The sequence below is a fragment of the Miniopterus natalensis genome, chromosome 1, assembly GCF_054644295.1.
Source record: "Miniopterus natalensis isolate mMinNat1 chromosome 1, mMinNat1.hap1, whole genome shotgun sequence".
Lineage (NCBI taxonomy): Eukaryota > Metazoa > Chordata > Mammalia > Chiroptera > Miniopteridae > Miniopterus > Miniopterus natalensis.
The window spans coordinates 84,024,678-84,166,159 of record NC_142081.1 but is presented as its reverse complement, the minus strand read 5'-3'; the positions used below and the strand labels follow the sequence as shown (position 1 = coordinate 84,166,159).

General features: G+C 39.3%; 1 protein-coding gene and 1 long non-coding RNA gene across 2 annotated transcripts; both read left to right on the top strand.

Moving 5' to 3' along the window:
- The first annotated feature begins 21,885 nt into the window (after positions 1–21,885).
- MKX (mohawk homeobox) lies at positions 21,886–83,021 on the top strand. The gene is made up of 7 exons (XM_087823696.1): positions 21,886–22,013; positions 24,090–24,362; positions 26,054–26,213; positions 33,633–33,786; positions 34,181–34,516; positions 80,388–80,415; positions 80,520–83,021. Exons 2-7 carry the CDS (start codon positions 24,169–24,171, stop codon positions 80,704–80,706), a joined length of 1,059 nt encoding a protein of 352 aa, XP_087679822.1. The 5' UTR covers positions 21,886–22,013; positions 24,090–24,168; the 3' UTR covers positions 80,707–83,021.
- Positions 42,418–51,691, top strand: LOC148094248 (uncharacterized). The gene is made up of 2 exons (XR_015715540.1): positions 42,418–43,264; positions 50,646–51,691. It is a non-coding gene; the product is annotated as an uncharacterized LOC148094248 (long non-coding RNA).
- Positions 83,022–141,482: the final 58,461 nt, after the last annotated feature.

Here is a 141,482-nt window from a genome sequence, read left to right as displayed (position 1 = left end):
GAAAGAGGCAAGTATCACATGATCTTACTCATATGTGGAATATAATGAACAAAATAAACTGATGAACGAACAGATCCAGAGACAAAGAAGCATGGAACAGACTGACAAATCTCAGAGGAAAGGCGGGGGTGGGGGATTGGGTGGGGAGAGATTAATCAAAGAGCTTAAATGCACATTTGCTTAACCTGTGGACAAAGACAATATGTGGTGAAGGCCTGGGGGAGGGGGAGGGGAGATAGGGATATCTGTAATACTTTCAACAACAAAGATAACTTTTTAAAAACACAGTTTATTTTTGTATTGTTTAGCAATTATTGTATTATTTTCCATGTGAACAGCTGTAAACTTATTTTTGCCCCACCCTGTACACCAAAGTGTTAAACTGCTATCAGGAAGATTTGAATATTTTGTATGTACCTCTGAATAATTTGAAATTTTTCAATAATAAAGTTTTAGTTTTCTTTAAAAATAAATTTGTTAAAATACTTGATAAAGAATAATTTTCCTAATTTTAAAAGAAATTTAAAATAAAAAAATCTAATATACTTACCCCAAATGGAACACTAAAGATAAAAATATGTACAGTGCCCTACATAAGACATAACTATGTCAAATTTCAATGTTAATTTCAGATTTATGTATCAGTAATATGTCACATTTTGTCAGGTATCTAACAGTTATTGTAATCACTTCACATCTAACTTTAGAGAAAAAAAGTCTCATTCAATGAAAAAATTACACATGCTATTTGAAGCTTTTAAGAGTATTTTGATATTTCATTTAATTAATAAATATTTTTTAAATTGACAAAATAGGTGTTTATGTTCATTTTGTTCATATCAGTTCGTTTCAGCAACCTTAGAAGCTCAACGTGGTTTTTAAAGAAAGTTTACTGCTGCCGATATACTGAGAATAAGATTGATATTGTCAGTCCTTCCAAAATTTGCTGCTCTCCCTTTCCATGCCCCCCCCCCCCCCCCATGCAGAGGATCGGGTGGGTGGGGCTGCAGAGAAAGCGGCTGGGGAAGGTCGGAGAGGAGGAGGAAAAGGAAGCTGTCTCCCTGTGACCATGGAAGGGCAATCAATCCATTCATCAATAATAAAAATAACTGTGGGAGTCTCAGTTTTGTCCCAAAAAATCTGTGATTTTTATCAATGCAAATGTGATCTGTCTGAAGCGCTGTTTTCCTCGCAATGTTCCCGAGCAAATCTTGGCCTCGAGACAGCTGCCGTGCCTGCCCCGGGGGCCGTCAGCATGACCAGGAAGCCGGGGGCTGAGAACTTCCAGACTGCGGGGACCTTCCCGGACGCCGAGCCTGCAAGGGCCGCTTGCATAAGCACTTCCAGCTCCCAGGCCTGAGCCACTTCGCTTCTTTCCTGCAAGAGGCTCCCTAGGCCAACGGAGTGACTGTGCTGCGCCCACTCCAGCTGCTGCGAGAGCAATTGCGCCCCAGCGTGTCGCGTGCAAGAGGTGAGGGATGTAACCCAAGAGACGGTGGGTTGATGAAGTGTGCATCTTCTGAGATATTTTGGAACCAAGTTTTCTAAAGTGCGGAAATGGGGCAGAGGTGGCTGGCGGGGGCAGGGGACTGAAACGCCTCCTTTGCTTAGCCGTTTTCCTTGTCCGCCTCTCCCCGCGCAGTGCCCGCGCCGCGCCCTCTGACGGCGGCGCCGCGGCCCCGGGGCGGCAGGGCCCGCGCTGCCCGAGCCGCTCGGTGCCCCCACGCGGGGCGCGACGGCTGAGGGAGCCGAGGCGCGCGCCGGGCCTGGCCGACCGCGGGCTTCCGAGCGGCGTCTCGTGGACAGCTTGCGAAAACGACCCGCAGCAGCTTACGAGTTTCTTCCACGTTTAAAAGAGCCTGTTAACCCTGAGCCACGAGGAAAATTATACTCTAGAGGGATTTTCCCCCATCCGTGATGTGATTAACATCTGAAACGACTCAAATTATGCTCCGATGAGGAAAACTTAAGAAAAGCCCTCCTGAACATTCAAAGAATTTACTTGTTTTGTAATCTGCACTTTTATTCCCCAAAGTTCTTTCCCTCCAGGTCTAATTCTGCAGGATCCTCCAGTGCGGCTTCTCTAGGCTGCAGACTTGGACGGGAGCACCCAGCTGGTTGGTGAAGGTCAGGAGTTCTGAGGTGTTCTGCAAGCAGCTCTTACCTGCTAATCGCGAAGATACAGGGGCCTCCTGTGTCTGTCCTTTGCTGCTGAGAATCTCTGACAGGATGTGGACACTCAGAGGTTTGCTTATAGTAGTTATTCTGCCAGGTTTCTTCATCTGAATTCAGCAGTTTATCTTTTTCTTTTCTCTTTTCTTTTTAGAAAATATTTTTTCTTTCCTTTGATCTCTTTCCTTTTGCATGCTCTCAACATCGATTTTAACTGAATAGCCACCTAAGCAAAAAGGAAGCTACTTAAAACTAACAACAACAACAACAAAAAGGCAGCAAGACACAGAGTAAAAAACTCTTCATGTTGAAGCAGGTCAGGTAGTCCTTGTAGTCAGGCCCTTTGAGTTGCCTCAGTTTCCTCATCCATAAAATGGGGTTAATCACAACTCTCTGAGGCAGGGTTTCTAAGACTTGATTATATGGGGGGAAAAACCAAAACACACAAAAAAACCCAGAACCCTACTGCTAATGCAAAATCTCAGATGTTTCCTAATTTAATGCTACTCAGCTATGTACAAACAAAAAACTAGACGTGGCCCAGCCAGGTGTGTTGAGCCTCGGCTTAGGATCCAGGAGATCACGGTTCGATTCCCGGTCAGGGCACGTGCCTGGGTTGCCCGCTCGATCCCCATTTGGGGGCGTGCAGGAGTTAGCCGATCAGTAATTCTCTCATCATTGGTGTTTCTGTCTGTCTCTCCCCTTTCCCTTCCTCTCTCTGAAATCAATAAAGATGTATTTAAAACAAACAAACAAAAAAAAACTAGGCGTGAATTCTTTATGCTTATGCTTCTTATACCAATTGTATTAGTCAGCTACTACTAAAATCATGCTGCATAGCTGATAAATCCCCAAATCTCAGTAACTTACAAATGAAATATTTGTGTGTTTCTTTTCATGGTGCAAGTTTGGCTGATCTCAGATGGGTTAAGTGAGCATTAGCACCAGGCTACAGGTAGATTCAGTCTCTTCCCAGGTCTTCATTCCTGGATTGGAAGCTACATGGGAAATGGGTTTTTAGTTTGGTTGTTTTTTGTGTTGAGTGTCTTGGGGGGTTATTTTTAATGATGTATCACAGGACTTCAAAGGCCAAACCAAATCACCCATACATTTATTTAAAGCCTCATAATTCCACCTAAGAGCATCCTCCATGGGGCAATGAAATACACTCTGCTTCCTCTGGTGGAGGTTCTGCCCAGTCCCACAGCAGTGCACATGGAGTATAAATCTATACCAAGGAAGAAGTGAAGAACTGAGAACAATAGTTCAGCACAGTCTCCCTCACAGAAATTATTCACTTTGCTCCCTTAGGTGAGGTACTCCCCCCATGGCTCCTCAAAACATTCCAAAGAGCATCCAATCATGGCATCAGACTCAAAGTTCAGGATCAGTGCCCTACATGGGGTCCAGATGTGCCTCTTCTTGATCCAGGTATTTATATACAAAAAGACAAAGAATCTGTCACCCTACAGGCCAACAGAAACAGGAATAAGGAATAACAGTAAGTTATATAGTGGTCAGTGGTCTACAGGAACTCTGAAATCCTGTTATGAACATATTGACCAATTTCCCCCAGGGTTTGCAGCACTCCCTGGGAGTAATGCCCCAGCCCATTGTTTTATGTGTTGCCACTCTGCCTCAGGTATGACCTTCCTTTCCCTTCATCCTTCCTGGCCACATTTTAAGCGAGTACTAGAGAATATGAGCAGCTCTCTCATCTACTTGGGCTCCTAATTGGGAGCCCAGACCTCTTTTACCCATCCCAGTCTCTTTTAATCTAGCATGGTGGAACTTTTGCAAACACAGCTCTCAAAAACCTGTTAGTTTTTGATGCAGTTAATTACTGGCAATTCCATATGCCAAATGCCACACTTATAAGGTTAGTGAGGCATGTCTTTGTAAACTTAATTACAAGTATTTGAGGTACATCAGGTATCAGTGGGACCACTTATTCAGCTACTTTTCTAAAAGTCATTTTGTCCAGATAAAAGTAACTACTCTTGGACATTGCTTTGAGGTTTGTCTTAATGATGTTGTGCCTGGATTTTGTCATTTCCCTGAGGCTTTATTAGTAGGTCTTTCAAATGCAAGGTATGTTTCAATTTTATCTTTTACTGATTGGAAATGAGAAACAATTTTACTTATCAACTGCACTTTCTGGAATTTCTTAGCTCTCTATTATCTCTCCATTTTGATTACAAACTGCCAATTCTTTTCTGAGCCCATCACTTTCTTGTTGTACCTTTTCAAATACAGTGAATTGCAACCTGTTCACATTATCAGCATTCTGATTCAAAACCTCCTTATCCAATGTCACAAGTTATTTAGTTTCCTTTTTTTTGCCTTTGTGTTGTTGAAAGTGACAACTTTGCAAATGTTTCACTGCCACATAACATGTTCCCTTTTTTCCAGTCTCCTATGACATTCTGCCTTCTCTAGTAAGAGGTACTGCAAAGTCACAGGACACAAGTCAGTAATAGAGAGGGCGTGAAAAACTGGGAAAGGTAATCTAATTTATCCACTAATCTAAATCAACACAAATTTGTCTATTTGTTAAAATACTCATCAAAACAACAAAACTCAAAGAAACGACATTAACAATGTGATGTTGTCTTGCTTATATCAAATCATAGTTTGAAAAATTAATATGATACTGCTATGATGCATCCTTTAGACTATGACTTGACTACCATGGGCCAGATGATGACTCACATCTGTGAACCCTGTTCGGAACTGGAGCTTCTGAAAAGCCATCAATCCTTTCATTTGATACAGCCTCTACTTGGCATATATGTGTGTCGCGTACGAAGTCTGCCTTTGTGCCTTTCTCATTAGTCATCTCAATTAAAGGAGCACAATGAGATATGGTGTGAACCTTGGGTTGAAAGCAGTGTTTGATTATAAGATAATCCTCCTGATAATACAGAATACACTCAAGTGTTTCCTGTCTTCTCAGCCTACCCATAGTGATGGTACTGACTAAGACTGCCTGAGGCGCTCACCTAGGCCTTAGCACTTGTAGGAGCCTCAACAGATATTTCTCCAACCAGAACCAATGTGGCTGGACCAGCCCTTGGGGTTCCTATTATGATTGCAAGACACAATGCACCTCAGCAAAACCATCAGGGAACTTTAAAAAAATAAGGTTTTTTATTCACAGGTACTGGAGGGTACACAACACACCAGAAGACCACACACTAAGGTAGTGGGCAGAGAGAGAGGGAGGGAGCATGAACTTGGGGTTCTAACTTTATTGGGCCCAAGGGTGGGGTGCTTAGGGTTTTGTGTGTTCACTCTTTATTGGTGAATTTAAAACATAAGAGCAGGAATTAGGCCTTGGGAAGGGAAAAGCAGGGTGACTCAACTGGTCACTTATCCTGGTTACCAAGAGCTTTTAAAACAGGAACTTCATGAGTGGAAGCCCCCTATTGCCTTATCTAATTGTTTAGCTAGTAACTGTGTAACACAGCTGGCAATATGTTTACTCAAGGTGGAAGTCTTTGAAATGGCCTCTGCAATCAGAAGTTGAACATTTTAATATTATTTTTGATGTGAAAACACATCATTTTAAAATCTCACCATCCGTGTACTAGTGAGAATATGGTCTCTAGATCCCCAAGCTGAGAACATTGATCTGAAGGATTATTGGGGGTTTTAAATGACTTGACATTGTTTAAAGAGCTTAACACAATGCTTGAGTAAGTGCTCAATAATTTTCAGTTTCCTTCCCTTCCCTTTTCACTTTACAGATTAGAGTTTCGTAGTCCACTGTGAGCATTAATTTGTTCAGCTCTGCCTTCAGGTGGAACATCTGTATAAATCCAGCTTTGTGAATATTTTTAAACTGAGAGCTTTTCCATCTGTTGTAGAGTTATAGCCATCCACATTATCCTCACTTGAGCTCTTAATGATATATGTGTGATGGAAACAAGACATATTAATGTGTAAGTATTCATAGCCTTCCCATTCCTGTCTGTGCAGAGTCTACCCCCACCCACCATCTGAGGCATTCTTTCTTTGCCAGTCTAATTCTTGGTATTTTTGTGATGCAAAATTAGGAGACAAGGAGAGTTACCAGGCCAGAGATGCATGAAGAAAAAGGAAAGGATTTTGGATTTCTGGGTCAGCACTGGGTTCTTTCTTGTAGAAAATCCAGGTAATGAGCAAAGCAGAAATAAAATTGTAAAAAGAAGTTCAATTCTAAAGAAGAAAGAGCTTAAGGTGGAGGCAGGAGGAATAAGACATAAGAGCCTTATAAGGTGAATATCAGGAGAACTGGGGGAGTTCAGGAAGATTCTGGAATAAATATGGAAGGTGAAAGAAGTGTGGAAGAGAGGTGATGTTTTTAAAAGTATTGTTGTAGGTTATAACACAAATCTCCTTAACATTTCTTGAGAAATGCACATAGAATATTAAAATTCCTTGTAAATTATTTTGGGCTGCTAGAGTATGTATTTCTTCAAATGGAACGCTATGTTAAAACTCCTTCATCTGAAACCCATACACGCACGTACATTTGGATCATATACAGTCCTTCCAGGTGCTTTCGTCAGATTACAAAATCCATTTTAAAACTTACAAGGTGATTTAATGCACACACATAGAGTCACATGGTGTTGAAGAAAGCTAGTTGATCCTCAGTCCATTCTCCCTTTTCTAGCAACACAAACCAAGGTTGGATTTCCCAGCTTTCCTTGCAGCTAAGTGGCCATTGGACTCTTTGTACCAGTGGAAAATAAGCCAAGGTGATTATGCAAATTCCATATAAGACACTTAAAAGAAAATTGCTTGCTCTCTAGATTCTCTCATTATCCTCTTCTGCAAGCTAACCTGTGGACAAGGAGTTGAGTCAGTTTCAACCACTTGGATAGAACAAGACCATAATAACAACAACACAAAAAGAACCCAGGTCTTTCCATGATCTTTTGCCCACCCAACCAAGGCAACCATTCCCATCCAGACTGTTAGCGTGAGAAAGAAGTACACTTCTATTATGTTTTAATCAGTGAGTTATGGTAGTATCTATTAGCACAGCTTAGCCTATACTATAATCAATACATTTAGAATATGTTGCTTTCAGTTAGGGAATTACTGACTAACAGGTAATATAACATATATACTATTCTCTGTATTTATGCAAACCAACTGTTGTAGTAAAAACTACAATCATTGGAGGTCATCATCAGGTTTGAGAAGTACTATGCACTGATATGAAAATTCATCTCTTCCTGTACAACTATGTTGTGACTGATTAAGATAGAGTTCAAATTTGGAAAACTAGAGCAAACAATTGTAGTGAACCAGCTGATAACTGCACATTCTTATAGCATCTGTTCACTTATTAATAAAAGTATTGAAGGATTTCCAGTTTCCAGGCCAGCATGTCATCTCTCTCGTCCACACAAAAGAAAAAAAGCTGGACTAATTGAAAGTCAAGAACTCTTCTTAGATCCATTATGGAGAAGAGGACACAAGACAAGCCTCTGCCCCCAAAATTGTAAAGACAGACAGGTGGATCCCACGAAAAAAAACCTCCTCAGGAACCAGTGCCAGAGTAAAATAACCTAAACTGTAATTGACAAATTGCTGGAGGCTCTGTGTGAACTAATTTAAAAATTAAAGTCTCCAGGGAAGGTCTGGCCTTGGGGATGGGGGTGGGGGTGGGAGCTGGAACTTTTATGAATTTTACCTCCAGGATCTCATAGCAAAGATCAGAGAAAAGTCCCCTCCTGTTTCTGGCAGGGCAAGGAGAAAACAGCCATTCTAAATTCTCACAGAGCATTCTGTTGTTCCTTCCAGACCTGCCTTCAAGAGAAACCACTTTTCGAAAGCCTAACCTACTGAAGTTATACCAGAGCCTAATGGACCTGAAGGAAGGGAAATACCCAACTCCATCCCATTCTAGCCATCCTGTCCTGCTTAACGTGGGGAGGGGGTAGTGGGCAGGGAGAGGACACTGAGAAGCACATGTGGAGGTCATAGCCCAAGGGCACAGGCTTACTAAAAGACCGAGACCTAATCATAGGACTATAGAATGCTTCCCTCCCCAACACCTCACCACCACATCAGTAGGGCTCCTGTGTAATAAGAGAGAAGTACGACTGAAAGGGCTCTGTGTTTCGAATGATATTAAAGAATAAGTCTCTAGGCAAAACTAAAAAATATTGCCTACCATGTATCAGGCAATATGATGGTTGTTGAATATACAGTGATGCTAAATAAAAGCTCTTCCTTCATGGAGAGCTTTATATGCTAGTGTAGAAATAGCTATATGCTAGTGTAGGAATAGGACAATAAACAACATAATTTCAATTAGTGATAAATGACATTTATCGTGGCTCCATTGTTTGGAGCATCATCTTATACACCAAAAGGCTGCAGGTTCCATTCCGATCAAGATACATACCTAGGTTGTGGTTTCGATGCCCAGTTGGGGAGTGTACAGAAAACAACCAAAAATAAATAAATAAATAAATAAATAAATAAATAAATAAATAAATAAATAAATAAAAACAAGGGCTGGGAAGTGATGGGGGGGACACACACAGGTATTTTAGACACAAAGGAAGATCTTTCTGAACTGAAGCCTGAATGTATGAGAAACTTGCTTTGTAAAAGCAGAGAGAGCCACACTGCCCATTCATATTTTGGCTCCTGACCCTCTAGACCACGGGTAGGGGAACATTGGGCCCGCAGGTTCCGATGCAGCCGGCAAAATCATTTGGCCTGTCCCTGCCAAGGCAATCGCAGGAGGGACTTGAAATTCAATAAACCTAGGAGCTTTTTCATAGCTAATTTTTAAGTTGATAATTTTGTATGGCCTGTGAATGATGTTATAAATATCCAAATGGCCCTTGGCAGAAAAAAGGTTCCCCACCCCTGCGAGACGTACATGAACACTGTGGATCCCAGAGAAGTTGATGGAAACATAAACCAACCTCTACTGTATCCAAAGATCAACTACTTGATCCCTGATACCTGAGCTTATTACAGGACAGTGAAGAGGAAAAGAAAGTCATCAAATCTCTGGGTGAGTCATGTGATAGGTCTTTGATCAAAGTTTCCCCCAAAAGCCTGTCAACCTTTCAGAGAAGCCCTTCTGAATGTCGTGACCTGGTGGTTGCCAGAGGGGAGGGTGGTTGGAGGACTGGATGAAAGAGGTGAAGGGACTAAGAAGTACAAATTGGTAGTTACAAAATAGTCATTGGGATATAAGTAAAGAATAGAGAATATAGTCAATAATACTGTGATAACTATGTATGGGCCAGTTATGAAAATATAGAGGGGGACACTATGTAAAGTATATGTTTGTCTAATCACTAAGTTGTACACCCAAAGCCAATACAAAATAAAATTGAAAATAAAATAAAATGACAAGAAAAATTTCAGAAAATATAGTAAATGAATAAGGAGTTGTTCAATAAATAATTTTTGCTGAAATTAATAAATGACCATAGATTAAAATATGCACTACATAAAGTAAGGATATTGGGCTTGTCTCAAAAACCTAAATGTCAGCTTTAGGTACAAAATATAAAATTTTATTTGGATTATGGTATTTGAAACACCAAATTTCCATATATGAAGCTTCTGTGTAGAAAGTAATTTGGTATATTCATGATATAAAATAGAAAAAATAAATTTCATTAAAGGGGAGCAAAATAAGTATAAATCTAGTTATAAAGTGTGGATTAAAAATTGATAACAACAGCTCTGGCCAAGTACTCAGCTGGTTAGAGCATCATCCCAATACACCATGGTTGTAGGCTGGATCACCAGTCAGGGCACATACAAGAATCAACCAATGAATGCATAAATAAGTGGAATAACAAATCTCTCTCTCTCTCTTTCTTCTCTCTCTTTCCAATCAATCAATGAATAAAATTTAAAGCAAAGGGACCCAATCTAGGATTGCACACTGTTAAAAATTTTTGATAACTTAAAGAACAGTGACAGGCGAAGCTGCCCTTCTATTTAGTGTTCAAATTTATATCCACGGTCTAGCCACTATGCTACAGAAATAGCTGTCTTAATTAGTTTTATAAATATTTTTCTATACCAATAATACCACAAAGGTCCTTATTCTCATCCCTACCCATGTCCCCACCCCTCTCTATGATGACAGGATTTCTTGGGTGCCATTTGTGTTCCTAGGATAAGAAGAGAAAGACTGAACTAAGCTATAGCCAAATCCTTTACAACCTTGCTGTTGAAAGTGTGGTCCTTGGACGACCAGCACCACCTAGGAACTCATTAAGATGCAGAACTTGGGCCACAAGGCATCAGAATCTGATTTGAATACTATCCACTAGGTGACTTTACATGCATGCTGAAGTTTGAGAATGCTGCTTTTCAGTTTTGCACTGACATCAAGTAGCAAATACATTATGCTGAAAGTAAGGTCTGAAACACTAGCTACCTAAATAAAATACTTCTAATCCTAACCTACCCACAAAATGCAATAACTGAGGTTAAAGATCTGGAAACCAGAAAAAGAACTAAAAATTAAAATATATGTCTAATGTCTTAGCATTTCAGACCCTTAATAAACTGATGTCTCAAGGAATAAAATTATTAGTTTTGCCAGGGTTTAGTAGACCTTGTAGGATCCCCCAGATAGCTCTACAGATATGGCAACTTACTGTTAGGATTTATCACTAAAACCTCACACTTCATCCTTAGGACCAGAGATGAGCCTAATCCCAGACACTGTCTAGTAAAAAGAAGTGTTCTGAGGCCATAAAAGTGAAAGAACGTGATCCTGTGAGACACACAGGGTGGGGCAAAGGTAGGTTTACAGTTGTGAGTACTCAAAACAGAGTTTAGTTTTGCATTATTATTTATTAATTATTGTTTTCTTTTCCATACAAACCACTGTAAACCTACTTTGCCCCACCCTGTATTAGAGCCACCTGCCCAAAATACTTTTATTGATAAGGGTATGCAATAAAAACTTAAGGGTCATTGCTCTAAACGAACTTTTCTCAGTATATGGTTTAAGAAACAGATGTGTCAGCATCACCACTGGGCCTAAGCCCAGAAAACTGGACTTTGAGCATATAGTTGGGATCCCAAACCTACATTTTTAACAAGGACCTCTGCTTAAGGTCGTTCATAGGCACCATGTTGAAAAATGTGGCATTGAAGGAAATAAAAGCACTGTGTGGAAATCCCAAGTACCTGTGAATAAGGCATTTATGTAGTCGCCATATGCCACGTGCAGTGCCCATAACCTGCTGTCTCCTCATTAGTCTTGTCGAGGGAAAGAATGTGCCAAACTGATCTTGCCCCATTGTATAAACCTTTGACCCTCGGGGAGGACATCAATTCCTAAAGAATTACTCTGTAATAATAACCCCTGCTAAAAATAGATATCGACTGAATGAGCTTTAAAAGTGACCCTGCTTTCTGCAACTCTAGGTGTTGTGTATGTATTAATCATTGTAGGAGCATCAGAGGATATACTCATAGAAAGTCTTGGGTAAGCGTGATTTCATTCTGTTCATCAGAGGCCCCAAGTTTAATAAACTTTTAAAAATAAATAAGTAAAAGAGTAAGTTTGTATATACATGCATACATACCATTTTAAAAACACTCCTAACAACCAGTACCAACCTTAGATCCAGACAAAGGGCCACTGCCCTGAACCCTTCTTAAAAGACCTACATCACACACACATACACACACACATTAAAGAACACATGATGCTTCTGTTGTCGGGGATTTAGCACGCTCACTGGGATGCAGTGCAATTTTAAACCCAAACACCTGCTCTGTGACTAACACTATTCAGGGCCCACGGAAGTGCCCCTACACATTGTTTGCCATATGTCCTCATGGTAAAAGGTGATCACATCCCAATGTCCTAAAGGATTTCAGTCTGCTGCTAAGAGCGCTGGAGGTAAATACTGCTTCCAAGAGCAGGGAGAAAAGACAAATTAATCAATTCGGCACATGCCCTGGAGGCTATATATCCTTCCTCATGCAGTGTTGTTTCCCAGAGGTGCCTGGCATCCTTTTTATGTTTTTTTTGCTTCTCCAGTACATGGTTCTGAGGTATTCAATATTCAGTGAATCTTTGCAATAGTTACAGCTGGCAAAAAAAATAACATTTTGCAATATTAACCAATTCATATCACTCCCAAATTTGTAAGTCTGTAGATCTAAGCAAACCATTCATGAAATCTGACACCAATACTTTATATTGACAACCAGCTGTGCATTGAACACTAGCACTGCAAATAATTGTCTTACTATAAAATATTTTAAATTAATTTTCAAAAAATTAAGATTTGTTTTAAAAAATCTTATATTCATTAATTATAATTTTTCTTTTCTATTTTAATTTCATGTATAACTTGAGTATTTCAGAAGAAAATAGTATTTCATAAACAATATGTAGTAAAATAAGTTTAACTTTAAAATTTTCTTTGTTTTAATGTATCTTCTTGATGAAAATATATTCAAATTGTGGACACTTTTAATAGAATTACATTTTATTTGCAATCCTTCAGAACAAATTATGGTGGAATATTGATTATAATAACACAATTAGTGATTTTTGCTGAAATGAAGACAAGATAAATAAATTTAATAAAATAAAATACATGATAAATTATGTCTCTTTCATTTTATTACTCATTTAAACAATGCCAGTCAAGCAACAAAACATCCAGGCATGTGCAATAACAATTAAGCTTACTTGTCTTTGATATTTTCCCAACAAAAATCATAACTTTACACCGTTTTTTATTTTTCATTATGATGGTATATTTGTCAAGATAGAAGGATGAGACATATTTTATTTAACAGTGTTTTGATTTATAAACAATGATAGACAATTATAAACAATTAACAACTTGATTTGTAACTTTTAAATATTTAGACATATGATATGTGAGCATTCATCTGTACTCTTGCCTTGGGCTACAGAAATGTTAGAGGCAGGCCTGACAATTATAACAAATGGAAACAAGACAAACCCAAATAAAACAGAGACAAAACAGCAAGAAGAAGATTGTGAACTTGAAGAGGCCATTACCATCTGCTTAGGCTTCTTAATCAAAGCTGCTGGGTTTCAGCCCACCCAGCAAGATATGCCACTTACAGTCATGCTGTGCCTACTCCTGCAACAAAGCAACATTGCTGGGGCTACTCCAAAGCAGGTTGTTTTTCATTGCCCAGTGGGAGAGAAGGTCACTAGATTTAGAGAACTCACAGATGACTCAGCAGTTATTGTCTTTTTAGTGTAAGTCTGCACATGAAGAACATGACGTGCAGCCTTTTAGCTGTATGAAGTCACCGTATTCTGGTAACACTGAGATTGCACTTGCTCCCCACCTAGGGAAAAGGTCACATACAGAGGGGAAAATGAACATACTGTTATTGACTTTCCTGCTGCTACATGAGGAGCCAGAAGGTGTGCAACAACATAGCTGTGCCTACAATTACGCAGTCAAGTGTTTAAAGCTCTTCCTCTCTGTCCTTCCTATGTATCTTCAAAGAGGCGATGCAGTTTGATTCAGCCCACAAGCTCTGGCGCCTGCCTGACTCCGTTCAAATCCTGAGTCTATCAGTTATCAACTTGTGTTTATAGCAATTCTATGCCTAGGTATCCTCTTTTACTATATGGGTACGAATGAGTACTTACCCCAAAAGGTAGGCAACTGTGAGAATTATATGAGTTAAGTGCCTAGAATACTGCATGAGCATGCAGTAAGTGCTATGTGCATATTATTCAATTTTTTATATGTCCTTAATTATGTTCCCACTTATAAGCATCTGGAAGAGCATTATCAGGACATGTGTTTTGCACTGACTGCTACTGCAGAAAAACAAATGTGGCATTTGGACATTGCAAGCCTCCCTTTATCCTACACTTCGGGCTATTTAAATTGCACAGTTAATTGACGTAACATCTTTCTCTTTTACCCTTCCTCCTAGCCCAAACTCCCTTTTAAATTAGGGTTTGTGACATCTTACAACATCAGAGCATATTTCAGAAAGATCAACGAATATCAAAACAAAGAGATGACTAATTACTGACAGTCACTATGTAGTCTTGGGTGCAGACCTGACCTCTCCCTCCCCGCCAGCTGCCTGCTGGTGGTTCTGTGGCCCAGACACTAGAGCAAGAATTAGTCTCCTCATGCTGGGGAGCAGGGAAGGCTTCTCTATAGAAGCCTCAAGAATCAATACACTGCCCCACATGACAAGTTTATTCTTGATTCCTCTCCTCCAATCCCCTTTCCCTTCTGCACTTTTCCACAGGAGGAGCATGAAAGTAGAAGACTCAAGGTAGGTTCGAAGAAGGCCTGAACAAGGGAAGAAGAAAAGGAAGATCTTGAGCTAACCTCAATGTGTTTACTCTTACAGTATTTTTTTTTTTTCAACAGAAGTTCTAAAAATCTCTCTTGAAACCCAGAGTTTTTGGCATAGAACTCAAAAAAGTCTGATGTAAGAGGTAAAAATGCTGTTTTCCAATCAGGCTCAAGTTTCTGAAATAAGGATCTCTTTTTGCATGTTTTTAGGAAAGATGTCAGTAATATGGTTACAAAATTTTTAGCAGACACATAAAATGTCCCTTCTATCATCTTCAAGCTCCCTCATGCATTTCTACAGATGATTTATAGATTTACTAGATTCAAGCAATCTTTATATCAGACACCCTAAAACATTTTAGATGCAGAATATTTATTTCCCTGTGCTTTCCTAACAGGCTTATAAGCTAGGCAAAGATTGTGTTTTTTAAATCAAATTTGATGCCATTCTTGGCACAGGATTTTGCAATAATAAATATTTATTATTGATTATTAAAAAAGAAAACAATTAAGTTTTCTCAAAAACTTATGAGAAAGTAGTTCCAATTGTGTGAGGATTTTTTGGAAGGGAGGGATTGTGCCAGAAAATAGTAATAGGCTTAAGAAAAGTGCTAATTCTTAAAAATTAGTCCCCATTTTCTGTGACTACAAAAAAACAGAACTCTCAAAACCCAAACACCAATACCATATCTAAAGGTATATTAGTGCCTTAAAAAAAGTGGTTAAAATAAAAAACAGGACATAGTGTCAAAAATATTGTAAAAATAATTAGGCTGATTCTCTAAACACATGCAACACATTTTCAGGAGGAGAAGGGAGAAAACACTTTTTTCATTCCATCTTTTTTCCAGTTCTCCCTGGTTGTGGCAGCCCCTAGTCATCTAAAAAGCACTTTTCTCAAGCCCATCTGTGGTAACCAAGATCACCTTTGTACAGGTGTGAATTATGTAAGGTATAGGCTGAGTTCCTTGAGCCAAGAAACCCCAAAATACATGACATAAATAAGGGAAAGTTTATTTGTCCCCTGTAACAGTCCAGAGCTGAGAAGTCTAGGTGTGGGGCCAGCAAACACAGCCTCAAGTCAAATCTAGCCTGTTTTTGTTTTTGTTTCTGTTTCTGAGAAGAATAGTTGTCACATTTTTAAATGGCTGAAAAGAATCAAAGAAAGGATAATGTTTTGTGGCACATGAAAGTTATATCAAATTCACTCTTCAGTCCAATAAAAAAGTTTTATTGGAACATAGCAACATTCATTCACTGATTCATTCATAGTCAAGTATTCATTCAAGTCAAATATTCATTCATAGTCAAATAATTATCTAGGGCTGCTTTTACACTACAGTTACAGAGTTGAATAATTGCAGCAGAGACAGTATGCCCCACAAAGTCTAAAACATTGAATATTATCTAGCCCTTTACAGAAAAAGTTTGCTGAGCCCAAGCTAGAGAGCTCTCACTCCTGTGATCCATTCAGGCCCTGGGTTCCTCACATCTTGCAGTTCTGCTGCTCTTTAACACATTCGTGTTTCAGCTGTTGGTTACATGGAGGAGTTAAAAAGGAGGGCAAGCAATTTCTTTTTAAGCATGTAAAGCAGAAATCACACACATCACTTTTGCTCACATGGATTCATTTGGTGAATTTATTAAAATATCATACACATGATGAAAGTAAGGGGGATAGATTTGGGGTGGAGGTTGTCAGCCAAAAGCTTGACACTGCATGAAGTAGAGAGAGTAATGAAATCTTTAAAATCTACTCAGTACCTGAAGTCCATTAGGTTCAAAATACAGAAAGTCAGACTAGCCTGTGGTCAGAAGTCTTCGCTCTACTTATTAAATTGGCCACTTTTTTATGTAAGGCAAGCTGATGTTCAAGCTAGAATAATCTCCTGGAAGGAATTCTAGTATTTCAATGCACGGTTTTGATGATGAAATGTTCCTCAGGATTCCCTCAGGATCCCAATATATAGAATATTTTCGTGTGTGTAATGTAGTAGAGATTCAGTAAGTGTTGCAGGTTACTGAAGATACTCTGGTTTCAAGGGAAAAGTTGGGGTGTTGGAGCTCCAGGTTTACTTCAGGTCCTGTCTCAAGCTCTGTGAAACAGCACAAGACATTAACCCACCTGTATCTTAGCTCTACTAACTGCTTACTTTTTGTACCTTCTGCACTTATACATAGCTCATGTTTTTTAGAAATGGTGGTGATAAAGTACTAGTGTTTTTGTCCAGAGTGAATTTGAAGAATGTACAACTGTATTGAAGGTTCTTGTCTTGACTGGCTGCTTTGTGAAAAAAATTAATTCCCATTCCATAGAAAAAATTGAACAAGAAGATAGATGCAGTTTACTTTTTCAAATCATGGATGGAGGGCTCACCACTTTTATGAATTACTCTTATATTGCTAGTCATGTGATGCGCTTAAAAATCTCTGAGCAGCCATGCTCTGCTCTGGAGAATGTCTGCCTGAAACCGCTCTCTTGCTTCTGAGCAGGGCAATGACCAAATATACAGCAGCCTCATCCTCGAACAGTATTGAATTCTCTTTCCAAATTAGAGCCATTACCAGGCAATGCACACAACTCTTTTGATACTTGACATGTCTGAAATTGGGACAGAATAATAATGAAAGTCTTTAGAGTCCAAGATGGTTTTGAAACTATGAGGTCTATTGCAAATTTGCTACAGTCTATTGGTGTATTGCAACATCTCTCAGCCTTTTTAGACCAATCTACATATGGAAAGGAATTCACCACATACATGAGAAAAGTTGTTTGTAATCAATGGGAAAAACCTCTTTAGTAAATGCCACAGGAATAATTACCCACACAATTGGAGAAGAACATAATCAAATTAGATTTCTACCTCACAACACATACAAATTAATTTCAGAAGGATTAAAGAGCCAAGTGAAAACAATTATTGTCAAGTATTAGAAGAAAATATAGGAAAAAAAGCTTTTGTAAAGAAGATGCAAAACCCAGAATCCATAAAGAAAAGACAGACTTATTGACCTATGTTCACACTTAAACCTTTAATAAAGCAAAAGACAAAGTTGGTAAAAGGCAGACTATAGACCAGGTAACATATTTGCAATATATAAAGCATATAAATCATGTGGGAAATAATTTACAAAAATACCTTCAGCCCTAGCCAGTTTAGCTCAGTAGTTAGAGGGTCATCCCATGAACTAAAGGGCCTGGTGTTCAGTTCTGGTCAAGGGCCCGTACCTTGGTTGCAAGCTCCATCCCCCTCCGGGTCAGGGCACATGGGAGAGGCAACCAATCAGTGTGACTCTCTCATATTGATCTCTCTTTCTCTCTCTCTCCTTCCACTCTCTCTGAAAAACAATGAAAAAGAATCCTCAGGTGAGGGTGTTAAAAAATACCTTTATAAATTATAAAGCATCTAATAAGAATGTAAGCGACAGCATTGGCCACTCTGGCTCAGTGGTTGGAGCATCAGCCCATGCACCGAAGGGTCACAGGTTCGATTCCTGGTCAAGGTCATATGCAGGGGTTGTAGGTTCATTCCCTGCCAGTTGGGGCCTGTGTGTGAGGCAACCAATCAATGAGTCTCTCTCACGTTGATGTTTCCCTCTCTTTCTCTCCTTCCAATCTCTCTAAAAATAAATGGAAAAAATATCCTCAGGTAAGGATTAACAACAACAACAAAGAATGTAAACAATGGCTATAAGCAAATTTCTTCAATTAAGAAATAAAAATAGCTTATAAATAAGTAAAAAGGTTCTCAAACGATGAGACATTATTTTACTCATCATATAGACAAACATTATGAAGACAATATACACAATGGTGTGTAAGCATGTGAGGCAATGGGGACGTTCTTGTGTTAGTGAGGGTGTAGGTTGGAGGAAAATTTGGAAATATCTATCAAAATTTTAAAAATCAGATTTCCTTCAACCCGGCAATTCTACATTTGTGTAGCTGTTCCTATAGAAATATTTACACATGTGAAGAAAGAATGATATACAAGAATGTTTGATGTTCATAATATTGAAAATTGGAAGGACAGAAACGTTCATAGGGGACTGGCTAAACTGGCGATGGAGCTTTATATAACAGTTAAAAAGGAGTTACATTTATAGCTACTATTATGAACATTCTCTGAAATTACTGAGTGAAAAAAGCAAGCTTTAGTTTAATACTCCTCTCTGTGTGTATACACTTACATAACATATGGACTCGTTTATTTAAAAATCTAATAAAACAAAACTATAATATTTTGTCTGTATTCATGTATGTGAAACATAGAAAAAGGTCGAATTGATGCACATCAAACCAGCAATGGCCACCTCTTGGTGCCTGCCTCTGAGAAATGTGATTGGGTGGAGCTGGCTGAAGAGGAACTTCTACTTGTACTCTGTTCTTTGATTGCTTGAGAGTGAATTTAGAGAGAAGACCCTCTCCAATGTATTCTGTATTATTTATGCAATTAAAATATAAATTAAGCAAAAGTGTCTTGTGAGGTATTTGGGGGCCACCCCTTCTACTAGTTTACTTACAATGTTTCTGCAGCTGTGTCTTTCACCACTTGTTATGTTGTTCCAATATGTATCTCTACAGGTCTGACTAGCCAAGTGTGAGGTGAACCTGCTATTTGTTCATAAATGTACTATTTTATACCACTTGGACAGGAAGAGACAGTCATTCCCTGCTTTGTAATTTATTTCATTGCCTACAAGTAATAACTGGAAAAGAGAGTTGAAAAGCAATCATTATTTTCAAAAATTATGACCAATATTTGTTCTGAAATGTCAAGTTCCTTGGTAAAATATCAACATGCTAAAAATGAAGGCTTCTTTCCCCCCCTTCACTAGAAAGTAAAATTATATTTATAACCACTCAAAGTCTAATAGAATGAATTTAGATTAATACTAAATGTTCTTACTTAACGTTTTTCTAGCTTTAGCAACATGTAGCTTTCACATTTAAAAAATATCTTGATGAGAGTGTAAGGCAAGTTTATGGAAAACTTAATCATCTTCATTTTACACTTCAGTAAATTCCGGTTAAACCAGTATCAAATTAACTAGAATTAAGATTAGGGATCAGGTCTTCTGGCTCTGGCCTAAGTCCCCCCGCACATATGGCGATCTCTCACAAACTACATACTTTCTTAAGTCTTTCTAAAACTGAAAGCTTTACTTCTGAGCGTTATAATACAGCGTTTCATAAACTGAGATTGGAATATAGTATAAGAAGCCGAGTAAAATATTTTAGGAAAATGTGACATTTAAAATAATGATAAATGTATCTAAACATTGGATTAAAACACATAAAGGATGAAATGCAAAAATAAAATTTTGGTCTGTCACAAAATACATGCTCATTTGTATATTAAAGAGGGATTCTCCACACAATTTCACTTTAAAATAGGCCCTCCACTAGTCTTTCATTTTAAAATGAATTCTAATGACTAAACTATAGTCTAAACTATCACATATTAATTTCCAGTGTTTTAAACTGAGACTTTAGTGTATATTACTCCTCTACTAAATAAAGAACCAAGCATTTTGCCAAAAGATACTTTGCTCTATATTTTATAACAGATTTTAAGAAAACAAGTCTTACATGCAAATATATCCTAGATCAAAGTTCTCTAAATGCATTTAAAATAGTGTAAATAAGGTAAGACTAAAACAACAAAATTAATTTGTCCTGTGCTCGCCTATATTAAAGCATACAGCTCTCCAGTCAGTAGAGTGTGCAAGCAATTGCAGAGGCGCCTGTTGCTTTAGCCAGCACCGCGGACCAATGTATGTCAGGGGGCAGTGTCACAGCTGGTTTCATTGTCATGTCTGGTGACCACCATCACAGCCCTGGAGACCACAGAAGGGGGAACAGTTTTCTTTCCACCTATAAATTACCAGTTAGAACTACTTTTGTTGTGCAACTTATTCGCAGCAAGCCTGTGTGTCCTTGACTTTAAATCCCTACAGCGAGGTCTGTAGACCAGCGTCTGCACTGAACCACAGCACAGCTGGTCAAGCGCAGCTCCAGTGACAAGAAGCGTGCGCTAGAGCCGCACCTGATATCATAAAAGAGAACCAAGGACTTTGGGAAACGTGATCAAATGATAACGTTTATCTGCCTGGTGCTCAAAAATGTAAACCTACGTCCCTTCCTGCTTTCGATTGCGCTACTGCCCGGTTTGCAGCCAGGTATTGGGGGAGATAACATATGGAAAATTTGGGGTCCTGATTAGTCTTGGGGGGAAAATAGCTTCAGTAGATATTTTAACCACTTCCAGGCCATCTAAAAAGAAGATGCTTAGGTGAGCCACTGCCCCAGCGCTGGCCAGCCACCTTTGGAGGAGAAAGGGACAAACGAGGCGTGACTTCCAGGTGTGGGTAACCGACTTTCGCTCTAAAAACAGATGAAAGGTGTCGCCGCAGCGGCGAGACCCGCGGCGAGAACGCGGGCGCCTAGGTGCTCCGAGCCTTGGGGATCTGCTAGGCGGGCAGAAGCTCGGGGCCTCAGGGTGCACCCAGGCCGCAGCTTCGCTACTCTTTTATTTGAGGTGATGATGGGAAGCCGAGTATCATCAGTAAGAGAAACTGATAACCATTCTCTCCCCTTGCACTGTGTCCCCGCTCGGATTCTGCTGAGTTCCATTGGCTTTGCTTCCTGCGGATCCTGGCCTTGGACTCGCCCTGTCGTCCGCACCTGGGCTCCGAGGGCTCGCCTGGCCCTAGCCGCGCCCCTCTCCACCCTTCTGTCCCGAGGTGAGCGCAGCCACTCCAGTGCGGGCCCCGAAAGGAGAGCGCGTGCCTGGCTTTGAGACAGCCAGCGCCTCAGAAGCCTAGTGACACCAAAAAGAGGCTCTCCGAGTCCGAGCTCCTCCTGCAATACGCTCACGCGCTGCAGGCGCAAACCCGAGCTCTGACTTAAGTAACTTCACTCCAGCTAATCGCGAGGAAAATAAAGGGCTCGCTGTAGTGGTCTCTCCCGCCCAGCCACTTGTAGTGAAATTTCCGACACCGCAGCCAGCTAAGACAAGGGATTTGCGCTGCAGCCTCTCAGCTTCCAGAGCCCGAGCTGGGCGCTACTTGCGGCCTCTCCGAGAATTTCTCCCCTAAGCGCGAAGGCAGCAGCCCCTTATGCTCCGCGCCTGCGAGGCCGGCCTGGCTGGGGAGGACTCGGCGGGCTGGGGGCTCCCCGCGGCGCCTGCAGCGGCATCTCCTCCGCGAGGGTTAACTGCCGTCCCCACAGCCTGGCGGGCGCGGAGGCTTTCTCTCGCCGGCCCGGGAATGTGGATACCGCGCCCGCAGGATGTTCGCCGGCTGGGCCAGGCAGTCGGGAAACATGAGAAGGCCTCAGTATTCCTGTTCCCGGGCCGCGCGCGCCTGTCTGGGTAAATAAAGCCGAGACGACGGCGGTGGCGGCGGTGAGCGCGTTGGAGCCCGCGCGGAAAACATGCGGCGGGGATGGGAGTGCGCCTAGCCTCGACGCGGGACAGCCAGCAGCCCTGCCGCCGGCCGCCGGCCCCACTGTCCCAGGTACAGCCCTCGGGTCTCCGAGTCCCCGCCCGAGGCCTCGGGATGGGAGGCTGGTTCTGGCCCCCGGCGCCTTGGCGATCCCCGCCCTTCCCCTACCTCTATCCTCGGCCCGTAGGGGACGCGCCCAGGTGGCCGCGAAGGCTGGCCCGAGGGTCTGCGAGGGGCCTGGGGACCCACCTGGCCGCTCCTTTGCTTTAAAGTCGCGGGCGTTGGGTGGGGCAGTTCCTCAGGGTGGGAGCTCCACAACTGGCAATTTGGAATGAAGCAGGGTATGTGAGGAGCACAGGAGCGGAGACGAGGCGCTGGGGTCCGCGCGTGGGCTCGCAGGGGGGATGAGAAGCCGCGGTTCCCACGCCCCTGGGACCCCTTGCGTCAGCACCCAGCTCCCGGACTTCTCCCGCCCGCCGCCCTCGCCTGCTGCCCGTGGACCCAGGCCGCGCCGGGCGTCTGTGGCTGCCACCCAGTGCGCTGGGACAGCCGGAGAAGGACCCGCTCTGCCAAACCCCGGGCGGATGCGCTGGGCAAGCATGCCTACATGCAGGAGAACTGGGCCGTGGGGCTGGAAACGGGGTGTTTTACAAATTGAGTGGCACGAACGCAACGTACTAAGTGCACGGATTTCAAAAGACAAAAAAGGACTCCTGGTCTTAGAACCCGGGCTGCGGGCACGGAAATTTGCTTTCACACTTACCGCCGTCTGTCCAAACCCCAGACACGTACCTGTCTGCGCGGGAGGGCTCAGTCTTACGGGACGCGGGGCTGCCAGAAGAGGCCTGACTTCGCCTCCCCATGAATACTGACGGGAGCCGTCGTTCAATCGCCGTGGACCGCCGTACATGTCGCGCGTGGCCTCCGCTGTGGTGGCCGGAGGGCGGGGCGAGGGGCGTTGGCGAGTGTGGGCGCTCCGCCGGGCAGAGGACCCGTGCAGGGGTGTGTGGGGGTGGCAGCCCACGCCGCGGCGGGGCGGGGTGAGGGGCGCTGGCAGCGACAGGAGAGAGCGGCTCAGTGGCGCGAGGCGGGGAGATGGGGCGCGCTGGGGCTGCCGCGAGCCTCGGGGCCGCCGCTCGGCTGACCCGCCGCGGCGCGCACTTGCCGCTGACGCCCGCGCGGCAGGCGGAGGCTCCGGGCCGCCGGGACCCGGGAGGTGAGCTGGAGGCTTTCTCTGCCTGTGGAAGCCGCGGGCCCGGCGGTGCGCGGGCCGCGGTTCCTCCTTCCTCTCCCAACACCTTTGCAGCCTCTGACATGGTTCCTCGAAACCCCAGAAAGGGGCGGGTGTGAATGGGCTCCGAGCTCCGGGCTCGCACCCGCACTGCGGGAGAGGGCCACGGGACGCGGGCTCGGGGGCCCGGGCCTCCAGAGCCACTGAACTGCCCCGACCCTGCGCACCCCGGAGCCGGCTGGGCATGGCAGAAAGAAATAGGGGGAGAGGGAGGAGGTGGCGCGTTTATCACTGACGCCACTTAACTTTCTAGCTCTGGAGTCTGCTGGCTTTTCCAGCCCTCACCCCTACCCCAGGGACGGACTCAGGAGGTTCAGCCAAACCTAGAGAACATGAAAATCCCCGAAATCCCGGTCGGGCCTGGGACTCATTAACTGGGGCTTGCGCATGCAGTCATTCATGTTACCCCCAATTTCCCTTTCTCCCAACCCCTGTTTACGACCAGAGTGGAACCTCCGAGAGCCTTCAGCCTTCCGCTGTGGCTGAAGACCAGGCGAGGCCCCGCGCGGTGCCGCTCTGCTGTTGGAGTGCACTGCGTCCAGGCTAACACCGAGGCAGGGGGGCTCGATCAGGAATTAGCTTGCCTTTGCCGCCCCGGGTACACTATTCCTGATTGAAGTCCGTTGGGGGGGTGGGTGGGGGGGTCGGTCGCGCGGGCAAGGACGAGGGCAGGGACCTGTCCCCGCGAAGGGAGCGGGCTAGCCGGGGACCGAGAGGCGCGGGTTCCCTCGGTCGGGTGCGGCGCTGCCGTTCCTGCCCGGAACCCCGCAGCCCCTCGCCTTGGCTGCGTTTGGGGCTCGGATCGCTCAGGGTGTGCGCGCTCTCAGCGAGTAACCTGATGCACCTTCATCTCCTAGAACCCGAGCCCTGCGGAGCTCCCGGTGGCCCGGCTCCGAGGCGCTGTGGCCGCGCGGGGCGCCCCTGCCAGTTCGCACCATGAACACCATCGTCTTCGACAAGCTCAATGGCGCCGTGCTTTTTGAGGACCGCAGCGCTACGGAGCGAGAGCGGGAGCGGGGCGGCCGGCCCTACGGCGGCGTCCTGGACAGTCCCCACGCCCGCCCCGAGGTGGGCATTCCAGACGGCCCGCCCCTCAAGGACAACCTCGGCCTGAGGCACCGGAGGACCGGGTATGCGCATCCCCGGGCCCGGGCCCACCCGCAGCCCAGGGGGGTGGGGCAGTGAGCGGCGCGGGCGAGCGGACCGCACCCGAGGCGCGAGGGTCAGCTGCGCGGAGTTTCCCGGAGGGCAGGACTCCGCCTCCTGGTTTTGCGCATTCTCGTTTTAAGGTAGTAGTTTCTCAAAATATGGGGAGATCGACTCGTCAGGACAACTCAAAAGAGGCGTGTTGGAAACTGAGGACACCTGAAACTGCCCCCGCGATCCTCCCATACTTGGACCTCAGGGGAGTGGGTTACCTGCCCCCTCTTCGGACCGCGGGTGCAGACGCGCGACTGAGAGCCAGATAAACTGGACTGAGCAGGAAGCATAGGAGCAAGGCAGGGCCAAGCAGTTGGGGTTCCCAGGTCAGGCCAGCCCCGTGGGCTTCCCTTCTTCTGTCACAACAAGGCGTCGCCTCCGCCAGGGTGTTGGGAAGGTCGGCTTTGCCCAGGGCGCCCTAATCGCACGTGGCTGGGCGGGGCCCGCTGCCAGCGGGAGGGGAAGGCCGCTAGCTCTCCGGCTGGGTTTCGGTTCCGCAGGGTGAGGGTGGCCCTAGCGGCTCCGGCTGCGGAGGTGTGGACCGCAGCCCCGAGCCCGGCCACCTCCGGGAGGCCACGGGAGCGCGGGGTCGGGGAGAGGAGCGGCGGCCGTCTCGGCCGTCTCCACCTGGAAGATTGCATCAGCTGCTTGTTCTGCAGCGCAGCCGGTTGGTTAAGTAGAGATTAGGTTTCGTCAAAATGTTAGTACCAGTCCCTTCGGGTGGAATTGCATTTCAAAGTGTGTAAAGAGGCAAAAAAGCCCCAGAGGCTGAGGCACAGGCGCGCGAGCCTCCAGGAGTGCCGGGCGCTCGCGCGTCTGCGCGGCGACACCTCGCGGAGCCTCCTGGGAGCGCAGCGCAGCGCCCGAGGCCGGCTCCAGGCGGCTCGTCTCTTCCTCCTAGCAACGTGCTTTTCAATGAGCCTTTTTTCTTTATCCTTTTCTTCTCCCGGGAACAGAGCTTTCAAACATTTTAACTCTCCTTACATCGGGAAAAGCCCCCTGCCGTGTTTTCCCTCCTCACACTTCCTTTGGAAAGTTTCTCCTTTTCCCAGAGGGTCAAAGGAAACTGGAGAGAGCTCTAAGAGAACCAGGGCCGCAGGGCGGTGGTCACCCCTTGCTTTACTTGAAGGTCGTCCAGTAGGCGACCTTCCCCCGCCCGAGCGGCAGAGCGTTCACGGGCCCGCAGCGCCTCTACCCAGCCCACCGGGGGCGCCACCGCAGGGGCGCAGCGCGGGCCGGAAGGAAGGGCGGCAGCGCCGCTGCCAGCTCTGTAGCTGGCATAACATTTTTCTTCAAATCAAGTAACGGTCACCTACACCTCTAACCTCGGGTTACTGGCTTCAAGATGCACCCCTTATCAAGAAAAACCTAGGGTCCTTCCCTGCCACACGACCCCGGGCGACAGCCAGGCCGTTTCCACGAGAGAGGCCAAAGAAAGGATTTCCTCGTCCAGAAATTTTGTGGCTCCCTCGCCTCAACGTCGGGACGCGCGGGGTGGGGTGGGGGTGCGCGGCCTGGCTGGGTGCCCTGGGTCCCCTGCGGGGGCTTGCGGCCCGGAGCGAGGGACGCGGGCGGGGGCCCAGGCAGCGCCGCTCACCGGGCTTCTCTCCCGCCGTCCCAGGGCCCGGCAGACCGGCGGGAAGGTGAGGCACAAGCGACAGGCCCTGCAAGACATGGCACGGCCCCTCAAGCAGTGGCTTTACAAGCACCGTGACAACCCGTACCCCACCAAGACGGAGAAGATACTCTTGGCTCTCGGCTCGCAGATGACGCTGGTGCAGGTAACCGGGGTCTACCGAGCCCCATCCTGCCCGCGAGGGGCGCGGGGCCCGCGCGCTCGGTGCCGGCGCGGATCTCCACCTGGCGCTTCGCCCACCAGGGTGACGCAGGGAAAGGCCGGCGGGATGCTTTGGCTCCTGCTGCTGAGGAGGATGAGGGGTTGGACAGGGGCAGAGTTGTGTTCTGGGAAGAGTTTCTGGGTCTCCTCTCAATCCTATCTATCAATTCAGTGCTAATACTTGTTCTAGGAGGGATCCCACGGTGTTCTGCTAGGGAGGGCAGTGAAAAAACTGCAGTGATGAGGTGTCTGGGAATGCTGGATAGATGGACACGGCTGGGACGACTCGCAATGGTTTTCAGGGGGACTTGTGAAAACACAAACCAGAGTTTCCGATTCAGTAGTTGATAGGGGGTGGGACCCATGATTTGCGTTTCTAACAAGTTCTTGGGGTGATGCTAAAGGTGCTGGCCCTAGGCCACACTTGAGAACCAAGTACAGGATAACTTTCAAAATTAGCACTACTGACAGATCTAGGAGGTGGGTTGGAAGGGCAAGAAGTGGGTTTGGGCTCTTTTGTTTTTATTTTTAAGTAGAAGTATCCTGTGCATAAGCCAGAATCCACAGATTTCCCTGATGGTATCTTTCTACTGGGGTTAAGAAGAGGCAGATTTCAAACAGTTGGGTTACTGGTCAAGTGTAGAAATGGTGCCAGTTTTTTTTTCCTACAACACTACATTATATTTGACTTGCTTATTTTCCTACAAATCTTATTTGATATGCGCAAAAACATGGTGAGGTATGGAAGTTATTGTCAGCATTTTACAGATGATGTAACCAAGGCACAGGGAGGTTATGTGTTAGTAAGGGTAGAGGTAAGCCTGTAAATAATGTAATTCCAGATCAAATGCTCTTTCTACTATGACACCACAGTTTTCTTTAAAAAATATGGTGATAGGAACTTTTATAAATGCAAACAGAACACATATATTCAAAAGAGGAGGAGGCGCTAAATAAGCTGAGAAGTTTCATACATTTTAGTAGCGCTACATCACTGTTGTGAAATTGTGGTCATCCTATTAACTACATGGTAAGGGAGGACCCCAAAATAAAAATTAAAAAATACAATACTTAACTATTAGATAGAGTAAAAAATGCTTTCTAGAGTAATTAAGATTGTCATTTAGGAATTACTGGGAAGTTTGACAAAGTATGAAAGTTGACTTGTATTCAGGCCTATTAGAACTATAATATACATTTGCCTGGTTATTTTCAGAATACAATTGTAGAGAAAAACATCTGTTTTGCTTCATATTGACAAGCAATAGTAGCAATAGTGATTTGCTGCAGCACTGGAGGGGAAAATTAATTTAGTGTTCCTGGCTTAATCGCTGTTCAACATAAAACTATGTAACTTTCAGTGATTTACAAAAGTAGTTTCTAAATAAATTATCCCAGTCAGAAAAACTTGACCTTTGAAAATAAATGCATATGTTCAAATTTCAGTTTAAATAGGTATGCTATTTATTTTGAAAATACACTAATTTATAGAGCTATTTGAATATTTCACAATGAATTTAGCAATAAAATATTAGATTATTTTGGTTGTTTATATAATTCCATATTTAATGCTTGCCACTCTTTTATATAAAAGCAAAAAACACTTGACATATTTAGAACACTTTTTAATTTTAAAAAATATTTGTCATTAGCAGAGACATTTAAATTTTCATATGCAATAGTTTTGTAAGACGCAATACAAGTAGTTTTCATTTTAATACAGAGTCAAATCATTTTCTACCTATAATGATAGTGCAAATACAAACAACAATTCTTTTTGCCATAGGATCTTGGTAATGCTATTGCATTTTTCTAATTGCATGAGGTTTTCATTTATGTAATGAAAACTTTTCTCACTACAGTTTCTTTCTCTTACACTAGTCCTCAGAAAATAAAAATGCATAAAACTATGTAATTTAAAATAGGTCAAAGAAAATTATTTATAATAATTGATATTTGTTTAACAATTTTTAAATTTTATAGTTTATGAAGTTGGTTTCTGGAACTTTAAAATAAATGAAAAAAAATCAAAATCTAAACTACAATCAAAAGACCTTATATGTAACCCAGTTTAGGTTCAGTTATTTTCAATTAGGCATAAGGAGTATCTATGTAAGAAAAAATATGTATATACATATATATGAATATGCACAGATACCTACTACCTACCTATAAGTTTATATATATGAGGGGTTTATAAAAGTCAGACATACATTAACAGCCAAACCAAATTCTAACTCTATGGGAAAACAAATAAAGTATGTAAATACTTTACACTTCTGGGTGAAAAAATGCAAAGCCGTGATCTGAATAAAGCTTTTGATCCCTGCAAATTAGACCCCTATTTAATGAGTCAAGTTCTCCCACTGAATAAATTTCTCTTGTGGAGTCAGGCTTCTTACTCCCATACCACGCCAGCACAGTACTTTCCATGTAGTAAACTAGCCCTGCATTTTTATAGAGTAAATAGACTCTAATGGGGGAATACCACTATAAGTACCATGTGGATTTCCAAAACATCTTTTTGAAAGCTAAAGAATGTCTTGAAATCTGATTAAGATAGTTTTAAAATCCATCCAATTATAGGGTCTACACAGAGGGCAGCTCTCTATCTTTAATGCTATATGATGGTTCTACAGAACAGGTAAAGTTATAAGCAGTGTTGTTATTTTCTATTTATCTGGAAATGTGTCCTATTTTTATGTTTATAGATAAATATGGAGTGTTCCCCTTATTTCTGGTTTCTAACTCCTATTTCTTGTTTATTGCAACACCTATCTCTGTTTTTCATGATTTATCTTAATAAGCTGTTGGCATAACTTTTATCCCTTAACTACAAGACTATCGAATACTTTGATAATTTCTTTTACACTTAACATTTTCCTTTTGGTTGTCCAACTTTTCACAGGAAGTATTTTTGACTTATTTTGCTACTCTTAAATTAATAAGGAGGAGTGTAAAACCTGGTCAGCAATCTCCATTAAGCCCAGAAACAAAAAGCTGAAACTTTAGTGGAGAGAATATCTTTAGGAGCATAAAAGGTACTTTTTCTGATAAATAGAATCTCTAAGGACATTAATAGGCACCTATTTTATTTATCTCTGAAAAATGATGCAGAAAGAATTATTTATGAAACTTTCACTACTAGACTTGGCAACTTTCACTCCACACTAGACTTGACAGCTTGTCTTAATGTGCTTTAACAATGTTTGCCTCTCATTTGCATTATTAATCTGGCATCTTACTTCCTAGTGAGATATAAGCATTTTTATAAAATTAACAGGGAGATCAAGTGTGTGTGCTCACGCGTGCGCGTGTGTGCACGTATTTTGACTCTAATAAACCAAAATTTCCCAGTGCGCTTGGTTCCTATGGCTGACCATTGTTGAAACATTATAAAAATATACTCTGTACTCTCAAAATATATACAACTTAATTGTGGAATAATATAAACTGGTATACAATTAAGGTTTTGTATTACTGTAAGAAATGGATCTTACCAAAGAATAATACCTTGTAGAGAATTTTTAAAAGGGCAAATGGAGGCTGTATCTGGTTTTGATATTTTCCATTGTTTAGTGTGTACATTTTAAAATATATTTGTACTTTTTCTGGATTATAAGAGTGAAACATCTCCTTAGGATGATTTCTTTCATCACAATACAGAGTGTAGGGCAAGGGGAGTTTGAGGTTACAGTTTAACAATTGGATGTTAATTCTTCCTCCTCTTATAGTAGAACTTTCAAATTTCTAGGATATGTCCATGCACCATACGGTGAAAACTGTTATGTTGCAAGATTTTTCCTCCTATATTGACACGGCTCTATTTTTGCTTGATATGAGTGCTTCTGCTGAGATATGTATGTAATTATGAACTGCAAGGATTATAGCAACCGTTAAATATTCAACAAAGTCTCAGAAAAGTCCTTCTACATTACTCTAAGTGTTATATGACATGGTGTGGAAATGAGGTGCTCAATATTTCAGTTGAGTAACCCAGAATAAGTTTGTTAATTCTGTATGTTCACATGTGGACAGATGCCAGCATATCCCTTTGGGTTTACTGTAATGATTGCTCAGTCAATATGATGAATGTAAACACCTCAGTTAGAGTAGGAGGAAAATTACTTCATTTTCTCTTCTAGCATCTAGATATTTGGTTCTCTAAGCATTCACTATAAAGCAGTGTTTTTAGAGCTCTGAATTTGACATTAAAATACTGTTTCTCCAGAACCTACCCTTGGGAAGGAGGCCTGTTTCATGTAAAAGAGAATTTAAAGGGAATTTGAATAATAACCCAAATGAACCCATAGTAAGTGAAAGGTAGAAAACCTGAACTGATACTTTTACCTTCAGTGAAACAGATGGAGTTCGCATTAGTTCATCAGAAAAAAATTGCAAAATAATATTTATGCAGATTTCTTATGTATTTGTCTGCTATTTGCACAACTTATTGCAAGTAGATATTAAAGCCTCAGACTATATCCAGCTGTACTGTAAATTTCTGGTAATAAAATACTGGCAGAGTAAATATATCAGTGGATTGGGTATTGATCAAACTGATAAAGTAAATTTAGAAACAGACTATATTAGATATCAGCAAATCTTCCTGGAAAATCTCCTATTATATAATTAATATACTATGGGTATATAAAACATAAAAAAAGATATGACCCCAATATATGAAAAGCTAGTTAATTCCACCATGGCATTGAAAGGTCCCCATTTTTCTATTTTAAAATTATAGTATATTAATTTTTTTGAAATTAGAAAGCTATTGCATTTTAATAAAAATATGAAGAATTTTTTAAGAACTGGATTTTATGCTGTACTGTGTGGTGGCTGTGTTACAATTTAAGGTTAGTTAAGAACTGAGGTTAGTTAAGATTTAAAGTTTATCTGAATTATATGATGTTTATTTAGTAAAGAAAGTAACAAAAAGCTTTGGACTTGGATTCTAATAGATATGTGACTTGGGCCTAGGGGAAGCTGCAGTGTGTTCTCTGTGTATGAGAGGGGTGGGGAAGGACATAAACACAAATATCTGATTGCTAGAGAGCAGTAGTTGAGAGCAGAGGGTAGGTTACTACCGACTAGAAAGGGACTTAACACTTGTAGGATAGTGTGGGCTGTATTCGCACATCTTAGTTCTGAGAGTTGACAAAAATGTTAGGGCTCATCCAATGCATTTTATAGATGAAGGGTCTGAAGTTCAGAAAAATGAGTGACTTATCTCAATTCACACAGCATGTTTTTGGCAAATTCAGGACAAGATACCAGTTCTCTTTCCATTATACCCCAGTAACAGGATAATGGGACACCCATGAGCATTTGAAGAAGTAAAGTAATTAAATCATAATGGTGCATCAACATGAATTTGAAGGTGGTTGTTAAGGTCCATTCAATTGGACAGAATGGAAGTTCAGGAAAATAATGTCCTAAAATTTCTAGTCAGTAGTAAGGAGGACTTGGATGAACACTTTGACCATGATTTGGACAATAGAAAGATCTGAGAAATGTAGTGAAGCATTTTGTGCTTCGGTAGCGATGACCTGGGAATCACAGTTAATCAGGTATAGTTTTTCACTGCTGGTCTTTCTGTGTGTGCATGGGACACAACTTATCCATTCCTAGCACTTAACACCATGGCTAAAGCACAAAAGCAGCTTTAGATATGTTTGTTGAATGAGTAGTGCCAGAAGTTGTCTGTCTATAGGGTTGGAAAAGACTGAGAATGTGAAGTCAGACTGAAGCATAGCAATAACACACAGCATGAAAGGAAGAAGGGTCCATGAGGACTAACACTTCTGAAACGCCATGGTGAGATGCTACCTCATTGCACCTCAGTTAAGAGAATGGTTATCAATGCTTAAGACACAAAGGCAGTAATATTGAATATATATAAAACATATGATACACTTTGTGCATATATATAAATCAACTAAGAAAAACTATGTTTTACCCAAGGAGACAAAGAGAAAAAATCCCTGTAGCTTGTTGTTGTGTTTTTTTGGTTTGTTTATTTTTTTTTAAGTAGGAATCACAACAGGTTCATTCAACAATTAGGGCTTAAACAATATGCAGGAATTGTGCATTTATATTATAAATCTAAAAAAGGGGGGTAAAAAGGAACTCCAATGCAATCATTGCCACACAACCTTTATGGTAATGTAGGGCCGTGTTCTAAAACAAACTGGCAGAAAGATGTAATTCTCTTTCCACGTTTCATTCTTTTAAAGGCAAATATCCAGGCTTTAACAATTATTCAAAGTGTGTATACATTTTTTAAGACACCCTGTATATTCTGATGACAGCCTGTTATCTCACAAGAAACCTCAGGTACCATTTCAGCCTATGGAAGTTCAGTAGCATCTTATAAAAAACAATGGAAGTAACTCCTTTGTTTTGCAGCGTTCCTTTCTTTGAAAGCACTTGACTTGTAGCTGAAAGCTGGGTGTTCCTTGGCCTTTTCTTCCTCAATTTGTGTGATTGCTCTCTGTCTAGTTGTTTTGGCAGTTCCTCTTTTATAGCCCTACATCCTTAATCACTGGAGGTTTCCATTGGTCCTTGACCATCTTTTCATCTGGCCTATTCTCACAGTTTCAGCTATCACCTCTGCACATTTGTCCCAGATCTGCTCTTCCTCTCCCTTAAGTGTCAGGTACCATTTTTATTTTCTTGCTGCACACTCACCTCTATGCTTTTCTAGTGCTTTCAAGTAAACATGCCCCAAAACAAACACATCATTTCATATTTAAACAGTTCTACTTGCTTTCTCAAAATGGTACTACCTTTCTCTTGGTTATACAGACTCAAGGATTCAAGGTCATCTTTATCTTGCCCCACTTCCTTACCCACCACAGTGTCTCTGGGATTTGACTTATCTTTGTTCCAGTGCCCTCTTTATTGGTAATACACTCCCTTACCCATTATACCTGACATTTTCCGTCAAAGCCTACCTTAAATTTCTCATGAAGTCTTGAGTCACATGTAAAAGTGACCCCTCTTTCCTTTGGAACCCTGAATCATTTTATTTTAATGCATTTTAAGCCATCCTTCCCGTTCTTTCCTGTATTAGGCTTGTTTGTATGCTCTCCTACCTGTCTTATTAGACTGAAAATTTGATGGCCAAGCATCTTCATTTTTTTAATTCCCAGAATACAATAGGTGCTCAATCTCTGAAGCTAGCGCTCAGCATGTTTGCTGAATGAATGAACGAATGGAATGAGTGTCCGGTATTGTTACACCCTGAGAGTATTTAGTGATCAAAGATACTGAGAGAGGCTTAGGTCCTTTATGGTAAAGTAATTGTATGATGGGTTATTTTTTATGTTTTGTTAATTGAGAAATAATACTTTCTTAGGTGTCAAATTGGTTTGCTAATGCAAGACGGCGACTTAAGAATACTGTTCGACAGCCAGATTTAAGCTGGGCTTTAAGAATAAAGTTGTACAACAAGTATGTTCAAGGAAATGCTGAGCGGCTTAGTGTAAGCAGTGATGATTCGTGTTCCGAAGGTTTGTTCATATTTTTATTCGATTTCTTAGCTTTGCCTCTGTAACAAGTTTGCCTCAATTGCTATTTTTAAGGTCAATACCACAAAATATGATGGTGCCGTAATTCTTCTTTTTTCACTTTTATAATACTATAAATGACAATGACTGTTTTCTCTTGTTTATAATTTATTGTGTGTCAGAGTAACATTTTCTGTGAAATTTATTAAAATTAAAATACTATAGGGAGATATTACATAGATAACTCATTTTCTTTGCCTAAATATAAATCTTGAATATAATTTTATACACTTTAAATATTCTTTCTTCACATACATTTTTAATGATTAAACATAGCAGTTGGGTGGCTGGGGAAAAGAATATGTGAGTCCCATCTAGTGATATTTTTCCCTCTTAGATGGAGAAAACCCTCCAAGAAGCCACATGAATGAAGGGGGCTATAACAATCCCGTTCACCATCCTGCGATTAAAAGTGAGAGCTCCGTTATAAAGCCTGGAGTGAGGCCAGAGTCACAGGCCGGTGAGGACTACGTGTCACCCCCGAAATACAAGAGCAGCTTATTGAACCGTTACCTTAACGACTCTTTGAGACATGTCATGGCCACAAACGCTGCCATGATGGGAAAGACAAGGCAAAGAAACCATTCGGGGTCTTTTAGTTCCAATGAATTTGAGGAAGAATTAGTGTCTCCTTCGTCATCAGAAACTGAAGGCAACTTTGTCTATCGCACAGGTAAGTCTGTGTTTTTTGTGATACCTTGTTTAAAAAACACTAAAACTGCAGCAGAGGCATTTATGTCAACAGGTATAAAGGCATAATTTTTATTGCTTTTGCATTATATTATTCACAGATTGCCCGTAATTAGGTTTTAAAGCTTTCGTTTTGTTTTTAATCACCAGAGATGCTTGTAGTAGATGATGGAAAATTTTCATTCTTAAAAACAATGATAAGAATTTTTATTCTTAATAATAATTTTTAATCTTAGTGATAAACATTGTTAGATGAAACATAAATTGGCCTTTAAGAATCAATTTTAATGGAGGAATGCCCTGGATTCCATAATCAAACATGCTAATACTTTGTATTCCATATTTTCTCTCAGATTCATTGTTTGCTAATAATGGTGAGAAATAAACACAAATTAGCATGTGTGCCAATACTTTTGTGATGGGACAGTATAGTTCTGGCTTAAATTGCTTTGGAAATTTTACTTTTATTTCAGAAATAATGAATCAATTCCTACCTATTCAGAATATTCAGATGGCGTAGTGAGTTTGGTAAAATTTTCTGTCTTCACTTCAGTTCCCAGAGAGCTTTGATCGTAGAGAGCGTTTGAGCAGGTAGCTTCAGAGCAAAGGACATGTGCTACCTATCCCTGGTGGAAATAGAATTCACGTCTTGACGATAACTTCAGAAAGCATCTAGTCCAGCCACATTATGTCATAAATAAGAAAATCCAGACCAAAAACACACAGCTAGTTTATCCTTGTCCAGATCAATAGTGCAGCTGAGCCGGCACAGCAGGTAGGAGGGATGTAACTGGTATACTAGACAACTATTACTATTACTGTTACACATACTAATGTAACTACTACTCACCTTTACTGTTATGATTACACATACTGCCACCATCATTTATTGAGTAGTTAGGGCATGTTAGGCTCTATGCTAAATGCTGCACAAATGTTACACAAATGTTACTACATTTAGTCCTTACTATATCAAAGACTCTGATATGTGATCCGTAGGGTTTTATAGAGGAATTTAAATTTGGCTTAATATACCCTTCAGATTATTTAGCCAGAAATCTGATTTTCAAGTGTCTTACAAATGTGTAAAAGATACATTATCTTTGAGGATTCAGAGAAAAATCTCAATATACTTTCAAAGACTTAATCTCATTTTTGTTTGTGTCTTCAATTCCAACAATAAAAATAACTCCAAACAGTTTGAAATAAAAAGAAATAGTCTCATAAATAATGATTGGGTCTAGGAAGGAATAAAAAATGCAGTCAAAGACTATTTAGCTAATAACAAAAAGTTTAAAACTACATACTAACATCTAACCAATATGACTAGAGCAGAACTTGAGGTAATTTAGAGCTTTATGAATGTTAATTTACAAAGAAAGGAAAATAAGTAATTATTCAAGTACAGATAATTGAGAAGAATTTTTTTTATACAAGGTAAAATGAAAAGCTGAAAAATAGATAAATGAATCAAGAAGTAACTCTGAAAGCAATAGTAAGAGACATAAGCAAAAATTGACACTAGTTAAAGTTGGAAATGAGAAAGGAGATATAGCAATCAATATAGCAATATTTTGTATTAAACAAAAATATTTTTATATTAAACAAAAATATTAGTAAAATTATGATAAAATACTGTGAACAATTGTTGACAAGATACTGTATATGAACATGTAGATGAAATGAGTTGGTATTATCCACATCGATTAAATTATAAACGTATAATGAGAAAAGTTTTAAATCACTACTAATTCAGGAAAAAATAAGGTTTTTAGTAAATCCAGTTCCCAAAACACATGACTTGATAGACTCATTGAATTTCTTTCAAACTTTGAAGAAATAATTAATTCCCATGCTTTATACATTTTGTATGAAACATATAAAAATATGGGAAGTATCTCAGTTTTTAAAATGTGAATGTTATTCAAATCCCAAACTAAATTATAATAGCATAAAAGTCAAAATCTTTCTTTATGATACTGATACTGACTATGAAACAACATGAGAAATATTGATAATGTGATATTAAGTGAAAAACAATTTAAAACTGTAGAAACACTGAATACAATTATGACTACAAACTTTTATAGACAAAAACAAAAAAAGATTTTTGGAAATAATGAAAATTAATTTTGATGAGGTAATTAGAAGTCTACTATTTTTTAAAAATATCTTATAAATTTCTTTCTGTTGCCCAGTAAAAGCAAGGTCATGTGTCTATGAAATTTACCCAGCATACTGAGTCCTCTGAAAATGCATACTTTTTCAGAGGTAACAAAGTAAAAAATCAAAGCAGGAATAGCATGCCTGTATAGTTGATGCTTTTCAAAGTTAAATATCTTGGCCATTTATTTCTACTAAAGCATTCCAATGGACTATTTATTTGCCAAGTTCTATTTTTAAGTAAAAACGTATTTTTTAGTTGTGCAAGCAACGAGAAAGCAGCCTAGACACATAAACTTCTGGTTTTTCATGCATGTTTATAAACTTTAAAAGAATGGAATACATTTTTTTGGTTTTGTGGATGGAGAATTAAGAAAGACTGGTGGTGTAACACTGGTCTTCTAAGTTTCTGACCAAAACAATAAATGGCTGTCTCCTGTGGGAACCGAGTGACAGCAGAGCTGCAGCTGTAGCTGGGTTAGCACTCGTGCATAAGGAGTAGAACAGGGGATTTTAATAAATACTTTCTGAGCAACTGCTATGGTTTTCTCTGGCATACAGACTTAATCTGAATTCCTTCCATTCCTTCTGGTTATATCTTTCTTTCCTCACCTAAATAGAAATCTTCTAAGTCTGCTATTAACACCACTCCCCTTCCCAGTTCTATAGTAGTACAAATATTTTGAATTTTAAATTCTTTTTCCAGAATTGATCACCCTTAAATACAATTTATTAGTTTATCTGTGCCAAGAAATTTATCTATTTTTCATCCATTTTTGTAAGATGCATTTTAAAGGAATTGGTGAATGGAAGGATAATGTATCACTGAATTTTATTTCACTGGTTCTTGTTAAGTTCTAGCAGGGAGAAGCCTGGAAGATTATAAAGTAGTAATCCTAACTGAAAATATTACTAGATATCATCGAAGTAGATGCAAACATGTTTTCATTAATTTTATGTAAGCGTTAAATATTTCTCTGTAATCCTTAGTCTCCCACATCATGCAGAAAAAAATGTTCTTTTCTTGATGGGCATTTATTATAAATATTCTTTTCTTGATGGGCATTTATTATAAATATTGGTTATTTATATAACTCAGTAAATATTGGTTAAAACGTTTCTGACAGCAACAATTATAACACTAGAGTTGATCAGAATGATTAAGGTCATTGCTTTTAATAGAGTTAAGTAATACTCAAGAAAATTTAGTCACTCAGTGCTGTCTGTTGAATTAAATCACCTAAATTAAAATTACAATTAATTTTCATCATGTTGGGCTAATAGATTACAGTTTTCAGGTATTTGATAGAGTGAATTCCCATTACAAACTGACCTCCAGGCCTCTAGCCCCTACATGGGTTTGCTCTAATGTATCAGGAAAGGACTGTAGCCGTCATATCTACTTCCATTCCTGTTGAATTAGTGCCTGTAGTCTCCAGATGGGACCATCCATGAAGGAGCCATCTGCCATCTGTGCCACCTTACAGAGTAAGTCCTCACTGGAACCTTTCCTAACTTGGATTAGAGTTTGATTTGCTCTCAAAACCAAGCCTATTAAATGTACTTCGTTACTGAAGGAGAGAGGAGATTTCTAAGAAGTGTACCAATGGGGAAAATCAGGCAAGTCTTGAAATAAAATGTGTGACTTCCCCTCTTCTTTTGCTTGGCTTGAGGACAAGTTCCTATTCTGTTCTTTCTTTTTGCAGCTCACAGATGATCAACTTTTAAGTGGCTAGTACATTCTGAGCCCCACTGAAATGCCGACATATAATTCATAAATTTAACCTGTTCCCATAAGACTGAATGTTTAAACTTCATCTTGTTAAACTGTCTAAAATCCCTCTTAATAATACACACCTGGTGTCTGCTTGACTGAAGTGGATATCCCTGAAGAAACAGAGATTTTGACTGAGAGAAAAAAAGGTCATTTATTTGGTACATGGAACATTTTGGGAGGAAGAGACAGTCCATTTGGACAGCCTGCCACAGTTGGAGCAAAATGAGAGAATGAGGCATTTTGGTGACTGAGGAGAGAACAACTAGGAAGTAGAGTGAAATTTGTGAGAATGACACAGGCTAAACACCATTTCCAAACACTTTTTCTTGGCTAATGATGACCCACAAGGGAAGAGATGTTCGTTTTTCCCTCTCTTCCCGTACACTTGTGTACTTTAGAATTTAAGCTGGTGTCATTGGTGGCAAAACACACATATACTCATGAGTTCACTAACCATTGAATTTGCCTGGGATTTAACCTTAATTTTATAGCATAGTTTGTCTGGAGAAATACATTCTCTATTCTAAACAACTGAGTTAACAGATAGTTTTCAGGAACACAGTCCATTCATATATGAGATGACCTTTTATGCATTCATTCCAGGCGTGGCTCAGTGGTTGAGCATCGACCTAGGATCCAGGAGATCGGGGTTCAATTCCCGGTCAGGGCACATGCCCGGGTTGAGGGCTAGGCAGCCAATCAATGACTCTCTCATCATTGATGTTTCTATCTCTCTCTCCCTCTCCTTTCCTCTCTCTGAAATCAATAAAAATATATTAAAAAAAAAAAAAGAGTCACTTCCCACAGGCCCTGTTCTCGGCTCACTGGAGCCCTAGGTTTTGTGCTAGCCTACTCATCACAGGAACTTTATTGAATGAAGCAGAAGAAAGATTTAAAGAAATGTCTTGGCAGATATTTTTGAACAAAGAATAATCACTCCTGGTTTATGTTTCACCAATTTTAATTTCTCTTTAGCTTAAAGGAAGCCACATGGCATTTGAGAGAACACTTCCTCAGAGCCAGCTGTTAAGGACGCTCTGTTTCTGTGTACTGTTGACCCTTGAATAACACGGGTTTGAGCTGCATAGGTCCACTTATGTATGGATATTTTTCAGTAAACACTGTAAATATATTTTCTCTTTTTTATGATTTTCTTAATAACATTTTCTTTCCTCTCCCTTACTTTATTGTAAGAATTTGTATATAACACATATAACATAAAAATTGTGTTAATTGACTGTTTATGTTATCAGGTAAGTCAACAGTAGGCTATTAGTAGATGGAAAAAAATAAACAAAATGAAGCTTAAAATCATGAGATGTTTAAGAGATTAAAAATTTTTAAACTTAGAAAATATAAAATGAAACTAAACAGATTTTTAAGTAAAAGAGTGAAAGAAAATGCAAGGGTGATAAAATTCACCACAGAAGTAAAGCAAATAGGTAAAAATAAATGGAGCCTTAGTGATTTTGAATTTACTAAGTAGTGATAGTTATTGTGCATATCTAGTACATAGCCTTGCAGGAAGACTTAAGAAACAAAGCACAGATTTAGACCCACTGATTTAAACACTTCTGCCATATTCACTCTCAGGTTTGGCATGACAGCTTTGACTTTTTCAGAATGAATATTTTTATTATTTTTAAAAAGATTTTTAATTGATTTTTAGAGAGAGAGGAAGGGGGAGAGAAACACTGATATGAGAGCAACATCAATCGGCTGCCTCCTGTACTCCTCCACCCACGACTGAGCCTGCAACCGGGGCATGTGCCCTGATGGGGAATCAAGCCAGCAACCTTCCCTACGCGGGACAACATTCAACCAACACACCAGCCAGGGCGGGTACTCTTAATCATGTGATAGAACTGGAGAAAGTCCATGCAGAAATTTTACATTTTCTCTTTCCTCCTTTCATGAGAGTAAAGATCCCACACATTTTACATATTTTCCTGTTTATCAACATGAAATTTTGATTCTGCATTGCACTCTCTATATTTTGGCATTCCTCTTTGCAATTCAATTAATTGTAATTGATTTTCTGATACTCTATGCATTTCAAACTTGCTAGAGCAGTCAGTCACATCCTGGTACAACTTCATAGAAGTGCTTGTTCATGTCACTATATTTAAGACTGTGTCAGTATTTCCATTCAGAGACTTTCTTCATTCCCTGGGGCTTCTAAATAAGTCATAAAAATGCAAGCCAAACTCTAAGTTGGCATAGAAGGGCCTTTTCCTCCACTTCTCATATGTATAAGGAATATAGGTGCATAACTCCCACTAATTCTAAATTTATTCAGGTTTGTAAACTCTTTACACACTGACAAGACCAAATAAGACGTGTTGACACCTCTCCAGTCTAGTACTAAAGAGGATGTCAAAGGTTTTACTGTCTGTGGAAATAGCAAGGCACTCTATTCTGTTTAATGAATATGGAAGTGGTTTCCTTCCTTTCTTTTTCGGTTCGTCGCAGTTAGTTTTTCCCTTCTGCCTCCCTACTTTGTTTCTAAATTTAAACAGGTACTTTTCTAGGTCAAAATTTGTCTTGTTGATGTAATGGAGTTTTTACTCAGATAAATATTGTTTTCTTCAAGTTCAGGAGTTTTGTACTTTTCAATTTGGGAAACTTGTGTTCTTGTTTTCTATTAGAAATTATATAATTTATAATTGTGTTTTGAGAAAGCAATATAGTAATAATAATAATTTTGTTCACTTTGCCCAATTTCTTTCACAAAACTTGACTTGTTTTTAGTTTTCAGGTTAGGTGAAGCATGGCATGTTTAAATAGCCCCTGCATAATGACCTTTTTCTTCCTTTCTTCTTTGTTATCCAATTTCTCTCATTTTCATTGTATTATAAGGGGGAATAGCCAAGGATTTTATAAATCCAGCAGTGAATGTTAACGGATCTTCTGCTTCAGTCCTTTAATTTGCAGATTAGGAAATTGTTTTAGGCTCTTCCCTGAGCATCAAAATTGTTGTTTTTTTGGATATGAGCTGCTTGTTTTGTGTGGAGATGTGATCCTGATCCCTGGTACAATAAGTCTAATTGCTTTTGGCAATTTCAGATATTAAATTGACCTTTAGTTAAAAAATACTTAAATCACCAGTGTTGAACTTTTGAGAATTTAGGCTAGGTGTTTGTGCATTTTAAAAAATGTTTCTCTTTAATGACTGCAGTAGAAAGGTCTTCATACATGTTGATAGGTTGTAGGTTGTAACAGACAGACAGTACCTGGGGATCACCCTAATGGAAACAGGAATGGTTTGCAGAAGACCCCAAACAGTTAATACTCCTATTATGGTGTGTGTGTGTGTGTGTGTGTGTGTGTGTTGAGTTGCATAGCAATAGTAAGTAACAGAAACTGAACATAGCTGGGAAAACAAAGCAGCTTTTGAAAATGGCTAGTTGTATCTTCCCTCTGCCTTGTGCACACACTGGACACCTTAAGTCATTACCTGAAAGGGGTCAGAAAAAATTTGAGTAATTATAACAACCCAATTGGAACGTGGTGTTGGGAAGATAGATTAGTCTCAACTTTAAGCAACAACATCACTCATCCACTTAGTCTGCTCAGTCAGAAAAGCCAGTCATGAACCACTTTTTTGTGTCCAGTGGGACATTATGGTGCAGGATACACTCATGTGTTTCGGTGTTGAAGTCACCTTTAACATTTCCTCAGGTGAGGCACTTCACTAAATATACCAAGGAAAAACTTCATTATCTCACAGATTTGGGTGACACCTTAATAATGGTGGCACTGTGACCAGAGTGCTCTCAAGTGCATGCTGTGCCTTCTACAATCACTGGACTGCTGGTCGGGTCAAAACAGCCTCTTGCCCACTGATTTCAGTACTTTGGAGCATCTTTGGACATTTTCAACAGAAAGAATGTGTTCCCTTTTTGGTACTATTATATACATATATATATTTATAACAATATATATATATACACACACACACTGTATACTGTACACAAAGGCAGTTTTTCCTTTGGTCAAGTTTCATTTAAATAAAAAAAAAATTTCTCAATAGTAATTTTAAGAGGAATATTTTGGTAAAATAAAATTAAAATAAAAAAAACCCACACAAATGAAAATGAAACCTTTTAAAGCACTGAAAGGTGGTCAGAGACGACCGTTCGTAAAGTGTGATTTCCAAGAAAGTTTGCTTTTTGAGTTCTCACATTGTTGCTGTATATTTAAAATTTACAACTGCTAGTGCTTTCAATTGCGCCAGACTCAGGTTATGGTGGACAAAGCTCTCAGTATGGAAGAGACATTTCAAATAAGAATGCCCTGTTCTGCCAAGACTGTCATTATGACACTAAAATGTACCCTTTTGCTAAGGGCCAAAATTCAGAGTTTTTCCTTCCAGTTTCTACACTGATTTAGACAACAGATGCTGAAAAGGCAAAGTAGTATTCAGGATCATTTGTCACATGGCTTTAGGGCAAGAGGATGGCTTCCTGGCAAGAGTGAGAATTCCTTAAATGTTACTGGGTCTTACATTTCTAAGCGTAAAATCCCCGGCCAAAAGTTGCTTGGTGCCATGTGCCTTTGCTGTGCTGTCTTTGCCCAGCACAAAGCTAGATGGTTGCAATATCATGACTGCTTGAGAATCAACATAGCCTTCACTTGTTTGCAACTGAGGATGTGTGCTGTTGATGTTGTGCATTTTCTTTTACCATTGTCTTGTTGCATTTATTCTCGCTGTATTTTTTTTCTCCTTTAATTCTCTTCTGAGCTGCTAAATCTATCCAGCTGGATCAAGAATTTTTTCACAACTTGTCAGTAAGTGCAATTAGTCTTGTTTTGGCTTTTATTGTGTCTCCTGGGTTCCTTTACTTTAGACCTTTTCAGAAATATGGCACCACTTCAGATTTACTCATATCCCATGGGACCTCCAGTTTATCTAACCTGTGTACTTTTGTCTTTCAGAAGATAATTTTTAATTTATTTTTTTTCTTAAATTGTACTTTTAAAAGTACAAACATAAGTTATCTGGAATAGTAATTCTCAACTATCTTGAATGGTGTTTGAGGACTATTTCACAGTTACTATGATTGAAGCAGTAAAATTTAGTTTATAGTAACAACTTTTCTTTCATTAGGAAAATATTAAAAAGTTCAACTTTATGATTTCATGACCTATTACCAGCCCTCAAATACCATTCCTAATCCCCATCACCTAACACACACACTCAGTGAAATACTATTAAGAAGCTCAGAGAAAAAGCATAAAGACAAATGATCTATGTTCTGTTTGACCTCAGGCTCTCTCTAAGGTGCTTTAATTAAAATGATAATACAAAGTTCTGGGTAGATTGAGGCTCGATTGAAGCCATACAAGTTTAGTCTGTTTTGACTACCATTTAAATAAATTTTGTTGAATTTCAGTTGTTTTATCTGTGGTTTACTGGGCCCAAATTTTCTCTCCAGTCAGTCTCTTTGCCTGACTTGAAATTACCCACATGTAGATTAGGCCACAGGAAGTTATAGTGTGCAAAGAGCAGAGAGGATCGGATTGCCTTAGAAATAAGGAGCTGGTGATGGAGTCTCAACTGCTAGCAGTTGGGTATGTGTTCTAAGGCAAATTCCTTTATTAACCAGGACTTCTTTGGTGCCTTTAGCTGTAGGATGAGGGCATGTGACAAGATAACCTATAAATACCTTATTACCTCTGATAATTTAAAATTCTGTGAAATGCACAGGAAGAGAAGGAAGCCCACAGTTTACAGAAAGTCATAGTTAAATGCATACCTGATTATCGCTGTTAGAAACAGAATTTGGGCTCTGAGCAACAGGACAGGAACATTTCAAAGGAGCACCGGGGGCACGGTAACAGTGTCGGCAGATAAAAGTTTCTGGGTTAGGAGGCTAAGAAGGGAGAGGGCTCGTGCTTACACATGTCAATGTGTTTCTCCCCCAAATTGATAGTCAGTTGTCCAAACACAATTTACTGAGTACGTCCACCTTTCCTTACTGATTTGAAATGCTACCTTTATTACATACTAACTTTCTTTTTGTGTGTATATTTCAATACTTTAATGTATTCTTCAAACTTTTAAAATATTTCTATATCAATAGTACAGTGTTTCCATGACTATAGCTTTATTGTGCATTATGACATATGGTAGGGTATGTCTGCTTTCACTATTTATTTAAAATATATCTTTATTGATTTCAGAGAGAGGAAGGGAGAGGAAGAGAGAGAGATAGAAACTTCAATGATGAGAGTCATTGATCAGCTGCCTCCAGCACGCCCCCTGCTAGGGATCGAGCCTGCAACCCAGGCATGTGCCCTGAGCAGGAATCAAACCACGATCTCCTGGATCATAGGTCAATGCTCAACCGCTGAGCCATGCCAGCCAGGCTACTTTCACTTTTTAAAAATATTCTCATCTAGGCTCTTGAATTTACTTTTCCAGTTGAACTTTGGAATAAGTTTGACAAGTTATTAAAAATTCCATTAGAAATTAATTTGGGATTGCACTGAATGCATATATTAATTTTTATCCTTTTTATATCAAGTCTTTCCACTCAGGAACATGCTATATTTCTCCATTTATTCTGATCACCTTTCATAACACAATAATTTTTTATAGTTTTCTTTACATAGGGTTTACATGTTTCTTAAGTTAATTATTAGATATTTTATTTTGTTGTTCTTATTTATATTGTAGATGACTTCTTGTCTGTTACACTTATAATAGTTATCACTGATATATAGGAAATCTGTTAGGTTTTATGTATTTTTCTTATATCCAGTTGGATTGTCAAAGTACACACAAGCATTTAACCTTCAAATATAAATGGTTTTGTGTACTTAGCCCCTCTTCCCTTTCCCCCTTTCTCTCTTCCTCCAGTTATTACATTGCATTGACCAGGTTTTCCAAAACAATGTTGAGTAATAGAAGTGATAGCAGACATTAAAGGAAATTTTTATGTTTTACCATTAAGTATAAGGAAGTAGACATTAAAGGAAATTTTTCTTATATTTTTCCATTAAGTATAATGTTTGCAGAATGTTTCTGGTATAATCACTCTATCAAGTGAAGGGATTCTCCTTCCATTACTAGATTATTTAATAAGAGATTTCCTCCACCCCTAAACACACACGTAACTAAATAGGCTATTGCATTTATCAAATGCTTTTTCCACAATTTTTAAGACTATCATCTAGTTGTCCTCTTTTAATCTATTTATATAGAGTACATTTCTTAGTGTTTGTTGTTAAGTTTTTGGGGAAAATTCTAGTACACCACAAATATATTATCCTTTTAATATATTTTTGGATTCAGTTTATTAACATTTTATTTTAGTAATTTTATGTCAAAATCTCAAATGAGATTTATCTATAATTTTCTTTTCCTTTGTCAATGCTCTCCTTGCACAATTTTTTTATATTAGAGTTATCCTGCCTTGCAGAATGAGTTGGAAAGTATTTCATCTTTTTCTACTCTGGTAAAGTTTCAATAAAGTACAGATTAACTCTTCCTGATGTCTTAAAGGTTTGAAAGAGCTCACCTGTGAAATGCTCTTGGCCTAAGATTTCTTGGTTCTCTACTTTTCCTCTCATATTTTCCATTTCCCCCCCCCCATGTTATGAACACTTTCCTCAACTTTATCTTTCCAGATTACTAATTTAGACTTCAATTTTGCATTTTCCATTCTAGTTTTGCTATCTTGTTTTCATATTCCAAGAACATCTTGTCTTCTTATCACTCCTTTTTCATAGCATCCATGACCTCTGTAGAGATCAGAATTTACCTGAATCTTGACTCTGTACCTCTTAATGGTCTCACTGCCTTTGCTAGACACTGACAGATTCCCTAACTTGTTTAAAGAACATCTGTAGCAGCTGTGTCCTGGGTCAGATTACTCAGTGGCACTCTAAAGACTCAGGAGGAAAGGCCTGACTTAGGTCTTCTGATGTCTGTCCCTTAACGGTAACCTTCATGGTTCTCCTCACTTACTGTCTGAGAACTACTGACTTGGAATATCTTCTGTGCCCTGTTGGGAGAAGCAGCTCACACTCTACCATGGTCATGCTGTCCAACTGTTTTGAGTTTTTTGCTTGGATTTCTTCACCAACTTGACGCCTTATGCATTTCATTTTTCATGAATTTCTCAACTTTTCTGGCTTGGTGATGGTACCATTTATTGTTTTCAAGCATTTCGAGGTATTTATTTGTTTTCAAATTTTAATTCAGTAATTTTAATGGGATTTTGAGAGAGAAGTAAATAAGCTTATTCAGTGTACCATCTTAAAGGGAACTCTGTAATATAGACTTTTAGTAAATGGTTTTTATCATAAAAGATGTTTCCTTTGTTTCTGAGAGTTTTTAGTGGGAACTAGCATACATTCAGAACTATGCACAGATTCAGAATATCAGAATAATTAATATATAGTAATTATATACAGAATGGGAACTCCTAAAAATTCCTGATAGGTTTCATGTACATAAACACAACACAATATGATGGGTAATATTTTCCAAAGTACAGTGCTTGAAATATAAAGCTAAATATAATTTAAATAAAAACACTTGTAATTATAATACTATAATATAGTGACACTTGGCAGCCATGCATCTAATAAATACAACACTTTTGAAATGGGATTAGAATCCAAATGAATACTATTTTACTCTGTAGTTAAGCATGTGGCAGGGCATTCTAGAAGTAACATTTCTTTTCTTCCTTCTAGTAGAAAACTTAAGTTCTTTGAATGAGTAGTGCTGGGAATTTTTAAGTAAAAACAAGGAGTTAAGAATTTCATTTCTTTTTGCCAATCTTTCCTTCAAGCACAATTATCAGTTAGTGAAACATTAAATAATAATATGCTTTATATGCTTTTTACCCTTTCATACTTGGACTACTTTAATAATTTTTAGCTAGTGTTCCAAATGTACTTAATTAAACATATATATCAAAATAAAGTGATACAATGGGAAGGAAAGGTTTATCATGTTTCAAAACATTATATCAATAAAGTACATATTAAAATTTGCATATTTGATTTATTTTAAAAATGTCAAAATATCTTGGTTTTCTTTTCATTTCTCTCTCTTTCTCTCTCCCTCTCTCTTTCTCCCTCCCTCTTTCTTGCATTTCTTTTTAAACAATAAAATGCATTGTCTTTGTTCAAGGCTCTGTTGTCCAGATTCTTCTTTGGTTTGTTCAACTACAGTTGAGCTGACTGAATATTTTGTTGTATTTCTATGTCTCTGGAACTGGTGGACTGACCACAGAGTACTTTTCTATGAGTTTTTCTTTCTTCCCTCAGGGATATGCTTGATTGTCCAGCTGTCAACATGTGGAAATTGTGCTGTTTATACAGTAATGAATTTTAAATGGGCCACTGTTCTCAGTATCTTTCCTAGAGCAGCACCCACTTTTATTGGAGCATGAAACATTTCCAGAGTCCTCACTTACAGTGACTTTATTGTCATTGTACTAGGTAGTACCTGTTATACTGGTTGAATCTTTTCCTGGAATGTGTAGCTAATGCTTTGGTATATCCTTTTAATTACTAGAATCATTCTGATGAGGTCAAGAGCTTTTCATATTATCACTGGTTGATCTCCCCATTGAGCAGCCAGCTAAAAAGCAGATATCCAGACCTAATTCTTAGCTAGTCATTATGCATATTGCTTCACAAGGCTTTTCCTAGAATACATGGATTGGAAGGATTTTCTTTTTTGATGATCCTGTACACCCTCTGTTGGAGATGCTAATGAGCAGCAGCATATTAAGAAAATATTAAATGAAGCACTAAAACTTAGAAAAACAAGAGAAATACCAGAAGGCTAGCTTGAGATCGTGGCACATACATTGCTAGGAATGGATAGCTTATATGCCATAGTCATAAATGGAGCATGTTGTTTTATAATTAATTAACCATGACAGGTTCAAAACTGATGGCTGTGGTTATACATCAAAGAATGATTTTTATGCCTATGTATTGGTTTTCTATTGATGCATAACAAATCACCACACAAGAGAGTAAAGGGTGGAGGAGAAATTGGAGGACATCTGTAATACAACAACAAAATTAAAATTAAAAATTAAAAAAAAAAACACACACACAAATTACCACACACTTAGCATTAAAACATTTATTATCTCAGGTCAGAAGTCTGGCACAGCATGACTGAAGTCTCTTCTCAGAGTCTCACTAGGCTAACGTCAAAGTATCCATTACACTGGGTTTTTACCTGGTAGCACTGGGAAAGAACCCACTCACAAGCTTATTTAGGCTGTTGGCATAATTCATTTCCTTGTGGCTGTAGGACTGAGGTCACAATATTCTTGACTCTCAGCTTCTGGAGGCTGCCCTATTCCTTCTTTCTGGTCCCTGCATTTTCAAACCAGCAACAGCGTGTTGAGTCCTTCTAACACTTGAATCTCTCTGCTTTCTCCCTGCACCCTCAACGAGGAGAAATCTCTTCATTTAGAGGTTCCTGTGATTACATTGAGCCCACCCAGATAATCCAGGATAATCCCCCTATTTTAAAGTCAACTGATTGGTAATCTTAATTACATCTGAAAAGCCACTTTTTTTAAATCCCCACCCAAAGATATTTTTTTCCTTTGCTTTTCAGAGAGAAGAGGGTGGGGGTAGGGGGCGGAGAGAGAGAGAAAGAGAAACATTGATGTGAGAGGGACACATCGATTTGTTGCCTCCCGCAAGCACCTTGACCAGGGTTGAGGAAGAAGCCTGCAACCAAAGTACGTGCCCAAGGGAATCAAACATGAGACCCTTCAGTCCATGGGCTTCACTCTAATCACTGAGCCAAACCAGCTAGAGCTGCAAAGTCACTTTTAACCTGTAACATAACATATTCACAGAAATAAGGCTAGGAAGGAAAGTCATGGGGGAAAAATTATCCCTATTCCACCAGACACCACTTAGCAGGGGGAATTTTTAGATAAGGTTTGGCTCTTTCAACCTCAAATGTTTGGACAGTAAGCATCATCATTAGTGTGATCTTTTAATTATAAAGTGTAAAAAATTTACCTGCTTTAAATGCTTTTTGTATGGATAGTCCATAAACAGTGATCAAAACTTACCTAAACATGTTAGTTGAAATTTACATGATTATTTACATATGAGCTCCCAAAACCCACACATATGTATTCTCTTTATACATTTGGTTAATCTTGCTTTCCTTAAGGATACATATATTTTATCTCATAATATGAGGCAGACATCTTAACATGCAGGCCAACATCAGACAATGTATTACTAAGGTTGATTACTAGAAGGTTCTCAGTGGTATGAATGTTTACTACACATAGTAACATTTCTCATTTACTGAGCATTTACTATGTGCCTGGCATTGTGCTTTAACCTATATGCATTGTATTATATAGTCCCCACAGTAACATTATAATGTAGATATTATTACTATCCTTATTTTGAGGATGAGAAAACAGACTTCAGCAGCAGAATTTGTCCACATAAACTGTGATGCTCCAGAGCCAGTGTTCAGATTCAGATCTGTTTGACTCTGAAACCTTGCTCTTGACATCTACCTTTTACGTTGTCTCAAACCTAGGGAAATTTACAAAGATGGCAGTTTATCTTTGAGAGACCCTTTCACCTCCTTTTCTAAGTCTGCCTGCTGGCTCCTTCCCTCCTGCCTGCAAAGGCACCTAAGTCCTTATGCTATGTTCAGTCCCCAGCCCATCCCAATAGGTACTCTGCCTGCCTTTCAGTCCTCCAGAGTTAGTTGTTATCAATGTTTCAGTCAAACACTGCCAGACAGTTGATATCTGTGAAGTGATGAAACCAGCATGGTCAAAATACTTTACACAAGGATATAATCGTGATAATAATAATAATAGCGGGCAGTCACTGAGCACTCATCAAGCACCAGGCACTGTGCTAAACACTTGACTTGCATTTTCTTACTCAGTCCTCATAACAACCCCAAAAAGTCATTACCATTATTCCCATTTCCCACAGGGTATTTTGAAAGCAGGACTGGTAAATCTTTAAGAGATTAAATGTGTGAGAGGGTTTAAAGAGAGCTTCCCTGCTCCTCTGGGCCATCCGAATCCTTTCCCTATTCCAGAAGATTAGGATCAGCCATGTGGCTCCTTCATCTTTGATTACTGCCGTCAGTCCTGAATTTATTTCACTGCCTCCATTTATCTTACTACAGATCCTGTCTTTCAGAGAACTGGTGTGGGCATTTGAGACTGGAGATGATGCCATTAGGATGGAGTCTTTGTAAGACAGGCCACGATATTCCAGCCTTGGATTCCCAGGAGGGAGCATGGAGCATCTCTATAGAGAGGAGGGGAATCCAGGGACATAACAGTGGCCAGAAGGAGACAAGCTGCCTGAAGCAATCCTCCTAAGAGTTATGGACTCTAAAAATGTGAAAGTAGATAAAGCAGTCTCACAGAACAAAAGTGATAGATCCATTTATCAGAGGGAATCTGTTCTTTTTGAAGGGACAGCAAATCTGTGGACAAAATAAGCAGAACTGTAGTCAGATTCCTTCCTGTATCTTCTTGGGTGGCCCCAGAATGCTGAGGGCAGGAGGGGAGCAGCACCTGCCTGGATCCCCCCATCTAGGCCTTCACTTACTGTCCTAGTTGTGCTGCATTTGGTTTAAGGTTTCTACTTCAGGCCACTCTAAGTCCACAGAAAATGAAATTGTGCCTTGAATTTCAGAATAGATACAGTCCCAAAGCTTTAGATTTAAATCAAATCATGTTTTAAGGACAGTGCAGACAGTTGGTATTTTAAAATAATCGTGCCATGTATCCTTTTGTTAAATGAACAATATAACTCAACTTCTGTGTTTCATAAGTTTAGATTCTAAGATAGTGGGGTTTTCTTAAATTTAAGGTTAAACAACAATATCAACTGCCTTTTTTTTTTTTCTTTTTACATCTGTCCTGTGTCAGCAGTAATGCCTACTAAAATATCGTATCCTGGTCATAAAATGTAACTGAAATAACTGGAAAATATAATACCGAGTGTATGAACTGTGACTATCATAGTTTTAAAACCACAAAAATGTAGTTTTTATGTGTGAGTGTATGCACTCAGTTTTTGATTTTCCTATACCAATGAAGATTGATACTTTAGGAAAAGAATTAATTTTTTAAAATTTCAAATACTCAAAAAGTGAGACTCAACAGCATTCCTTAAAAAATAAATAAATAAATAAACTTTCACTTTTAATCTATAATTAAAGCCAACGTTTTCTTTTAATTTTAAAAGCTTGTCCTTGAACTAAAATAACATGGAACATTTTAAAACATGGCTCCGGGCTGCTGTAGATACATTTTATTTAAACCACAGAGACTGCAGTTAGATTTCTCAGCGCCAGACAAACTGAAAATTATAACTAGCTGAAGTGACTGAGTTTCTGGATGTTGTAGTAACAACAAGGCTGGTTGTTTTCTTGGAGCTGTTCCTCTCTTTGGGCTCTTCTCATGAATGACTTAATCCCTATGTAAGATCGAATGTCATGTCAGTTGCCACGCATAGCAAAAGCAAGTGAAGCCTCTTTTGCCTTCCACAAATTTGATGCGCTTGCCTATGAGGAGTGAGGCAGTAGGCAGAAATAGACATAAAACAGACATTATAAAGTGAGGCCAGAACACAGTGAAACTACAAAGGTTAGATGAATGATAAAAATATCCTTTAAAGTAGAATGCCATTGTTTATTATGGCAAGAAAAGGGGATAATATCCATGATTGAATTGTAAAAATATTTTTACTAAGGTCATTTTTGTACTTACTATTCTGGTATTGGGTTAGCAAATCTCATGCCAGATTAGACCTAATAATATATTGTATTGCTCTATGTACTCTAGAAAGTGCATGGACATCTGCTATTTTATTTGATCCTTATTACAACTCTGTGAGGAAAAAATAAAGATAATTATTCCCATTTTCAATTATTCCCACTTTCTCTCGATTGGGAGGCAATTACCCACTGATGGTCAGCCAGAAAGAGAAATTGAGTCTCCAGCTCCTCATTTAGGCTCTTTCCATTGGTTTTTACTGTGTTTTCCACCCTGGTTACATGTACTCAAAATAAAAAGTAATTTATGGAGTAGAACTCTCCAAAACTTCCTTTTGTACATGTACTGCTTTGAAAACTGGATGAAAATCTTTGGATCTCCAGGTAAAAGCGTACCCATTTCTTTCACCACACTTTTATTTTTTTAAATCCTCACCCAAGAATATGTTTTTTATTGATTTGAGAGAGAGAGAGACAAAGGGAGAGAGAGAGAGAAACATTGATCGGTTGCCTCCCATACAAGCCTGACCTCGGATGGAACCTGCAACCTAGGTATGTGCCCTGACTGGGAATCAAACCCACAACCTTATGGTGTATGGGATGATGCTCCAACCAACTGAGCCACCTGGCCAGGGCACTGCCACACTTTTTTGGAAACCAGATGACAAGCAAGGATATCTCTGATCTTTTATTTATTTATTTAAAATTTATTGATTTTAGAGAGAGGGTGGAGAGAGAGAGAAACATGGATTTGTTCCACTTATTTATGCATTCATTGGTTGATTCTTGTATATGCAGACTGGGGATTGAACCTGCAACCTTGGCGTATTGGGACAACGCTCTAACCAACTGAGCTACCTGGCTAGGGCTTCTGATCTTTTAGATTATCAACAAAAAGTCACTGCCACCAATCTAGTGCCAGCAGGAATCTCCAATCTGGTACCATAAAAGTAGGAAATTTATTCAGATGAAGAGTTTGCAAACTGGGGAGACATCACCTCCAATGGAACCAAAAGTGCATTACACAGAGAAGAAGGGGAGGTCCACTTACATAAAGTGCCAGCCCTGGTCTCTGATTGGTCCATTTTCATGCAAACAAAAGATCTAAATTTGCACCATCTGATTGGTTCAAATAACACTGTTCTGATTGATCATTATGGAGCTGCTCTGATTGGTCAGTAAAGATGCAAATGAGACTATAGCTGCCCAACTCCTATTGCACAGGGCAAAGCTCAGCTCACCAGGGGAAACAGAATCCCAGGAACTCCTTTATAAGGTTCAGCTCAGGTTGCAAGAATGAAGTGGAGCAGGCTTGGCAGCTCAGTCTGACTTTTCGTGAAATGCGTGAGAGGAGCCCTGTAAAAACAGCTGCTAGACTCTGATTGTGAATTTGGGCCCAGTTAACCACAAGAAGTCCTTTTTGGCAGGTATATTCTGTCTCTGTGCCAACAAGATCTAAATAAGGTTTTCTTGGGAACTTTGTTCATAGTGTGAAAGGCCAGGCCCTTCTGAAGATTACTGCTGATACCTGAGGGTTCTGTCTTTAAAGCATATGTCACCGTGTACTTTACAAAGTGCTTTCAGTTTATAGGCATCATCACAGTTCCACACATATGGCCCCTATTCTATATCATGTTGATGCAGATAGGAAATGTACTCGCTTCTCAAATCCCAGAAGATTCCCTCACTCTCAGAAGGCCTGTATGTGTAGCTGACTTTATGGAAAATTTGAACAGAACGAAGAAGGGCCGCACATCATGCAGTTCACCTAACTTCATATGAAGCACTATTTCCTTGTTCTGAGGTGTCCCGTAGCCACTGCACACGGGACTCTTCCCTGCTTGCTGGGGACCCACGTGGTCCCCAGCCTCACAGTACCTCTCTGGCTCCACGATTCTCCGTTTCACCTTTCCTCCTCACCTCCTAGTTCCCCAGTTGCCTCACAATCTCCAAGTTGTTTTCACACAGTGTAATCTAATCCAAATCTCTCCCACTTCAGCTGCCAAACTTTGTTCCAGGCCTACCCATCATGCTCAAACCCACGCACCAAGATGCTAAGCAAACTGAAGGGGCCTTGTAGTTCATAACCTTCACCTTCCTTATAAAGCATTTGTGATGTTCAATGGCAATTTATTTCACAGTTATATCTGTTTATAATTTCAGGAGTTTTGAGGATTCCCTAAAACCCAATCATCATCCGCACCAGATTGGGAACCCCATTTGGAGATAGCTTTGGAAATTTCTGGTCTTTTAGGAACTGAGTTTAGAACTTTCTTGGGGTTCACCTTTGCAGCAGAATTGGAGTTTAGGCACAGGGACCTCTGCAGGGCTGCATCCAGGCTAGGACAGCTGGTGGGGAGGTGATACCTGGACTCAGGAGCTCATTCCACTTACCTGGCCAGCCTAGAAACTAAGGGTGGAACTGAAGCTTCTGGGGAAAAAGAAAATAAATCAATTAGTTCAACAAAAAATACTTTACTTCATGCTTATGGTTTTGGGTTTGTTTTGTTTGTAGAGAAAATGATACATGTACTATTAGGAAAAGTGAAGAATACGACATAGGAATAGAAAATGGTATAAAATGGTATTTAAAAAATGGATAGTGATTTTAGGAAAGGAATCTTTTATATAATTAATTTAATTTAATTTAAATTTGAAACTATGTTAGTCTAAGAGATGCATACTTTTTCCCAGTGATGGACTATCCCTCCTTGGTGATGGTCTGTGATTTCAAAGCATTGCTGCTTGAGTTCTACCTCTGTTTCCAGGGTATTCTGGCATGCATAATTCTGTTATTTGTGATTGGGCAGTACAAAAAGATTTCACCTTCCTTGAAATCAGTGATATGATTGGCCAGAACTTATCACATTTCTGAAAGAAACTCCCTATTCAGCGCTATGATGTCATTTAGAAATAACACTGGTAAACACAAATGTTGAGAAACTGGCAGAGGTATGGAATTAAGAATAGACCAGAAATATCATTATACTCACTGCAATTCTGAAGTTGTGTTGAAGAGGTAAAAATCTCAAACTGGAAATTGGGCCCTGTCTGGGTTTCCTTCTAGCATTGGAGTACCTTCTGTGGTCCCTGACGCCTTACTCACTTTCTGATTGATCAATCAGAGGAAGGCTGGGAGGATGCTGTATCAGAATGTTAAATCAGAGGAGCAACTTCAGACACATTTTGTGTCTTTTCTGACCAGCTTATTATGATTAGACTGGTCTCTTCAAGTTCTTTTTGCCTTCATAAAAAACTCAGCCAAGGTCAAAGGGCATTTGATTCACTTCTTTATTTTAGTCATTTTGGGTACTGTAAACAAATTATATATAAATTTCTTTTGGGGGAAGGAAGGGGTGTCTTAATATTTGACTATGTATCAGATGAATCTATCTTAATAAAAAGTTAGAAAACTTGCTTTTGAGAGAGAATAATCCAGAGCAAAGACAGAAAGTATACATATGATGACATGCCAGGTATAAAAAATAATATTGTCAGAGAAAGAAGGACAGAAGAAACAGTAAGTAATGGGAAAGAAAATCTAGAAGAGGAAAATCTTAAAAATCTTCATTGTGATATGGGGGAAAGGATTTTGGAAAAGTTGATTGACTTGAGAAATGAGAGAGCTAGGGAAAGAAGGGAAAATCAGAATATAACAGGGAATGATTCTTATTTCTGGATCAGGTTGTGCGTACTGAGAACCAGAGAATCTTTACATGTCAAGAATTATTAATAGGTTAGGCCTGAATGGGCTCTTGAAGGAATTTGTGGAGATATGATATACCAGCTGATAAAATGTTACTTCTAGTTGTGCATTGCTCTATTCCTTAGATATAATTAAGGCTATAAAAAGCAACATTCATAACAATTTTAGAGCCATAAAAATGTTTTAGTCCAAGCTATTTATTTTAAAAAACTAAGGAGATAAGGACCCGAGGTGACTTATCCAATAGTATACATTTTAGAAATATTTAACTTTTAATGTATCCTTACAAAAATTCTTTAAGTATTTTAGACCAAACAAAAATGTAAACTCTTATTTTCTCCTATTTTATATAAAAGGTAGCCTATAGAGCTCAACAACAAAAACAACACAATTTTAAAAATAGGCAAAGGACTTGAATAGACATTTCTCCAAAAGAAACATATAGCCAATAAGCACATGTAAAGATGTTCAACTAATCATTAGAGCAATGTAAATCAAAAACACAGTGAGATACCCCTTACACACATTAGGATGACTGGTATTAAAAATAACGCAGAAATTAACAAGTGTTGGCGACAGCATCTAAAAGCTGGAATCTTTGTGCACTGCTGGTAGGAATATAAAATAGTGTAGCTGCTACTGAAAACAGTATGGTGGTTCCTCAGAAAATTAAAAATAGAATTACCATATGATCCAGCAATTCCATGTATGGTTCTATTCCACAAATAACTAAAAACAGGGTCTGGAACAGATATTTGTACAGCCACATTCATAGTAGAATTATGTACAACAGCTAAAAGGTAGAAGCAATCCAAGTATCTGTCAACAGATGAATGGATAAACAAAATATGGTATATTCATATAAAGGAACAACCTTAAAAAGGAAGGAGATTCTGATGCATGCTACAAAATGGATGAATCTTAAAGACATTATGCTAAGTGAAATAAGCCAGTCACAAAAGTCCATTTGTTCTGTGTGTATATATTCATATCCTTTTTGCTATGGACTCTTTTATTAATAATATTTTATTAATTTGAAGAGGACTTCATGGAGTAGAGATATTCATGAGTAACAAATATTTTGTTTTAATTAGTTATACATGCTTTGATTTCTCTTTTGATTTTTTTCTTCCTGTAGCCTTTTAAAAATGTAATGACATTAATCTTTTTATGGCTTCTAGATTTTAAGTGATAGAACTTCCTCACTTCAAAACTTTAAAGGGAGTGTCCCAAGTTTTCTTCTAGTATTTCTATAGGTCTCAACTTTTCCTTAAATCTTTTATCTATTTGGAATGTATCTTAGTTTGAGACATGGTGTAATATGAAGAAAATATCCAACTCACCCTGACTGGTGTTGCTCAGTGGTTAGCGCATCGGCCTGCACACCAAAGGGTCTAGGGTTCAATTCCCTGTCAAGGGCATGTACCTTGGTTGCAGGTTCTGTTCCCCTCCCCTGCCCCCTGACCTGGTCAGGGTATGTACAGGAGTCAACCAATTGATGTGTCTCTCTCACATCAATGTTTCTCTCTCTCCCCCTGTCTCTCTCTTCCCCCTCCCTTCCTCCTTTCCAGGCTCTCTAAAAAAATCAATGAGAAAAATATCCTCGGGTGAGGATTAGCAAAACAAAAAAAAGAAAATATCCAACTTAATTTTTTTGCATATACCTACCTAGTTATCCTAATGCTACTTATTGATCCATCTGTTTTTCTCCTCCCTTCCTGGTTGGAAATACCATATTTTAAATTGAATTGATCTTATCTTTCTATTATCCTCTATTGATTTTTCTTTTTATTCATGTTCTAGTCCCACAGTTTTAATTATTGAGGCTTTAGAATATGTTTAGTATCTGGCTTTGCTTATTCTTCTTTTTATAGCTTTCTAGCTATTATTGCTTGTTTATTTTTCCATATTAACTTTAGAATGAACTTATCTACTATAAAACCTTTTTGTTCTTTTTATTGGGATTGTGTTACATTTATGTATGTAGATTTATGTATTGGGATTGTTACATTTATGAATTAGTTATAAAAAGCTGATATTTCTTAGGATGTAGATTCATGTTATCCAAAAACTTGGTATGTCCGCACCTGTCTCCTTTTGTGGCCATTAGCAGTAGTGTTTTTAAATGCTTTAAATAGGTCTTGCACATTTCTTGTTAAATTTATGCCTAGACATTTTATATTTTTGCTGTTTTGTTGTAAGTAGAGTCCTTCCTTCCATCACATATTTCTAATTGGTTGTTATTTTTTATGTGAGAAAGCCACTAATTTCCATATATTAATATTGTATTCTGCTATGACCATAACATTGCTTATCATTTTTGGTAGTTTTTCAGTAGACTTTCTTGTGTAGTAATATAATTATATTGTTTGCACATAGTGATGGTTTTACCTCCTTTCTGAAATTTTTGCTATGGGTTTCTTTCTATGGCTTATTGCATTGAATTGTGCTTCCAGCACAGTGTTAAATAACAGTGATAATAAGTGCACATTTTTATTTTGTTTTGGACCTTTATGGCAATACTTCCAGTATTTCCCCATTAACTATGATGCTGTCTTTTGGGTTTCAATCAATACCTTCAGATTATGGTTTTAGACTTTGAAGATCTAGGTTCAGATTTTTTTTTTCTCTACCACTAACTAACTGAGAAACATTAGGTAAACCATCTTTTATTTATTTATTCTTGTATCTATAAAATGAGGAAAAGAAAAATACCTGCCTCATAGAGGTGTTGATGATGACTATGAAAGCACTTGATAAGCTGTGCTATATGTCTCGTGTTATTCCGGCTTCCTCCAGGACAGAATGCTTTCCTACAGAGCTCTTTTAAAGACTGGAAAGCGGATTTTCCTTTGTGGCTCTGAGCTGTTTTGTAATTCCATTCACAATACAGTTTCTACATATATTCCAAGGTTGGAAAGAAAAAAATGCTTTTTGAATGATGAGCAAATTCCTTTGCTGACATTTAACCAAAATATGTTCCAAACCTGGAGCTCTTTGGAATGCTAAGAAAATGTTGGTCACCTTCTTGTAAAAAAGTGAAATAAAAATGTTTATGTACCTCAGCACTTCCTGACTGAGCTGGAAGTGAGTGCACTGAGGTGGTGTTATTTTGTGGCGTTTCAGTTCTGGGAAAAATGAAACCAGAAAATATAGGAAATTTTTCAAGATTTTTGGTTGTGAAAGCTTTTTTTTCTTTTTCCCCCTACTTTGGTAACATTGAGAGAGCCATATTAGTTTGATTCAACTGCAGATCCTTTGCAAATGAATTCCTGTCAGTGATCTGTAACTAACATTTTCTTCTGTGTTAAATTCTGTGTTTTAGAGAATGAACTGCGTGTCTACAGATACCAGTGGCTGTATTTACTTTCTTAGACATAATACGGCTGCCTGACAGCCTTGCCAGACTTCCATACTAGTTTCTGTGCAGAGTTACGTCTCGGTCCAATCTGCTACGATTTACAAATTGACTTTTCCTTTGTAAGAAACCACCCACAAGTAGCTCCACTTCTGAAAGAGTTTCCACTACTTGAAGTTTGATCTATCAACTGCCCCCTCCCTCCATGCTTGAAAAGGAAAATGTGTGGTCATTATACGCACCCCCCCATGTTTTCTGACACCACTTACCTTACTCTTCTAGACGAGGGTCTTGGCGGTGGTTCTCGGTATTAAACTGTGAATGTGACTTAGGGGCAGCAGAGGCCTTTTTCACTTGGCCTGCTGTTACATCGGTGGTTCCGGAGATGCCTCTGACTTTGTCATGTGGCTGGGCTTCAGGAGAAATGGCCTAAACGCATTTTCTTGGATTCATTTCTCTAACTACACATCGAATCTGAGGAAGCTGCCCTTTCTAGAATGATTGTGGATGCAGTTTTGCAGTAAAAGCCAGTGAGGCCTTAATGTCTTCTCTCACAGAGTTTGGGATGAGGTGGCCACTCTAGTCTCCAGCACGTGTTACTGATTTATTTTCTGACCTTAAAGGCACGCACCTTGGGAAACACACTCCTTTTATTTATATATTAACTCATCTTTTGTGAATCTCAAAGCAAAAGCATAATGAGAAAACAATGGGGGAATGTGCCATAGGAACTCGATAGATTCAGTTCTTTCAAAGGAAAAGCTTTTGGAAACCCTTCCTTATTAGACCCAAGCGACAGTTGTTCCAACAATAGCAGTACCATCGTTTATACTCATTCACTTTAAGAAGAGCTTGTTAAAGCAAATTTAGTATGTTAGAATAAAAGTCAAAATAGAAGACATTAAATGAATCAGTCAGAAACTAACCCCCCTACAGACATAGCCCGAATGACTAGAGCGAGCTTGCCGCGCAGAACATTCACAGCTTCCTTAGCCCATCGTGATTCCAAGCGAAGTCTCCATCCGGTTAACTCAATAATAAAAAGGAGCCAGGGAAGAAAATATGTTACTATGGGGGGAGGGGGTGCTCTTCATATCTGTAGAAATTAAAATGAGCAAGCTGGAAAATGACAGTATGTGTTCAATTTATCATTTTTCTCACCAGGTAAACTTCAGAGGACAGAGAGCATCCTCCTCTTGTTCACTACTGTATTACCAGCTGTTAGCAAAGTGCAGTAAAGATCTGTTGATTGATTGGTTTATTGATTGATCCCTGGGGAATATAAAAATACTTCCACCTTTGAAACAATCTTACTTTGGAGAGGAAAGTATGTATATCTTTTGTTATGTAAATATAACATCAAGCAAAGTAAATACGATGGGCCAGAATCCATTCTTGGGTAATTGGGAACAGACTCTTGTCATGCAAGTGGTTTACATTACTCCAAAAGCAAAATTTTGCATTCAGTGTAAGATATAGTGGTAAAATATTGAGCTTTTGCTTTCTACCAATAGTGTAAACATTACTCCAAGATATAGTCTCTGGAGATAATTTAGCTAACTCTTATTTTTATATGCATGTTCTTTTCTGGAGACTTGTTGCAAAAATTGATGGAAAGTTATTTTCTTTAAGTGACAGTTTGTTTACAGAAATTCCTTGAAATCTTGATGGTTATTGAAAAGACTGAAATAAATGTTCCCTGAAACTGCCTGTTGTGGAGCTACTCCACACCTTCCAAAGTAGTACCATACTTTGTTAGTAAATCACCTAAAATCCATAAAGGTCATGGAGGCTACTCCCTCTATTAAATGAAATATTTATGTTTCAATCCCAAAAACATATTGTGGATCATTTTGGTGTTTTAAGTTGAGGGTACAGAGTAAATTATTCCAAAATTATGGAGGCCAAATGTCATTTTCTCCAAAAGTTTGTGTAATATCTATTTATCTGTGGGCAGATGACTGCTCAGTATAATCAGAGGCAGACTTTGTCAAGTTAAGTCTAAGTAAACACAGCTGAACATAAGCAAGTTAGACTACAAGGCGTTTTTGAGCTTTGCCAACAGCATATGACCTTGGAGAATGCTCCTTTTTTACTACAATCTGCTTTCAATGGAAAAAAGAATTCTTTTTGTTGCACATTAACAAGTGATGATTAGAAGCTTGTTATGTTCTAGTTTTTAGATGCAAGACAAATGAACATCATGCATGTACCCAACAAAAAGCCACCTTCCTGAGGGAAGCTGAATATTCCCCCGCTATGGAGCTGAATAGAACTTCAAGTGTAGAAGCCAATTAAATGGAATTTCTTTCTAAAATAAAACCTATTTTTTTTGTTTATTTGCATTTTTTTGTCTCTGTGCCATTTCAACAGATTAAAATTGTGGTTTCGAATGCCACTAGGAAATGAACTTTATTGATTTACCCATTCTTTAGGAACCATCTGTCCTCAGTTGGAAACTTCATGTTGTCATTAACTTTCCGTTTTCAATAGAAATTCTCGTTGACTGCCGTGTGCTTTCCGCAAGTCCTTTCTTCTTTTAAAAAAGTACATGTTTCCTTTCAGTTGCCTGATACTGTCTTCTTTTACCTTCGTATGGAATCCGATCTTTAAAAATATCAAGGTCACTTCATGGTTCAAATGAAGTTTTTGTGAAATATTTTAGTTCAAAAGGTGGACTTTAAGGGGAACTTAGGTAAAAGATGGATTGATAGAGATTTGCCTTGAAGCTGCTGGCTTTTCGGTATTCTCGGACTGGCCAGCAGCCAGCTAGATGCTCCAATCTTTCCGTTCTTTCACTTAAGGAAACGATTTCCTTTCCCTTCCCCTTTTGGGTGTACATTTTCTTCTGAGAGTAAATGCAGAATGCATTAAGGGTGTGTGACTAATAAGACTTTTAAATAATTCATCTTTCAAGACTTTGGTATTTTACACTGTTTTATTTTTTTAAATCACATGTTGAATAATATTAGCTAAGAATATGAGAAAATATTTAGATCTATATGCTAAAATATTATTCTGTAGTTAGACTTAAGAGTCTTTCTTATTTATGTATTTATTTGCATACCTCTTTTCCCTACATATGCTCATGTACTTCCATGTTAAAGTGAATGCTTTGAGGAGAAAATATAAAAACATTTCTAAATATGTTGCTAATATTTGGAAATAAGGGCAGCATCACACATCTCTAAGAGTATGCCAGCATCCTACTCTTGAAGGTCCTCAAAGCCCTCCTACTCTCGACATACCAAAATCAAACCCATTGCCCAGCCCGGCACGCCTCAGTGGCTGAGCGTTGACCTATGAACCAGGAGGTCATGGTTCAATTCCCTGTCAGGGCTCATGCCCAGGTTGTGGGCTCAATCCCTAGTTGGGGACATGCAGGAGGCAGCCGGTCAATGACTCTCATCATTGATGTTTCTATCTCCCTCTCCCTCTCCCTTCTTCTCTCTGAAATCAATTTAAAAAAATTTTTTTTTAAATCAAACCCATTATGACCTGCCTCCTCCAAAGTGAAACTCCCTCTTCTCCTTTCTTACTTAACTCAGAGAATGCCATCACCATCCACCCAGTCATCCAAGGCAGAAATCTGAGAGACATTACTGACTCCTGCCTCCCTCTCCCAAACCCCATCCAGTCTTCAACAAGTCTTCCCTCTCAAAGCTTGTCTTCCCATCCAGCCCACGGCTACTTCCTTAACCCCGATACTTCTCACTTTTGTCATAGGTTCCTGCCATGATTCCACTTGGCTCCTCCAATCTAGTCATTCACTAAGGTTAGAGGAATCTTTCTAAAATCCAAATAAGATCATATCACTGTTAAACATCCTTTAGGCATTCCCCATACCTTTCAGGATAGAGTTCACATTCTTTCTGTTGGCACACAAAACCATTAACCCCTCAATGCCTGGCCTCTGCTTATCTTTCTTGGTTCATTTCCCAATGACCCCTTTACATGCCTCATTCATTTCAGCTTCACCAAAAAGAGTTTCCCAGAGAAGTGATGCAGTGGCATGACATTTGCTTTCATACAGCTGTGTTTTTTTTCCTTTGAATGCTTTACCCCATCTCCACCTCCTTAACTCCTGTTCATCTTTACCTCAGGCCTATGCTTTCCCATATTTTCCAGGTTGAGACATTCAAGTAATTGTAAGTTGGTTGGGCACTCTGGCATGAATGGAGGAGGCTGCTTGCTGCTGGAAGCAATTGCTCAGGGTCTCTTCTCTGTGCTGCTCCAAGGGTATATGATCTCCTCTCTCCTTTGGAGCTCCTTTCAGGACCTCCCACCGCAACCACCATTGCTCTCTTTCCTGTATACTTTCACAGTACTTAACACACTGAGCTGTTGTCATTTATTTACCAAACTGAGAGTTCCTTGATGATGAAATCCATCTGTAATTTGTATTTCTAGTACCTATCACAGTGCCTGCCATATAGCATGCTTTCAATAAATGTTTCCTGAATGAACTCATGACCCTGTGAATAAGTCAAGGTAGACATTATGGAGAAGAGCAAATTTTATTGCACTTAGAGTTAGGAGATCTGGCTTCTAGTACTAGCGCTATTGTTTACTAACAATTTGGCTTTGGACCTGTCAGTCAGCTTTTCTGAGTCTCTATTTTCACATAAAATGGAGAAATGATATAAGTGTGCACAAAAAGGAAATAAGGTTAATTGTACATTTATAACTTGCAAAATGCTCCATAAATATTATTATCATCACCATGAATTAAGCTGGCCTGGTCCTTAACTATGCCCCAGATTTAGGAGGAAGAGGTAGGATAAATGCTGTGTACAAAGTGTAGTTTTCCATTTGATACTCTCAAAAAGATTTGGTTTTTCATTTGGATAAGTTCAGCTTCACTGAAATATGTTTGCCCATTCTCTATCAAAGCACCAGGCATCCAAAGATGGCAAAAAATATCCCAAAGGAAATTGAGTATTTCCCCCATTTTGCTATGCAGTGGCATAAACTCTTTAATAATTGTCAGTCTTTTTGTAAGGTGTCAGGAATTGAAATAATCTATATATTCTTACATCAGTCAATCTAAGAATTTAAGATACCAAGTACAGTTGTTTAGGATAAAGCAGTGATACAATTAAGATATTTTTCAGTAATATATGTTCTGAGCAGTTATTTTACTACTTGGGAAAAGTAGGTATACCAGTTAGTTAGATCTTCATAGAAAATTCTTAATAACAAGGATTAGAGAAGTAGCTTTTAAGAATTGGGAGTTTTCAAAGCTGCTCCTCCAGATTCAAACTTTCTCCAAGCAGCTAAGAGAAAATGCTCTAACATATCTATCTATATGATCATGTGGGTAACATGTGTAAGCCTCTAGTGCAATAGCGGTTACATGGGCCAATCCCAAAAATGAATAGCGGAAGATCAGTTGCTGACATAATCCTGGAATTTGCCTTGGTATGCTCATTCTCACTCTCATAGAAGATTCCATCCTAATGTTTTGCATTTTACGGCTACTGAACGATTTAAATGACCTTCTCCAAGCCATTGCAAAATTTATGCAACCTTGCTGTTTTGAGAATTTCTCACACCAGAGCACCATAGACATAACATGGCTGACCTTGACCTCGTTTAGACAATTCAAATACAGAAACTATTTTGAATTGTTGTGTTACTCGTTATCTGTCCCATTCCAAGGCTCAGCATTCATCAAAGTTTGCTGCCCTGGCCTGAAGTGGCTCAGCGGTTGAGCGTCGACCTAGGATCCAGGCAATCGGGGTTCGATTCCCGGTCAGGGCACATGCCCGAGTTGTGGGCTGCAGCCGATCAATGACTCTCTCATTATTGATGTTTCTCTCTATCGCCCTCTCCTTTCCTCTCTGTGAAATCAATAAAAATATATTTAAAAAAACACACACACACACAAAAAAAAACCCCACAAAGTTTGCTGACACTGCAAAAAGAGTATCTGCAATTGTGGAATAATTATAATTGCTATTTATTAGATATTACTGGGTGCCTGTGGTTTTTCACAGTGATTATTACTAATTTCTACAGCAGTCCTTATTGTACAGTACTTTTGTATTTTACAGATGAGAAAGAGAGAGAGAGAGAGAGAGATTGAGAGAGAGAGAGAGAGAGACTCAGCAAGGTTAAGTAACTTGCCCCTAACACCATGCTAATAAGCAGCAGAACTGAGATTCAGACCTCAAGCTCTCTGGTTCCAAATCTCTCCTCTTTCCATTGCACCTTGATGTTGAAGGAGACAAGTGTGATTAAGTCCGTCCACCCTTCACAGTTTGAGCTGATTTGTAGTGACCAGGTGCATTCAATTTCTCAGTTGAAGAAAAAACAAAAAAGGGCACGAATCCCATTAAAAGCAGCTGTAGGAATTTGAGTCATTAATTGGTTATTCTCTTTCTCTGTGTTTTAAAAACTACTAAAGTTATCATGGAATTCTATTTGACTAATTCTTCAATTAATTGTAAATCCTGACTCCTGTTTCTAAAGCAACCTTTGAATAGATGCTTCCAACCCTGGCCCTACAGAACCCCCATTACTTCCTTTTTTCTTCAGTATAAAAATAATCATCTGCCCGGCTGGGCGTGGCTCAGCAGTTGAGCGTCTACCTAGGATCCAGGCGATCAGGGTTCAATTCCCGGTCAGGGCACATGCCCAGGTTGTGGGCTCTATCAATGACTCTCTCATCATTGATGTTTCTGTCTCTCTCTCTCCCTCTCCTTTCCTTTCTCTGAAATCAATAAAGATATATAAAAAAAATTAAAATTAAAAAATTTTAAAAAGTAATCTTTTTTTTTTTTTTTTCATTTCTGGGCCACTTGTTGCTTTTCTTAGCCTTGCCAATTATTTTTATTATGATAATAGTCATGTGAATAATTAATAAATATATTTTCACACTTTCACCTTCATCATCACTCATCTTTTATTTTTTTATTCTCCCATGAGCTCATATAAGTCAGCACACATACAGACTCTTTGCTTCTTTTACTTGGAAGATATTTTTTCTACATCTTCTTGTCCAAGTAAGAGTATATATTACATTTTCTAATAAACTGTATTATAGGATGACTTCTATAAACCTCTTAAAAGTAAGCTGAAAATCAGCTGGGTAATGTATATAGCTGCTTAGAGTTTGGAAAAGGAAAAGCAAAGCAAAGCAAAGCAAAGAAGAAAAGGAAGGGAAGGGAAGGGAAGGGAAGGGAAGGGAAGGGAAGGGAAGGGAAGGGAAGGGAAGGGAAGGGAAGGGAAGGGAAGGGAAGGGAAGGGAAGGGAAGGGAAGGGAAGGGAAGGGAAGGGAAGGGAAGGGAAGGGAAGGGAAGGGAAGGGAAGGGAAAGGAAAGGAAAGGAAAGGAAAGGAAAGGAAAGGAAAGGAAAGGAAAGGAAAGGAAAGGAAAGGAAAGGAAAGGAAAGGAAAGGAAAGGAAAGGGGAGAAAAGAAAAGAAAGAAAAGAGAAGAGAAGAGAAGAGAAGAGAAGAGAAGAGAAGAGAAGAGAAGAGAAGAGAAGAGAAGAGAAGAGAAGAGAGAAGAGAAGAGAAGAGAAGAGAAAAGAAAAGAAAAGGAAAGAAAAGGAAAGAAAAAAGAAAAGAAAAGAAAAGAAAAGAAAAGAAAAGAAAAGAAAAGAAAAGAAAAGAAAAGAAAAGAAAAGAAAAGAAAAGAAAAGAAAAGAAAAGAAAAATATTTTTTCTAAAAAGCCTTCCTGACCAACTCTACCTTCCCATCTCCTATTCTTGTCTTATGCTGAGGGCTGTGTAATTAAATGCTGCCCTGAGGTCTGAGACATTGGCTTACTTCTTTATATGCGTTTTGTAAAGTCTTGTGTTTGGCAACCATTGTGGGTGGCTAGGAAGGGCGGTTTCTCCTCCTTCGGTTCCTTTGGCCTTGGACCTGTGTGCAAACGGTATGCATAACAGAGAGTGGCTCACTCGTGCTAGGCATGAACTGGATGTGTGTCTAACTGGATAGACATTTAAAATAATAGAGGGCATGGTGACCAGTGATGACCAATGGTACTCTGGCACATTTCTAGGCTGAGGGGCCCTCCCATCTCTTGGTTTCTTGTGAGAAATTACTCTTCCCATGAATCTATAACTGGGCTATACCAGCCCCTCTTGCTTCCACCTTCTGAGTGTGGAAAAGTGACTAGAGCTACCTCATCCTATTAGGGACAGGAGAAGGTCATGTGCCTACAAGAGCTGGAGAATCTTGCAAGAGATGTATGATTCTCCTGGCTGTGATACCACCCTCTCCCCAAAAAAAGAGAAAAAAAGACAACTTTTTTATGCTTCTGTGATGAAAATGCATATGTAGTTTGTTCACTCCTGTCTATGACAGCCAGGTTCTTTTGTATAATACTTTGATTCGGGCAATAACTACTACCTTCTTCTTGTTACTCACCCTCTATCTCTGGGTGCCTGGAGAGAATTTAGAGTTGGAGAGTTTGATTTTTAAATCCCTTTCGAGTATGAGTAGTATATTCCATCACCAAAACCAAATATGTCGATTAGTGGATCTGGTTTGTTCTAGAACTATAATTTTTGCTTTCTTTTTTGCACAGCTTGCTGCCTCCTCACCCCTTTTGTTTATTTTTAAATTGGTTTATATTGATTGCTAAAATATTACATTTCTCTCTAAAGTCATCAAAAAGTATGGGAAGGGTAGAAAATATAAGAAATAGCAGAGGATTGCAGTTAGTAAAAAAAAAAAATTATTAGGTTGTTTGTCCCTTTCTCTAAATCAATAATTTTTAATGACAAAAATATGTTTCTTTTATTTTTAACGTATCTTAAAAATAAAAACATATGACATTTATAAGACAGTATGTATGGAAGTTGTTTGGCATTTAAATATATTTAAATCATGTGAACATGTCATTCTTCTGTATTTAAATTTCCATGAAATGACTTTGCAAGAACTTTTCTCTATATTATATTCATTGTTCTTTTTTGATAGTCATTTAGCTTTAGTTTTTTTGTTTTGTCTTGTTTTGTTTTTAATCTAAGAACATAAGGGCACTTGCTCTCTTTTTATAATTTCTCTGATTCATGTTTAAGTATTGTATTTTTAATATCTTGTGAAGCCCACAAAAATACCTCTCCTGAATATTACATTTCTTAAGGCTATAGCCAGGAAAGAACCAGTTCAGCTCACCCCCAGCAGATACCAAGCCAAAAGTCATTTTCGGTTCTCAGTCTGTCCCTGGACCTTTGGGTGGCTTTGTGATGACTAACATGCATTTTGGTTCTCTTCAGCCCTTTAGTCCCAGATGGTTTGGCAATCCACTGTTGTTCAAAAGCAAAGTCATCAGCAGGCCAAGACAGGGCCCTCTCAATCCTCCTTCTCAACTAGATTCGTCATCATGGCTAAACCAGTGCGCTCTGTTTAAGTAATTTTGGTCTTGGTGGTGGCCAAGTTGTTTGCATTATGGTTCTGTTTCTTATAACTCCTTATCCCTGTTTCTCTTTAGAGATCATATAGCTCCATCTACCTCTCAGGGCTGCTGTAAAAATAACAGATTAAAACTAACCAAAAACTGTTTGTAAAACCTAATCACTCTGTCGATGCACAATAAAACAATGCTCTGTTTTTCTGAGGCAGGCCTGAATAAAATATTCTACTGAGGGCAGCGGAAACAAAGTTTACTTTAGTTTATAAAAGCTTATTATGCTATCCTAGAAAAAAATTCTGTTAGGTTGAATAATTAGTTTTTGATAACCCCGTGTGGATTAATATTTGTCACCCTATTTTCCCAAAGGAAAGATAAAAAAAATACAAGACTTACAAAAATAAAAGGCCCTGCGATCACAGCAATACAGAGCTGGGCCAACGTGTTTATTTTCAAAACAGAAAACAGATCTTATAACAGTATATTATTATCGTAGCTGTTCCAATTAGAAGAAGGAGGGTGATTTGGTTATTCTGAAATAGCCTGTAATGTATCACAATGAAAACCTTGGGTTCCTTCATTCTCCACTTTGTCTTTGTATGAACATCTCCAAATTATGTCATAGCATAGAAAAAATGGTAATAATGGAGAAATAATGCAAGTAAAGTGAAGTGTTTTATTTTTTTAAGTGTTTTTAGTGGTACTGTATTCATGTTTAAGTAAAAATAGACAATAAAAAGTATTTCTGAAGCTGCAGTCTGAACAATATTTCCCTATAAAGGTGTTATATCTGCTATTCACATGAAGGAGAATCAAGAACTTTTCCCTCTAAATACAGACCTAGGACTGTTATTTGACCCTTGTTGGAATACTAGGAATCCATAATGACTTTTGAAAAGCAGCAAAGAAATACCGCCTGTGCTGCTACCCCTGAGTGAACCCCAGGACTCCAGCTTCTGGAACTCTTTACTGAAAGCAGCCCCCTTCTGTGCTCCACAACAGCTCCGCTCACCAGCGGCCCCTCTTCCATCCACAGCAGAACAGCTGGGGAGCTGCTGCTCCCCTCTGACCTAACCACGGTCTCAGGGATAGGGCGGGAACCTGCCCTTCTGAGAAGTCCCCCTGTGGATTTTGTTCTCTTTTCTACAGCACCCTAAGAAGATGGGGTAGAGGCTAGGGCATGCTAGTAGAAACCTGTGTGGAGGGCTTAGCACCTCATTGGGACTTGGGGCGGCCCCATGACTGATGGATGACTGAGCATCGCTTCTTCACTTCAGGAGTTGTAGCACCGTGGCCCTTACTTACTATGTACCAGGTCCAATTCCAAGAACTTTACACTTAGTATAGTTGGTCCTTGAATAACATTGTTTCGCTCAATGTTGTTTTCTTATAACGTTGATGAGAAAAAATATCGATTCTGGCTGGGCCACTGTCTGTGCGGAGTTTCTCCGGGTGCTCCAGTTTCCTCCCACATCCCAAAGTTGTGCAGGGGCTTAATTGGCATGTCTCCATTGTCCCAGTCTGAGTGTGCGTGTGTGTGTGTGTGTGTGTGTGTGCGTGCGTGTGCACCCTTTGATGGAAAGGTGTCCTGCCCCAGGTCAGATCCCACCTTGCACCCTGAGCTGCAGGGATGGCTCCAGCCACCCAAGATTCTGAACTGGAGTAAGCGGGCTGGAAAAGAATTCTCTTGCTTGTTTTCATTCATCTTTTTTAAATGTATGTATAGCTCACATTTATTTCAATCTTTAATATTAGAAGTACTCTGGGTCTTTATTTAGAAGTTTGGTGATATTTTTGTTTCAAGAACATGCCATAGAAACTTGATTCTTGTTTCTATCGATGAGCCAGCAATTTTCAACTGGTGTGCTGCAAGTTTTCAAAGCATGAAGACCTGACTAGTTAGTCAGGAGCACTGAACTCTTCTCCCTTAGATTGTTAAATAAAAAAATGATAACAGCCAACACAACAATAGTCTTTTGGTGTGAATAAATAAAAATTATATCTTTTTTTTAATCAGATCGGCAAAAAGTATAATATATTTTTTGGTGTGCTGCAGAATTTTCATAATTAGGTCATGTGTGCCTTTAGATGAAAAAAGTTGAAAATTGCTGAATTACCCTATGCTAGAACTGGTTTCCTCACATGCTGTTTCACTTAAAGTCACAGTTTCCAAGAACCTATCCAGGACATTGAGAATTTCCTGTACATTTAGTCCTCACAGCAACCTGGGGAAGTAAATGTAACTATTATCCCTGCTTTATAGGTAAAGATGCTTAGGTACAGTGTGCATAACTAGCTTGCCCAAGATCACATACCTAGTGAGTGGTCCTAAGACACATCCTGTGCCTTACACAAATTATTGTACAAAAGGTGGTTTTGAGCTATAAAATGTTTTTGTTTTCTCCCCAAACATATCAACTTGTTAGGTTTAAGGAACTTACCTCCCACTTTTTTTCTAGATCTTTTGTATTCTAAATTTAGGTGACGATAGTGGAATACGATCTGTATACCATTGGAATTTAACAAATAGTTTGGGATGTAGGTCACCTGGCAAAATTTAGAGTGGATCCCTCTGGCAAGATTTAAAGTAGAGGGGGGTCATTTGGTATTCTCTTGGTCAAAACAGGCCAACAGAAATCTCTTGACTAGTACTCTTGGAGCTCCACCCACAGTCAAGGCAAGTCAAGGCATTTGCACCTTTATGCCTAGTTCCTTTTGAATCTCCTGCCTGTCAGAGCCATAAACAAAAGTCTTTCTAATTTTCATTTCAAAGTCCTCCCTTTCTCGGCTTAGACTTTAAATGGCTGTTTCTGAAATTAAAAGCAGAAAATCACAGAGCCTTTAAATGTAGAAATGTGTGAATATAGAACACTGACATGCCAAATACAGTTTTAACATTTTAAGTGTATTAAGAACATTGAAATGTATTTAAAATGTAGAAGAAGCCCAGCCAGTGTGGCGAAGTGGTTGAGCACTGACCTATGATCCAGGAGACTGTAGTTCAATTCCCCGTCAGGGTGCATGCCTGGGTTGTGTGTGGGCTCAACTCTCAGCAGGGTGTGTGCAGGAGGCAGCCAATCAATGACTCTCTCATCATTGATATTTCTAACTCTCTCTCCTTTTCCTTTTCTTTCTCTGAAATCAATAAAAAGCATATAAAAAAATAAAATGTAGAAAAAGGCCTGGTAATGTCAGGCATCTTATGTCTAAAATATGGTCTTTTTCTATTAATAAATACAACAGGTGAACTTTGAGTAGGGCAACTGCCATTTGCTACTCTTTGGAAAGATCCAAGAATATTGTGAGCGTCATTCTCTTATTGTGTCTTTTCTGGTGTTTATGCAATCAGGCAGGTTTAACACTAGGATCTTCTAGTTCAGAATGTCACTTCTAGAGATGGTAATTCAAGGAATTTGAAGAGCATGGCAATAATGTGAACCAGTTCAAAGATACACGACAGCTCACATATCAAAGGATGGTTTTTTTTTCAAAGATACCGAAGACCTTGTCAAACACATGGATGGAGCCAGACTTTTCCATATTTTTTTTATTTAAAGGGCCTTTTGCTGAACATAGTCATATTAGTATTTTATAACTTAACACTATTTAGCTATATATTTTTTAAGTAAGTCAACCTTCTGGAATTGCGGTGTGGCAGCTATAAAGTTGAACTCGAGAGAAATAGCCCTCATTAAGCTTTAGCTAAGAATCAGAGTAAGTCCATCCAGTTTTCAGAACTAGTAGCCCAACTTGCATGTAAAAAGAAGTGCTTTTATAAACAATTAATGCTCCTTGCAACACACAGGCACACAGAAATTATTCATGCATAGTTAAGAAGTCATTTTCTGAGACTTTGGCTGAAAACTGAGCTTTCATGGATGAAACATTTTGAGGAACATCTCCAATATTCCCCTTGAGACAATGAAGTAACAAAATCCATCAGACACTTAAAATTAGTAGGTATTCTTTAATATGGCTCCAATGCTCTGTGTCTTGGCATGTTGTGGTACTTTGGAACAAAATAACACCAGAAAGCCATTTTGTCTTTGAAGATGATAGATTCTGCACACTTAATCCATTGATCTGATGGGCTTTGCCCAGGGTTGAAATATTTCATCTTTACATAATGTTTTTCATATTAAACCTCTGAACAATACAAAATTATCTGGTGACTGCGTTCAACCCCATATTCTAGATATAAAAAAATGAAATAACAGAGAAGGTTAACTTTTTTTAATTTTACAGCATTTATACAGTACTAGATATATGTACGCAAACTGTCTTCTAAGCGTTTTACAAAATATTAAATCATGTGCTCTTCATAACAAGCCTATGGGTCTAGTACTATTAGCCCCATTTTATAAGGGAGAAAGTCGAAGCACAGAGAAGTCAAACCGCTGGTCAGCTGTCACACAGACAGTATGTGGTAGGGTAGGAGTTCAACTCCTGCTGTCTGGTTCCAGGGTCTAGGCTCCAACCACTGCACTACGCTGTCTTGTGCCTCACACCAGACAACACTCATGGTTTGTAACGATGAGCTAAAAATGGAAATGAGAATATTTAACATTTTCAAACCTCCTTCTGGTCACTCAACAACAATTTCCTCCCCACAGACTTCATTCTAATCTTCAAAGTGAAGCTTCAGGCTGAAAGTGCTAGACTTTGGGAAAGTGGAGCCTTTGAGATCACAGAGGAGCAATATTTGTATATAGGATTATGCAGAGTAATGTAACATTAAGAATATTTCATATATTTAGTGAAAAAGATTGAAAGTGAAGTTGAGACATTATAATTGGGAGGCAATCTGCTTATTTGAAAAGTTTCTTATAGTTGTAAATTGCACTGCCTACACCTCTAGTCCTCCAGCCCAGACTGATGAGGTCAGGACAGCTGTGCATTTTACCAAAACAAAGGTACAGCTGGGACTGAACAAGGAGCCACCAGCCTCCAGCTCTTATGTTCTGCATAATGGGGAAAACCATCAAAGCCATAGGTCCCTAACTGATAAGGAACCAAGCAGCACTCTCACAGGATTACCCACAGACATGGGTTCTCCTGGAACAATAAAGATGTTCTTCTGGTGGTGGTGCTGATGGAAATATAACCTATCCTGAAAGCTTTGAGATGTCAATTTACCCCCATCTTGACCAGGGGACTCTTCACTATTGGTCCAAAATAGAAGCGTGTGGTCCCTAATTTTTATTTTCTGGCAGGAGATAGAGGAGATGGTACACTGACAGAAAGGCAGCTAAAAGTGGGGATCCTATAGACCCAGGACATCTGGGCATCATTAGCCGTAGTGGGGCCAACCCATAGGAGAGGTAGTAGGAAGGAAAAGAATCTTTGGCCAGAGGGTGAAAGGCATGGCTGGAGGAAACATTAATTTTTGGAAAATATTTTTTTTTTAAATGACCTTGGAACCCATTCATTCTTTAAGGCCCCAGGATAAATAGTTTAGTATATTACAGAAGGAAAAAAATACTAGATCCATCCATGAAGATGAGGTGGATTTCACTGTATAATTCTCACTATTCAGAAAGCTTGCAAAGCTCCCCCATCTTAAGGCTCACAAAACTCAGGCTCCAATAACTCTTCTGAAAGCAGTAACCTTGATATTCACCAAGCTTTAGTTGCAACCTCTTCCTGTCATAGGAAGATTTAAAGTAGAACTCATTTTTTTGGTCAGTGAAACTGGAAGAAGCAGTTTAGTCATCAATAGGTAAGTGTTACGGGTTATTGGGTGTTTTCTTTCCCTTCCTTTTTGGGAAAAATCACTTAGAATGATTTATCTTTACTCATTCAAAAGCCCTAACTACCCTAAAGAGAGGGTAACCACAAAAATTTCCTTTAAAAGTGTTGCAGCAACAGCTGTCTAGAAGTTATTTAGCAGTAATTCACTGCTAAGAAAAGAATGATTGTTTAGATATCACATCTATTAAATGTCACTATAACTAAAATGTGAAAAGTAGCTCCCGAGAGCTTATTTAGATTCCCTATTCTGTGACTGGGACAGATACTTTGATATTACAGTTTAAATTGTCAGGAGAAAAAACGTCTTTTTGTATCTCTAGGGTCTAAAATATTAGCAAAAAGAACAGAAAAGGTTTTTAATAGGTTATCATTCTACAGACTTTCTATGTAAACAATGCATTGGGCCTTGCCATGGTCCCTGAAAGTGACTTTAGCAACCGAGCTCCCTTGGATAATGTAATGCAGCAGCGAAAGCACGGTCTTCAGAGTCCAATGACCGGGAGCTGAGTTTTCTAACTCCTGTTGCCTACAACTGAGTCCTTTGCTAGTTTCTGGACTCCTCTAAACTCCAGTGTCATTTGTAAATAGGGCCATGATGCTCGCTCACAGGGTTATTGTAAGCATTTAACTAGAAATAACATTTGCAGAATGCCTGGCATAAGAATAAGCACTCAGTCAATATCAGTAACTGTCGTTTTAAAGATAACCCCTTTTTTAACACTGGAGTCTCTCAGTATTCATGCTTACATTAGATGATGCTGAATTTTGAATCCTTTCAAGCTGTTTCTATTTTACAGGCAAAAACCACTGTCACATTAGGGAAGGCCAAATGGTAGATTATTACCTTATTTATTAACAAAGGGTAAGACTAAAGTAGAAGTTCAGTGAAAAAAGCAAGTTAGAAAACATATACAGAATGACTCCATTTAAAAAATGTGTATAAACTTGCTTGAAAGGCCATATATCTAAATATTAATATCAGTTATGCCTAAATGTCCTTTATTTTCTCTTTTACATTTTTCCCCAGATTTTCTGCAGTGAGCCTGACTTTTCTTATTAGAGAGAATCAACATATGCTATTTTTAAAAGGGATGGAACATAGAGTCACAATGGATCCAATCTGTAGGTGTATGCGGGCTAGGCTGGATCTGCTGTGTGCAGAAGTAGAGAGAGAGACCATGGTGGTGGCAGCAGGGAGCCCAAAGACCACTCGGTCAATTTGGTGTAAGGTCCTACAAATGTGGAGCAAGTATTTCAGAATCTTCAGCGAGGTTTTCTATCTGCTCTACTCACCAGAGTCTGTTTTTTTTATCTCACTTGTTCCAAATATGTAATTACTCCAGAAACTGATCTGGTGTCTTGGGAGCTCTTGGGACCTCTGAGATCAGAAACACTCTAAACCCTGGCTGTCCACACCTGCTGTCACCAGTCACAGCCCCCACGCTGACCCCAATGTGAGGAAACACAGTTGTCAGGCATCTGGAGTTCTGATTTGCTCTATTTTAACTTAGGAAAAAATATTGTATGATTTTTAGATTATTTAATTAAAAGTACTCATATTCTCAATCATACTTAATTTTACTTATATTTCGGTGTGAGTAATATTTTGTGGAACATTTAAAAACATTTCTAACTTTAGAGCTTATTGATTACATTTGGGAAAAAATCTCAGAGCAAAAGATTTGGCCATACTTTTTACTTTTTACAACTATAACTCTTATTTCAGGAATTAATCAGAATTAATGTGTTTCTATATTGGCTTTTATCAAAATGAATGGACACTTTGCCCACAGAACTTTGTGTTTACCCATCTTAAGTTGCAGTAGACCTGAATTTTCTGTATAATTCTTTCTCTACTTAACTTTATAAGGAAACACATGTCCAAACCAAGGATAGCCCCACTTTAAGTTTCAACATGGTTTGGGTTTTACAGTGTTCAAGATTTTCCTAACAACGCACCTCTTTTTTTCTTTCCTTTTCTTTTTTGGTCTTAAAACACGCTCTTTTGGCTGGTTTAATAAGTTGTTACTGCCAACCAGTTGCTTTTATGGTAATTGACAGAGTAGTTGATTTCTGGAACCTTAGAATCTAAAAAGGCATTTTAGCCCAGACTTTGGAGAGGCTGAGCCAAGCTACTTGCAGAGTGAAAGCTGCAGCTGAGCAGAATGTAGGGGAAGGCAGACCGAAGTCTGTGCGTGTTAATTAACAGCAGCGAAACGTCTGCTCTAGCTCAAACTTATGGTTTCCCTCTTTTCAGCAGCGTTCAGAATCCTTCCTTCTCCCGTCAGATTGAGCTACTGGATGCCACTTCTGGAGAGGAGGTGGTGAGACCACCTGTCTGCAGTGGGCAGAAGTGGCATGAGCCCCTGAGCACTGGTGGTGGGTCAAAACCCACCACTCCTTAAATACTGACAATTGACTGAAAAGGCACAAAATGCTTGAACCAGATTAGAGCCAGCAAGTTTAAACTTCAAAGGAAAAGAAAAAACACACATATCTTTATATTTGATACAATTATTTAATGTAATTAGTGAATTGTGTATTTTCTGAGTTCCCCACAAATGATGCCAGTTCTTTAAAATACCTGGGGCATTTCCCCAGATTTTATCTCAGCATAACAAAAAGAAAAAAAATTTCCCCACACTCCCAGATCTTTAGAGTTCTTTGCTTCATACAAAAGCAGAAATGTTTGTGAGTAAAAGGGCCCCTGTTTGCTATTTTTCTTCTGATAGTTCTAGAAACGAGAAACAGTACACTGCAGGAGGTGGCTCTTAGATGCATAATATCCTAGTGACAGTGGGCAGCCCCCCAATAACAGCAACAAGAAAACATTCCCTTCTAACACCAATTTAAGTTTTGAACCAAAACCACCCTGAAGACAGAGACACCCTCCCCCCCAGCCCCTCCAAAGCTGTGGTAGTCAGCTTTCTCTCGTTGGTTTGAAATGTTTGACATGGAGCTTTGTTACATGCTGTGTAGCATTGACTATCGACAAAGAATCAAAATGTTTCTCCTTGCATTACTTTTTATGAAGACTTTTCTTCTGCTCTGGGAAAGGAACCTTATTCCACACCTAATGACACTGCATGTGCCCATCTGCCTTAGACATGACATACAGGACTCAGTCTTTTGAATACTGCAGAGTACATTGTTGAAATTTGTGAAACTAATTAGGAATGCCCAAGTGGGGATTGGAGTCTGTGTTTTTACACTTCAAAGGTATTTTCATAGGCACCGAACTATAAAACACATATACCCAAAGAGTAAGCAGAATTTTATAATCTCTCAGTTGGCTGTAGTAAACTTGTTTCTCTGTGGCACAAGTTCAAGGAGGCAGCCACAGGGAGTACAGACGTTCGGGAGACTGCGGGACCTACAGGTTCACTCATCATCTCAAATAGAATCTCTCCGTGGACTTTAACAGTGAATTACATGTTCTCCTTCCACAGGCAGGATCCATTCATTGCTGGCATTTCTGGGCTCTGTAGCCATGACACATGTGATAGCCACAGGGTCCCTTTTTGTTGTCAGTGCCATAAGCACCCTCAGGTTGACCATTCCGGTGGGGAGTCTGATTCTGGCCCCTCATGTCTGTGAGACTGCTTGGTTTGTGAGCCAGAGCATCAATTACATGGTCTTTTCTAAATTATGTTTTGTTATTTCCCTAATGTTATTTAAGCTTCATGGAACTTATTCTGCTCTTGCCAAGTCTTTCCATTGAATAAATATCTCCATAACCTATTGCTTCACTCTGGGAACAGAATTGTTGCAATTTGTGGGCAACACTGAGCAAAGGCCTAACTCTTTTTTCCCCCCTCTGTAAAATGTCCAATGTGCTGGCTTTCCTCTGCCTGAACAAAGGCCTTTACTTGTTCTGTGTTCGAGTAGCACCTTGTCTCTCTCACTACTGAGTAAAGATTTACAGATAACAGTACTAAGCAAAGAATGATTTAAAGGGCATAACAGAGATATGCTTCTCCACACACAGTCACTAATACTAAGTAGGTTAAGACACAAAGTGCTTAGTAGAATAGTGCCTGGCACATAGGAAGTTATCTGTGAATTAGGATTATAGGAGTTCTATGAGTTAAAACTTGTCATTCTTTTCCTCCATTTACACAAGTAATTTTGTAATTCCAAAATTATCAAAAGCGGCAAAAGTATAGCGAACGACCCAGGCAGACCTCATAGCAGCCAAGAGATCCAGAGGCTGACCATCCAATGGCTCACTGATCCAATTATTCCCCCAAAGGATCCCTAAAATGAAAGGAGACAAAAGGAACTAATGACACTTATTATTCCATTTTGGGCCAGACGTACATTATCTCATTTATTCTTCCTAACAACCTCATCATTTATACACAAAATGCTTTTGTTTTGTTTGATTTTTTGTTTGCTTGTTTGTTTGTTTGTTTGTTTTAAGTCCCCTGGGTGCCTTGGTGAATGATTGTACAAAGAGCTCCTGGTGGCCCAGTATTGTCTCCCCGTCTGCACCGTAAGGCCTGACTTGGGATGTGTTAATAGGCTTTCCCGATTCTTTTCCCTCATAGAAGGCATCAAAGTTTAGCTGCCTCATCTACATGGCTATGTAATTATATTCTCTTTACCACATTTTCACTGGGAATTTTTACCCTGGTTGGACTATATTATGATCATGTTGATGTTTTTCTTCTAGTTCTGGACTCTCTTAGAGCCCAGAACTAGAAATTATTCCACATGACCTAACCAGCCTTAAGCATTGCAGGGAAAAAATTGCCTTCAGAAGTATTGGGTTCGAAAGGGGGAAAGGACTTAGAGCAGGAAAAGACAGCTTTCCAAAGGCCATCAAGCTAGAAGAGGGCCTTGAGCAAACATTGAGTTTCTCATGTTTCCTGTGTGAGGCACAGTGCCTCATTCTGTAGCTTCTCGGTAATGTGGTTGCTGCTGATGATGGTGGTGACTTAACCACTGTCTAGTTTTGGAGTCTCATAGGCTGATGTGCTGTATGCCAACCCCACTCCTTTGTCCTTAATTTCCTGCCATGCTGATAGTCCCTGTTTCCCTCTATCTGTCCACTTTTGTGTTCCCAATTTGTTTAGCCAGAGGGGCTACCCAGAGGTCAGGATCAAGATCAAGAACCCGCTTGGTCTCTTTATATCGATGTGGTGCTGGCTGACATCAGTGTTCTGAGTGAGGCAGTGGCAGGAAGAGGAGTCCTTGTGGAGCTTGAACACTGGTGCTTGCCCATTTGAATATTCTAGGGACTCCTGTCATATTGGGTTGCTGTCAGCTTTGGGTAGTTACTCCTTTGCTAACTAGCCAGAGGGAACTAGTTGCCAGTCCTTTTTCAAAGATGGAGGTTTGATTCCTATGAAATCATAGAATATTGAGCCAGAGCCACCCTGGAGGAACACTCTCATTTTATAGTTGAGGAAATTGCACCCCAGATGTTGTGGGTCCACATAATCCGGCGAAAGGTACCCAGACGCTTGGTGGTGGGGTGGAGCCAGAACCAGAGCTGGCTACAGCATTCCCTCCTGGTGAGAGGGCTCAGTTTCTCAGAATAAATGAACCTCAGATTTCTGTATATCTATGAAAGCTACTTTTTCTTTTTTATTACCTGTCCTCATCATATGCCTGCTTCTTTGTAAAGAGATTTTTTTTACATCTTAGTTTAGACTACTTTATCTTTGTTAAAAAAAAAAAAAGCTAATTTGCAACCATAGTTTCTTTCTTTCTTTTGTTGTTGTTAATCCTCACCACAGTATATTTTTTCCATTGATTTTTAGAGAGAGTGGAAGGGAGGAAGGGAGGGTGGAGAGAGAGAGAGAGAGAGAGAGAGAGAGAGAGACATCTATGTGAGAGAGATCAACCATACTTTCTGATGAACTTGTATTCCTGGTAATTCATGATGAAACTCTTAAGATTTAAAAAGAAGGAAAGAGAAGTAATTAATTGAATTTTTGCTTTTCTTTACAGACGCTCTGGAAAATGGATCCAATAACAGGTGAGCAATAGGTTTTAATTTGCCATTTGTGCTTTTCAGTGTTGCCATTTTCTATGTAACTACAGTGAGTTTGATACTTTCCTTTCTGCTTTGTTTCAATCCAGTGCAGCTAATAGAAAGGGGCCCAGCAAGGATGACACATACTGGAAGGAGATCAATGCTGCTATGGCCTTAACAAATCTCGCACAAGGAAAAGACAGACTGCAAGGGACCACCAGCTGCATCATCCAGAAGTCGTCACATATAGCAGAAGTGAAGACGGTCAAAGTGCCCCTGGTCCAGCAGTTCTGAGGGCCTGCCGCTTTGCAGATCGGTGGCTGTCCTTCACACCAGGGTTTTCTCATAAATCCTCATCCGGAGAGTGGAAGCAGGAGTGATAATGACTCCCTTTGAAACCTCTTCTTATTTTTAAATACCCTAAATATTTCATTTAGTTGCTTCTATAAAAGACATATAAATTATATTAAAAAAAAAAACTTCACTTTAATCAAAACTATTAACTTATTTTATGTTACTCAAACTATGCATACAATGTCTGCATTGCCATCACAGTAAGTGCCTTGCTTCCTGAAAATAAGCTACAACGTGGGCACAGCAGAGCAGCTATGCCTCAAAATGACAACGCCATAGTGCTTATTTGTCTGTGTGTGTCATTCCAGATGGACCTGACCATTCCAGGACTGAAACCATAATTGCCGAAAGCCCTTGAAATGTATTCAATGATTCACATGTTAAAACTTGGAAATCCATTCAGCCCAAAGGAAATAACTTCTGCCGTATTTAAAATTGTTTGGTGTGCTTTTCAGAGTGACAGTGAGACTTTTATGTATGTATCTTGCCTGCATATCTGATACGTTACAAACTTTCAAAATGAAAGGTGCGGTGATCACATAATGTGTACATTTAAGAAGAATCAGGATGAATACCTTGTGATCAGAAAAACTTTTTCCAAGCACTGCTGGAAAATGCATGCTCTTTAGAATTCATTTGGATTTTCTTTTTCTCAAGTTTTGCTGAAGTTTTAAAAAAGTTTTATTATACAGATAACTTGAAATTTTCCTGTGTAGAACTAAACTTATAGTTTAGTTTTAAAACATAACCTTGTTCAGTATTTTTGTGATGGAAAATGTTTTTCTTAAAGAATGGCTGAAAACCTTTTATTTGGTTCATTTCAAATTACAATCGGTGATGGGTAATTTATTTTGCAACGAGAACAAGATAATGAAAGAAATATATCTCTGTGACTATACATATACACACATAAAATTGATTTTTAAATTTAAAACATATGGACAACAAAACATTGAACAGTCTCTGAATTTTGCCAAGTAGGACATAAAGTAAAAATTAAGTGAAATTGTGCATTAAAAGAAAGAACATTTTGTTTCTGAATTAGGCTATTATTGAGTGAGAATAATCAATATCAAGAAAGAAGAATATCTTTTTCAAACAAACAATAATATTCAAATCGGCTTCAGAGACTTGAAACTTGAATCATCAGTGGAGACACCAAATATAACAGCGTATATGTGCTACAGAGAAGTAAAAAGGATTTCACTCTTTTATGGGGGAAGTTTTTTTGCATATGTAATATATTTTGTAATTTTTTTAAAACTGGAAAACATTTTTGTGAGTGTGAATGAGAGCTGGTAGTGCAGCCATGTGGTGACATTTTCTATTTTATTTTGCAAAATGCTTTTAAAACCAAAGGCTGCTCTAGTCCATATGTGGACAATATCAATCTTGACATAAATTGTAGGACACTTTTTCATGTAACATAGCATTTGGGGATTGGGTTTATTTAGTGTAATGAAAATAATTTGATATAAAAATATTTTGTATATATATTTTTACTTTGTTTTCTAAATTGCTGTTTGCAGTAACAGTAAGTGCAAAGCAAGATATGTAAGTTATGACTGTATGATCAGATGAAGTATGGGTTCTTTGGTTTATATCCTTAAGTAGTTACAGATCCATTATAAAAACCTTTTAATCTTTGTAAAACAATTTTGCCAAAGTGGGATCATATCAATGAAAACTAAAGACAAGTACTTCACTCTTTTTCATACTATTGTAAGTTATTCTGGTATTAAATATTTTAATAAAATTGTTTTGTTTTGACATATTCCAGTTAGATGAATGGATGCTGGTTGATTTAATTTGAATTAGTTATAATTCATTGTTGCCATTTAAAAAAAATAATCAGCAATTTTGTTCTATGTTATAAACTATGGATGACAAGCCAATATAGGATGGCTATTCACATTTTTTTTTTTTTTACATACCAAAGCTTAGAGTCTGGCCTATAAACACATCAAGAAGATTTTATAATTAGCACATCCTTGGCAATATCTCTAATTGCAATTACTTTTAATTCTTTTCTCTTGCTGCTTTAACATTTTCTGGAAACTAAAGTCCCCCCAATCCTATAAAAGAATCTTGAACAATGCTGAGCCAGCAGCTGAAAATCTAACTCATAATTTATGTTGTAGAGAAATAGAATTACCTCTATGCTTTGTTTTGCCATGTGTAATCATTTTAATAAAATTAATAACTGCCAAGAGTTCTTGACAGATTTAAAATAAAAGTTAATTTCTAAACCGCAATGATCATATGAATTTTGTTTTCCTTTGAGAGTTGACCAGGTGGAGAAAGAAGTAGAACAGAAGGGCCCATTATATGCCATAATTCTCCTTAGGTTAGTAAGGGATATGATATGGGAGCACCGCATTGGTGTTAGGTTTGATTTCATCACCTTAGACCACCAATCCACCTTTTCAGAGCCGAGGAAAGGAGAGTATGCTTCCAACTGTTAAAATAAATAACTTTAAAATGAACATTTTCACTAAATACCTTCTTTCGGTAGCTAATACAATAAGCATTATTTCTGTGTGCTACGTCCTGGAGAGAACCTAGGCCTCGAGGCTGGACAGATCTACATTTGAATCCCAGCACTGCCACTCACTACGGTGAGATCCAGGCTCAGTCCCTTTTGGCTTCATTTTCTTTATCTGCAAAGTGAGAGGCATGAGTCAAACCATGTAGAATTTGCTACAAACTTTAGAGATCATACATAATATATAAAGTGCCTACCACAGTGCCTGGACTTTTTAAATGGATGCTCAATAAATGGAAGGTATTATCACATAATTATAATTCCTCTATATAGGGTTTATGTGCAAGGAAGTAGTATGAGATATGGGTAGTTTAACAAAGAGCCTTGAGAAATGAAAGATACCTGACATGAGAGACTGCAATGAAATTGTGAAAGTTGGTACCAGAGAGACCTTCAAGGAAGATCATTATATCATTAGTTTCAACTACCTGGAAAAAGCATAAAGTGGAACAAAGAGAAGAGAGCGAACATGCAAATAGAAAACACAACACATGCAAGGACTTCCTTCATTCGGATCAACAAGAGTTGCTTTTCCCTCTCTTCACCTTTCTGGATCCTCCTGTTCAAGATAACTGAGAACTCAAGCCACTGTCTGTATTCTCTGCCCACTCCAAGTAGCACTGTTTAATAAACAGTGGCAACAGCCATGGTCTGCTTTTAAACTCATCCAGCTTAATGCCATAACATCATGCAAATAAACACAGAGAATTAAAGCAAATCACCCAGACTCTTCTGTCTGGGGCGGCTTAGGTGGGCTGTGCCTTGGAAGGCACTTTGTAATGGTGGTCAGAACTCGGCTGGCACAGCCTGGCATTGCCTCTTAACTCCTTAGTGACTTTGGGGAATAAATATATCTCCTATGCCCAGAATTTACATCTATAAAATTTGATCTATGAAATCTACCCACTCCAAAGATCTATTGTGCAGATTAAGTAAGACAGTAGATATAAAAGTGCTTTGCACACTGCATGGTACTGTACAAATGTTAACAATTATTAATGTATTCCAGATGCTCTGAAAGGTCTAATATCCCATAATTTTTGGCAATATAAATTGTGGTTTCCATGAAGCATATAGGACCCCTAGATTTTGTCAAAAATATGTAATGATCTACCATTTTGGGCCTTTTTGAGCACAAAGCGTCTTTGGTCCTGTGCTTCTTTGAAACGGTTATGATCAGAATTAGGTGATTGATTGTCACACTGCAGGTAAAGCATCCTGACTTCACCACTTTCTAGCTTTGAGACGTATCTTAGAGATGGACTAAACATTTGGTTTGGGAGGTGTGTGTATTGCCCATAATAAATTTTTTTTAAGATGAGAAAACCAGATTTCTGAGTTTGGAAAAACAAGCTCATGTGTTTTTACATCTTTACACAAATGACTCCATGGAAATTCATGTAAAGATTGTCTCAATAAGTCTTCTGAAATGAATTTCACCCCAAAGCCAGTTTCTGGAAATTTGATCTGCAGTGAGTCCAATTTGACTTGTATTCATTACTTTTAAACAAAATTTTAAATTTTAGTTTATGTTTTTAAAAGGTATAAATGTAACTTATGCTAGTTTGTAGAAAAGTGTAAGCAGTATAACAGAGCATAAGATAAAAAGCTCCATATCCTGTCACTCCATGATCCCAATCCCACAGCCCAAAGATAACCATGGCTAACAATGTCCTGTGTATGCTTCCAGAAGCTCTAGACATATGCAAACTTGTACTTTTTTACGTTGCACTTTTAACTATATTTATATTTATAATTAATTAATTTATAATTTTAAAACTATATTTATAATTCTCTGCAATATTTTTCCATTCTGTCACATATATATAGACATGAAACATATATGTAGATTTCATTATTAAATGAATGCATAGTATTTTATTTTTTATCTATTATAATTTATTTAGACTTTTGGGTTATTTCCAATTATTAGTCATTAAAAACTAATGCTATTCAAAGCACTGTTTCACATTGAGATAAGGAGTTTGCACCAGAATAAAAATCAATAGACTGCTTTCCTTTTAAAATATATATATATATATATATATATATATATTTTTTTTATTGATTTTTAGAGAGAGAGAGGAAGGGAAAAAGTGAGAGAGAGAAACATTGATGTGAGAGCAGAACATATATCGGCTGCCTCCTGCCTCCCCTTCCACCAGGGATCAAGCCCAAAACTCAGGGATGTGTCCTGACTGGGAATCAAACCAGCAACCTTTCAGTGCATGGGATGACACCCATCCAAATGAGCCACACCGGCCAGGTCAACATACTGCTTTCTTAAGAAAGTCTTTCTATGGAAAAAAAAAAAAAAAAATGTTACTTGAACTCACCTTGCTTTTAGAAATGCAGTTGATTTACATTCTGGCCCTTTAACTCCTCATAGACTAATAACAAACAACTGGTGAATTGTCATTGCCATGCAGGCCGTATTTGAATAGCACTGCCATAAATACTGATGCAGTGAACAATCTTGTGCATGTGTGTTTTAGGCCACTTATACTCCTGTGGAATAAATATCTAGCAGTGGGATTAATGGCTCAAATGATAGGTGCATTAAAGTTTTTGCTGGGTACTGCCAGATTACTGTTTATTTTTTATTTTTTTAAATATGTTTTTATTGATTTCAGAGAGAAGAATGGAGAAGGAGAGAGAGAAACATCAATGATGAGTCATCCATCGGCTGCCTCCTGTACGCCTCCTCTTGTGGATCAAGCCTGCAACCTGGGCATGTGCCCTGACTGGGAATTGAACCATGACGTCCTGGATCATAGGTCAATGCTCAACCGCTGAGCCATGCTGGCTGGGCCCAGATTACTGTTTAAAAGTTCTACGAATTTACACTTCCAACAGTAGGACATGAGTGTCTGTTTTTTTCATAACTTGGTCAAAACATTGAGTATTACTAAACTTTTCAATACTTGACAATGTGTTAGGTAAAAAATAATGCCTCATCGTTGTTTTAACTTATACTTTTTAAAGTGAGTGACGTGCATAAACTTACTGGCCATTGGTATTTCTCTTTGGTGAACTATTTGTTCATGGCTTCCATCCTTCCTTCCCTCCCTCCTTCCTTTCTTCTTCCTTTTCTTTCTTTAATCCATTTATTAGTGATTTTTATGACTTATTTGTATATTTAAAAATTCAGTACCTTGTCTATAATATTTTACAAATATCTTCCTGATTTGTACTTTATATATTTTTTTATTTCTCATAATATTTTTAAACTCAGGAGCTTAAATATCATCTGTGCATATTTGGTCAGCATGGAAGTGGTATATTTCAGAGCACAAACTCTGGAACCAAAGTGCTGAGGTTCCAATCTTATTTCTTCTGCTTAATAGGTCTATAATCTTGAACAAGACACTGAACCTATCTAACTTCAATTTCATCATCTGTAAAATACTGATCATAATAGTAACCTATTTTTTAGTATTGTTGTGAAGATTAAATTAGTTATTATATATAAAGCACTTGCAATAATAGTGCTTGGTACATATATAGTGCAAAAATTGTGAAGAGATTCATCTCTTCTGTAATTAGTATTATAGTATTATTCTGCTATTAGCATTTTTGTATGCTTAACTCTTGTATCCACTGGCACTTAATTTTGGCATAAAAAATGAGTTAGGCAATCCCCCCCCCAAAGAAACATATATGTATAAATCTAACAAAACATGTACAAGATCCATATATGAAAACTACAAAATTATGATGAAAGAAATCAAAGAACTAAATAAGTGGAGAGATATTCCATGCTCATGGATAGAAAGACTCAATGTTGTTAAGATCTCAGTTATTCCCAACTTTATCTACAGATTCAATACAATCCCAGCAATAAAAATTCAATACAATCCCAGCAATAAAAATTCCAGCAAGTCGTTTTGTGGATATCAACAAACTGATTCTAAAGGTATTTGGAGAGTAAAAGATCCTAAATAGTCAGTATAATATTGAAGTCAAAGTTGGAGTTCTGACACTCTCAACTTCAAGGCTTACTTTAAATTTATAGTAATAAGGTGGAGTGGTGTTGGCAAAAGAATATGCAAATTCAACAACGGAACAAAATAGAGAGCCCAGAAATAGACCCACACAAATACAGCCAATTGATATTTGACAAAGTAGCAAAGGCAATACAACGGAGAAAAGATACTCTTTAAAAAAAAAAAAAAATGGCACTGGAACAACTGGACATCAACATGCAAAAAAATAATAATAATGAAGTTAGACACAGACCTTACATCTTTCACAAAATTTAATTCAAAATGGATCACATACCTAAATGTAAAACATAAAACTATAAAACTCATGGAAGATTTACATAGGAGAAAACTTAGATGACCTTGGGTATGGCAATAACTTTGTTGTTGTTAATCCTCACCCGAGGATATTTTTTCCATCGTTTTTTAGAGAGAGTGGAAGGGAAGGTAGTATGGGGAGAGAGAGAATGAGAAACATTGACGTGAGAGAGATATATCAATTGGTTGCCTCCCACACATGCCCCAACCAGGGCCAGGGATTGAACCTGCAACCCAGGTATGTGCCCTTGACTGGGAATTGAACCTTTGACCCTTCAGTATGCAGGCTGATGCTCTAACCACTGTGCAACACCAGCCAAGGCAGGCAATAACTTTTTAGATACATCACCAAGGCATGAAACATGAAACAGCTGATAAACTATACTTTGTTAAAATTAAAAACACTTTGAAAGACAATGTCCAGAGAATAAGAAGACAAGCACAGATTGGGAAAAACTATTTGCAAAATATACATCTGATAAAGGACTATTATCCAAAGTATACAAAGAACTCTTAAAAATAAACAAGAAAACAACCTGATTTTTAAAATAAGCCAAAGACCTTAACAGACACCCCACCAAAGAAGATATACTGATGGCAAATAAGCATATGAAAAAATGTTCCACATCATTTGTCATCAAGAGAACTCAAGTTAAAACAGCAATGGGCCCAGCCAAAGTAGCTCAGCAGTTGAGCATCGACCCATCAACCAAGAAGTCACCAGTTCTATTCCTGGTCAGAGCACATGCCTGGGTTTCGGGCTCTATCCCCAGTAGGGGGCATGCAGGAGGCAACCAATTTACGTTCTGCTCTCACATCAATGTTTTTCTCTCTCTTCTTTCTCTCTCCCCCTCTCCCTTCCCCTCTCTCTAAAATCAATTAAAAAAATGTAAAAATTATTTTAAAAAACAACAACAGCGAGATACCACTACACACTAATTAGAATGGCCAAAATCCACGACACTGACAACACCAAATGCTGACAAGGATGTGGACCAATAGGAAATCTCATTGCTGGTGGGAATGCAAAATACAAGCTTCAAGCGTTTGGCTGAAGCCTTAGTTGGGATGGCATTACAGATCAACTTCTTTCTCTGCTCAATTAAGATTCTATTTTTAAAATTAATTTTCCAGAGGTATCATTTGGATTTCCAGGTATACAATCATTATTTCCAAATAATGAAAATTCACTGACCCCTTTCTGATATTTATATTCTATTTATTTATCTTACCTTGTGGCATTGACTGACATTTTCAGAACACTTTTTAATGAGAGAGGCGATAGTGAGCCTTCTTGTATTTTCCATATGTTAATAAGCTCACTTCTAGTTTTTAAATATTATATGTAACAATGGATGTTGTTTGAGAGTTATTCTTTTTCATATTTTAACACAATATTCTTTCATTCTTATACTAAAAAATTTTATTATAAATGAATGTTGCTTTTTCTAAACATTTTTATTAAATTGTAACAGAAAATTTCATAAATCTTAGGTGTACAATTCAACAGACTTTTACAAAGGAAATATAATTGTGTAACCGACACTCAGATCAAGATAAAAAAATTATACATAGTAAAGGAGTCCTCCTATAGGTAAACATTCTTCTGATTTCTGCCTATTTTTGAAATTTAAATAAATATAATCATAGTTACACACTTGGCTTTTGTTGTTCGATATTGTGTTTGTAAGATTTATCTATCTTGTTGCATATAGCATAAATTCATTATTTTTAATTTTTATTTACTATTATTCCATTATTATATAAATACAACACAGATTATTGATATATCCCACTGTTGATGGGCATTTGGATTGTTTTCCATTTGGGGGACTGTGACAAAGAATGTTACCATAAACATTCTTGAGATTTATTTTGGTAAATTTATGTACATATTTCTGTTAGGTAGGAGTGAACTTATTGAGTTATGTTCAGTTTTAGTGGGTATTATCAGTTTTCCATAGTGGTAACACCAGTTTACATGGCCACAACGAGGGTATGAGTTGCTCCCCAAACTTGCCAGTTTTTAACATTTTAGCCATTATGGTAGATTTGCAAAAGCACCTCATTGTGGTTTGAATTTGTGTGTTTTTATATTAAAATAAAATAATATTAAATATATTTGTATTATTTAATATTAATATTTAATTTTGGGTTTTAATATGCATTGACTATTTAAATATTGTGGAGTGCCCGTTTAAGTTTTTTTGCCCAATTTTGAATTGGGTTGCCTGTTCTTATTGATTTTAAAGTGTTCCTTAATAGGTTCTGGATATGAGTCCTTTATCAGATGTGCGTGCACCTGCACCCGTGTGTAGCAAGTATATTCCTGAAAAGCATCTTGCAAATATCTGGACTCTTCTGGAATGCATTTGTTGTTCTGTCTGCTTATTATCTAGTTATAACAGTTCCCCTCAGACAGTCGTCTCAGTAGAAACTGCTGTTCAGGATATTGTGCCTGTCATTCCTCTCTCTGGATGCTCAACATCACTTTCACTGTGCTCAAGGCTTTCTTCTTTTGAAGCCCAGTCCGTCTTAAGCAGTGGAAGGCCCATGAATAGTGGGAGGCAGACACTCAGCCCTGGGATCAGGAGACACACCTGGTTGCTGTACCTGACACCCTTCCCCCTGTTAAGGTGCCAGGAGGATCTCCTCTACACAGCCAACTTCTCGGCAACCCCACAGTGCTTTGAGGGTCAGGATCTCACCCTATCACTCACTGCTGCCTTCTTCTCAGAGGTCTCTGTGTTTTCACAAACCTGACTTTTTCTAAGAACTTAGAGCTTGATGCGCACCCTGGGGCTCTCCTTTACAACTCCACAGGCTCTAGTCTCCACAAAGGCAAACAAACTATCTCCCTCACTCCTACCCTTTCCCTCCTCCTCCTCTTTCTACGCCGGTCTCCCCCTTGCCCTCTTCCTCCCTCTCAATTTTCTTGTTAATTTTACATTGTCAATATTTATGCTATAGTATTAAGTTTTTCTCTATAAACATAACCCCCACAGTTACCAAAATAGGTTTAATGCTTACTTGGAGCCTTTCATATACTTTCCTTTGCTGAGTTCTGTATTTTGATTTATCTTTTGATTTGGTGGTTTTTGTCATTTAAAAAAAAAAAAGATGAGCTCATAAATGCTGTAATCCCTCAGATTGAAGCTGTCTTCTGTTCCTTTATACATTCATGACCTGGATAGGTCTGGGATCTTACTTTCACCCTCAGAATTCTTATTATTGCTACTAATTGGCTAGTTGGACATTGTTGTGGGAAACTAATGCCAGCCTGTATTGCCACCAATACATTACTTATTATTTTTTGCCTGAATTCCATACAATTCTTTATTTAAAGCTCGGTAACTTACCCAGATGTGTCTAAGGGCTATTCTGGAGCATTCTGTGTCTTCATCTACAGATTGAAATCTAATTTATTTCAGGAAAAAAATTCTTATATCAAAATTATTTAAGTTCACTTTTTCTGTTCTCTTCCTCAGTATTGCCAATTTACCGTATTCATTTATTCAATTATTATTTATCCTGTACCTATACTATACCAGGCATTTTCTAGGCATTAGGTATTATAATACATACTAAGAGAGTATAGCAGAATTCTAGTTAAATCTTCTGTGTCAGCCTTTAATAGTTACTTTTAACAGTATTAAGTTGTCCTTTTATTTTTTTCCATCTATGTGTTTTGCTTTATTTTAAAAATTATCTTCTATTTCTTTCCTGTCCTCAAGAGGCTCACTTTTCACTTCCTTATCATTCTTGCCTCTGATAGTGGTATCATTTATACTCTCTCTGCGCTCACCTTTCATCTGTGTTTCCTCTCCAATATCTTTGAGTATATAGAGGAATATTTGTCAGAACTGTTCTTCTTTTCCTGGAGAATTTCTTTTTATGCAGATTCTTCATTTGCCTTTTGCTTATGTTTGCTTTTCTCCTTTCTGAGAATTACATTCGGGTCCCATTCTTTGCTCAAGAATGGGTGTGGGGCGGAAAGCGCACAGTGTCCCTGGCAGCTCCAGTCCAGGTATGTGCTTTAGAACAACATCATGCTCATATTTCTTCCCAAATCAGCTCTGTGTTTGTGTGAGAGCAGAACTCCCATCTCTAGGATGTGCGGTTCTCCCAGGTTGGAACTAAAGAGGCTCATAGTAAAACATGGTAATTCTCAGAGATTACTTCTTTGTTCAACTCAGGTCAGCAATCATAAACTAGATCATTGTTTTCTCTCTTTTCTGTGTCTGGCTCACTTCTAGTCCATTTCTTGATAAGAGGAAAATCAGTCTCGCAGCCGCACTTTCCTGCTGGTTCTATGTTATAAAAATTAACTCCCATTGGGATTGACTCCAGCCTCCTTTCCTGTGGTCTGCTTATGACCCAAGTGCTTGTCTTTTAAAGTAAGGGACCATCATTCGCCTGTTTTAGAATATTGTTTCACTCATGTGGAGAGCAATCTGTATCCTCCTTGAGCTGTAGAGAGGTATGCATCAGCTTTTACATTATCCCTCAATTTGGTCAAGACATCACTGCATACAACAGATATTCTTCATAGTCTGTGGTTGGGTCCAAGCCAACTTTTATCAAAGATGGAACTTTGCCCTCTGTTTTTCCTCTTGTTGGTACTGGTGGGGGGCACTAGCAAAGAGAGTAGAGTAAGTATAACTTTGCTCTTCCATCTTCTACCAGGAGTCTTGGGAAATTGCATTCTTAATATTTTTCTTTATTGTGGTCTTAAATTTTTTCTGTTCTGATATTTCATTTTTTAACTTTCTTTTTTTGTACCTTTGCTAGATTTGTACAACTTTCTAACCCCACCTCTACCTGACAATATCATGTTACCTAGGAATGATTTCCTCCTTTAAATAGCCTCAGCCTTTCCTTTCCTAGTGTGTCACAGGACCCCCTGAAGTCTATAATGAATGGAGTGGCTATGAAGAAGTGATAACCTCTATTTCCTGTTCACTTTCTCACAGGCGGTTAAGCTTAAATGTACGCTATAAAATCGTTCCAACCAACAAGCCCAACCATTTATCACTATAGTCTTAACTACCTCTGCTTTTTGGATATCTTAATTCCCCAAAGGACTGTCAATTTAACCATAACTACCTAACAACTGCCAAGCCTCACTTTATGAGCTGCTATTGAAAGTTTAGCTATTTAAGGCTGATTTTTTAAAATTTTTATTGGTACTTCATGGCATTCACTTGATTTACAATGCTTACTGTAAATAACCACAAATTAGGGAAATTTCTGTCCCTTTAAGGTGTAGGCAAGTATTAAAATGGGTACTGAATTGTCTTTCTCCATATATTTTTCAAAAAGATTTTTAGAGAGAGAGGGAAAAGAAGAGGGAGAGAGAAACATAGATGTGAGAGCATGTGCTGGCTGCCTCCTGCACATCCCCAACCTGGGATCGAGCCACAACCTGGGTATGTGCCCTGACCAGGAATCGAACCAGCAACCTTTCGGTATATGGGATGACACCCTACCAACTGAGCCACACCGGCCAGGGCCTCCATATATTTAACTCCTTGTCAGTTCATTCTTCCAAGGTCATCCAACTCCTAAGGCTGAATGTCGTCAGATCTTGATGGGAATGAGACCTCTGTGGAAAATATCTTCATGCATCTCATCAAGTACTGTGTGTTTTGCAGAGATAACCAAAGTGGGAGAGATCCAGTGGTTAAAAAAAAAGATATTGAGCCCTGCAGGGTGTGGCTCAGCGGTTGAGCGTCAAGCTAGGATCCACGCAATCAGGGTTCGATTACCAGTCAGGGCACATGCCCAGGTTGCAGGCTCGATCAATGACCCTCATCATTGATGTTTCTATCACTCTCTCTCCCTCTCCTTTCCTCTCTCTGAAATCAATAAAGATATATTAAAAAAAAAAAAGATATTGAATCCATAAGAAGGAATAAAATTTTGACACATGCTGCAACATGGATAAATTTGAAGACATTGTGCTAAGTAACATGAACCAAACACTAAAGGACAAATATTATACTTAAGTGAAAGACTTAGAATAGATTAATGCAGAGACAGAAAGTAAATTACAGGTCACCAGGGGTTGGGAGAGCAGCAATGGGGAGTTACTGCTTAATGGGTAGAGAGTTTCTTTTCGAAATAGACAGTGGTGGTGCTTAAACAACATTGTGAATGTAATTAACATCACTTAATTGTATACTTAAAAATGGTTTACATGGCCCGGCCGGGTGTGGCTCAGCGGTTGAGCATCAACCTAGGATCCAGGCGATTGGGGTTCTATTCCCTGTCAGGGCACATGCCTGGGTTTCGGGTTCCATCCCCAGTCGGGCATGCAAGAGGCAGCCTATCAATGACTCTCTTACTATTGATGTTTCTGTCTCTCTCTTCCTCTCCTTTCCTCTCTCTGAAATTAAAAAAAAAAAATTTTTTTTAATTTTTAAAATGGTTTACATGGATTTTAAAAAAGATATATATTACTTCACATTAAAAAAAAGAAAGAAAGAAAAAAATATGTCCCGAAGTAACTTGAGGACTTTCACTTCTTCCACTCTTCATCCTCTGAGAGTACCATGAGTAAATGCAATCCTCAGGGTCCTACATCCTCACTTAGGATGCTGGGCCCTTTTTCTGTGTCTCAGTGGATCTCTCTCCATCACTCTCTGCAGTTTCTCCATTCCTGATCCTCTCTCCTGGAGGGGTCACACTTGATTCCTCTTTCACACCCTCCCCCTCTCTGAACAGTCTGACCCCAAGGCTCTCTGCCTCATTTTTGAGGCTGTGTGACACTCCCTTCAGCAGTATTCCTAGCTGTGAGATTTGGCAAAACAAGCTCACCCAATTCTGTGCCGGTGCAAAGACCTTCTGGGCAGAGACCACCATGGCTCTCTTCCTCCGCAGCCCCTCATGAGAAATGGAAGGGCCCTCAGAGAGGGTATTTGGCTTACTGAGTGACCATGACCATGAAAAGCCACAGCCTCGTCCCTGCTATCTCCTCAGGAAGCAGGCCAGATTACTGGAACCAGTGTTCTAAATCACCTTGTAGGGGCTAGTGAGAAGTTTGACCTCTGCCTCTGCCCTAAATCCTCAAACCAGGTAGCCAGTTTGCTAGAGTTTCATTGCCAGAAACTAAGGGCAGGTACAGGCACATGGCAAGAGGAGGGCCACCAGAACAGCTGTGTGGCAAAAATAGAGAAGGTCCTAAACATGGTTTAAAAAAGGATTGCTTCGCTTCCTAAAACTGTAGAGGCAAGGATGGATAGAGCTGAAAAGCAAATACAAGGCCAGGGGCTTGACAGAGTAGAAAAGATAGCAAGCTGTCTTGTATAGTTATAGGAAAGCCTCTCATTTGCAGGCACTCCTCTGTATCTGCAGGTTCGTGTCTGAGATTCAACCAACAGTGGTTTGTTTCAAGGTTGGTTGAATCCATGGATGCAGAATCCAAGGATATAAAGGTTGACTAAGGGACTTGAGCATCCTGCAATTTTGGTATCCGCGGGGGTCCTGGAGCCAATCCCCTGGGGATACACGGAATACTTTATTAAAAACAGCAGTGACTGGACAGAAGTAGGCAGGGTTGGAGACCTGTGCAGAAGCTAAGGCAAAAGCAAAATTTGGGAGAAATCCTCATTATTCCAGGAAATTAGTGATTAAGTGAATTGATGTTTACTGAATTTGCTTTCAGGTAATTAGAGTGGGGAGCCCTGTGACTCAGTTACAACTGTCTCTGGTTCATATAAAGCTTATTTTCAGGTTTCTTAGAAAATAGTATTTGTCACATAGAGTGGGAGAGAGATAACATGCCCTTATGTGCATTAAATATTAGTTATTTTACCTTGTCATGACAAACACTTCCAGGTTCCAGAGAACACAAGAAGTAGAGATAAACTGTGTTTATCTGCTTAAATGTGTTAAGAATCGTCAGAGGAACCTTCTCATAAGCAAGTGAAGGTGGCAAGAGGCTGTGTATCAGCTTCTGAGGCAGTGTGGGCTGGTGGAGCCACAAATGTGCAGGCGCATGAAGGGGACTGCCTTATTAGCCTAAGAAAAACATCATTAGGAAGGAAATCTGCTACTGAAAATTCTACTGCCGTATATCATTCACCCCAAAGCCAAATACAGTGGAAGGTTTTTGTTTATCCACTGTCTGGAATTTTCCATACTTTTGCCGTTGACCAATGGAGAAACAGCCTCAGCTTTGGGCTGGCTCATTAAGGCCTTTCAGAAAGGAGCCAGTGGACTTAGCATGTCATCCCAGAGGGAAGGCTCCTGATCATGCTAAACCAGAATGGTGCTGACTGCTTCCTGCACTGCACTCTTAGTTCAAAGTGCAGCAGCACTTTAGTGCAAGTATCTGGAATTACATTCACTCTCTTTTTTGCCACTGTTGTCCCCAGAAATATCCTACACAAGCATGTGATTTCTCCGACGGGGTCCTACATTTTGTTTTACTTTCTTCTCTTCAATTCTTTGTCCAAATCCTCCTCTTTTTCCCCCTTTTCTCTCTCCTTTTTCCTCTTTATGTAGCTACTTGGCAATTTGTTTCAGAGTTGAAGTCAGCTCTCTGGTGGTAAAAACAAACATAAAACACACTCACATACAAATCCAACAGCTCGGGAGTGAAAATTTCTTTCTGGAAGCTCCTCTTTACCTTATTTGCATGTCTTATAGAATGAAAACAACAGGATGGTGTTGTTTCAGTATGGCTTTGCCATTGAATCTATAAGGGTTGGATTAAGCCTCCATGGTAAGTGGAGTCTCACTGGAAGCACAAAGTGATTCATGGGCCAATATCTTTGAGAAAGAAGTTTGCACCTCAAAAAGGAAATTAGAACCAAGAGTATGGACCAGGCTGGGCATGAAAAAAGGTTCAGCTTTTCTTGGTCTGGGCAGCACAAGGTGCAATGTCTAGGGGCTTGCTCCTGACTGTGGTGAAATACAGCATTTTCAAACTGACACCTAGAAAAGAAAGTCTCAGATCAAGGCTAGATTTGATACACAGGTATCCCACATGTGGCTGTCACCTTTAGGCTGCAAGCTCTACCTTACAAGGCAAACTGCTTCTATTTTCAGTGTTTTCTACATTTATTTCCCTTTGGTTATTCCCATTTATGATTAAAGAATTTTACTCAGGGAGTCAAGGAAAGCACCTTTTTGCCCATTTTTAAGTTTGAGTATTTTAAGGATACAATGAGTTCCTGAGGCCCTCATGACTCCACAGAGGAGAATCTAATGAAGAAAAATATATGAGGTTTCTCTTTAAAAAAAAAAAAAAGAGAGAGAGAGAGAGAGAGTCCCTTTCTAACACTATTTTGACAGTGTCTTGGCCTTAATTCATGTGAATGTTGGTATTTCTTTTGCCTTTTCCTAGCCAATTCGCTTAATGATCTCCTTCTTTCTTCCCAAAACATTTGCAGCCAGTTACTAATTTTTGCTGAATAGAATTAATTCAGTTCAAAGAAATCATGTTCTATTCTAGCCAACAACCACCCTCCTCCTCTCACTCCTGCCCAGAATCTACAATTAGGGTATACTGCCATCAGGTGGTGCAGTAATGGAAAATAAAAAAAGGAAAAACCTCATTTAAATAGAGTTGGAAGCCCTGAAGGGGGAGCCCTCTTCCACATATCTGTTGTAGGCCCTGGCAAGAAGAAGCTAATTTTACATACCATTGCAGGAGGAAGATTTTCTCCTTGCCCAGTAACAAGCCAGCCAATGAGAAACTGTCACATCTCAGCCAATGAATAGTCACCACAATCCTGAACTCTGGTTTTCTTCCAATGGAATTTCATTCAAAGCAGCCCTGTCCAAGATGAACTGAGTAGTCTGGCATGTATGGGGGTTAGAGCAGGAGGGCAGCTTTCTCCCAGACAAAAGTGCTGGCAGAGGCTATTGTTCCTTTTCTGGACCCTCCCTGTACAGAGCCGGCAGGCAGGCACTATGTCTGAGTCTCCATCAACCTGCCTAACACTGGTCACCCTGCCCTGGTGATTGCTTGAGACTCATATCCCACCCAACTTGCAAGGCCAACCCAAACAATTTCCAGTGGCTTTTCCATACAAACAGCCTATCTTGGTTCATGCTCCAGACTTCCCTAAAATTTCTCAAACAAGCAGCGTCTGGCTTCTATGTGCCACATACCTCTCGCTAAGTGTCCCCAAACCCAGCACTAGTGGAGCTGGCCTTAGTTCTCAGCTTGGCTACTCCTGGGCACCTACAAGCCCAGCACAAGGAACAGCTATCTGAAGATCACTGTGTAGCTCATGCCAAGTGGCCCTGGGCAGGGCACAGGTGGTGGCTGACCTTGGTCCGCATATCCCTGGAGACCCCAGAACCAGAGAAACTATTGGGCAGCTTCAGACCATGTCAAAGCACCACCCAACCTTCTCCACCAAAGACACACTCAAAGGGCAGACCCAGCAGGCACCAGAGCCCCACTGAAATACATCCTGTCCTATGGATTTGACCTCTGCACAGCTGATCCACAATGATGGTTTGTCATAGCCAGTCTTTGCAGCAAATTGGCTTGGGGGTAAATCCTTCTTATTAACATGCCAACAGCAATCAAGACTCAACTAAAACAGGAGAATATACACAGTCTATATGGCAGGGGTGGGGGCGCACCTGGAGTTCCCAGCTCAGGTGGCTGGGGAGGTTGTACCACTGCACCCTACAGGACACCTACTACATTAGACCACTCTGCAAAGCCTGGGAAACATAGCAACTCTACCTAATACATAGAAACAAACATAGAGATGCTGCCAAAATGAGACAAAGAAACATGTCCCAAGTGAAAGAACAGAACAAAACTCCAGAAAAAAAACACTAAACAACATGGAGATGAGCAATCTACTAGATGCAGAGTTCAAAGCACTGGTTATAAGGATGCTCAATAAACTTAGGAAAAGAGTAGATGAACTTAGTGAGAACTTCAACAAAAAGATAGGAAACATAAAAATGAAGATAGAAAACATAAACAAGAACCAGTAGAAATGAAGAATTCACTAACTGAAATGAGGAACACATTATAGGGAATCAACAGTAGAGTAGATAACACAGAGGGGTCAAATCAGAGATTTTGAAGATAAGGAAACAGAAAACACCCATTTAGAACAGGAAAAAGAAAAAAGAATCAAGAATTTAAAAAAAAACACAAAAAAAACTGAGGATAGTATAAGGAGCCTCTGGGACAACTTAAAATGCACCAACATTCACATCATGGGGGTACTGGAAGGAGAAGAGAGAGAGTAAGAATAGAAAAATCTATGTGAAAAAATAATGACAGAAAACTTCCCTAACCTGGTGAAGAAAGTAGACTTACAAGTCCAGGAAGCACAGTGTCCCAAACAAGAGAAACCCAAAGAGGCCCACACCAAGACACATCATAATTAAAATGCCCAAGGGTTAAAGAGAAAGAGATAACCTTAAAGCAGCAAGAGAAAAGCAATTAGTTACCTGCAAGGGAGGCCCCATAAAACTGTCAGCTGATTTCTTAATAAAAACTTTGCAGGTCAGAAAGGATTGGCAAGAAATATTGACAAAAAAGTGATGAAAAGCAAGAACCTACAACCAAAATTACTCTACCCAGTAAAGCTATCATTTAGAATCGAAGGTCATATAAGAAACTTCCCAGATAAGAAAAATGTAAAGCAATTTACAAAACAGTACTACAAGGAATGTTAAAATGTCTTCTGAAGAAGAAGAAGGAGGAGAAGGAGAAGGAGGAGGAGGAGGAGGAGGAGGAGGAGGGGAGGAGAAGGGGGAGGAGGGGGAGGAGGGAGGAGGGAGGAGGGAGGATCAAAAGTAAGAACAATAAATGGCAATAGCTACAAATCTATCAACAATTGTTTTAAATGCAAATGGATTAAATGCTCCAATCAAAAGATATATGGAGGTTGAATGGATAATAAAACAAAACCTTTACACTTGCCATTTATAAGAGACTCACTTCAGATTGATAGGCACGCACAGGCTGAAAGTAAAGGGATTAAAAAAGAGATTTCATGAAAATGGAAACAAACAAAAATAAACTGGGCTAGCAATACTTACACCAGAAAAACAGACTTTAAAACAAAGGCTATATAACAAGAGACAAAGAAGGAGCCAGCAATTCCACTTCTGGGTATTTATCTGAAGAAACTGAAAACAATGCATCAAAAAGACATATACATCCCTATGTTCACTGCAGCATTATTTACAATATACAAGATATGGAAGCAACCTAAGTGTCCATCAAAAGATGAGTGGATAAAGAATAGATGGTGTATATATATGATAGAATATGACTCAGCCATAAAAAATAATGAATTCTTGTCATCTGCAGCAACATGGATAGACCTAGAGGATACTGTGCTGAATGAAATAAGTCACACAAAGGAAGACAAATGCCACATGATTTTAGTTACATGTGTAATCTAGAAAAATAAAATAAATGAACAGAAGAACAGAAACAAACTTATACAGAGAACAAACTTTTACATTGTGATGGTTGCCAGACGGGAGGGGGTTTGGGGGGATAGGGGAAAATGGGAAGGAATTAAGACGTAAAAATAGGTTGTTACAGAATAGTCAAGGGGATGTAAAGTACAGCACAGGGAATAGAGTCAATAATATTGCAATAACTATGTATGGTGTCAGGTGGGTATTAGATTTATTGGGGAGATCAGTGAGTAAGTTATATGATCTGAAACTAATATAATATTTTATTAACTGTAATTAAAAAATAAAAATTTATTTAAAGTGAAAAAACAAAAACAAAAAAACAAAGCAGCCTTGTCCAACTTCTGCTTTTCCTCTATAAAAAAATCTCTTGTCTTTTGTTCTCTGGACTTGCCTGTGGCTCCCCATAGTTTGAATGATACAAACTATGACACACGTTTATATTTTGTTGAAAATCCAACTTTAAAAAATTTACCAAAGTTCCCTAAGCTTTATAATAAATTTGTTCATCTTATATTAATCAAAGTATAGAACTCTTTACCAAGTTTACAAAGTTGGCCTCCCCAACTATCTGCTTTTCAGAATATTTTCTCCTTTTCTCTTCATTTTGGGAAATTTCTTAAGCTTGTCTTTCATATCACTAACCTGGCATTAGTCAAGGTGGCAATTCAAATATTTTATTTTATCTTATATTTCATAGCATTCCTTCCTTTGCCTACTTAGCTTTTTAAGGAAATCTTCGCTTGATGACTAATTTAAATCTATTTCATAGAGTCCATGTTTTCTTAAATTTTATTGAGTTCATAGCAAATGCTACTAAAATGTATTTCCTTTTGGGCAATAAATCTTTTATAAAATTATGTTCCCTCTGCCTTTTGAATATTATGTTTTCCTTCTTATCTTAGAGAATTTCTTCCTAAGCCTGCATGTACCATAGTTCAATTAGGAAAACACTCTGGATATTTTAGAGGGAAGTTATACACAGAGAATTGGCTACAGAGGAGACGGAGGAGATGTGAGGTCGAACAAGGATGTGAGGCAGCACCCAAGACTGGAGCGATGACAGCAGAGGTCGTGGTGGAGCACAGGAGCCAGGCCACCTCAGCGGCCTGCTTGGGGTCGAGGCGGCAGAGGCTGGGACCTCAAGGGGAGAGGCTATCCTACCTGGTGAGAGCTGGAGCCACAGGGGAGATTCGGCCATGCCGAAGGGCCTTCTGAAGCAGAGAGAACACCCTGACTTCTCCCCTCCTCCCAAGCTCCAGTCTCTCCGAGCCTCCAGAAAGCAAAAGAGCCTTTGATACAGAGAGCAGTATTATTATGCGAGGATCTGAGAGCAAGCAGGAAAAAAGCCGATCTCACGCTGTTGGCTGCTTTTGTTTCCTTTCTATACTTTTTTGAACAATGAAGAATCTATATAGGCTTCATATTTGTGCCAAAAGGAATCCTCGCGGAAGGCCACTTACATCCTAAACTGGCACAATCCACTAACTAGGGGAACAGGAAAGGACTGGGGGCTCTCCTGGCAGTGGAACTCCTGTCTGCTTTTGGCGACGCCGCACAGCCAGGCTCCAGCTCCCCGGTGTCTCAGCCTCCTCCTGAGTCTGCAGCCACTTCATAAGGGCACAGCTCTGCCTCTCCCAGAGCAGCCTCCCCTCATAGCAGCACTGGCTCCTGCGTGGTGTGGCCACCTCCCGGCCATTAAGCCCAGCCAGACTCTTTTTGCTTGGCCTTCTGCCTGATGCTGGTGCCTGAGAAACTTTATAATGCCCACCACTGACCATAGCTTGGCATGGTTCCCGAAGCCACACACTCAACCTTGACCCAGCTCCTAAAGATAGAATGTTGACAGAAGACCCTTAGCCCTTGTGCAGAGACCTCCTTCCCCAGCACTGTTGTCCAAGTTCCCACGCTCTGACTTTGGCTGCCTGTGTCTGGGGCTGTGGGCCGAGCCTCCCTTATACTGGCCAAAAGGACTGCAAGTCTGGCCATCTCTCCTTGTCTGTGGACTCAGAAGATATTCATAGAGTTTCAGATCCTCTCTATGTACTTCCTGCAAGGCCACCACAACCAGTGTCCGTAATCTGAGGACAGAAACCGAACAAGACACAGACCCTGCTTCACTAGGAAGACAGGCAAAGAATGAGGAGGAGGAAGGGCCAGACAGGGAAGGGCAGAGCTTGCAAAGGATGCAGGTAGGAGAGGCACCCTGCCTAGCTTGGGGGTAGTGGTGCTTGAGGAAGGCTGTCTATGTGGGCACCTCTGAGGCAAGATCAGAGGGAAAAAGTGGAAGTGGGTCAGGCTGCTGTTGGATGGGCATGGGAGGCACAGGGCAAGGGAGGCCTCTAAGGTAGAGAGATGAGCATAGTCAGAGGTCTGAAAGTGGAAGAAAGTCAGGGTAACCTTGGGCCTGCAAGGGGGGTAAAGTGGGGAGAGTTGAAGAGCAGGGATGGGGCCATTTTGAGAGACCTGAGAAGTGTGGCACCGGATGGTAGAGGGCCTTACATGCTGACATGTTCAAACATTATGCTGGGGGAAATGGGCACCCATGAATATGTGTGCAGCATCACGTGTGTGTTTTAGCAAGAAAACCCTCTCACTACAGTAGGTAGAATGGCTTAGCGGGAACCCAGTCCAGAGACTGGGAGACCAGTTAGGGAGTCAAGGTTAGAGATAAAGGCATCCCAAACGGGGGTGGCAGAGGGGATGAAGAGAAATGGATGGTTCAGGAGAAACTTTAGCAGCTGGTGGCTGATTGGGTGTGGGGTGTCAGGAAGAGAAATAACTAGGGCAATACTGAAGCCTTTCTGGTTTGGGTGACCTGAATGAAAGGGCTGAGGTAGTGAACACTAATGAAAACCATGATGATGGGATTTGGAGGAAAGATTTGATTTCTTTCTTTTTTTTAACTTGATGATTTTGAGACACTTGTGGGATATCTGCTTAAACTATATAAATTAGGAGTGCAGTTGCTACCCAAAAATTGTAAAACTGCTATGGCTCTAGATACTAGAGATGTTCCAACTAGCAATATTACATAAGTCTATGCTGTATGACACAAGTGGCAAAGAATTCTGAAAATGCTCTATTTAGAAATGACTCCAGATGTTTCCAAGACTGACAGGGACACAGGTTAGTTTTAAAGATGACAATATTTATTATAGCATGTCTTGTAGTGATATCTATGCAAAGTTTTACAGGTCAGCAGGTCCAGGTAGAGTCACAAGACAGATTTAAAACACATTGAGGGGCAGCAGAAGCGTTAGCCTGGTCAGCAGGAGTCCTCCGCGGAACTGGCCAGTTTCTTAGGAACCTCGGCCTCGCAATTACCCAGCAGGATGAACAGGACTTTCCCCCTGAGGAAACACGGCCAAGTCGGGAACTGTGAAATTTGGTCTCTATCAAAAAAGTCCCCAGGGAGCCTGAAACTAATTTAGAGCTGTTTCATAGAGAACCCATTTGAGGAACATGACTGGCCTTGTATAGCACCTTTAAAATAACAACTTTCCATTAAGCTGTGAACACTAAGGAAAACATTTCTCACAAATATTTTTTAACCAACTTCCAACAGAGGGTTGCCTTATATAGCCACCCTGCCTGAAACACTGCGCTCGTTCTGTGAGGAGCCATAGGACCTCCTGCAGCCGGGAGCTTGCCCTGGCATGGCTCTTTGCAGCTTTCCGAGGAGCAAAATGGAGTGAGAATTCTCCACATCATTTGTAATGTGAAATAGTCTTTGGCTCTGTTTCATAAAACACATACTAGAATGAAAGTAATTGTAAGGTGAATATGGATTTACTATTGAAATTCCATTATTACTTTAAAAAATAATTATGAGCAATTAGCAGATTCCAGGTGCTGTTATAGGTGCTGAAGATAAGAAGTTAAATTATACGAGCTCTCTGGCTCACATTCTAATGTGAAAAGAAAGAGAGTAAACAAGAAAACATAAGTGAACAGAATAATTTCGTCTTGTGCTAAGCGGTATGAAGTACTACGTATTGGGGGAGGGGTATGGAAGAACGTGAGGAGCTGGGGCAGGGTGTGCAATTAGAAGAGTAGTGAAGACATTTAGTTCAAACATTTCCTGAGAAGAATAATATTTCATATCCTATGAAAATTACATGAATTCAAATTTTAGCATCCCTAAATAAAGTTTTATTAGGACGTAGCCCAGTGTGTGTATTGTTTACCACAACTTTGTGCTATAACAGCAAAATTGAGTCATTGCAACAGAGATAGTATGGCCTGCAAAGCCAAAATATTTACTGTGTGGTTTTTTACAGAAGTAGTTTTCTGATCTGGTCTAGATTTAAGAAAATGGGAAGGAAACTTAAGAATGCATATTCTTAAATGTTAAAATTAAGAGTGTTGTGTCCTCTAGTGTTATATTATAAATAGCAAAAACAATTGAGAAAATAGTCTCCAGAATTCAAAAACTAGTATCCAATTCAACAACAAAAAATCTCTCACATTATTACCAAACAAGTGAAGTTCTGGCATACTCCTATGTTGCTTTATTTTCTTCTTAATCAAAATAAACAGAAATATCAACTGACATTCATGATGTGAGTGATGGAAAAAGATATCCCATGCAAATAGTAACTAAAAGAGAGCTGGGGTGCCATACCAATATCAGACAAAATAGAATTTATATTAAGAAAGTCTACAAAAGATAAAGAAGGAAATTATATATTAATAAGCTTCAATAAAACAAGAAGACAGCCTGATCGGTGTGGCTCAGTGGTTGAGCATCAACCTATGAACCAGGAGACAGAGGTTCAATTCCAGGTCAGAGCACATGCTGGGGTTGTGGGCTTGATCTCCAGCAGGGGGCGTGCAGGAGGCAGTCGATCAATGACTCATCATTAATGTTTCTATCTCTCTCTCCCTCTCCCTTCCACTCTCTAAAATCAATAAAAAAATATTTAAAAAACAACAACAAAAACCAAGAAGACATAGCAATTATAAACATTTATGCACTTAATCATAGATCCTCAAAATATATGAAGCAAAATATAGTGAAGGGAGAAATAGTTCACAGTAATAGTTAGAGATTTCAATATTCCACTATCAAAAATGTATAGAACAATCAGACAGAAGATAGGTAATGAAATAGAGGACTTAACATAGTAACCTAACAGACATATACAGAATCATTCACCCAAAAACAACAGAATGTACATTCTTTCAAGTGCACATGGAACATTTTTCAGGATAGACTATCTGTTAGTCTCAATAGATTTTAAAGTTTCAATAGATTTTAAAAGATGATATTATACAAATTATCTTCTCTGATCACAATGAGATGAGGTTAGAAATCAATAACAGAAGAAAAACTAGAAAATGTACAAATATGTGAAAATGAACACACTCTTAAACAACCAATGGTTAAAAAAAGAAATCACCATGGAAATTAGAACATATTTAGAGATAAAAGAAAACAAAAGTACAATATTACAAAACTTATTGGAGATAGCAAAAGCAGTGTTAAGAGAGAAATATATAGCTCTAATCACTTACATTAAAAAAGAAGAAAGATCTCAAATCAACAACTTAACTTTATACCTTAAGCAACTAGAAAAGAACAAACTAAACCTAAAGCTAGTAGAAGAAAAAAAATGATAAAAGTCAGAGCAGAGATGAATAAAATAGAAACTAGAAAAACAGTAGAAAAAATCAACATAACCAAAAATTGTTTCTTTGAAAAGTTTAACAAAATTGACAAAAACCTTAACTAGACAACTAAGAAGAAGAGAGATAAGGCTCAAATTGCTAAAATAAAAAATAAAAGCAAGGACATTATTATTGATTCAACAAAATAAAAAGGATTATAACAGACTACTACAAATAAGTGTCTGCCAAAAATTGTATAACCTAGATGAAATGGACAAATTCTTAGAAACCTACCAAGATTAATTCATGAGAAATAGAAAATCTGAATAGATCTATAACTAATATGGAAATAGAATCAGTAATCAAACACTCTCAACAAAGAAAATCCATGCACCAGATGTCTTTACTAGTGAATTATTCCAAACACTTAAAGAAGACCTAGCACCAGTCCTTTTCAAACGCTTCTAATAATTGAAGCAGAAGGAACACTTCCTAACTCATTCTGTAAGGCCCGTATTCTCTGATAGCAAAGCCGGACAAAGACACTACAAGAAAGAAGAAAAAAAAAAAGCCCACAGACTTATATCTCCGATGAATATTGATTCAGAAATATATTGATTCAAAAATATACTGGCAAGCCAAATCTAGCAACATATTAAATGGATTATACACCATGACCAAGTGGGATTTATTCCTGGGATAAAAGGCTGGTTAAACATACAAAAATCAACGTAGTCACCACATTAACAGAATGACCTGATGGACAAAATCCGCATGATTATCTCCACTGATGCAGGAAAAAATTTTGAAAAAATTCAAACCTTTAATGATAAAAACACTCAACAAACTAAGGCTGAAAGGAAAATACCTCAAGGATACATCCTGTATCTAAACGGTCAGCAAATCACATCAGCTTTTCCTTAAAAATAAGTCAGAATCCAGTTTCTCACCATATCCACTGCTACCACCCTGACCCAAAGCTCCATCCTGTCTCATCTAGATTACTACAAAGCTTCAAAGCTGATCCCTTGTTTATCCCCTTGTCTTTAGGCTATTCTCAAAATAAGAGCCAAAATGACCCTGTTAGAATTTAAGTCACTCCCGGCCGGGCGTGGCTCAGCGGTTGAGCGTCGACCTGGGATCCAGGCGATCAGGGTTCGATTCCAGGTCAGGGCACATGCCCGAGCTGCGGGCTCTATCAATGACTCTCTCATCATTGATATTGATGCTTGTCTCTCTCTCTCTCTCCTTTCCTTTCTCTGAAATCAATAAAGATATATTAAAAAAAAAAAAAAAAGAATTTAAGTCACATCATGTCCCTTCTCTTCTCATAATATTTCCACCGGCTTCCCATCTCACATAAAGCAAAAGCTTGAGTCCTGTCATGTCTTATAAGGCCCTCCATGATCTTCCTGTTCCCCACAGCCTCTCTGAAATCGTCTCGTAAAACTCTCCCCCTCATTCAGTCTGTTCCAAACACTCTGGCAGGCACCTACCTGCCTTACAGCTTCCCCTGTTGGTTCCCTCTATTGAAATGCTCCCCTTCTCAAGGCCTTCATTCAGGTCTTTACTCAAATATCGCCTTCTCAGTGAAAACTCCCCTGGCCACCCATCTAAAATTTCAACTACCTCAGCTCATATTGATATTTCCTACTCCTAGCCCTGCTTCAGTTTTAAGTCTCAGCATTCACTAGTACCTATTCTACTCATTTTATACACACACACACACACACACACACACACACTAATACTATACTATAATATAGTATATAGTACATAATACTATATCTCTATATTTACTATATATCTCTAATACTATCCTATAATACAGTATATAATATATAATACCTATACATACTAGTATACATATAGTATACTATAATTAGTATATATATTATAGATAACATAGAAATACAGACGATCTCCACTATACTACGAACACGATGAAAGCAGAAATTCTTTGGTCTGCGTTGCTATACCTTTTGCTTCTATGTCCTCAGCACTCGAGCGGTGCCTGGCACACAGGAGCTCAGTGACTACTGGTTGAATAAATGAGTGAGTGTAATATGCAGGACTCGGTGATGGCCGCTGAAAGAATGCTTGTGCATTTGAAGGCCGGGGAAGGGTAGTGAAGAAGCGAGGACCCAACACCAGACATTCCCACTGCAGCCTCGGGCTTTGTTATTCAGGATAAGATCCTTCTGTCTGTAGGTACCCAGTCGGCAAGGAACAGCCTGCAATCACTTTGAAAAGAATAATCACTTCTAAGCTCAAACTCTCTTCATAGACTGAAAATGAGAACACAGGTGAGGGGACACTGCCGGTATTTGACACTAACATTTTTTAAATGCATTTTTACCTGTATTGGGATTAGAGGAATCAGTTATGGGGCAGCCTGCAGCCAAAGGAAGGCTGGTGAACAAGGAGCAGAACGCCTATGTGGGGCAAAAAAATAGGGCAAGGCGAGGGGAGAGAGAAAGGGGCCAAGAGCGATGCACCCTTTGGCTTTTGAGGCGTAACTCAAATTTAACTGGAGCCCACTTGGCCTAGCTTCAGCACATACGTTTTCATTCAAAGAACAACACTGCTGGAAAACAAGTAAAGTCAGTTCCAACTTTTACTCAGGGAAAAATTGCCAAGAAACATGGAGAGAACTACGCTTTCAGTGCAAAGCCAATCATCCGGTGTCCTTTCTCTGAGTCTCCTCCACTCTCCATATTCACCACAGAAATCGCAACTGACCCCAGAGACCTTTCTCCCTCCCTCTCAGCTCCAAATCTGAATCTCCTCCATGGTCCAAGTCCTGCTGCTCTCCATTCTCCCTCTGTCTAGCTTCCCTTTCATCTCCAGTTTTCTTTCTCATGAATAAGCTTGTCCTTTCCAATGTAAACGCCATGTCCTCACTCATCCAGTGTGTGTCTGTCTCGCCACTGCCTCCATTCTGTATCACATACCCAGGCTCTGAGCTGACAAAGCTAGAATTCTCTTGATGAGAGAGGCAGAGGGGGTCCTGGAAAGGCTGTGACCACAAACATTAATAATTTTTTTCCCCATCACAGTAGAATAAAGTCTCTTTTCCCTCCCTGGACTTCAAGTGTCTTAAAATATCTGATTTCAAAAGGAGGAGGAGGAAGAACCCCTTGGAAAGACAGAAGTAGTAGTGAAAAGAGAAATCCCTCTCTTTGACTAGGGATTTCAGCCAAGTGAGCTAAAAGGCCAGGATTCTTTTTAACCATCCATGCCACAAGATGTAAACGAATCTATTTACTCAGCAAAATATTTCCTTATTACATTTTGAGTAATTTCCCATTGAAAACAAACAGTGCATGTCAAAAAGCTCCACAAGTCCCAGGGGCCCTGGAGGCTAGAATGGGCCCATCTCAGTCATCTTCTTTCAAGAGAGAAAGCCAGACAAGTTTATTTTTACTTTTGTCTCTCTATTTTGATTTACCAAATGCCACTGCTCAATTGAGCTTTGAAAAAGACACACAAAAGCAGCAACCATCTTTAGACTAAGTTTAGATTGACTAAGAACATCAGAGCTGAGAAGGATCTTAGTGGACAGCTAATTTGACAATGTTTTATTTACTGGTTGAGGGCACTGGGAGCAGTCAAGGTTACCAAATTTGACACGGGTTACCCAGCTCTCTTGAATTCTCCTTTAATAAACTATTGAAAAAGAAAGAAAATCATTTTCTTTCTTTTTGTCTAGTGATTATCAACACCACTCATTGGACAATCGACTCCTTCCATACTGATGTAAAATGCCATGTCTCATTGGTGGAGGTCTCAGATTTAATTCTACTCTGTTATATTGAGCTGTACATTCTGGCAGCAGACTCTGACACTTTTAATTCCTGTAAATTTCTGAGTAATTTTAATATCTTATATAATAAGTCCACTTTCTTTGCCCTTTAATATTATCATTTATATTTAAGATAAATATTATCATTTATATTTATTATTCTGGATGAAATTTAGAATCATTTGACATATTTTGTTAAAAACTTCTATTAAGATTTATTTATTAAATTAGAGTGCACTTAACATCATTGCAATTTTATTTATTTTAAAAAATATTCCTCTTTAAATTTTTTTTGTTTTCTTCATATAGGTATAATCCAGATACTGACTTTGTACATTTTTTAACATTCAAATCAAATTGTCTTGAACCCTCCCTCAAAAAGTAGGAATCCCAGAGTAGGTGGATCCTCAATGACAAGCTGGCAAATTGGTGATGTGCAGAACGCTTAGAACCAATATCCTAGACTCTTCAGCTGACTGAAGCCACTCCTGTTAAAAGCCAGTTGCTTGAGTTTCAAGAATATAGGGCTCTTGCAATAAAGGATGAAAGCAGTCTTTTCATTTGGGCTGGATGGTTTCCTCAAAAAGGAACCAATTAATCTTCTGCCAGAGAGTTCATGCTGGCTGTTAGTTTTCTGGGACCCAAGTGAAGAAAGAGGGCCAGAGGTATCATCTTTGAGGACGTCTTGTTTCATTCGATCCTCTGTTTTCAAAACGCGCCTCCCTCTCACTTTTCTGCTATGCTGGGTATGCCCCAATTCAGAACATGCTAGGATTGCCCTCTCAAAAGATAAAAACACCAATATTTTGCTGAAAATGGGGAGACACAGTGATGTGACAGTGTGGGGTCAGGAAAGGGATCCAGGAGTCTAACTACTCAATATAAGGACTTTTAACCAACCTTCCTGATCTTAGCCACAACCTATATTCTGTCTCCCTGAGCTTTTCTGGGCCATGTGTGGATACTACCTTATTTCCTGTGGTTTCTCCACCTGTAGGCTTAGGTCTCAACTTTCTTTCTACTTTGTTAAGTCAGTCACCATTTTCCTGCTTCCAAAATGATGTTTTTTATTTATTGTTTTCTATCCTTCTTTTCTTGTCTTTGTGGATTTAGACACTTTGAATATTTTTACAGTCATTTTAGTGGGGTTTCTGGAGAGAGTGGGGATAAACTCATGTGTTCAAAACACCATGTTTTATTACTTATTTTTAAAACTTTTATTATTATTTTGAGGTATGTTTTTTGAAAACAGCAAATAATTGTATTTTAAACTCAATTTGTCTTTTCTTTTTTTGTGGTATGATTTCTATATAGTAAAGTGCACAAATCTTAAATGTACAATTAAATGAGTACATATGCATACACTTGTGTATTCAACTTCCAAATCAAATTATAGACCATTTTCATCAAGCCAGCAGGCTCCCTTCTGCCCCCATGTTGCAGTTTGGGTTCTCTAATACAGAGTTTAGTGTTTAGGATATTTATTAAGGACCCTCAGGATCAATACCTATAAGAAGGAGGGAAGGAAGCAGAATTGGTAGAAGAAGATGTTATGGTGCGATGAAGGGCCCCCAGCCTCAGCCACAACCCCAGGAAATTCTAGAGCTGAAAGAACCCATTAGAATGGTCCCGAATTGGGCCAAAATGGACAGTCCTTTGCCTTTATCAATGATTGAATGTGGACTGCCTTAGGAAGAGCATGACCTTGGAGAGGCAGCTCTCTGGAGCTGAGGCAATCCCTGAAGCAACTGAGCCAAAGCTGTTCACTGACAGCACTCACAGCAGCTGAGCAGCTTCAAAACTCTTCCTTGAAGGGGGAATCTAGGCAGTGCCCCCTCACGTCTCCCACACCCTCCTTGTCAATACCCTCCAAGTCATTCTAATGTCTATTACCATGCATAAGTTTTGCTTAACTTTGAATTTCATTTAACTGGAATCACATAACATTTATTCTTTTCATTCTATATCATTTATTTTGTTCAACATTAACCTGTGAGGGTCATCATGCTGGTGCATGTAGCAGAAGTCACTCTTTTCACTGCTGTATGGTATTGTGGTAAGAACATATCATAATTTATCCTTTATTTAATTGAAGGACATTTGGGTTGTTTCCACTTGGGGCTATTATGAATAATGTTACTATTCACATTCTTATACATGTCTAGTCCATGTCTTATATATATGTTATTTTGGAGGACATAAAAACTCATTTTTCTTGTATCCCAGGAGTGGGATTGCTGGATCATAGGATATACATATGTTTAGCTTTAGTAAATATTGCAAGTAGTTTTCTTAAGTGGTTTGTACTTTCAAATTGTTCATTTCATTTCAATTATATCTTTGTTTTCTATGTCATCAGCTTCTGCTTGAGCTTTATTTTTGTTTCATATACTTAGGGTTTAATTTGCTTTTTACTTTCTAATTTTCTGAGGATACTTAATTTATTTTCAACTTTTCTTTTTCTAATATATTCATTTAAAACTATAAATTTCTCTTTGGTCAGAAACGGCATTCGCAAGTTTTGATATGCCCAATTTTTACTACTGTTGAGTTCAAAATATCTCATGACTACTACTGTGATTTCTTTTTTTATACATGTGTTATTAAAGTTGGAGATTTTCTACTTATCTTTCTGTTACTGATTTCAAGTTTAATTCTACTGTGGTCTACAGACATTTTCTACATATTCTTAGTCCTCTGAAATCTTGTGAGACTTACTCTATGATCCAGCATGTAATCTATTTGGGTAAATGTTCTCTATAAACTTGAAAAGAGTGTGTGTTCCACAGTTGTTGGGTGTGATGTTCTATACCTGTCAATTAAGTTCAGATCTTCTATGTTTCTATTGATTATTTTCTCTACATATTACTATCAATTACGATCAGTTATGAGAATGGTTTTTTTAAATCTCCAAATATAATTGTGGATTTCAATTTCTACTTTTAGTTCTATCAACTTTTGCTTTATATCTTTTATAACTATTAAGTATACACAAATTTAAAATTATTATGTCTCCATGATGTCTTAGCTCTTTTATCATTATGGAAATTCCTCTGTCTCAACGTTTTTGCATAAATTCTATTGCTTGCTATTAATATAGCTATATCAGCTACCTTTTGGTTCTTGTTTGTATGGCATATTTTTTCCTTCCTATTTTTCCATGTTCTTGTGACTCCTACAAACAGCATTTTATTAAAGTGTACCTCTTGTAAATAGCATATAGTCAGTTTTAAAAAGAACATCCAAATTGGCAAATGGGCTTGCTTTCAAAGAAATAGGGTAAATACTGATGCAGATTTCTCTGTTATGTATTTATTTGATTATTTCAACAGGAATTTGGAAGGGAGGGAAAATTACCTACAGGCTTAAATGCAGGGGAAGTCATTTGCATCATGAACTAGATATCTAGTCATTTACTTTTACAGAAGCAAGGTCTTGTATTAAAACTGATTACTTAAATTATTTCTTGTCCAGTTTTTAAATATAAGTCTATGTTCTTTCCCCTAATCCTACCTAATTTACTTCTTCAACTTTCTCCCTCCACAGTGACTCTCCCATTACACACTAGAGTACCATCCTGATACTTGCCTACTTTATTCAAGGAATGCACATTTATTTTAATACTCACCCCAGTCCGTTAATTTTAAAAGGCCTATTACATTCCTATTGCATAACACAAAATTTGCATAATCCTAAAATTCAGTTTAAAAGAGGTTTTTCTTTGTAAATTAATGCACCAGCAGAGCCGTTAAAGGAAGCCTTCAGCGAATCATTTTGCAAAGTAGTTTTTATTCAACGCGAATAAACTCCTATCCCAACCCATTTCCACCTCCTCATCCCACTAACAATAATAACAAAAAAAAAATCTGTTTTATAAATTTGGATTTCTGAATAGTAAAGGAGCTTACCATACTTCATTTAAAAGCCAAATATAAACATTTACATGGCTCTCTCATCTGCATAAATAATTATGAACTTACTATTTCTTTTCACTACTTTCCCTTTTTCTTTTATTTTTCCTCCCAGACTGTGCAAATGCTTAAAGGGAGCTAAAATGAGAGATAAGAAAGATTAGAGAAATAATGTTTTTCTTTGTAAATATTATAAACCTCTTATTTGTCTCTTCCTGGGCTCAAATCTCCTTTAACTTTGTTCTATCAGCATTATTATTGGCCCCACGAAGATAAAACAAATGTGCTAAATAGCCTGCACACACTGGCAGATTTTTATGTTTGCTGCTCGCTCAGGTAATGAAGTTAGTAGCCTAGAAAAATCAATCTATTTGCTGGCAAAAACCACTACTCCGCAATGAACATCCGTCCCCATTTCAGGAATTTCTTTGCATGGTACTTTTCCTAGCACTACACTCTTGATGTAGTTAATAATGATGACTACTGTGGGGAGGAAAGTTCCAAAACTGAGAAAACCTTGTAGTGAAAGATAAGCTTTTGCAGTTGTCCAAGAAACACAATAAAGTGGTGTTATTGAGCCATGGTGCTCACTAATAGGACCTGTTTCTAATGATTAAGGGAGAGGGCTCAGTAAGCTTCATGGTGAAGTAATTAGCAGAATTTTTTATTATATTCTGACAAGTTCAATAAAGAGTTGTTTGGTTACTTTCTACAGTTGCAACACACATGGAAAACACATGTGGCATGGACTGGGGTTTGTTCTACTTTAGAGGTGTTGATAAAATATTTTTTAAAATGTAATTCACAAGCCTGTAACATTCTTCAACCCTACACGATGTCAACCTGCCTCCCAGTGGAAGTATAGAGTCTGTGTAGAGAACCCCATTGCTAGCAAGCTGTCCGAGCCACCCCAAACCAGCACCACCCCTCCCAGCCCTGACCTTGGCCTTAATCCAGGCCACCGCTCCTTGGCCCTGCATTCCAGAGAGAGGAGACTCCAAGCAGGGCCTGCTCTCATTTTCCTCTTCTTCCAGCTCTTCCAAGGGTTTTGTGATCCTGGAACCCACACACCAGGTTGCCAGCAGAGCCCAGCACATACATGACTAATGAACATAGAGTAAATAAAATCATCATGTCCTTGTGATTCTTTCCTCTCAATATTTTTCATATGTCTTAAATTCATCCATCATCACTATCAATCTCTTAACCTTGGCCACCATCATCTCTACCTTTTGGATTAATGCAAAAATCTCCTAAGACATCTCTTGCCTCCAGTATTCTTTTCTTCAAAACATTCTTCCACTACAGCCAAAGTAATATTTCTGAAATGCAAATACGACGTTGCTCTCTTTCTCAAAGGTCTTCACTGGCTCCTTGGGCCATCAGGATTGAGATCAAATTCTTTGGCATGGCTTGAATGGGGTGATCATACCATTTTTACTTGCCCAAATCAATCACTGTTGAGAGTGAAGGAGGGGTGGGGGTGAGGGTTATGCTGGGACAGCAGGTATAAATAGATATTATTACAGGGTAAACTGGGACATAGGGTCAACCAGAGCACAGAGGGCCTTCATGAGCTGATCCCTGCTCATCTCTCCTACCTCACCTCCCATCCTTTTCCCATTTTTGCAAATGCTGTTCTCACTGCCTTGAATTTTGTTCTCCTTACCACCAACCCCTTCACCTGGATGGTTCTGACTGATCCTCTAGGTCCTTGCTCAGGCTCCTCTTCTTCTAGGAAGCTTTCCCTGACCTTTTAAGACCAAGTTAAGTGCTTCCTTTTGGGTACTCTTTCTTCCCTTGTGCTGACTAACCTTAGCAGTGACCACATCCCATTATTTACTTGTATCTCCATCCCCATAGATTGATAAGCTCATTGAAAGCAGAGATCCTGGTATTGGTTGACTCAATCTGTATGGTATGGACTGGATGTCTTTGCCCTCCAAAAATTCATGTCGAAGTCCTACCACCAAGGTGATGATATTAAAAGGAAGGACCTTTGGGAGGTGATTATATGAATGGAACCCTCATAATGGGATTAGTGTTCTATAATAGAGATCCCTTTCACTCCCTCCACCCTATGAGGAAACACCAGCCTCCAAAACTGTGAAAAGTACATTTCTGTTGTTTACAAGCCATGGAGTCTACGGTATTCTATTACAGCTGCCTCAGAGGACTGAGATAACAAACACAACAAGTGAATTTACAAATTCCAAGAGCCACTAGAACTGAGGAGGCAGAGATCTGAGAGATTTCTGGGAGATGATATTTGGGAGATGATAGGGATGATAGCTGGACTCTGGGTAGTATTAGGAAGCCCAAGGAAGGTAGAGGCACAGTCAGAGCAGCCTGGGGAAGGCTCTGGGGTACACAGCATGCCCCTGACTTGAACTCATTTTGTTGTAAACTTCTGGCACAAGATAAATTATTTTCTTTAGTGGCTGACAAGAAAAATGTAATTTAAGATATAATGAATAAGGGGAGGAGAGCCGGGCCTGGAAGGGAGCTGAGTGAAGCTTCTGGAGTGCTGCTAATGTTCTTTTCTGTGATCTATAGACTGATGACCCAGATGCATTCAGTTTGAGAAAATTCATTGAGCTGAGAGATGCACTTTTCTGTATGTATATTTTAAAATGTTTAAAAATAAAAGGAATACTTTCTCTTTAAGTCCCTTTTCTAAACTTGAGAATCACAGGGTGTTAAATATAAAAAGTCCAGTCTCCATCCTGTCTCCCCCTTCCCCACACTCTATAAGCCATAGCATGAATCTGGAAAGCCTTCCATAGGGCTAAGTGTGCTTGAAACCTCCTAGACTTCCAATACCACCGCAGCATTAGGATTTGGTGATGTGGGCCCCATAATAGAGCAAATCAAAATGAACCAGCTTGCTAATTGCTTAGGTGCAAGTTCAGTGTTTTTAAGATATGCTTTCATTTTTGTTAATTGTGCATGTGTTTCCAATGAAAATTCCAAAAGCGTATTTGAGTGCTCCACCCTTTTGGGGATGTTCACAAACATGTTCCAATATACCCTGTGTGTGTGCGTTAATGTTCAGTTTGAAACACAAACTGCCCAGACATGCATATTTATGGCTGGGCTCCCCTCTCCCCATTTCCATTTTTGTTTTCCTGGAGGCTGACTTGTCTAGGGATGCCTGGGATTTTCATTGGCCCATCCCTGTGGTCCAAAATGACAAGGGCTGCTGACATCCAGTGGCTGCCTGGCTTCATTACAGATGTAGATTCTGTCTAGTTATGCTGGACTCTGTCTTTTCTGAAGGGAGGCCTGCCCAGAGCTGCGTAAATGGCCCTACCACAGACAGAAGAGAAAGCTGCTCCTTTGTCCTGAGCGGAGGCTCTGCAGGCCTTGACTGTTCTATCCTGTCAGACTCTGAGGAGCAAGTTGAGGCTAGAAGACCCCAGCCTGACTCAGGGCAGAGGACAGGGCACACCCCTTACTTCTGCCTTCTCTGTATCCCTCTTCTCCTCCTCCCTTCCTGCCCCCTCTGCTTCACCTCCTCCTTCCTCCACCTTAAAGGCCTAATGGGTAATCATTTCCTGACAGAAAACTCAACTTGAATTGTGAAACAGAAGCCATTTTAAAAGAAACCGGCTCCACATTTTATTATTTTTCCAGGGAAAGCAGGCTTTGCCTTTCCCCAGGCCTCCATGCCATGGTAGGATATGAGTTGTGACAGGCCTAAAACACATTCAGAACAGTAAACCTGAACCGCTGCAGCACCCTAATTTAAACCGGGGCATTCTAGGCAGGCAGTGTTTACCGCGGCACTCTGAGCACAAGTGGCTTTATTTCAGAGGAAATCATTCCTTTTCAATCTGAGACTGAGAGAGAGAATATAAGGAGGAAAAAAGTTTGGTTTCAATATGTGAAATTGGTTCCCCTGGGGGGAACTTTAATTCTTGTCAAATGTTTAGGGAGAATGCAAAAGGGAAATTTTCCACATTTGCAGATGCATTCCACGGGGCTCCAACTCTGAGTGTCTGTGCGAAGCCTTCGCTCCCATTCGAGGGGCTTCAGGAAGAAAGAGCCCTGCAAGGGTCTGGAAAAGCGAGTGAAGGGATGTCTGGCAAATGACCAAGTGGTTGTGGCTGCACACAGAGTGGCTGTTGGTTGCAGAGAGATGTGCCTTGTCTGGAGAAGGGGACTGAGGCTGGTGCAGGACTGGGCAGAGGGTGGCACTCAGGAGTGGAGTGCCCCCTTCCCAAGAGCAACACAGCTGAGAAAACTCTTCCCATAAAATTGCCTTCACCTTCCTCCTACTGTGCAGGCTCTGGAGGTCTGTGTGCCAGAAGATGGGCCAGGCAGGAGACTTTGTCATCCCCAGAAAAAACGGTTAGGAGGCAAAATGTCCTCTATGGATCCTGCTGTGCCGTATACACGCAGCCATGGGAATAGCTGTAAAAAACACACTTCCCAACCCTCGTATCTAAAATCCAATGCCCTTGTGAAGCAGGAGGTCCAGGGTCCAGGGACCCAAGTGTCTGAGACTCATGGGGGTTCTTGACTTTGTGCAGCAGAGAGTTTAAAGCGAAAGTGAGTTTATTAGTGAAAGGGGGGACAGAGAAAGGGGTACTTCACAGACAGAGCAGCTCCCCTTTCTCAGGATTTGCTTCTTTTATTGAGGTTCAATTAGTTGGGGGGGGGAGTAAGTATTCAATGAGGGGGAAGAATATTCAGGATCTTTTTGGGGAAAGAGATGGAGATTTCTCAGAGGAGCCCCGATGGCCATTTGGTGTCTTTATATGGCTTTTCCATTTTTTGATCATTGTGGCTCCAGGTGTCAAGCCAAAAGAGTTTTGGGGGGACTTAACTCTGAGCATGGTCTCCCAAGGCATCTGGCTTCTCTTAGGCTTTTAGGTGCACTCAAGTGATCGCCATCTGTATGTTACCTCCCACGTCATTGCCCTGACCTTTAGACTGAGGTAGGCCCTTGTCTTTCCCATCTCACACTGTTGTTTACATGTTTAAAACCTGTCTTCCTAGTTAGACTGGCAACTCATTGAGGGCAGGGTTCTGCTGTGTTGCTCACCTCTGAACACCCAGTGCTTACCACAGACAGACACATAGTAGGTGCTTAAAGATTCTGCTTAATGAATGAATAAATGAGCCCTGCTTGCTGCTAATGAAGAGTGTTGGGCAAAGAAATTAAAAAAAAAAAAAAAAAGAGATGGAGGTTTTTAAAACCCCAACTGGTCTAATTTGGCTTAGCATGATTTAGAAAAGAGCTTTAAAGGCAAAATTCCTTAAGGACATTTTCACTACTGGCTAAAAGAAACCTAGCCTGGGACACATGGAGGATTCCCATTGTGTAACTGGATGCCAGCTTGCTGGCTTGGGTATGGGGTTAGGGGAGTTGGTTGCAGGTGGGAAGTTGCCAGAAGCACAAACAAGGAAAATATGAGAAAGGCCAGCATTACAGAGTAAGCAGCCTCCCAGTAGATGTGACTATACCAGTCACTGGTGTTGTCACAAATTCTCTTCTTCACGCTTCAGGGTTGAATCACAGAGAGCTACTATTAAAATACAGGTGTTGTCTTGGAGGACAGCCTAGCAGGAACTTCAGGAATGGGTCAGATAAATTCTTTAATGATCAACGAAAGACATCTCTGTACTCTGAACAAAAAGGCAAAGGAGCCCTAAAGCACTACCAAGGAGGACACCAGCATCAAAGGCAGCAAAGCAAACAGGTTCATGAGAAGGGTATTCAGAAGAGAAAGCTGCCATGGCACCACCAACAGAGGCTCCTATGCAAGAGTTAGTTCCATTTTTAACAGCACCTCCAGGCTGATAGGTGAGGACACTCTATGTGACGATTTCAGCAAAACGTGAGACAAGGCATCCAACAATATTTTATAGAAAGTATGGTAAAATAAGGGCTAGATGCTAACAAGGCTAACTGAATTTGGAATTGATGACCAATGGAATCTGAAGAGAGATTAATGGGCTGGTAACATCTAGAGAGTTGTTTCTGAACTCTAAATTTTTTACCAGTGACTTTTATAACGAAAGAAAATTATCAGCATTGCAACAGAGGAAAAAAAATCAAGAGACATCCAGTGCCAAGGATGACAGACTCAAGGTTCAAAATGTCACTGACTATCTCAAATATTGGCTAAACATTGATGGGATAAACCTTAACACAGAAGAAAGGGAAAGTCTTAACATTTCGTCTCCAAAAATAAATCACAGAAGAACAGGATGGAGGAGACTTAGGCTGGCATAAGTTCATAAGAAAAAGATCAGAGGATTAAGAATAACTAGCAGGTAAGCAGAGGAGGAAGGCTGACTAAGGAGAATTCTGAAAACATGACAAATGACTGAAAAGATAGGGCGTGTTGCTTGGAAAACAAAATTTGGAGAAGTGTGATGCTCTCTTAAAACATTTAAAGGACTCTGTATCGAGAAGAAAGAGGAGCTGTTGCAGAAGTCAGGAGTGGCTGGGAGGCAAACTTGTGCAACAAGAGAATGAAAAACTTCCAAGTCTACTGTAGGAGGTTCTTGGTGGACAGGTGACTTCAGTGACTCCAAAGTTCCTCTCAGCCTTTTGATTCTGGGTCCCTTTTTGTAATTCCTTTCCCGGCCTTGGTTTTGGCAAGGACACACATCATTAGGTCGCTGAGTGTTCTTTGTGAATCACTCATAGATCAGCAGTTGCTCTGCCATGTCACAAAATATTTTTAAGGACACAAAAGAATTTGCTGTGAACACAGAGCCCTGGCATCCTGTCCTCTTGCCAGCAGTCCCAGAAGCCTTCTGAAAGAAAAAGACTCAAGGGAGGGTGGAGAGAGAGGGGTGTTTCCATACCCTTCCCACATGGGGCTCCTCTGGGCAGGTCTCATTCAATCCATCTGGCTCATGAAACATTCTATTTTGTACCTTCTGTGGCTGCTGAAGAGGCAGAGTGGAGATTTATAACAACAATTGTTCATTCCAGCCCAACTGGTTTGGCACAGGGGGAGCTATGTTTTTCAGAACAGCTTTTTGACATTCTTACATGAGCTGAAATGCATGAAAATCTCAGTTTTGAAACAACCAGATGTTTCTGTCAGGGAAGAAATAGATGACCTAAAGGAGACAGGGAAGATAAACTTGAGGCTTAGGAAAGAAAATGGTAGTGTAAGTTAGCTCACAACTCCTACCAGCCACTCACCATGATTCGCCTACTTGTACCAAAGTCAGATCCCACTCAACATTTTCCACCCCAAAGTTCCCACTTGGGCCGCAAGGCTGCTAAAGTTCTGGAAGTTAAGGAAGACATTCACTGTCTTCCACTGCAGACACTGTGAAGGGAGAGGGAGGCTGCCAGGAACAGAACCCTTCAAGGCAGAACTGGCCCAGATGAAGCAGATACACAATGGGCTGCAGGAAGTGGTAGAAATAACACTGAGCTTAGAAATAGGGCTCTGGGTTTCCCAGTCATGAACTTGTCATTTATTCGAGACCCAGTCACATTACTTGTAAAACAAGGGCTTGGAACAGATGATCCCTAACATCTTTTTAGTCCCCTGATTCAATGTAGTTCAGATTCTTGTCTTGCTTAAAACCAGATAATACAGCTCTGGCCAGTGTTGCTTAGTGGTTGGAGAGTCGGCCTGCGCACCTAACGGTTGCAGGTTCGATTCCCAGTCTGGAGTAGGTACCTGGGTTACAGCTTTGATCCTTGGTCCCAGTCTGTCGGGGTGGGTGGTAGAGGCAACCAATCCCTGTGCCTCTCACATCAATGTTTCTCTTTCTCCTTCTCTCTCTCTCCCTTTCTCTTTCTCTCTTCCCCTTCCTCCATCCCCTCTGCTCTCTCTAAAAACAAACAAACAAACAAACAAACAAAAAAATCAGTGGAAAAAGTATCCTCTGGTGAGGATTAACAAAAACAAACTAAAAAAAAAAAGGATAATACATTTAAATTGATCTTGAGGAAATAACTTTTCCATTATCAGTTAACAGATAAAAGATAGAAAGGTTTATTTCAATAAAGGTGGCATTTTTTAAATTTGGAAAGCATTAAGTACTTAAATTGATTCATCAAATTAAACTACTTCAATAATTCATTGAACTATATTATACAGTGACCATAGTCAAAGATTTTTCAAAATTGATTTCGGGTTTTCTGACCTGCTATCACACCATGAGTCCTAGTTTTCAGTTAAGAAAATATAGTCAGGCACTTATAAATACTGTGGGGAAATAGAGAGAGGATGGAGGGCATAGTTATTACTTCATATAACTGTTTTTATCCTGAGTATAAAGTTTTCTTGTCAGTTCTTTATGTCTTTCTGGATAAGATTTGTTTAAAGTTCTTGAGCAAGAGAAGCCCAGAAATCATATAGCTTCTCCCCGCTGGTCTCAGGAATTCCGATTCCTTCAATGTCTCTAAAACCTTGAGCTACACTAAGTATCTATCCGCTGGTACAGACAAGAGCCAAGAGCTCCAGGCCTCCGCACTGATGCTCCTTGGCGGTCTGGCACCTGCTACCATTTCCACTCTTGCTACCTCTTTCCTCTACTTTACAAAATCCTGTTTGGTTATAAGAGGAGAAGGGATTTTTGAAAAGTGGTGCAACTGAGAATGATTTGGACAGAGAGCATCTCAAGTGCCTAGCTTTACTTGTACCTGCCATCTGCCCTACTGGATTGACTTCCAGAGCTACACATCAAACTCCAGCACTGCCCTTTGCCTGACGAGCCCCAGTTTCCCTTGCTTTCCAAGTGCTACCAGCACCTGGGTGATTTGTTTAACATTACTCTTGTAAAGTCGCTGCTTCTCCTAGAGCCGCGTCAGCATGCCTCCCTCTTCTTCAGGGAGAGCCAAGAGAAACTATTAAAAATGTGTTTGAAATTACACATTCCCCGCTCTCCTTGACAGAGGAGCTTTGCAAAGCTCGTTAAGAGAGCTGGAGAAAATTCCACAGCACATTTCTGGGTTTATGGTTATTATTTTGCATGTGCTGCTGAGCTAATAGAATGTGACTTTGGACATCCATGATCCAAGGGAAAACGGCTGCCTAGGTCTGGAGGCTTCACACCAAGACAGCAAAGATGATTACCACTTTGGCTATTCACCCCCATCTGCTCTACTCACAAACTCTAGAGATGAGAGCCACGGAGACAGAGACAAAGAGGAAAGGAATAAATTAGGCAGATTTTGAAATGAGTCCTCGCCCCCCCCCCTTTGCTCTTTAAACGCTGGATGGGCTGATTTAAGCTTATTTTACAGCTTTTCTCTGACTCTGTGAAACTGAGCTCTACCAGAGCCGAACTCTGACACTTGTAAATAATCTCCTGGAGGAGCCTCACTAAGTGGAAGCAGCCTGTTCAGTTCAATTTTCTCCTCGAGTTACCATCGATGACCTCCAGACATCTCAATTTCTTACATAATCCCCGAGCAAACAAAGCCACCACTCCATTGCCTCTGCTGGAAAGAATGTTATGCCTGACCTTCTCCCTGCTGGTGTGTGAGCATGACAACGTGTGAACCAGCCCAGCTCAGATCAGGAACCATATTAAAACTTCAGATACGGACCTCATGGTCTTATACCTTCTTTCGAAGATTCGAATGCCTGGTGAATGTGTTGCTAAACAGACACATTAGAAGTGAAGTTCTCTACCACCTCATTGAAACTGATCCTTTACTATAAAAACAATGGAGCCCAGTGAGGTTTGCGTCAAGCAAAATGTGAAACAACACCATTTGACCTTAGGCCATGCAAATAACTTTAACAAGCAAAAGCTAAAACACACTGAGCCCATCTAACAAGAAACATATATTGAGAAGTCTAGCATATGGGAGAACTTCAGCAGAATTTTAAAAATACATTAAAAGTGGGAACTGAAGAGCCCAGAGATACCTGATTTCCAGCGTCTTATAAATTTCTGAAGCAAAGAATGGAAGACATTCTTAGTGCAATGAATGACTATAACTTCATCTTAAACCAAGAGTTTAGAAAACAAGGACAATTTTTTCTATTTACCTTAACCCTCCGTTCTTGATTTAATATAACACTGTTAAACAAGCCAGCTGTCCCCTGACTGATGAACACATAGTTTTCTTTTCATTCAGATTGAACTTAGATTCTTCCAGCCTGAAAAAACTGGAAGGGAAAGAAAATATTCTTATCCCATTGGATCAAATATATCTCTTGATAAAATAAATGCTGAATTCTTAACAGGACAGTATATAACCAACACCAAAAAAATTCTTTATTCTTCAAAATTTTAAGCACAATTTCGTGTCAACAAATTAAAAAACAATTTCCAAAAAACAATTCCAAAGACTATATCCATCTGTCTAAAAAGACCTCATTTCCAAAACCCTATTGTAAATTTTCTGCTTTCATGGATATATTTTTCTTTCCATTTCAACTTTTACCTAAAGCAAGGACCAATCTTCACTCACAAATATATTTCAGGAAAAATTTTCATACTGGAATATTTTCTCTTCTGGATTTCTAAGCACCCTTACCCACGAAGCAGGGTCTTTTTGTTTGTGATAATCACTGCCTACACAGATATGACCCTTTTATCTGAAACTGTGTGTGTGCTTAGATTTACATCAACTTCATAATCAATCACTGTCATCTATCCATTGCTGCTGTGGAGGAGGAGGGGCCTAGCATGCAACCCCAGAGTGCATGGGCACTTGGTGTCCTCAGAGCTGGGGACCATTTGGTAGATGGCACACAGCACATTCCTCAGATGCCAGACTTCGGTGTGCCCTCCTCCTTCCAACTGGAGGGTGGTACTCGGCAAATGAGAAACTCAGGTTGGTCTTGTTGCTGGAACTTGAACTGTTGGTTTGAAGAACTAGCGTTTTCTAAGTGGTGATACTGAAGTTTTTCTCAAATTTGGGACAGGAAGTCCTTTCCTTGAAATGTATAGGTGACCCAGGTATGGAGGGCAGGATCGAGCCTCCTCGGTGCTTCGCTCGCTTAGAGATAGAGCCCCAAGCCCACAGTAGCGGAGCCCTGAGAATGAGGTCAGGAACATTTCCCAGGTAGGAACATTTGTAATCTCAAGCAGCTTTTCAATCTCTAGGCCCCACTTAAATTTGCTTGCCATGTGGCTAGGGCTCTCTGAAAGGTACAAAGGGGCAGAGAAATTTGTTGAGCTTGAAAGGACTCTAACAAACACCATTGTCAAGAGCTAATTTAAATAAAGAGGAAACCCACAGTAGAAATTCTCTTTGAAGTGCACACAATGTAAGGAGGAACAAAAATGTACCTGGGAGAGGCTGGCTGAGTTGATTTAGCTCCTGTGTGCTGGCCTCACCCCAGATGACACACACTGGGGGTCGATGAGCCCTCCAGCCTGTCTGTCAGGAGGCTGCATGTGTGGGACACGGGAACAGATAGGACAAGGAGCTGAGCTCCACTCCAATCACACATGCATGGGAACACCGCCATCTGACAGAGAGGAAAGATCAAAATGTGCAGGAAAAGACATTTTTAAAGTGCTTCTGTTGGAAACATGATTGGTGGAGCGGGGGGCACAAATGTAGTTTGAAAAAAAATCAGTTTATTTGATGAGGAGAGTTTCTTAACGCTTTTCAAAAAGGATGGAAAAAAGGAAAGAAAAGGGGGAAAGTCAGTGAATTCAAGTGTGAAAAGAATGAAAAAAGTCCACGGGGCTTGGGGAGACTCAGCAACTGTTCTGGGGGCCACTCACTCCCATGTGACTTCCCTTTCTCACTGTTATCTTCTTAGATCCAGACTAATCACCAAATTATCAAGTGGAAAATTCTCTCATGCTCCAGACGATATCTGTAAATTCTACCTTCTTAGGGAATCCCCCCTGGATCCCTCCACTAGACCAATCTCCTGTTAAAAACTGTCAAATGTTGATTTTCTGTCTCCTCCATTGACCTGCAAGCCACATGGAGGAAGGGGATGTCAGTTACTGTTGATCCCCAGCTACCAGTGCCTGGCTCATTCATTCATTCATTCATTCATTCATTCATTCATTCATTCAACAAATGTTCACTATGCTCCTTCTATGAAAGAGGATCTGTGCCAGGCACTAGGATACTGTGGGACACAAGGCAGAAAAAGCCTTCTTTGCTCTCACTGGGTTTAAATTCAGGGGTAGGGGCTAAGGGAGTGGGTGAAATGGGTGAAGGGGGTCAAAAGATACAAGCTTCCTGTTATAAAATAAATAAGTCCTGGTTGATATAATGTCCAGCATGGTGACTATAGTTAACAATATTGTATTGCATATTTGAAAGTTGCTAAGAGAGTAGATCTCAAAAGTCCTCATCACAAAAAGAAAAAGTTGTTACAATGTATGGTGATGGATGTTAACTACACTTACTGTAGTGATCATTTCACAGTATATACAAACATCAAATCACTATGTTGTAGACCGAAACTAAGGTCAATTGTATCTCAATTTAAAAAATTAATAAATTCAGAGATGGGGTGAGGATGGGAGAAGAGAGGTCGATATATAAGTAAACGAATGAATAAGAGAACTTCAGATAACTGTTCAGTTCCATGAAGGAAATAAAAGAGGGTGATATGTTTTTTACTGCAGCCCTGGGACAACAGGGTGGAGGTAGATGGTCAGAGAGGTGATGTTTAAGCAGAGATGAGGGTGACAGAATGTGGTCAGCTCTGCAAAGATCTTGGTGACAGGAAGTTTCACACAATACGTACCCCTCAGATAACAGTGAGCTGGAAGCATTTGTGGAAGAGAAAAAAAAAATCACTGTGGCTGAAGCTTAGTGAGATCTGAGGAGAGAGGCTGGAGATGGGGTGGGAAGAAAAGCATGGACATCATGTGGGTTATGTAGGTCCATGGCAGGAAATATGCATTTTGTTCTAAGTTCACAGGAAATCTCTGGAGAGGTTTAAGGAAGCAAGATATCAACATAATTTAATAGGTGTGGTGGGTTTTGTTTGTTTTGTTTGTTTTTAAATCACTGACTCTTGCATAAGAGTTTTATGGGCAGCGTAATGAAAACTAGGGCTATCCTAGTTCTTGGATTGAAAAAGCACATCAAGCTCCCTAGTATGGTTAGTAGAGGGTCTTCAAACACCTTTTCATGATCACTACTTCATTTGGGGGGAGTCTTTGGAGCACATTAGGCAGAAATACTGGTGGTTAGAACAATCCTTCAGAAACCTGGAATCCAGACTTAGTGACTCTGGTCCAGGCATTTAGGGACATCTCCACTGTGGCTTGCCAGAAGATGCTGGGGAGGAGGAGGTAGAAGGTGGCTTCTTTAGCTGGGATTGTTTGATTTGCCCCCTTCTTGCAAGGCTGAATTTATCAGTGAAATTTAGTTCTTTTTCTTCAGCAAGGAAATGTATTTCAACCCTGTTCACCTAACAGGGTTGGGGGGGGGGGGGGAGACACCATTGCTAGTGTTATAGATCATTGCTTCTCCAAGTTACCCCCAAAGTATCCAGGCACCTAGGTGTGCATGAGGAAGACACCTCAGGAAATCAGCCTTTTCATTGAAGGCTGAGACTGTTGAGTGTTATGTTGATTTAGCTTCCTATTCCATAATATACTTAGGTTTGTTTGAAAATTTAGAGAGTATTATGTTTCAAAATATTTTATCAATAAAGTTATTTTTCTTTCCCCTTGCAATTTTCTGGTTAAAAACAAATTTCCAACCTCCTAAGAGGTCTTGGATGACCTGATACACTGCTGCTGACCAAGGGGATGCCTGTTCTCCAGTGTAAGAGGTGAGAGTCTAGGTCCATCACCACCACCACCCTGCAAACCAAAAGAATTAGGTGCCTGCACCAAAAAAGTGGTAAATGAAGGCTGGGCCTGAGGTGGGGAGGCAGGAAGGGAAGAAATAAGAATCTTCCCAGGTTCCACAACATGCTTGATTTTTAGCTGGTGCCCAGTCCTGTGTGACACCCCTCTCTCCAGAGTGAACCCCTGTACTTCCTGCAGGACGTATGGGTCCTGGGTTAATTCCATGACTGCCTTACCCATAAAACTAACCTCTCGTTTATTTCTGATGAAATGCTGCAAGATAAGCATTAGTAGAAGAAAACCAAAGGATCCCACACCTTCTTATGGTGGTTTGGGTGAATTGTCCATGAAGTTCACACTAGTTTTCCTATTTTGCAAAATCAATGCAATTTCTTATTTGCCAAGCCAACACCAGGATCCCAGCCAAATCAGCCATGAAGTGTTATCTTTTTTCAACTTCAAATAATGAAGTAATCTTGTTTTCCTGAAATGTCTTGAAAAGGTTATTGTCAGGCTGACACTCTGCCTGCCAGCTTTTATTTGGAAACATATTTTTAAATGTAGTCACTTCAATTTTTGGAGAGAAAAAGGCCAAGAAAGAGTCAATAAAGCAGGGGCTGAGGTTACTACCCATCCATTAATCCCTGGGCTCTGATTAAACCTGAGCCGTGCAAACACAGCCTTTTGTAAGCGGTACTTGGCGGGGGGGGGGGGGGGGGGGGGGGGCGGGGGGGGGGTTAGAGTTGAAAAGGAAAGCTTTTCAAAGTCATCAGAAGATGAACATCAATCTAAGTGCATCTATGTAGCTCAAGGGTGTCAGAATACATAATCAGGGGTCAGAAATTTCTTTGCAACAGAGCAAAAATAAGCTCACATGAGCACAAATCTAAAGGCAGTGGACTTACAAGCAATCCAAGTGTCAGCTTGAATTTATTTCTCCACTTGAAAAGGGGAAACTTTGAAAGCTGGCTGCCAGTCTGGAGGGAACCTCCTCAACTCTTCTTCCCATGCAGACAAAGCTTTGAATGTTGTAAAGAGAAACCCAAAGAACAGCACAGGAAGCTTTCAACTTCTTACATTGAAAAAAAAAGTGCTTTTTTATCCTATATTAGTTTCAGGTGTACAGCATAGTGGTTAGACAATCAAATACTTTACAAAGAGTTTCCCCTGATATATCCAGTAACAACCTTGCACCATACATTGTTATTATAATATTATTGACTATATTCTCTATACTGTAATTTACTTCCTGGTGACTATTCTGTAACTACCATTCTGTACTTCTTAACCCCTTCACCTTTTTTTTCCAATGCCCCAACCATCAGTCTGTTCTCTGCATCTATGAGTCTGTAGAAGGTGTTCTTTAAAGGGGGGAGGAGGGGAGGAAAAACAGAAAGATAACAAACCTTTTCTATAATAAACAAACAAAAGTAAAATCTGATTTTTCAGTATGCTGTCTGATACATCTGAAAGGGGTTTAGCAAAGATATTAACATACCATTTTAACTGCATTGAGAATTTTGCTAGGACAACAAAGTTATTTCATATATATATACATACATACACACACACACATACATACATATGTATTCACACAATTGAGAGTATAGAAATCTGAGTATGTAACCATCTCCCTTGTGAATGGAAAAAACATCATTATAGCATTCAAATTGGAGGGGATCAATAGTAATGGAATTTCCTGAGAGTGCCATGTGGAAAAAGGGTCATGGAAAACAATACCTGTGGAACTGATTACTTGTCATTAGACTAAGTGGCATAAAAATAAATTTTTTCCTCTGCTGCTGTAATTCACTTTCAGGCATTCAAACAGAAAGCTGCAAATTAGCAAAGTAAAAGATCCACTCCAAGATGATGCTGGTGCTCTTGGAAAATGTCTTCTGCAGCAATCTTTTGGAATTAGAGCCAGGGTTAGAAGTTTATGAACTGAGTCAACATTGCACGTACAAGCTGCCTGTCAGTGGGGTCATACAGGAATTGGGCTGAGGGTTAGTCACCAGGCTCCTGGGGTTACCCAAAAGCTTTTGCATCTCATTTTCCTTCATCAATTAAATAGGGAGGCCTTTCCTCCTGAATCATTTTTTTTTTGTTTGTTTAAGATAAAATTGTTAACATAGAGAAAGCACTTTTAAAGCATGAATACCTTTAATACACAAGAAATATATTGTTCGCAAATTACTCTAAACAGCCTGAGCAGAAGGTAGAGGGTAGAGGGCAGGTAATGACCTGCACAGGCTGTTCCAGTTTCTCTTGAGGCCGATATGGGATGGAAGGTGGTATGTAGAAAAAGGAGCAGGTCACTCTGCTCTGGACTTTATGCAGCCAAATGGACTGGAGTTTAGGGGCATCAGTGGGCTTGTTAATATATCTCGCCTCTTCCATGTAGGAAACGCAGAGGAAGCCTGGCTTACTAGAATTGCAACCTCACTTTTCAGACCCAACTGTCTTCTATTGTCAAAAAGAGCTAAACATGTTGACTGGGTTCTGTCAAGATGGCAGCATAGGAAAATGTGGTACTCAGTTCCTCCCACAACCACATCAAAATTACAACTAGATTACAGAACAACCATCATTTAGAACCAACTGAAATCTAGCTGAATAGAAGTCTTTCAACTAAGGATATGAAGAAGAAGCCACATAAAAGACTGATAGGAAGGGCAGAGACTTAGAAGGGGCTGATTCCACACTCACATGTGGTGGGTAAAAATTGGGAGAGATATCTTGACTGCAGAGGTTACCCCTGAGGAGCAAAGGGTCCTAGTCCCATACCAGGGCCCCTAGCCCAGGGTTCCAGTGCCAGGAAGAGGAGTCCTCATAACTTCTGGCTGTGAAAAGAAGTGGGAAATGTCGCTGAGTGAGACAGAGGGCTACTGAAGACTCAGATGTTCCTCTTAAGGGGCCCACACATGGACTTTCTAGGACTCACTCACTCTGAGCTCCAGCACTGGGCCAGCAGCTCAAAGGAAGAAGGAACATAAGGGGAGGAAGTGAAGTGTCTGGCATCAGGTCAAGAGCTGGAGGGGCAGCTTTCTCTCAGAGAGAACTGCTGACAGAGGCCATTGTTCCTTTTCTGAGCCCATCCCCCACAGAACTGGAAGGCAGGTGCCATATCTGAATCCTCAACAACCTGATTCACACTGTTTGCTCCAACCTGGTGATTCCTTGATGCCTTGCCCTACCTAACTTGCAGTCCCACCCAAGCCCTTTCCAGTGGCTTTTCCATAGGAATGGCTTGTTGTGGCACATGATTCAGACTTTGCTAAAATCTCTCACACAAGCAGCATCTGGCCTCAGCATGCCACATACCTCTTGTTAAGTGGTTGCAGGCCCAGCACTAGCAGCAGCCAGTCTTGGTTAGCAGCTTGGCCTCTCTGGGCACTTCAAAGCCCAGCATATGGAGCAGCCATCTGCAGATCACTTTGTAGCTCATGCCAAGTGATAGGGCACAGGTAGTGGCTGACCTTGACCTGTACTTCCTGGGAGGCCCCATAGCCAGTGCACCCAGTAGAAAACTTCAAACCACATTGAAGCACACCAAACCTTCTCCACAAGGAACACACTCAAGGGGCAGACTCAGTGGGCACCAGAGCCCTGTTGAAGTAAGTCCTGCTCTGTGGGGCATGCCCCTGCACAGCTGATCCTCCATGGTAGTAGAAGCCAGTCCTTGTATCCATTGGCTGGGGGTAAATCACTCCCATTGAGGTCTCAACAGCAATCAAGTCTCAACTAAAACACAAGAATGTACACAGCCCACACTGGTGGGTGCACCTGGAGTGTCCAGATGATCCAGGAGTCTGTGCCACAGACCCAACAGGACACATACTACATTAGGTGACACTACCAAGCCTAGGAGATATAGCAGCTCTACTTAATACATAGAAAGAAGTTCAAGGAGGCATCCAAAATGAGGAGACACAGAAACATGCCCCAAATGAAAGAACAGAACAAAACTCCAGAAAAAGAACTAAACAAAATGGAGAAGAGCAATCTACCAGATGCAGCGTTCAAAACACTGGTTATAAGGATGCTCAGTGAACTTAGAGGAAGCATAAATAAACCTGGTGAGAATTTCAACAAAGAGATAGGAAACATAAAAATGAAAATGAAAACATAAAAAAGAACCAGTCAAAAATGAAGAATACATTAATGGAAATGAAGAATATATTACAGGGAATCAACAGTGGAGTAGACGAAACAGAGAATCAAATCAGAGATTTGGAAGACAAGGAAACAGAAAACACCCAATCAGAAGAGGAGAAAGAAAAAAGAAACACACACACACACACAAACTGAGGATAGTATAAAGAGCCTCTGGGACAACTCCAAGTGTACCACTACTCACATCATGGGGGTACTGGAGGAAGAGAGAGAGCAAGTAATTGAAAACCTATGTGAAAAAATAATGATGGAAAACTTCCCCTACTTGGTGAAGGAAATAGACACACAAGTACAGGAAGCACAGAGAATCCCCAACAAGAGGAACCCAAAGAGGCCCACACCAAGACACGTAATAATTAAAATGCCAAAGGTTACAGACAAAGAGAGAATCTTAAAAGCAGCAAGAGAAAAGCAGTTAGTTACCTATAAGGGAGCTCCCATAAGACTGTCAACTGATTTCTCAATAGAAACTTTGTAGTCCAGAAGGGAGTGGCAAGGAATATTCAAAGTGATGAAAAGCAAGAACCTACAACCAAGATTACTCTACCCAGTAAAGCTATCGTTTAGAATTCAAGGACATATAGATCCTCCCAGGCAAAAAAAATCTAAAGGAGTTCATCACCACCAAACCAGTATTACATGAAATGTTAAAGGATTTTATTTAATAAGAAGGAGGAAGAGGAGGGGGAGGAGGAGAAGAAGAAAGTAAAAAACATGAATAACAAAATGGCAATAAATACATATCTATCAACAGTTGAATCTAAAAAACAAAAGAAGCAAGCAGAACAGAAATGGATCATAGATACAGAGAACATTTTGATGGTTGCCAGATGGGAGGGAGTTTAGGGGAATGGCTGAAAAAGGTGAAGGAATTAAGAAGTGCAAATTTGTTGTTACAGAATAGTTGTGGGGGTGTAAAGTGCAGCATAGGGACTATAGTCAATAATATTCTAATAACTATGTATGGTGTCAGATGGTTACAAGCTTTATCAGGATGATCACTTAGTAAGTTATATAATGTCTAATCACTGGCTTGTACACCAGAACTTAATATAATATTGTATGCCAACTGTAACTGAAAAGCAAAAAATTGTTTAAAGTAAAAGAAAAAAAAAGTTGACTTGCATTTGTAACAATTCTTTGAGAGGGAAAATACCCAAGCCTTTGACTATATTTTCTATCATTTTAGAAGACAAAACCCATCAAGTTAGTACCAAACCCTATATATATACTGTTTTGTTCCTATATATACATACCTTTTCAGTAAAGGAAGCACATTATGGCTTCTTTTTGGCATATCCAAACTGCCAATTGCCAGCATCATTACTCTTGTGCATTGGGGCCATTATTTAGTAAAATAAGGATGACTTGAACACAAGCACTGTGATATGGCTGCAGTCAATCTAATAACCAAGATATCTATTAAGTGACTAACAGGCAAGGAGCATCTAACTGGACAAAGAGGAGATACATATCGCAGGTATGATGGAGCAGGAGGTTAAAATTTAAAATAGGAATTGTTTATTTTGGGAATTTTCCATTTAATACTTTTAGAACTGTGGGTAACCACCAGTAACTGACACCACAGAAAGTGAAACCATGGATAAGGGTGCCTACTGTATTAGCAACATAATGCAAGCAAAGGTTTGCTCTCTTGAGGCTATGTCATGAGAAGAATATGTCAAGGGAAGCTCAACAACCCCAAGAAAATGAGAACCAGCTGGAACACACTTGAACTGCTGAGGTGAAGAGTGAAATCATCAGAGCTTCCCAGTTAGCCAGCAGTTTGAAGCCAGCTGGTCCCAAATGACCAGCAAACATGTGATCCAGAATAAAAGTTTATTTTTTTATGCCACCATGTTTGGGGATGGATGGCTTGTTATGCAGCCACTTGTAGCAATAGCTGACTGATATTGGTCCCCATGGAAAGTAGAACAGGTTATAAATTACAAGTGGAAGCCAGGCATTTGGTGTGTAATACAGGATTTTTTATAGCTGCAAAATTTGGAAACTGTATTTTAGCAATGTGACTTGATTGATCCTCATTGACATTCAGTTGGCATCCCAGATTCCTTCAATGACTGAAACACTAAATGTAAATTGGATAAAAGAAAACTAGATATTTAAATTCTCCCCCTATTTTTACTACAGAAATGTTCAAACCCAAAAGAAAGCAGACTAATGAACCCTCATAAAACCATCACCCAGCTTTAACAATTATCAGCATTTTACAAAATATATTGCTGCTTGCCTACCCACTGTTTCCTTGAAAATCAGATCTTTTAAATTCCAGATCCACTAGAATATACCTTTCTTGAGTTCCTAGAGTCAAAGTAGATTCTCTAACAGGGGTTCCTAAATTTGAGTTCAAGGGGTCCATGCATCTTCAGAAATTTATGCAAAAATTTGTGTATGTAAATTTTCTGTGGAAGAGGTCCATTGTTTCCACCAAATTCAGAAGATAAGATTTACATAACTGCACACACACAAAACTCGGCCATTCCTGCCTACTCTCTCCCAACTGTGCCAGATACCAGCATCTTGCACCCTCTGCAGACAGCAGAAAGCACATCTATATGAGGAATCAGATCTCCTCAGCCCAAGGAGAAACACAAACTCTCCAGATGGCAGATCATGGGCTTGCTTATGTAGGCAAAGAAATAAGGCCAAGTGTCAGCTTTAATTTTATCAGTACTACAAGTCACAATCCTTTAAATAATCAGGAAGAACAACTTTGTCTTTGAGTGAAAATGACTTGGGTGGCTTAAGGGCTCAATTTCTAGACCTCAGCTGACTAACAACTTGGTTGCCCTGCCAGCCCACCTCATCAGCAGAGAGGAAGTACCTCGGGGTTGGTAGACTGAGCCTAGTGCAGTGGTTCTTATATTTTTGAGAACATATGAATCACCTCAAAGACTTTAAAATCCCTATTTCTGGGTCTAATTCCAGACCTACTGAATTGGAGTCTCTCTGAAATCTGCATTTTTAACAACATCCACAGACCACATGCCAAGAAGCACTGGCTGAGGGTTGCCCAGATCTAGAGCAACCATCTTGAGCTTAAAGCAAGTCTTCCTTTCTTGAACTTATATTTCCTTTCAGTCTGTAAATGGGGTGGAGAAAGAAAGAAAGAAAGAAAGAAAGAGAGAGAGAGAGAGAGAGAGAGAGAGAGAGAGAGAGAGAGAGAGAGAGAGAGAGAGAGAGAGAGAGAGAGAAGAAAGAAAGAAAGAAAGAAAGAAAGAAAGAAAGAAAGAAAGAAAGAAAGAAAGAAAGAAAGAAAGAAAGAAAGAAAGAAAGAAAGAAAGAAAGAAAGAAAGAAAGGAAGAAAGAAAGAAAGAAAGAAAGAAAAAGGCTTTAAACTCTCTACCAGCCTAGAAATCTGTGATTTCTAAGATTTCCAGTTTCCTTTAGTGCTTGTGTACCTCTACTAATTTGTAGGACTCTTGTTTCACTGGGCTAGTTTGAAAGGTTTGGGGGTAATTCTCATCAATCCAAACTGGGGAGAGCCAGCCAGAGTCGGGGGCCCCTCATAGCTATGTGGACTACACAGGTGGCAGTGGCAGGCATGGAACACAGGGTCAAGCAAAGTCAAATTTGAATTTCTAAACCAGTCCTTCCCAGGAGAAATGTCACATAAGCAATGGGAGCTCCAGAAGTTCCCTTCAAGTACAAAAGGAACCAAGAAAGTAATGAGAAGCACAGAGCCAAAGGACAGTAAATACAGCCCCTACCCCTCTCCCTGTTCAACATCAAGGCCACTGGTACAATGTGGGTTTCATTAATGGCTCAGAGACAATATTTCACAGAGTTATAAGTTCAAGATGTTATTGAAAAACCCATATTGTGTGTGTGTTTTTAAATAGCCCCTTCCCCTTTCCCCAAGGTTTTCTTAAATTATTTCTAAAAAAACTTTTTAAGGTGATTCCACCCAAGTGGTCAAATTTCTAAGGGTTTGGGGCAACCCTCACCAGTGCCAGTGAAACCCAAAACGGTTTGGTAGAAAGATGATGCTATTTCCTCTGCGTCTCAGTGGGAGAGGGGGAAAAGCTGTGAACCCTTTAAGTACATAAGCAGGATAGTGTGGGTGGCCCCAGAGAGGGACACCTGTTTTGCTACTAAATGTGAGATTACAAACACAATTTTTCCATAATACTATCCTATCTGAAGCTTAGCCAGCACTGCAAAGCCAAGGGAATTTCTAGAGAAATTGAGAGCAAGATCTCACAAAGTCTTAAAGGTATAATCTTGGAAAAGAACCACTGCATTAAAAGAAAAAGCCTGAGGGACATTCTTTTTCATAGATGCAGACTATTCCATGATATCACTATATTAGTTACTGGTAGACATTAAGGTTGTTTACACTTTTTCCCACTATAAACGATGCTGCAATAGATAAACAAATATATGTTAACATATATTACACATATTTCTGGAGGATGAATTTCACAATTAATGTTGATGGATTAAGAATATTTACCAGCATGGATATTGAACATTTAATAAATATTGACATACAGGATGGAGCAAAAGTAGGTTTATGGTATTCGTGTGGAAAATAGTACAATAATTAATAAATAATAATACAAAAAGAAACTGTTTCTCATTCTCACAGTGATAAACCTACTTTTGCCCTACTCTGTATTATTTTCCCTCAAATAATACTAACAAGTCTTATTCCCATCAGAAGTAGGTAAAAGTATCTGTTTTCTCACACAGCACAGTTGTTCCTTTTTATCCCGTTCTAATGGGCATAAAATGATCTTACTATTTTTATTTGCATTCCTGTGAGTCAGGTTGAGCATATTTGTATATGTTTATTGGCCATATGATGAGCATTTTCTCTTCTGTGCATGCGTGTTCTACCCTTTGTCATAGTAGGTTCTTTTTCTTTTGAATTTGTAAAAGCTGAATAACATTAACACTTGGTCTGTCACATATGTTAATAATGTTTTTCCCCAGGCTTGTTTGTCTTTTAACTTTGTTCCTAATCTTGTCCTTAGACATACAGAGATTTTAAATTTTTAGGTAGTCAACTCTTTATAGATTCTGTGTTTCCTAAAGGCTTAACCCACCCAAGGTTGTCAAATATATATCTTAAATTTTCTTCTAAAATATTTACAGCTAAAAAGAGCAAGAACTTTAAATCATACATCTTAAATTTATTTTTGTGCATATTAAGTGAGGTTGAGGTCTCAGTTTAGATTTTTTTAGATAAAGCCAATCATGACAACACCGTCTAGAAAATGCCACCCTATTCTCTGGTGAATTGAAATGTCATATGTTCATATACTATACCCCCATGACCTGTTCCTAAACTCTCTCTCTCTTTTAAATTCCTATGACTGTGCTACACTCTTTTATTTGCAATATGTTCATAGTAAATTTTAATATTCTCTATTTTTTCTAAAAATTTTTGGACAATACTTACATATCTATTTTTATACAAAAACTTTAAAATACTTTGTCTATTATAAAACTACTCACTGGAATTCTGATCGGAATTTCATCTTATGTAATTAAACTTTTGCACTCAGAAGCATGGTAGGTCTTTCCATTTATTCAGCTTTTGCCTATGGTCTTATAATCCTATTTTATACATTTTCAATTGTGTTTTCATTCCACAATTAGAACTGTGTTGCTAATATGAATGAAATTTTGCCACTCAGGCAATCCTCATTATTCAAAACTACATCTACTTGCTAAAATGTATTTGTAATTCACTGCACTTTCATGGTCATTCACAGACATGTGCAAAGTGGCAAAAATTTGAGTCACCTGATGTGCAAATTATCAGCTGAGGTTGATTAAGGAGATGCTTTGCCTTTTTGTTTCAGCTTTCATACTGTAAGCAAGTCTCTCTTTCATGGTATATTTAGTGACACATTGTTTGCATTTTTTGTGCTTTTTTGGGTGATTTCACTCTTTCAAATGGCCTCAAGTATAGTGCTGAAGTGCTGTGCAGTGTGCCTAGGTGTAAAAAGACTGTAATGTGCCTTAGGGAGAAAATGTGTGTATTAGAAAAGCTTTATTCGGGCATGAGATATAGACATGAGTTGGCTGTGAGTTCCATGTTAGTGAATCAACAATATATATTAAACTGGTGTCTCTAAACAGAAACACTCATAAACCAAGTTTATGTATTGATTGGGTGACGAAAATGTTAGACTAGAGGCTCGCAGGAACCTAACCATGTATTTATTTTCCCTAGGAGCAGTCTTTCAGCATTTGCTAATTCATTGTTTTGGGGAACTTTATAGAGCATAATTACTGCAAATAACAACTGCTATATATCTCTATCTGCTATCTTTATATCAAATCTTAATATTAAGATTATGCCAAATTTGTAAAATTAATTAGTAAGCTTTTCATTCTTTAATATGATCTGGAACAGTTCAAATACAAAAATTCCTTTCTTTGGGCCAATCTGTACTCAAGGCTGAACTTTATTTTATTTTCCAAGCCAATTACATCCCACCACATTGTCAGAGGTTCTTTAACATTAAGATTGTTCAGTAATGTGTTTGCATTAAATCTTTTATTATTTAAGTTGTAAAATTCTAATATATAACAAATTTGCATATAAACCCTCTCCCATTATTTTCTCCTGAGAAATTGAAATCTAAAGATTAAATACCCAAAAGATCAAAATCTAAAAATTAAGTTATAGTCCAAAAGATATAATTTCCAAAAGCTCTTGCCTTTGTGAGTTAAAAATCCAAAGAAACTGATGTTTAAGCATCACTAGAGGGTCCTCCATGCTTAGGCAGGGTGAGTGTTGCCAAGTGCTGCAGTCTGGGCTAACTGCTGAAAGGGTATAGTTCATTCCAGACCACATAAGTTGAATTAGCCTGTCAAACATGCTGCCTTTTAGAAGTCCAGTGTGTTCAAAAAAGGTGAGATTATCACAACATGGGCTTTACAGCTGCCAAAGTTGGGAAGCAAGACAATTTGCAGACCGTAAGTGCAATTATTCCAGATAAAATTATATGCTCAAACCCAGCGCTTACAGTTGCCAAGTCTTAAGCAAAAATTCATTGGTGTCTGAAAGAAGGAGAGAATGGTGAAAAATCTTGATTCATTTCCCCAGGATAATGATTAGTCTACATTTATCCAGAGTCCACAACCTGGCAATTTAAACTCCATCAGAAGAAATCCTGATCAAGAGGTTAGATTTGGCACCCTTCATTAACATATTTAGGGGAGAAAGCTACCTATATGCACTATGTCCCCTTTCAGAAAGTGGCATTTTGAAAATGCTATATTCTTACTAGTGTTTCTGCAATGATAGTTCCAGGTATTAAGCCTTATTTGATGAGCCTTCATTTTTCATCCAGCATATTCTGTCATCTTAATTTCTCATTTTCCTGTTGGGTAACCTGATGCTGCGATGAGCTGAGCATGGCTGTCCAGGACGTACTTCACACGGTCCTGTAAACAGGCATTTTCGATGCTGTGCTACAGGGGCTCTTCTACTACAGCCTGTGAAACCTGCCTGTCAGGGCTGGTTTCTCTTTCACTCATCAAGCCTGTTTCAAATGGAAGATGAAAGCTGCTCTTGACAACTGTGTCTGGTATCCTAGAGCCCTAGTGAACACCATTCTTCTCTCATAGGCTGCTACTCCATACAATGCACTGTATCTCGGCCCTGGGCATTTAAAGCGTTATTAAAAGCATGTGTACTTGAACCATCTAGTATAGGGTAGCTATATAAAATTCAGCATGCTCAGTTAAATATAAATTTCAGATCAATAACAAAACATTTTTAGTATATCCCAAATATCACATGAGATATAACCCAAATACTAAAGTAATTTATTTATCTGAAATTCAAATTTAACAAGCATCCTATATTTTTTAAATTTTATTTTTCAATTATAGTTAACATTCAATATTATTTTATATTAGTTTCAGGTGTACAGCATAGGGGTTAGACAATTATATAATAAAGTGATTCCCACCTCCACCCTCCAAAATTCAAGTACTAAGTTGGCACCATACATAGTTATTACAATATTATTGACTATATTCCCTATGCTGAATTTATATGCTTGTGACTATTTTGTAACTACCAATTAATACTTCTCAATCCCTTCACCTTTTTAACCAGGCCTCCCAAACCCCCTCCACTATTGCAACCATTGGTGTGTTCTCTGTATTTTGATGCCATTCTTTTTTATGGCTGAGTAATATTCCATTGTACATATGTACCACCACTTTTTTATCCAATTGTCTATTGATGGACACTGTGTTGCTTCCATATCTTGGCAATTGTAAATAATGCTGCAATGAACATATGGGTGCATATATTCTTTCTGATTGATGTTTCAGGATTCTTAGGATATATTCTTAGAAGTGGAATCACTAGGTCAAATAACAGTTCCATTTTTAATTTTTTGAGGAAACTCCATACTGTTTTCCATGGTGGCTACACCAATCTGCATTCCCACCAAAAGTGCACAAGGGTTTCCTTTTCTCCACATGTTCCCCAATGACTTGTTGTTTATTGATTTATTAATGATAGTGATTCTGATAGGTGTGAGGTGATATCTCATTGTGTTTTTAATTTGCATTTCTCTGAAGATCAGTGACACTGAGCACTTTTCTGTGTCACTTGGCCATCTATATGTCCTCTTTGGAGAAGTGTCTTTTAGGGTCATCTGCCCATTTTTAAATTGGACTGTGTGAATATCTTCTCCCCTTCAGCAAGTTGTCTTTCCATTTTGTTGATGGTTTCCTTTACTGTACAAAAGCTTTTTAGTTGGATGTAGTCCTTTTTGTTTATTTTTCTTTTATTTCCCTTGCCTGAGAAGATATATCAGAAAAATTATTGCTAAGAGAAGTGTCAGAGATCACTTCTCAGCCTTTTGGTTGAGATCAAGTGTAAAAATGTCAGAGAGTTTACTGCCTATGTTTTCTTCTAAGAATTTTTTGGTTTCAGGTCTTACATTTAAGTCTTTAATCCATTTTGAGTTTATTCTTGTATGTGGTGTAAGAAGGTTTCATTTTTGCATGTATCTGTCCAATTTTCCCAACATCATGTATTGAATAGACTACCTTTAACCCATTGTGCGTTCTTGTCTCTTTTGTCATATATTAATTAACCATATAGTTGTGGGTTTATTTCTGGACTCTCAATTTCATTTTATTGATCTATGTGTCTGTTTTTTGCCAGTACCACATTGTTTTGATTACTATAGCCTTCTAATATAGTTGATATAAGGTAGTATAATACCTCCAACTTTGTTCTTCTTTCTCAAGATTGCTATGACTATTTGGGGTCCTTTGTGGTTCCATACATTTCTGAATTGTTACAGTTCTGTGAAAAATGCCATTGGTATTTGATAGGGATTGTGTTGAATCTATAAATTTCTTTGGGTTGTATGAACACTTAACAATGTTAAGTCTTCCTGTCCATGAGAATGGTATATGCTTCCATTTATTTGTATCTTCTTCAATTTCTTTCTTCAATGTCTTATAATTTTTTGAATATAGGTCTTTTGCCTTCTTGGTTAAATTTATTCCTAGGTATTTATTTATTTATTTATTTGATGCAATTGTAAATGGGATTGTTTTCTTAGTTTCTCTTTCTGATAATTCATTATTGGTGTATAAAAATGCAACCAATTTATGAATATTTATCTTGTATCCTGCTACTTTAACAAATTTATTAGTTCTAATAGTATTTTGTGTGACATATTTGGGGTTCTCTAAAACAGTATCATGACATCTGCAAATAAGTTTTACTTCTTTCCAATTTGGATGCCTTTTATTCCTTCTTCTTGTTCTGATTGCTGTGGCTAGAACTTCTAGTAAAATGTTGAGTAAGAGTGATAAAAGTGGACATCTCTGTTTTGTTCTTGATCTTAAGCATCCTATATTTTTATTTGCTCAATCTAGTAACCCTAATCTAAAAATTGAAAACCACATTGAGGGGTGACTTCAACTTGAGGACTTCCACTTAAATTCAAAATTGGCCTCCACACTTTCCTCCTTGGCCCTTAATGAAAAATGACATTTGGAGCTAACTGATGTAGTGCTGCCTACCTAGGCCTGGCAGCCACATTAATCTAGAACCTCACTAGTGCTCTGTAGAATAGGCTGAACTCAGTTCCTGTGCAGTTTAAGAGGAATGAGTATTGTTCCAACTACCAGTGTTTGAGGAGATCTAATCCCACCTCAGTCTTCCTTGAAGACTTTTGTCCTAGTGAGAATCAAGTCAAGCT

Excerpts from the sequence above, each read along its gene's own strand:
- MKX (XM_087823696.1), top strand. The coding sequence starts at position 24,169 with ATGAACACCATCGTCTTCGACAAGCTCAATGGCGCCGTGCTTTTTGAG. Across the intron at positions 26,214-33,632 it reads CGCAGATGACGCTGGTGCAG|GTGTCAAATTGGTTTGCTAA; the intron begins GTAACCGGGGTC and ends ATACTTTCTTAG. Across the intron at positions 80,416-80,519 it reads GAAAATGGATCCAATAACAG|TGCAGCTAATAGAAAGGGGC; the intron begins GTGAGCAATAGG and ends GTTTCAATCCAG.